We start from the raw sequence: 105,920 nt of genomic DNA, 5'->3' as shown, positions 1-105,920 counted from the left end.
CCCCCAAGGGACAATACGGCAGCTGACCAATCTGTGCAAGCTTATCAAATCTATGCCCTTTTATCACTCCCATCAAGTAGCGTAAATAGAGGATGGGTAAGTGATCATTTCTATTATCTCAGAATCAGGGGTCATCAACAATTTCCTCAAACTACATTTTTGCCACGGACATACAAAATGAGCGGTCAATAATATTACCATAAAGACTAAATGTATACTAGTCCAGTAGACACGATGGAGAGCTCATGCTGTGTTTTTAAAGAGGGAGAGTGGTTAGTCCTCATCCCTTTGTGCTTTATTTTATTTTATTTTATTAAGATAGTAGGCTAAGTAGGAAAGCTGAGAGGGAAGGCGTAGATGGAGCAATTAGTAACATAGTTTAAAAAATGCTTTAAAAGTCAAGTGTATTATTGTTATTATTTCCATGGCCATCTCTGTACTTTTGTCTACTTTCTACATCACGTTCTTCTTCTTTCTAAATTGAACTAATGGCTTTGAACTTTTCAAAGCATTAAAGACAATCAGAAACAGTGAGAAGAATTGTCACATTGACATATTTTGTCATATTAACCTGTGGATGAAGTCCATTATAATATCTAGGCTTAAAAACCTCAGACAGATTTTTCCAGGCCCAGTCACTGGGCACATTCTGTATCCGACACTGTTTGGTACCTGGTTTGACACGATTTGAATACCTGTCTGGCGGTGTCTTTATTAGAGTGTTAATGTCAATGGGCACTTGGGAAACTAAGCTCTTATCGTGTTAAACTAAGTTAAAATCAGGTCATTCATTGGCATGGAAGAACTTTTTTAGAATGGTTCTTGGCAGTGGCGTTTCTGGGCGTCCTAAGGTGCCCTTAGGCCAGTGGTTCTCAAAGTGGGGTCTGGGGACCCCCAGGGGTCCTTGAGGGGGTTCCAGGGGGTCCCCGGCAAAATGTATTAATAGCATCAAAATCTGTTTAACCACTTTCAATCTATTTCATACATCAGCATACAACAATGGACAGCATGCATCTCGTCTTGATGAGAGTACCTGTTCTGAATATGAGCAGTGTGGATAATCCAATATCATGATGATGAGTGATTTGAGTAACGAGGCGTCCAATGATAACGTAGTAGAGTAAAAGATTATTTTTGAAATGTATTGAAGTAAAAGTGAAAGTTGTGATAAGTAAAGTATAGAAGTATTGAAACAAAGTACTTGTACTTTGTTACTTTTACGCCACTGGTATTTCTGCATGAATTAAATCAGTGTCCTACCTATTCTGAAGAAAACCTGGAGACAAGTCAGCCACTGTATACTGGCTCTAGTATTTAAAACATTTTTAAATCAAAGATTTGCCGTGGACATGGACAAGTCTTGCCACGGACACGTTTGTCCGTGTACGGACGCATTGATGACCCCTGCTCAGAATGTACAAAGTAATTCAAGTGGACGACAGCAGAATATGTGAATCGTCATTAACTATTTAGAGCAATGGTTCTCAACCAGTGGTCCTTGGGTGGTTACCAGGGGGTCCCCAGCTAAATTAGTCACAATCATTTTTAACCACTCAGCTTTGGCTATTCAAAAATAGCAGATATACAAGCTTGTAGATCTGCTATTTTTGGAAAAATCTTGAAAATGTGCGCATATCTTTGAATATGTATTTTTTAAAGCAAACATTTTAACTCAAATCCTGCTTCTGGGGGTCCCTGGCACAAAACATTTGGTCCGCGGCCAAATGTTTATCAATTTAGGGGTCCTTGGCATGAAAAAGGTTGAAAACAGCTGATTTAGTGATAGCAATTTTAGAAAGTCCCCCTTCATGACTTGATCTTGCATCAATTCTGCATTAGTAGCTACCTTAGTCAACTGTTAAGATTAACATTATGTGTATCTTGTGTATGTTACACACAACACAAGAATATGTCTCAACCAATTAAAGACCAGGCCATCCTTGCTGAAATTCCACAGCTGGTATCAGCAGCAAGAATCGAAAATAGTTTTTCTCCGCGAGGGAGCATAAGTGCTGTGTTACTGTAGCAGCACAGCAGCACGGTACACAGCACATGGTACGCAGCATAACATGAAGACCTACAGAATACAGAAGGTACGTAGGCTACATAGCAGTGGTGGGAAAAGTACTCACATCCTTTACTTAAAGGACAACTTTGTTTTTTTACAACCAAGGTTTATATTTTAGCTTGTATTTAAAGTAAATAAAAGGTGAGTGTTATTTTTTTTTTCATTTACTGCTTTCTATAGTTTTAGCAATTTTCGTGATATTTTCTACAGTGGGCGGGGGCATTCTGTCCGGTGGCTAAATATGCCTTTTTTACACAATAAAAAAGGTTCTGTGGTCTTTGATGGCCAGATGTGAGTTATTGGGGGCTGGAAGAGCTACTGTACATAATAATAAAGAAAACGCGGGGTTATTGTGTAGAATAAGGCATATTTAGCCACTGGACAGAATGCCCCCGCCCACTGTAAAAAAGATGGCAAAAATTGCTAAAACTATAGAAAGCAGTAGATGAAAAAAAAATAACGCTCATCTTTTATTTACTTTAATTACAAACTAAAACATAAACCTTGGTTGTAAAAAAACAAAGTTGTCCTTTAAGTAAAAGTAGCAATACTGCAATGTAGAAATACTCTGTCACAAGAAAAGTCCGGAATTCAAAAATGTATTGAGTAAAAGTACAAAAGTATTGGTATCAAAATGTTGGTATCAATACTAGAAACCAAAAGTACCAAAAGTAGAAAGTACTCATTATGCAGCATGTCCCATTTCAAGTTTTCAAATGTATAACAATCTTTTGAAAATAGCAGATCTACAAGCTCACAATGCGTCGCATCGCGACGCATTGTGAGCTTGTAGATCTGCTATTTTCAAATGGCCGAAATGTATATAGGGCTGAAGTGGTTAATGTATGTTTTGTAATGATAATCAAAATCTGCAAAGTAACTAGTGACTACAGTTTTCAAATAATTGTAGTGGAGTAAAAGTACAACATTTGCCTCTGAGATGTAGTGGAGTAGAAGTAAAAGTACTGAAAATTGGAAATACTCCAGTGAAGCAAAAAAAAAAAAAAAACTCAAAATTGTACTTAAGTACAGCACTTCAGTAAATGTACTTAGTTACTTCACACCACTTTGTACACAGTCTATGTAGCATCAAGTGGTCTATCTCGCCCAATGCTAATTTTGGAACGAGCGAAACCACGTGAGCATTTTGAGATGTTGTATAGAGGACAGATGAGTGCTTGGGTCAGTCAGCTGTGTCTCTGCCTGCAGGCCGGCACTGAGGCTCTGACTCTCTCATTCGGGCAGTGGTGGAAAGTAAACTAAGTAGATATACTCAAGTACTGTACTTAAGTACAATTTTGAGGTATTTTTACTTTACTGGAGTATTTCCAATTTCCAGTGCTTTTACTTCTACTCCACTACATCTCAGAGTCAAATATTGTAGGCAGAGTACTCACATATTTTTACTTAAGTAAAAGTAGCAATATCACAGTGTAGAAATACTCTGTTACAAGTAAAAAAGGCCTGTGTTCAGAATGTTACTTGAGTAAAATTGCTAAAGTATTGCATCAAAATGTACTTAGAGTACCAAAAGTAAAAGTAAAAATAGGGTGGAGGCAAAGAGTGGGGGGGTGCACTCTGATGGGAGCTGATCCTATAGACCCCCCCAGGGCTAGGTGTGTCTTAACCACTTGACGGAAAACAGAAAAGACACTAGGACAGCGCCCTGAGGGACTCCACTCGACCATATGGGGTTTAAGTGGTTAACCTCTACACCATTGGTTCTCAAAGTGGGGTACGGGGACCCCCAGGGGTACTTGAGGCGGTTCCAGGGGGTCCCCAGCTAAATGATGGATAGGAAGTAGGAACAAAACGGACCCTTATGGTTCTGTAACTCTGAGAGTGTACAAATGGAACCAAATGGACCCTAACGGGTCCATTTGGTTCCATTTGTACACTCTCAGAGTTAAATTAACATTGATTTTATAATATAAATTCGGGCCCCAGAGGTATAAATGCCATTAAATGGGGGTCCGTAGCCTAATACATGTCAAACTGGGGGTCCTTGACATTAAAATGGTTGAGAATCACTGCTAGAAAGCCGTATAAACCTTCTCTTATTGGGGTCCCTGGCTTATCTTTTCAAATGGGGGTCCGCGGGTTAATAAGTGTCAATTTGGGGGTCCTTGACATGAAAAAGTTTGAGAACCACTGCTCTACACCACAGGTGTTCGAACGTTGGGCCTGTCAGCGGGCCCAAATGGGAGAGGGAAAATTACAAATAAACTGTATTATATTTCAATTCATACGATCAGATGAACACATTTTAACCTGGCATCCATATTTTCAGGAGTGATTTGTGACAGAAGGGTATACCAGCAAGAGTGAGAGGGTGATCCGCTGTGGCGACCCCGATGGAAAACAGCCGAAATAAGTCGTTATTGACCAAAAATAAATATTTTAATTTCTTTTGAGCCATTAAAGAAATGCAAGCCATCATTCTACCTGATACAAGCAGTCACATGACGTTTTGGGCTTGACAGCTGAGGCCAGCATTCACACTGCCAAGCCTGAGAGGTAGCGTTAGCATGACATGCTCTTGCTTGCTGCTCAGCGTCTGACTGACGCGCGCACGCACGCACACACACACACACACACACACACACACACACACACACACACACACACACACACACACACACACACACACACACACACACACACACACACACACACACACACACACACACACACACACACACACACACACACACACACACACACACACACACACACACACACACGTAGCCATGCATGCACTGACATGCAAACAAACACTTTGATGTCTGTTTGCATCAAAGTGCAAACACACATATGCACATTATTAAGGCGAGACCAACACAGACAGACAGACAGACAGACAGACAGACAGACAGACAGACAGACACGTTATATTGTTTAAACACCTCCCACACACATGGGCACCCAACATTTCATATTTATGAATGTACATATAACTATATGTACAGACAATCCCAAATGCACACATACGTGTAAGTACATACAACACAACAAGAAACTGAGGGCATGTAATATGCAATATTCCTATGGGCAACTGCATTCATTGCAGAAAAGAGAAGAAAAAGATGTGTAATTCATGAAAAGTCAGGTTCAGGATGATGCTCCAAAAAGTTAAAGAAATAAACAACACAGAGTCTAATAATGGCCAGGCTTCCATGTGGAACTCGGACGGCATGTCACCAGTCTATGACGTCCGTAGGCCTACTATGATGTCAGTTATCTACATATTTGGGCAATGTTTCAGCCCAATCCAACCCACAACATTAGGAAGCGATCCAAGTGGTATGGAATATCCAAACACTGTATGATACATGTTTATCCAGTGGTGTATAGTAACTAAGTACATTGACTCAAGTACTGTACTTGAGTACAATTTTGAGGTACTTTTACTTTACTGGAGTATTTCCAATTGTCTATACCTTTACTTCTACTCCACTACATCTCAGAGGCAAATGTTGTACTTTTACTCCACTACAATTATTTGAAAACGTTAGTTACTAGTTACTTTCTAGATATAAATGATTACATTATAGAACATAGATTCGCATCGCGACGCGTTGTGAGGCGATGTGAAAACAAGTTTGCACATCGGCTATTTCCCGGCATGTGACACCGGTGCGCAAAGTATAAATCAGGCTTAAGACATTCGATGATGAAATGTATACTGCTTCACATTCTTTCTTCAAGGTCATTCTTGAAGACAGACAATATTTTGAGCTCTCCCGGCTCTCTCTGCACAGATCTTGTGTTTTATAGCTTAGTGATTGGCTACTCATCGTCTGCAAGCAGGTAGGATGGTTGCCAGTCGACTCATGCTGAAGAATGACATATCAGTAACAAGTCATCACATGACTATCATAGTCCTCAGTATTTTCAATATTACAATACATTATTATGCATTCATTAGTATTAATATTTTTGTGCCATTTATTTATTCATTTTATTTGTTAGTTTTTTCCACCGCTGTGGGTAATCCGCCATCCTTAGTATTTTACACCAGACCATTCCCGTCGGGGGATATGAGCACCCAAAGTGCGCCATGGTCGGCTTGTTTCATGGATGGTCCGCTTGTTTCACGGATGTGGCAACACCGGCGCTTGTTTCAAGCACATGATTTGGCAACCCGGGAGCCAGCGAAACACAGAAACGCTAATAAAACAGCTGACATTTGGGGAAAGCGGAAACAAACGGGCTTCGGTGTTCCGTGCACATGGTAATGCAGATCAATAGGCTCTATGCACAGCAGCCATTTTGGAGAGCAGCAGCCACCTTCACAGGTGTTACCAATGATACTAATGAAGGCTCTGTTCCATCCAGAATGGAACAGGGTGCTGATAGTGTGCGTGTTGGCTCACTAGAAACACTAGTGGGTCTCAAAGTGTGGTCCAGGGACCCTCATGGTTCCTTGAGAGGGTGTAACTCTGAGAGTGTACAAATGGAACCAAATGGACCCGGGAGGGTCCATTTGGTTCCATTTGTACACTCTCAGAGTTATGGGAGTCCTTGAAATTAAAAAGTCTGAGAACCACTGTGCTACACTAAATGGAACAGAGCCTTCATTAGTGTCATTGGTAACACCTGTGAAGGAAGCAAGGAGGGGCCCCAATTTCTGTCCAATATGGCTGCTGTGCATAGAGCCTATTGCTCCAGCCACCGAGGAGAACCGGGCGGAAGAGTTTTGGGCACACCACACACACGCACAGAGCTTTGTAGAATTATAGGAGGATGATACATACAGAGGGAGAAGGATGAAGGAGCTGGCCATGGTACTGAAGTCAGTGCTCTGATTGTCACTAAAGAAACTGGTGCCTAGGGATAAATATCTAATATGACGCACGCACGCACGCACGCACGCACGCACGCACACACACACACACACACACACACACACACACACACACACACACACACACACACACACACACACACACACACACACACACACACACACACACACACACACACTTTATGATCAGATTTATGATCAATATTTATCCCTATAGGCGTCAGTTTCCTCTGTGACAAGCAGGGCACTGAGACAGTGATATTCTGTGTACAGTATTTAAGGAAACAGGAACTGTAAGAGGACCTGTAACTATAGCCTCTGATGTAGCAGTTGCATCTGGGCCTTCCGCTTCTTTTTCTGTAGATCCAGTCCTGCCCTCTTCTCTCGAGGACACCTTTTGTATGAAAATCTTAAGTTTCTTGGCAATCTGACGCATGTAGTAACGTTCACTTTGCAGTAGACTGACATATTTCTTAAGAAAGCTGTTTTATTGAAAAATACTGGATTTCAGGTGTGCTAACACAATTACAAAGTGTATCATATTTGCCGTATTTTTCAGGAGAAACACAACAAAAAAAATTACTTTCTGCCTAAGTCACTACTTTATATGATTTAGGCAGAAAGTAAAAAAATCATTTTGCCTAAGTCATGTTCATCTGCCTTTATTTATATCTGCCTAACTCTTCTTTCCTAGCACTGCTGATTCATCCTGCCTTATTGTCTCCGCCAGGCCGCAAGGCATGGCGAGAGAGTATGTTTTGCACCCTGTCCGTCCGTCCGTCCAAAGACAAAACAAGAGCATGTGATTTTTATTTTTTTTGCGTGTGAGAGCGGCTGACCCGCTCACCCACAGCCCGCATAATTACCTCTGAAATCCTGACTCGACCCACCCGCGCCGCGGGTTGACCCGCGGGTCCCGCGGGTTACGGGTCGACTCGCTCATCACTACAAAACATATTTTTGGACCGAACAAAATGCCTCAAATCATGAATGCAGTGTCCGATTGCCGTGAAAGGCCTAAGAATAAATGGCACCCTTTTCACATTGGCCTATTATAGCGACACCAGGAGGCCAATAGCAATTTTAGTACAAAAACAAGTGTGCACGTTTAGCAAATAATCTGGGGAGTGGGGTACCACCCACAATAATTTGGGACCCCGGTCCCCAACTGCCTGCTTTCATTCTAAGTGCAAAGATCTTTGTATTGATCTGAAGAGCTCGTCTTTCCTGTTGCTGCCTTCCCCAATCATTCACATTTGGCTGGTTGGTTTATTGTGAATCTGTGGTCTGACAAACTTTGAATATTATACGTATACTGCTTATAATCATTCTGGGTTATTATAGGGTTAGTTAGGGTATTTCCTGTTTCCTGTTTATGGGGTAAAGTGTCGAGTTGTCATCTTACTTTATGCTGATTCTCACATCCAGGGCTGAATAGGAAGCTTGGAGTGTTCATTTAACTCTTTGACTGCCAGAGTAATAGTGTAATAGTGTCACCCCACTGCCAGCGAAAACGAACGATTTTACTAACCTTTGAAAAATCATGGAATATTTTCCGTGATCGCCGTTCTCACGGCGATCCCCTCATTACACGCACGGGGGTTCTTGTAGAATCGGGGAAAAAACATTGTCTGCTCGCTGTAATCCGTTGCATACAGTAGTTGCGGCCAGTTGAATGGAATGTGGCTTGTTTTTGCCAGAAAACTACAGGAACGGAGATAAAGCCATTTTTCCACAACAAATAGACAGGAAGTAAAACGTTTCTTTTTTAAATTACGTAATTGGTCCAATCAGCTTAACGCTTGTCTCTGCCCTGAATTTTTCAGATTGGCCTGTTATAGCGCCACCAGGAGGCCAATCTTTGCGAAACATATTTTTTGATATAACTACCTACAGATTTTGTCCAAACATCACACAAATCGGTAATTCTAAAGTTTGCATGGATTGGTTCGTTTTGAACAAAAAGACTGACTTTTGTAAAACATTTTTTTTGCTGTTACTCGTTAAGAAAAAATATCAAAATATCACGCAAATCGGTACACAGTATCTCCATAGTCACGTGATCAAGACGGATGTGTCCGATATTTCATATTCCATCCTAATTGGCTAACATTGGCTTCCAAAGTTTGCAGGATAGGTCTTTTTTTGAACAAAATGCCTCAAATCATGAACGCAGCGTGTAAATTCCGTGAAATTTTGCACACACATTCCCGCTAGGCCGAGGAATAAATGCCACCCTTTTCAATTGGCCTGTTATAGCGCCACCAACAGGTCTAATTTAGCGAAACATTTTTTTGGAACAGAATGCCTCAAATGATGAATGCAGTGACCGATTGCCGTGAAAGGCCTAAGAAGAAATGGCACCTTTTTCACATTGGCCTATTATAGCGCCACCAGGAGGCCACAATAAAGTACCTGACCTGGCGGAGACCTGTGCTCCGAGGAGCACAATGTTCTCAGCCTATCAAAATGCTTGTTACATTCAAAATCATTTCTGTTTAAGTCAAAACGTAGGCAGAAATTGACTTTCTGCCTAAGTCCTTTTGGAATGTAACAAGCATTCTGATTGGCTTAGGGCATAGGCAAAGACACAATGATGCAGCAGTGTTAGAGCTAGGCAAAACTGTCAATTTGGCCAAAAAGTGAGTTAGGCAATTATGCTATGAGGCGAACGAAAGGAATCTCTAGAATCAAGAAGGTTTATTTGTCACTAATCATGTTAAACAATTAGCATTTAAACATGATTAATTGAGGAGGGGCTAAAAACGAATATCCTAAGGACACGCAGTTTCCTATGTAATGGCTGCTGAAAATGGGCAGTTTTATTATAATTTTTGATTATAAATTGTAATTCCTTGCAGTAAAAACAATTTACTACAACATGTCTAGGCGATATATTTAAACCAATTCAATGGCAACTAACCCTAATCCTATCAAAAACACTTTTTCTTGATGATTCAAAACTTTTGAATGCTAGTGTGTAGAATAGTACTTGCAGACAGCCAGCCAAGCCAGACAGACAGACACTAGATTAGATTAGATAAATTAGATAGATTGATTGATAGATTGATTGAATTATCATTGCATCATTGATATTGTTCTTATAAATCCATAATTTTGTGTATTCTCATTTGATGCATTCCCCATGCGAGTCCTACTGTAACAATACAGTCACTGTGAAAACTGATATCCTTCAACCTGCAATCTGTCTTGTATCTTGGTGAAGTCAATGCTCTGGAAACCCCCGCGCGCATAGAAAAAAAAACACATCATGCTCGCTTCTGTCACAGAGAAGTGGTGAAGCAGAATGAAGACATGACGAAAACGTGATGAAATACTCTTAAATGCCTCATTTCAATATTGTCCTCTATTTCGAGTCAATTGGAGTACTTGACAGATATGAACAGCGAAAGGGAAAAAGAGCAACAGAGTGACTGGAAGGCTCCAATGCATTAACCATGTGATACTATTTATATATCGGAGGAGTAAGGGTGACCCAGTAACTCACATGTGTTATGCAACATATGAACGAAGAGGGGGGGTGGGGGCGGGGGGGGGGGCGGGGGGGTGGAGAACACGGTACATACACATTTCAAGGGCTTGGGTCTCATTGTCATAGAAGCCAATTAGGTAGCAGTGGCAGCTATGGTATCAGGTAAGCCTGAGAATAGCACCACGTATACTGTGAGTGAGACAGGCTCGTGGGCGGAAGTGGCTCAGGGGGTATCGTGGTCGTCTGGGAACCGGAAGGTTCCCCAGTTCAATACCCAGCTCCACCTGGCTTGTTATTCCCCAGGCACAGTTGTGGCGAGTGAGTGGATACTTCTGGCAGAAGCCAATGTTTCCATTTCGGTATGGTATTTAAATCAAAATCAACAGCAGAGACTAGAAACTTGCTTGAGAGAGATAATCCAACGCACTCAATCTTTGGCTACGTTATCATTGCATTTTAAAGTCTAGAAAAATCCCCTCAGGCAGCTTTCCAATGACTTTGGACAAAATGAAAACAAACATGACATATGTGACCTCTAACAATGAAGCGGTTAACAGCAAAGCCATCTTTGTTTATGTAGTACAACATATAAGCTGTCAAGTTGAATACGTGAGTAGACAATGACATGCATGGTCCTTTAACCACTTAAGCGCATAGTATACTTTATTGAATGACGAACAGTGAAAATAGCCAATCTACAAGCTCTCAACACATCATGACGCTACTCATAGTGAGCTTGTAAATCTGTTACTTTTGGTAATTTTAGAGGTTTTTCAAATGGTAAATTCTTGAAAACTTCAGAAAAGCTTTGATTTTGTATTCTATTTTTATGCTTGCCTATATATAATGACATGCCCAAAATAGAAACACCAGGTAGGAGGTCTATGATAAGAACTGGGGGCAAAGTGTCACACTTATGTTGCCATGGGGTCAAGAATACTAAGTATGTCTGCTAATTTATACAGTATAGGCTTCTTCGTCGTACAATTTATTCCTCCACACTGTACTCCCTTTGTACTGACCCTCTTCGAAGTAGGCCCTCTGACATGCAGCCTTTGTTCAGCGAGTCAGCAAAATGGCATGTCTTATCAACATTGACCCACAACACTCTGCACAGCACTTGGCTACATTTCAAATGTCATGCAACAAACAGTACACTCACGTCACATGAAATTTGAAGTCTTTGTTTAGACGGGCGACGACACTACATTTTACAATACTATTTTATTTGATCTTGTAAAAGATGTTATGGATTGAAAACCAAGTATAGACCAATACAATTTTGAGGACTTTGTACTTTACTCGAGTATTTCCAATTTCCAATACTGTTACTTCTACTCCATTACATCTCAAAAGGCAAATATTGTACTTTTACTCCACTACAATTATTTGAACACTTAAGTTACTGCAGATATGAATTATTACATAATAAAAACATACATTAACCACTTTAGCCCTATTTCATACATATGCTATTTGAAAATAGCAGATCTACAAGCTCACAATGCGTCGCGATGTGACGTGTTGTGAGCTTGTAGATCTGCTATTTTCAAACATTTTAATACTTTTACTTTTGGTACTTAAAGTACATTTTTATACCAATACTTTTGTACTTTTACTAAAGTACATTTTTAATTTCGGACTTTCACTCGTAACCACTACTTCTACATTGCAGTATTGATACTTTTACTTAAGTAAAACATTTGAGTACTTTTTCCACCACTGCCTATGGTAGGTCAGCTGGAAGTTGAATGGGGGAACGTCAACGCTTCTCCAAAGTGAAGCCATGAACTCTATTGATAATCCTGCCATAAATTAAATGAAGAGCAACTGATTGGACGAAGGGTTTGCTAATTGCCGATAGATTGTTGTCAGCTGATGACTCAACTTCACATGCATGCTGACAGTCTCATCACTCATGTTTATTTTTGAACAAAGAGGAGAAGAAGCTTAATTAATTACTCTGACTACTACTACTCTGGCCTACAGAGGACTCGTGGAAAGCATCTTCACCAGTGGTATCACGGTGTGGTTTGGACAGTGGCGTAAAGTAACTAAGTACATTTACTCAAGTACTGTACAATTTTCAGGTATTTTTTACTTTATTGGAGTCTTTGACTTCAGCCATATATACATTTCAGCCATTTGAAAATAGCAGATCTACAAGCTCACAATGCGACGCATTGTGAGCTTGTAGATCTGCTATTTTCGCGACGCGGATTGTGAGCTTGTACTTTTTCCACCATTGGGTTTGGAAACACTACCCAAGCTGAGAGGAAATTGCTCCAATGATTTATCAAAACTGCAGGGAGAATCGTTGGATGGGATCTCCCTGCCATGGACACAATCTACACACAGCGCTGTTTAGGAGGAGAGCACAGAGCATCCTTAAGGATCTATTCTACATCTACGTCATCCAGCTCACCCTCTGTTCGTGTGGAGGGACTCGGGATACAACCTGAGACACCACAGGCCAGAGAGCAACTCCACCCACAAGATTTGCTTTTTTAACAGATTTCTTTTCTGCCACTGCGCGATTAGTAGCCGAAGACATTAAGGACGGTAGCCAATATGACAGATGAACTGAATCATTACAGATGAACTGAATCATTATGATGAACTGAATCATTACAGATGAACTGAATCATTACAGATGAACTGAATCATTATGATGAACTGAATCATTATGATGAACTGAATCATTATGATGAACTGAATCTTTACATATGAACTGAATCATTACAGATGAACTGAATCATTACAGATGAACTCAATCATGACAGTTGAACCGAATCATGACAGTTGAACTGAATCATTACAGATGAACTGAATCATTACAGATGAACGGAATCATTACAGATGAACTGAATCATGACTGTTGAACTGAATCATTACAGATGAACTGAATCATTACAGATGAACTGAATCATTACAGATGAACTGAATCATGACTGTTGAACTGAATCATTACAGATGAACTGAATCATTACAGATGAACTGAATCATTACAGATGAACTGAATCATGACAGTTGAACCGAATCATGACAGTTGAACTGAATCATTACAGATGAACTGAATCATGACAGATGAACTGAATCATTATGATGAACTGAATCATTACAGATGAACTGAATCATTACAGATGAACTGAATCATTACAGATGAACTGAATCATGACAGATGAACTGAATCATTACAGATTAACTGAATCATGACAGTTGAACCGAATCATGACAGTTGAACTGAATCATTACAGATGAACTGAATCATTACAGATGAACTGAATCATTACAGATGAACTGAATCATGACAGTTGAACCGAATCATGACAGTTGAACTGAATCATTACAGATGAACTGAATCATTACAGATGAACGGAATCATTACAGATGAACTGAATCATGACTGTTGAACTGAATCATTACAGATGAACTGAATCATTACAGATGAACGGAATCATTACAGATGAACTGAATCATGACTGTTGAACTGAATCATTACAGATGAACTGAATCATTACAGATGAACGGAATCATTACAGATGAACTGAATCATGACTGTTGAACTGAATCATTACAGATGAACTGAATCATTACAGATGAACTGAATCATTACAGATGAACTGAATCATGACAGTTGAACTGAATCATTACAGATGAACTGAATCATGACAGATGAACTGAATCATGACAGTTGAACCGAATCATGACAGATGAACTGAATCATGATAGATGAATTGCACTGTTAGACAATTAAGTACTTATTTATTCTATTTGCCATTTAAAAGTATAGTATATTATGTAGGATTTGTCAACATTTTTCGAAAATAGCTAATCTACAAGCTTGTAGATCAGCTTGTAGAAGCTTGTAAGTTTATATATCAGCTATTTTTGAATTGTAAAAAAATACAATAGTCCCCCGGAACCCCCTGGGACTTCCTCACGGACCCCTGGGGTGTCCCCAGACCCCAATTTGAGAACCATTGTGCTAGAGAACAGGTCATGGGGTCACTAGAATAGTTCTTCCTCAGGGGAGCAGGAATGTGCTCAGCTAATTTCATGGCAATCCCGCCAATTAGATTATGAGGTACTTTGAGTGCAAAATGTGATGGTTGGTGTTCATCCACCGGGTATGACTGTGCTGCAGTTCATGGCATTATGAGATATCTTATACGTGCAATTGCAATTTCTTTTCCCTCTAGCCTAGCGCCTAAGGGTGGCGCTGGAGGAATTGGAGAAACCGTTGCATCACGGGGTGCAACAGTTAATCGAACGAATCCAGTGGTTCTCAACCAGTGGTCCGGGGACCACCAGTGGTCCTTGAGGGGGTTCCAGGTGGTCCCCAGCTAAATGATGGAGAGTCGGTCACTAAATGGAGCCTTATAGATCTTTAACTCTTGAGAGCGTAAAATGAAACCAAATGGACCCTTACGGGTCCATTTGGTTTCATTTTACGCTCTCAAGTTAAATTATTGTTAAACATCTGCATTAATTAACTAAAGAATTGTTATTTTGATCAATGTTTGACTGTTATCTCTTATTATGGTACCACATCAATACAGCGTGGAATTGTGGACAAAATCTTATCCAACGATAACAAAATATTCTTACGTTTTGGGTCTAAGAGTCTAAATGTCATCAAATGGTGGTCCGTGCCTCAAATGCCGAATAAATAATGGACCTTGATATGAAAAGGGCTGTAAACCACTGAACTAATCGATTTAACAGATTACAAAAAACTATCGATAACGACAAGCCACACGTTTTTCACTATTTTTGTATGACTCGGTAGTGTGGCGAAGTACGACATAATGCTTTTTAAGTCTTAATCAATTATTTGATTCATCGAAAAAGTAATCAAAAGAATAATCACAAAGTAAACTAGAAAAAGTGCTCCTCGGAGCACAAGTCTCCGCCAGCAGACTTGTGTTGGGAATGTTGGGAATGTTCTAATTCTTATGCTCTAATTCTTACAAAAAATAGAACATGTTACTGTGTCATAGTAACATGACACAAGTGTCCTATCCGTCTGTATAAGTGTCCTATCCGTCCTGTCTGTATAAGTGTCCTGTCTGTATAAGTGTCCTATCCGTCCTGTCTGTATAAGTGTCCTATCCGTCCTGTCTATGTAAGTGTCCTATCCGTCCTGTCTGTGTAAGTGTCCTGTCTGTATAAGTGTCCTATCCGTCCTGTCTGTATAAGTGTCCTATCTGTCCTGTCTGTATAAGTGTCCTATCTGTCCTGTCTGTGTAAGTGTCCTATCCAATTGTTACAGTATCCGCCATTTCGTGATTATTCCTGTCTTACCTCACTTTGAAAGAGGCACAGACTCTTTCAAAGTGACACATGTATTTTTAGGCCGCTATACGTCACTAGCCAATCAGATCACACTATTTCACCGTATTGTCACGTGTCACGTGAGGCTTGACCAATGTTTGCTTGGCTGACGGAAAGTGAAAACAAACTCTCCTGGCGGAGACAATAATTGATGGTTTCAGCCCTACACGGGGTCACCAAACATAGTAGTGTTCGTCCTCCGGAGAGCATGATTAATATCAGCACTCCGCCCCTTACATTTTGAGATATCTTATGCAAGTGGAATAGATATCTTGTTTGGGAGTGAATGGATGGACCACCTGATGGACGTAGCCATCCTTAGAGCTCCACCGCAAGTGGGATAAAAAGCACAAGAGTCAGCAAAAACTGGGCAACAGGATAAGAGATAAACAGGGATACATTGTTAAGAATTGAAGTTAATCGAAGGAAAATGGAGCTCAAGTATTACGATAAAAATGCACCCTGATCACCATGCTGGATATTGTCATCATGTTTTACTTTGCCTGTTCATTTTGGAGCTGTAGCATATAGGCCTACGACTGTGACATTACAGATGAAGGGCCAGGAGAAACTCCTATCCATTTTTTCTTGGCAACGGGCAGTGGTGTAAAGTAACTAAGTACATTTACTCAGGTATTGTACTTAAGTACAATTTTGAGGTACTTTTACTTTACTGGAGTATTTCCAATTTTCAGTACTTTTACTTCTACTCCACTACATCCCAGAGGCAAACATTGTACTTTTACTCCACTACAATTATTTGAAACTTTTGTTACTAGTTACTTGGACATTTACTTGTAACAGAGTAGGCTACTTTTACACTAGTCTCGCGTGGCCAGACTGTTGCCTCCCACAATTTACAAATGTTTCCGACATACAGTCTGGGACTCGGAAGCTCTGATCATGTGTAAGTGGAAAGCGGATGCCCCTCCCCTACCCACGTCCGTTTCAGCATTGTGCAGAGTCCGACTGGAATCAACGAATCTCATAAACATCGTTTATGTCTACTAGTGTCTTCTTTCGCAGTTTTTTCGGCGTTAATTCCATGATACCTTTCTCAGTTTTCTGTGATAAACAATCCTCGCACAAATAACATGAATCTACTGCTCCTATGACTATGCTTCCGCCTCGGTTCTGTTTCCACTAGGACTACAGGTCCGCGGGCACCGCGTCGTGATTGGTCGAATGTCTTTCCGGTCTGAACAACTTCCGTTACACAGCTTTCGGGAAGTGGAGTTCCAGACTCTATATAGCATTCAGAGATTGTGGAATAGTAGTCTGGTGACACGAGACTACTTTTACACTGCAGTATGTATACTTTTACTTAAGTAAAACATTTGAGTACTTTTTCCACCACTGGCAATGGGGAGAGTGGAGGGATCCTTCAGCGATGCAGACCCAAATGCTGTATAGGGCCATAGCTCTAACATATGTCAATGCTGGCATTCTGTGTTGTCCCCTTTAAAATATTGATTAAGTGAGTTATATTCGCCTAGTGCCTCGGGTCCTGACAATGATGATGAAGAAGATGATAATTATGATGATGATGAGGAGGAGGATGATGATGATGTAAAAGCAGGGGTGCTTTCCCTGAAACTGCCACATTAAGGTTTTTGCCAAATTGCCTTTTTTTATATACTGTAGTACCGAAAGAGCACAAAGTTGATTCATGCTCATCATGACCTACTGACACCAGACAGCAATATCTCTACTCCTTAAAGGAGTCTACTTTAACCACTTAAACCCTGTAGACCTAGTCAACTGGACCTGAGTTGGCTTTGTACTTGGACCGCTTTTTTCCCCTCTACAACACCAGTGGTTCTCAACCTGTGAGTCGGGGACCCCCAGAGGGGTCCACACATGATTTTGTGGGGGTCCCCAGTTGATTAGCTTAATGTGCAACATTGTTTTCTCACTCAACAGTAAACAAACCAACATAATAGTACTGTACAAGTAGGGTATATCTGGACATTTCTAAAGTGACAATGTAAGGACTTTTAAGACCTTTTTTTCATTGCATCAAAAGTAATCAACAAACTGTACTATAAAGAAATGGTCAAACAATGGCCACATTTTCAAATATTAGTTAAGAAAGAGGCACACTTTTTGAAAACAGCTGATCTACATGATATGGCTATCTTCACAATATTTTATCTGTGGAACCGAGTCAAACTAAATGTAACGCCTCAACTCCAAAATTTAAAGTCCTCATCAGGGTGGGGGGTCCCCAGTTCCAATATGATTATTTGGGGGGGGGGGGGGGGGGTCACGGTCTAGAAAAGGTTGAGAACCACTGCTCTACACCGCCCCCCACCCCCCCCCCCCCATGCCGGAATATGGATGCTGGGGTTCAAGTGGTTAAACGAGCCTTTGCGCATAGACTTCGAAACATCACAACTGCATCCATCGGTGCTCGCTGGGTTGCTAGGCAACTGGACCAGCCACAGAGATCCCCGAAGAAAAACCTCCTCTTTCTGTATGAAAAAAAAGACCAGCTTGTTTGATTCGTGCACATACACACACATACACAGCCATTTAGACACATGTTGGATTTTAAGTACTATGTTTTAGGTAAAGTTTCAGGCGCAACAAAAAAAAACAGTTTATAGTTTCAAAGTCACCAAATATTTGTTTGCATGCGTATAGATGTAGGCCTACAGGCTAAATTTAAATGGCTTTGGCTATTCAAACATAGCAGATAAACAAGCTCATATGAAGTTGTAGATCTGCTATTTTTGAAAAATCATGAACATTTTGTGCAAATCTTTTTTTTAAACTCAAATCTTTGCTTCTGGGGGGGGGGGGGGGGGGGGGTCCGCGGCCAAATACATACATTTTGGGTGGTCATCATTGTGTGTGTGTGTGTGTGTGTGTGTGTGTGTGTGTGTGTGTGTGTGTGTGTGTGTGTGTGTGTGTGTGTGTGTGTGTGTGTGTGCGTGCAAGAGCGTGTGCGCGCGCGTGTGTGCACCTGCGTGCATGCATGTGTGCGCCCGCGTGTTCTTGCCAAAAAAACGTGGCAAAGCGTGGCAAAGTGGAAGAAACGCGCACGCGCACACGCACGCACGCACACGCACACACACACACACACACACACACACACACACACACAGGGCATCCTAATGGGCTTGAGAAAGAAGACAGGCGATGGTTAGGCTGTCGCTATAAAGAATTCACCTTAGGTGTCCCCCCCTCCTCCCCCCCGGGGTACATTATCATTTACACCAGTGGGTTTTCAACACCTTTTTCATATCAAGGGGGTCCATTATTTATTTGGGCATTTTGAGCCACGTGACCACCACCGCTTTGATGAGATGTATTATAGACTCTCTCCAGACCCAAGACTTAAGATATTTTTTGTTGTCGTTGGATGAGATGTTTGTCCACAATTCCATGCTGTATTGATGTTGGTGCCATAGGAGAGAGATAACAGGCAAACGTTGATCAAAAATAACAATTCTTCTACATTCTCTAATTGTGTAGAGCTCTTTGAAGTCATGCAGATGTGTTTAACAATAATTTAACTCTTGAGAGCTTAAAATGAAACCAAATGGACCCGTGAGGGTCCATTTGGTTTCATTTTACACTCTCAAGAGTTAAAGATCTATTAGGGTCCATTTAGTTAACAACTCTCCATCATTTAGCTGCATGGGGGACCAACATATGTAGCCCCACAAGTACCACTAGTGGTCCCCGGACCACCGGTGGAGAACCACTGATTTAGACCCAAAAAGAAAGAAAGAAAGACAGACAGAAAGACAGACACAAAAACACCCCGATATAGAGAAACGAGTAGGTTTCCTCATCGTTGGAGCTTCTTTCAACTGTTCAACCGGGGTGTCATTTGTTATGTGTGTTTTAGAGGAGAAGATGCGCGGACCCCCCAATAATCGCCATCTAAACGCTCAACGCTGAACAGCAGAGCAGCATGCAATCAATGCAAGACAGCTTGAGCTGGACTTTCCAATAGCTTTTTGCACTAGGTTTATGGACTATAGTCTGATGATGATTGTTGTTGTGATATTAGCCTACATGCATTAATGCGTAGTCCTACCACGGAGCCGTCCATATTCCTCGCTATCTAACGTCTCACTATAGAGGAGCGAAGAAGTGATAGAGCCTTGCTCTCTCTCTCTCTCTCTCTCTCTCTCTCTCTCTCTCTCTCTCTCTGACGTCTGCATCAGATATTAAGCATCACAGTGCTTTTTCAACGTGCATTTTCTCCCCCCCCCCCCGATCGGTGACTTTGCGCTGATCTACATCATCATCTAGGCAACACGAAAAGGGGAATGAAGCTTTAATTTTTCTTTTCTGTTTTTTTATTTGGAAATAATAAGGCTGTGTGTATCCACCGCTCCTCCGGTCCGACCAGACCAACGCACGCAGCAACGGTTTTTTTTTTACAGCTGAAAACAAATTGTTGAATTTGTGGAATAGTGGTGTCGGTGTGTGTGTCGCTGCCACAGCATCACAGCATCTATCTGGAACCATGCCTCTTCTGCAGATTTGGACTGGGAAATTCCATCTTCCAATTTAAAAAAAAAACGCCATGAGACGTTGCTGCTGAACATCCAAGAGGTGTCATTTATTGTGCCAGACGTTCTTTATTTGTATTTTTTTTAAAGGGAAGACTACTTGATCATCGTATTCATTTCATTTATTTATTTTATTCATTTATTTCACTCATTTATTTTATTTCATTCATTTATTTTATTCATTCATTTTTTTTTAAAGGGATAAGACTACTTGATCATCACTTTTAAAAGTATCGTGTAGGCTGTTTTCGAGCAAGAAGATGTCTGATCTGCTGCTGCTGGTCGAGGGGCTCTGTGACCTGCACGGATTTCCATAGCTTTGGGAAGAAAAAAACAGCAGGGGGGCCAATTAAGAGCTTTTTAAACGAGTATTTTTTTAATGAAGTCATTGCATGCGTAGATGTAGGCTAGTTTATTCGATTTTTTTTTTTGATTGCCAATTTTACGTTATATATATTTTTTTTGAGGGGGGAGAGGACCACTGTCTGGCGGTTGGATTATTGAAACCATATTAGGATTTGTTGTGGAGATGTTGGGTCGTCAAGAAGACAAATTATGTGGAATTTTCTCTGCTTTGGCGGCTTTGTCCTTCGTTTGCTTTGTTCAAAGGTAAGAGCACTTTGATTGAAACCATCTCCACTTAATGATGAACGTGCATGTAAGCCATTCAGCATTCAGAATGCTGTCAATCCGTATTAACGGGGTACACACACACACACACGCACGCACGCAGGGCCCACTTAATATATGGATATTGCAAGCGATATAATGCTCTCTATAATACGATTCTGTGAGGCGCGCGCGAGCGTAAAACCACCCGCGTGCACGACATCCAGCCTTTGCCTTTGTGAAACATATAGCCAACTCCCGATATCAAAATGGTCATTTACAATTACAACGCACAGGGCGAGTTTCTGCCTCATAATCTCCTTCTTTTGGAATTACAGCCCGTTTAGGCTACAGGGCTTACTCGATGATTAGGTGAAATAATTTGATCAATCAGCCTATACGATCAATAGGTTACGGCTATGGCAATCAGCCAGATGAATTAAGCGTCCAGAGGTCTTGGCCTTTCAGATTTTCTTTTTTTTTTTTAGCAAACATGAATGACCATTAGCAACAGAATCACAGAATCAACTTTACAAACCTATATGAACTATCCATCAACACCATCAGAAATAATAGGGTATTAATACAAATTTAGGTGAGGTTGCTATTTGCCTACATGCTGTCAAATTATTAATCTAATCATTTGTGCAATAATCATAGGTCTATTTAATCCTGTGGAGGCGGCTCCACTTCCATGTTGTTGTTATTGTTGTTGTCTTTTAGTTGTTGGCTAATTAGTACCTGTAAATGGCATGTGTAGCACATCATACCCCAAACAGACTGTGAATCTCTACATGGACATGATCCCTCAAGGTATAGGCACTGGAGCTCATTCAACCTCAGGAGGATTTGAGCTACAATTGTTAGTGATTCCCTCAGATCCCCCAGTCATCCATTTTGACATTTTGGAATTTTGATTGCAGTTGGCCTCTGCCACCCCAATCATGAACTGGAATACACCAGTGATTCTCAAAGTGGGGTCCAGGGACCCCTCTTGGTTCCTTGAGGGGGTTCCAATTGAATGGACCCTTACAGGTCTGTAACTCTGAGAGCATGCAAATGGAACCAAATGGACCCGTACGGGTCCATTTGGTTCCATTTGTACTCTCTCAGAGTTATGGGGGGTCCTTGAAATGAAAAGGTTTGAGAACCACTGTGCTACACTAAATGGAACAGAGCCTTCATTAGAATCATTGGTAACACCTGTGAAGGAGAGTGATACCCAATGGACTCTTACGGGTGTCAGAGTTATGTGCGTCCTTCAAATTAAACATTTTGAGAACCCCTGGAATACACTAGGTTATAATGTAGTGCATTACAGGTGTGGAAGAATTGTCGGGCTGTTGTCAGGTCACAAACCCCACAAGTCCTCTGCCTTCCAGCAGGGTGAACATCTGCATGACATGAGCTAATTGAACCATGCAATGTCCCTGATTTATCCAAAGCAGAGAGTTTCTCTCTACCTGAGGGAATGATTTGAACTTCTCTGACACTCACCACCACACCCCCCCAACCGCTCATGCATGCGCGCACACGTGCACACGCACACACACACACACACACACACACACACACACACACACACACACACACACACACACACAGACTTCCTCTTCTCTCAAACCCCTCTCACCCCCAAAAACTTGTTCTACGCACACACACACTTTTTAGTGATTTCCTGTTCTCTCAACACCAGCCCACAATACTTGCCCTATACACACATGCGCTGCACACACACACACACACACACACACACACACACACACACATCCCAAAAAGACATGTGTCTCACACGCGCACACTCAAGTGATTTTAACCAACGTCTTCTGCTCTCACGCCCCTAAACTCATTACACACACACACACACACACACACACACACACACACACACCTCAGCTGGTGAGCTGGGCTCGACTACGTGATCCAGGTCACAGCACCAATGTTTCAGGTGTCAGTCATGGTAGCCCGGCCTATACTGTATATTCCTACTCATTAAATGTATGTATTTGGGTAGAGAACCCATACTGTAAGAGGATGTGTGTTCAAGTATTCAAAATTATTCACCATTTTTCGACCCCCCCCCCCTGAAAATAGCAGATCTACAAGCTCCCAACGCGTTGTATCACAATGCGTTGGGAGCTTGTAGATCTGCTATTCCCGACAAATGTATGAAATTTGAATTTTAAAGTGGCCGAACAGATTTGGATGCTATTAACTCCTTTTGCTGGGGACCCCCTGGAACCCCCTCAAGGACTCCTGAGGGTCCCCCCGGACCCCACTTTTAGAACCACAGATTCAAACCACTCAGCTCCACTGCACGTACGGCATATTACACTTTAAGCACTAATATTATACAAGGTTTTTTTTCATTGTTAAATGATTTCAGTCTATGTCAAAATCCAATACTTTTATTCAATTATTAGATTTTCACACACTGTAGGGACCGACTAGGTTCCTTGATCCATCTCTCCAATACCTTTCCATTAGAAAGTTACTTGTGAGAGGTATCATAATACAGCATAGACCAGTGATTCCCAATGTGCCAAGGATACTATTTCAGTGCTTTGTGCCCACTGATGCCCCCCCCCCCCCCAAAAAAAAAAGGGGAAGGCGGAAAATAGCAGATCTACAAGCTCACAACACGCCGTAGCGTGATGCGTTGTGAGCGTGGTTATTTTCTCAAGGCATTACATGTGCCTTGAGATTTTGACTTGCCCGTTTGTGGGCCTCTGGTATGAAAAAGTGTGAAAACCACTGGTGTTGACCAACTATAGAGTCAGTTGATAGCATACAGTGGATCTTGGTATAGGAAAAACACACAGGGGGGTGTCATTGCCAACATACAGTATTTGACAATTCATTCAGTCAGGGCACTTGGCGATTACTTATTTTTTTTCTCAGCGACTGTTACAGTATCAAACTGAATGGGCTATAGTACTTTGCAGATATTCAGTGGCGATGATCGCAAACAACGCTGCATTTTAGGTGTTGTTGTTTTTTTCTCCACTGAGGTCTTCTGTCCTGGGTGGCTCTACCTCTGCGACTTTTGACTTCTTTCTCAAAGGTGCTGCATTAAGTGTGACTCACAGATAAATCAATGTTCTGACACAGAGAGTCTAGACTGCACTTTATTCAGTTACCAACCACTGGTTGATTTTTTTTAAATGCAGACTTACGGCCTACCTTTTGAAATCTGACCTCATCAATGCTTAATTTTAGTTATAATATTGTGTCTTAATTTTACCTTTTTTATTGTATCTTTGTTTTAGGTTTTAGTTCAAGATTAAGTAGAAATTGATAGCATCATAGAAGACATTTACTGTTATTTGCAGTCAGACAAAGATATATGCGTCATTTTAGTGTTTGGCTCACAAGAGGTCTGCTGTAAGGAAACATAATAACTAACATCTGTATTACAACTGTCTTTCACTAGACAGAACGAATGGACTTGGGCCTTCTGTAAACATGTAAAATACCTCCCAGGATTTGTTTTCACACACACACACACACACACACACACACACACACACACACACACACACACACACACACACACACACACACACACACACACACACACACACACACACACACACAAAGTGTAAATAGGTGTAAGAAAATAAAATACCTCTACCAGCAGTATTATCCTGTTATATATTCTTGTCATTTTAACCACGCTAAACCACTGGTTCTCAACATGGGTTCAGGGGACCCCAAGGGGTCCTTGAGGGGGTTCCGGGGTCGTCAGCTGAATGATTGATCGTTATAGGAACCAAATGGACCCTTTCGGGTCTGTAACTCAGAGAGTGTACAAAGTTAAATTAACACTCTCAGAGTTAAATTAACACTGCAGGATTCAACAATATAGATTGCGGTCTCAGAGATAAACATTTTTATTTTTTTTAAATGGGGGTCGTGATCTAACGCAGTGGTTCTCAAAGTGAGATCCCGGGACCCCCTCGGGGTCTGTGAGGGAGTTCCAGGGCGGTCCTCAGCAAAATGGGGAACAGATTCATTTCACCATTACTTCCCTCCACCTCAAATGGGAGCCTGCAGTCTAATACGTAAGATCATGGCAATGTTTGAGAATCACTGGACTAATATGCATAATCAAACTGGGGGGATCCTTGGGAATGAAAAAGGGTTCAGAATCACTGCCCTAAACCTTTCGTACGCTCATGGTTTCTCTCTCTTCTTCAGCTCCTCTTCTGGGAACACAGGAATGTCCTTGGCCAAGAGCACCGTGGACAAGCTACTGAAGGGGTACGACATCCGTCTCAGGCCTGATTTTGGAGGTACGTGCAAATTATGTCTGTTCCCGGAGCTTGAGTGTTAATCTGTAGCGATCGTTTAACTCTGAAAATGTCAACTGAAAATGTTTACAATTTCACAGTTGAACTAACACTCCAGATGGACCCTTAAAGCTGCAAGCTGTACGTTTCATGCCCTGCCTGGGATTGTGCTTTATGAGCTTCAGGCAGTACTTCTTGTCAACCAGTATACAGTAGGTGTCCTATATCTCAAACCTGGGTCAACATTTCTCAATGGAAGAGTGCAGGAGACCACCTCCAACTACTGCAGATACGCTAGTTATATTATATTAACATACAGTACTCTGCCATGCAGATTAGTTCAATAACGCTTTAGTAATTAAAATAAGCTCCGGATTGAATCTTAAAAGGGTCCATTCTTACACTTTTAGTGTTGAATTAACACTCCGTCGCTTACTGTGTATCAAGGCTATTTACAAGTCAAGGCTTTTTTTTACGCAACGATATTTACTTGTCATTTCTATGAAATCTGTTGAAGAGTTAGCCAGTGGCAAAATCTAGGGAATGGCTTTGAAGTGACTGTTACAGCACCATGTCATTACTATGCATCTATTCACACATCCAAGATGGCTGCTTCTCCAGAAGTAGGGCACACATAGAGACACTGTTGAATATCGTACTTCTCCAAACCAGTTGATCGTTGAATTTGAATCAAAGTGATTATATGGTATTTTCAGTAAAATACCACAATTGATCATTTGAATCACTCATATAGTTAAAGCCATTTCACTATATTATTTAAACCAATGGTCTTTAATAGAAATGTTTTGCATGCTTTCACGGATGTAATTTTCAAACTGGACCTGAGAAAAACGACTGTATCTTCTACTGTATCTTGTATTGGCAACCATATACGTAGCTGTAGGGATGGCAGCCATGTTGGGCTGATCTCCAAAAATAGCTGATCTACAAGCTCACAACGTTGTGTGCTATCTTTGGTGAAGAGATTTGGCGTATAGAGCAGGGGTCTTCAACAGGGGGTCCGGGACTCCTAGGGGGTCCTCAGAGTTACTACAGGGGGTCCGCCGAATCTTTGAGTCATAGGAACTTTTTTTTCCATTAACCACTTGAACCCTAGAATCCCTATTCTGAGGAGAACTTTAGCCAAAAATAGCCGATCTACAAGCTCACATCGCCTCGCGCTGCGAGGCGTTGTGAGCTTGCAGATCGGCTAATTTGGCGAAGAGATTTGGTGCAGAATGGGTGAAAGAGCAGACCAAGTACAGAGCCAAAAGTCAAGTTTACTAAGTAAGTATTGAGGGTTTAAGAGGTTAGAATCCAGCACTGATGATACAAGTCTAACAACAAGTCTATGAAGCGATCTATGAAATCCATGAAGAATTATAATCTGCAATGCAATCTTAAAGGAATAGTTCACCCAAAAAGTTATTTTTTTCTATCAATTACACACCCCATGAGGCCTTGAAAACATGGAGATTTTTTTGCCCCCTGGCGTAGAGTGGAGAGAAAGTGCACCGAGTACAGAGACAACTCATGTCCAGTACAGAGGGTCTTATGTGGTTAATTCCTACGCACAGATTTACATAGGCCACTACCCATTGCCTCGCGTGGATGGTTTGGGGCATAGTATGTTTAAGGTCACTTGGTGATGATGATGTCATATGTCAACACCTAACGACCTTGGGCAATGTTCTGTGCTGGTGTCTCTACTATCCTCCTACTGGAATATAAGATTTACAGCCAACCCGCCTGCTGTACTTGTTCCTACCCTTTAAGTTGCCTCGAAACCTCAAGCCTCACAAAACACTTCCAAAACATAAAAATGCACGCACGCACACGCGTGTATTACTGTACTCGTGAGAGGACATCAGCAGTTTATGATGGTGATTTTACGAATAAATGTTTTGCCATTTTTAACCATCACCGTGAAGCTGAAAATAGCCGATCTACAAGCTCACAGTTTGGAGCTTGCAGATTGGCTATCTTCGGTGCATGACGTCGCCGGCACACAGCTAAGTAAAAAAAATCTGGCACAACTCCAAGCCTAACCCCTAAAGATAACCTCTAAATGTGTAATGCTACCCCTAAACTTATGTAATACTTTCCTAATTGTAAACTCCCCAACAACCAGTTCTCCTGTGAGGACCAGGAAACATTTCCCAAATTCTACTACTTGTGGGGACATTTGGACCTCACAAGCATAGTAATGCAAGTACGTACACACACACACACACACATACGCTCTCACACACACACATACGCTCTCACACACACACACACACACACACACACACACACACACACACACACGCGCTTACTCCAACCTATAGCCATAACCGATTTACCCATAACCATACCATCTCGTGAAACTGCAGTAAAATGTGTGTCAAATTGGGGACACCAGCTTTGCGAGGCATGAGCTTGTAGATCTGCTACTTTCGGTGCGTGACACCCGGCATGGAACTCACAGTGTGAGTTTCCCAAGCAGAGAGCAGCAGCAGCAGCAGCAGCGCCTTCCCCTCAGGCCAGAGAGCTGTGTAGTCCATCACAACATCAGTCAGCTGCTTCCGTTCTGACACAACTGCTGACGACCTTCAACTCCGCAAAGTGAACAAAGAGGGTTTTAATTTGGTGGTGCTATAGGCTCTGGGACAGATGAACCGGCACTGACAAAGATTATGTTCAGAGTAGTCTGAATTGACAGCTACTGGGGGTCCATTTCCATCGGCGCTACATGGGCGTGAATGATTCTTTGCCATTGAATTATGTCATGTTTCTGTTTGGCCAGGCAGTCCTTCCTATTTGTCTTATTTTGCTTTTGGGCTTTCCTTGCATTATTGTTCAGGTACATGTAAATTCCTTGAATCAGAATACTCACAAAGGGTACTATTACATTGGACACCAACTGTGACACTTGAACAGCCTTAGCTAACACCAGCTTGTTTAATTAAGATGCCTTTTTGCCTTTCCTAGAGAGTGAAGAGACAGGAAAGCAATTGTAGCGAGAAGTGATGGTAACCGCAATTGAGCCAGGGATGTGGCAGTTGATGACAAATCAACCGGTCAGCTACTGGTGCACGCCCCACCACCGCATTTAAGCAATAATACACAAGATAACAAGGTATACTGTATAGCTATACCCGTGTGTATCTTTCCTTCGCGATTCTTGAGAACCGTCCGACCAATTGACCAAGTCGGTCAGATAGGCGGTTGTCCAGAACCACCGATCCGACCGATCTGTTCATTTATAGGCATTTACATCCAGCTGCATGCGTGCATGTGTGCGCTTGAGTGTGCGTGCATGCATGCATGTGTGTGAGTATGCATGCGTGTGAGTATGCGTGGTTGCGTGCGTATCTATCTGTCCTTTGTGTATCTCAAGAGCTGGCCGACGGATCGACCTCAAATTCGTTCAACGAAGTATATAGGCTTAAGCGGTTAAACAACATTTTCTGCCACTTCTCACAAATGTAAATAAAACAAGATAAGACATATTGTCATATTATACCAGGTTGCTTATTTCTCTCACTAAACATGGCAACGTTTTTAGATCCCATATTCTGAGAGGACATTGAGCAACAGCGCCACTTACCATAGAGTTACATATACAGTGGCCGAACACAGTATTGTGGGTTGTCTTTAGATCCCATATTCTGAGAGGACATTGAGCCCTCATTGGCTAAAGGACCAGCCAATGAGGAAAAAGTGAAGCAAAAGTCAGGACTAGCGAGTGTAGATGTAGACCAGGTTTTGCAACCTGGTAAATTAAAACTGATTTTTTTGTTTAAGGACAAAAAAATACTTGTTGCTGCAACATTTATGCCTGTGCTTGATTACGGTGATGTTTTATGTTTATATGCATCCTCTCAGTGTCTTCATACAATCAATACACTTCATCATGGGGCATCGAGATTCATTACTAATTGTAACACACCATTGTATCTTGTACTGCATGTTGGGGTTGGCCGGCCTGCTTTGCTCTGTACAGTACATCCATAGACACACTCACTGCTGTCTTCATTCACAAGGGTACCCTGGATCTACATCCTACTTATCTTTGTTCGGAAAACTGTCGGTTACTGTCCTCACTCTGAGGATTTAGTTCTACTGACTGTCTACAATGCTTCACCGAGATTCATGCACTCTGCTCCCACTGCTTGACGCTCCTCACAAAATGAGCATAACCACCTCCAATCTAGCTTTACTATGTTTAATATCAGTGAAGATCTTCAAAATATGATGTATTTGTTATTATTTATTTTTGTCATAATATATGACGTTTACATTAGGGTCGTGAATCGTCTGCTATCTCATGATTCGATTCGATTCCGATTCTTGGGGTCACGACTCCGATTGTTTCCGATTTTTTCAAAACGAACGTTTTTTTTTATTCAAAACGATTCTCGATTCAAAAAACGTTTTTTTTTTTATTCAAAATCGATTTCCCCCGATTCAGCCCAGAACTTGCCACTTCTCAAAAATGTCATTATACAAAAATACTGGGGGAAAAGAAAATGTAATATATATGTATTTATTTATTTATTTTGAAAATCGATTTTTTGAAAATGAGAATCGATTCTGAATCGTCCAACATGAGAATCGCGATTCATATATTTATTTTTTTCCTGCGGCCCTAGTTCACATGGTTAAACTTGCAGAATGTGTCTCACGGCGGCGTGGCTCCAGTGTGGATCTTAGATTTAACCCATTGAGACCTCAAGCCGATTCTACATGTCTCCTAAATTTCTATATCAGTTGTGCTTAATCTTTTTCATGTCAAGGACCCCCAAAATGATATGAATTTGGCCGAGGACCCCCATCAAAATATGTTGTTCCAGGGACCCCCAGAAGCAAAGATTTGAGTTAAAAATGTTCACTTTAAAAATATATATATTCAAAGATTTGCACACATTTTCACGATTTTTGAATAGCCCAAAGTGTAAAATAATGCTTTTTAGCTCAAATCTAAAAATGACACAGTTCCAGGTCTTAATGGGTTAAGGTGGCCAGGCCTGTGATGTCATCTATGACGTCTATGACGTATTTCAAAAAGTATAGCACAATGTGAACAATAATGAGTATGATTCAATGTGAGCTTTAGTGAAAGAGCACACAAGAAATGTGGCAGTGTGATCAGTCCGGTGATGTACGAGATTAGCTCTGGACAGACACACAGACCCTCTTATAGAAAGAAGGCTACCTCTTTCAAAGCCATGCAGTGAAAATGAGAGGTATACGCATGTGGCCTACTGGCATGAGAAAATGTGCTGCTGATCAGCTGTTTATGAGATTAGCTCCAGACAGACACGCACAGACTGTCCCTTTTAAAGACATCTAGACCGGTGATTCTCAACCCTTTTCATGTCAAGGACTCCCAGTTTGATATGCACGAGGCCACCGATCGCCCTCTGGTACCCCAATCTATGTCATCTATATATGTGCAGTATAATCCTCAGAGTTACAGCACTGTAAGGGTCCATTAGGACCCCCTGGTGGGCCCCGGACTCAACGTTAACCCATTAAGACCGGGACGGGAACGCATCCGTGTCATTTTAGATGTCTTTGGCTATTTTTTTTTAAGCAATCGTGAAAATGTGTGCAAATCTTTGAATATATATACATTTGAACTCAAACCTTTGCTTCTGGAGGTCCCTGGAACCAAATATTTTCAGATGGGGGTCCGTGGCCAAATACATAATTTTGGGTGGTCCTTGACATGAACAAGTTTGAGCACCACTGATATCATAGCAACGTACCTTTTTTTTTCTCCAAAAAACTGTTAGGATTCAGAAGGCATTTGTAGAATCCCCCAGAAGCAAAGATTTGAGTTACAAATGTGCGCTTTAAAAAATATATATTCAAAGATTTGCTCACATTTTTAAGATTTTCCCCCAAAAATTGCAAATCTACAAGCTACAAGCTATGAGCTTGTAGAGCTGCTATTTTTGAATCACCAACGAAATCTAAAAAACGTCACCGATGCGTTCCCGGTCTTAATGGGTTAAAAGAAACAGTGGTCTAGACTCCTGCCGAGCCACGCCGCAGAGAGTCTGAAGCGGTGAGTTTTCAGACTGAGTTAAATTCACACTTGGGATTTGACTGTGTATAGAGCCAGATGAAAGGCCCAGCCTGCAGCCACTTCATTCAGACCACATCCCCTCTCCTCCTCGCCATTGATCTCTGAGCCAAACTGGAACTCGGACGGTCAGCAGACCCCGATTGGCCGCCGTTAGCGCGCCCTTTCAGTCACATACACACCAACCAGCCTATAATAACATCAGCATGTGTGATCGTCTCTCGTTCTATTCTTATTGTTATGTTTTCGTTGCTTAAACTGCTTTAAACTTTTTTTATTTGACTTGTAGCGGATTGGCGAGCAAACTTTAGCTGGTTTAAATTAGATTAGAGAAAGACTTGCCATTAGCATACGTTGCTAATGGGGAAGTCTTCCCGTGTCTTCCCCTTTTTTGCTCCCTGTTTGTGTGGATTATTGGCTTTGGCTTTAACGTCTTAACAAATAGCCCATGGATGTGTTGAACTAAGAGAGGGGAGAGAGAGAGAGAGAGAGAGAGAGAGAGAGAGAGAGAGAGAGAGAGAGAGAGAGAGAGAGAGAGAGAGAGAGAACCTGTACTAAGCAGAATTCAAATCACCCGTGTGGACTGTTGAATTTGATTAAGCAAACCACAGAAATGGATAGCTATGGTTAGAAACAGTGGCACCTTGGTTAAAACATAGCGGTAGTTATTTTGATTTTTACCCGACTATATTTGACACAATCCTAGATTTACCAGTGACTAAACTGCTTATTATGCTTATAGGGTCATTATTGTAGTGAGTATTAATCAACAATCAAGACCGATTCAAGCAGAGACTATCGGGTTTGAATCCTCCGCCTGTCCGGGCACTCACAATGAACACTGTAGAAATGACCTTTAGCGACCATTGTGGCCCAAGAAGAGACATATTTTCAGTCACACTGCACAATCTAGATTCTTGCAACATCGTGACTTGCGTTGTCATTGAGCGCTGCTTGGTTGAGAAACGAGCTAAGACCAGACATCCAATTGACATGGAAATGCATGCTGAATGGCCTATATATATGTGACTGAAATGGCTAGCTTATCTGAGCCAAATGGCAGCTTTCAGCGGCAGCCTGTGGGTGAGCAGGACTGGTTGGTTAGTGATTGGATTTAACACCCATCCTCTTTCACAGAGAGGGTCGGCATCAACATAAAGCGTTTACCAATGCACAGGTTGTGGTGTCCTGCGCGCTATTTAGCATGTAGAAACAAAGTACACACAGCTATTTTTGACATACTTTTTACACATTTTCCCCTGGCTGGGTTGTGAAGGTTCCTTTCCCGGCACCTTCTATTTATTTCGAAACTGCATTTTGGTATCACATACGATGCCATAGAGCAGTAGGGCAGCTGGTGTAAAGGCTACTTACTTAACTAGTCGTTTTGTCCGTTGTTATTAACCCATTAAGACCTGGAACGCATCTGTGTCACTTTTTTATTTGAGCTAAAAAGCATTATTTTACACTTTGGCTATTCAAAAATAGAAGATATACAAGCTCATAGCACGGCACTCGGTGCCAGATCTGCTATTTTTGTAAAATTGTGAAAAAGTGTGCAAATCTTTGAATATATATATATTCTTTTAAAGTGAACATTTGTAACTCAAATCCTTGCTTCTGGGGGGTCCCTGGAACAATTTTTTTTAGATGGGGGTCCGTGGCCAAATACGTATCCTTTTGGGGGTACTTGACATGAAAAAGAACTGTTTTTACCACTTTAACCCTGGTGTCCCAAGTTTTGGCATCTCATCATAGGTAAAAAAAAAAAAAAAAAAGTAATGTCAGATCAGGGTCTTAGCCCCAGAGTATAGTGGGAGTTAAAAAAGAAACTGGTGCAAAAGTTGGAAGCTAATTATAGGCAATCAGAATGGACTACAACAAATCTGAATGATAAATGTTTCACACAGTTTCTTGTATCTGCATGTTGAATACATAACCGTAATGGATGGCTTTCACGCTGTGCGACTCCATGAGATAATGTGTACCGATGTTTGTGACGTCCGGACAAATGGGAGTATAGCAGCAAGAAGCGTGCCGTGTTGTGAAGAAAAGGCAAAATGGCGGAAAATGGGCCGGGCCTATAAGGGGAGGTGCGTCATGATCCAAGGAATCCAGGGAACAATAAATGCTGATGGTAGGGCCTATGTTCAAGAGTTATAGGCACACATGCAAAGCGACCTGGTGTAGCACCTGCATGAGGCCGATTTGAAACACAAATAATAATAATAAAAAAGCAAAAATAGCAGATCTACGAGCTCACAACACGTCACAACATCTGGGTGCCCAGAATTCAGGGTTAGTCCCTATGGCCTCAAGGTAGAGTGAACAAGGATCCGTACAATAAGCGCCTGCATACAGCAGGGAACACCTCCATCCATACCGACGTCACAGACACATCCTTGAAGGGAAAACGGACTGGGGTAATACACGCGCAAAAAAAATATGAATAACTGACCCAATGGCCCCGATTCATAACGAGGGTCGTAAATATGGTGTAAATTAAGTTCGTAAAGGAGGTCGTATTTCTGGTACTCACTAACGGACGTGCGATTCAAAAGGGGTGTCGTATATGACAGAGACGTGCGTATGACCAGGTGTAGGATCTGATTAATCTCGAAGTCTGCATCCAACAGCATCCAACTTTAACATCACTTTACGGCACAGTGTTGCCATGTCCGCTTATTATAAGCGAATTTGCGCTTATTTTTCTGTAAAGTTGCTTGTAAATATTGGTAGAAGTGGGGTGCAGTTTTTTGGGCTTGTTTCTAAAGTGTAGTTGGTTATTTGGGCTTGCTTCACAATTGTTCAATTGTTTTAACCGGTGGTTCTCAAATATCTTTATGTCATGGACCCCCAAGTTAATATGTAGTCTAATTTATCCCTATAAGCCCCATCTGAAAATGTTTTGTGCCAGCTGGAGGCAGATTTGTGTTGTTAGAATGTTTAAAAAATCTTCCAAATATTCCACATTGTATTACAAGATTTTTGTTTAAATATAGCAGATCTACAAGCTCACAACGGTTTAATTAAAGTGCTTATAATAAATGGCCTAAGTGCCAGTTGCTTCTTTTGGGCTTATTTTCATAGACCTGGTTGCTTATTTCTCTCACAAAATCTGGCAACACCGGAGTTTAACTTCTCGTCCAAACTTACAGCTGTCGGCCGCATTGCCTTGACACTGACAGAGAACTTGAACATCATTCTGATCTGTCGTGAGTGCCACTATTGCACGATGGATCAGCTGAACGTAATGTGTAATGTTTACAAGGTTTAACCCCGCCAGCAAATAATAGACTAATAACCTGGAAAGGATATAACATGCTCACGTTATCAAAAAGATGATGTTGAAAATAAATCCAGGGATACAAGTGGAACGCTGCTATCCGATTATGGACCAGAGCTTATTGATTACTTATTGATTAAATTAGTTATTTTTTGATTAATATATCACTGTCCTACGTCTGAATGGGGAATAGATCTTCTGGACACAGCTTTCATCACTATAGTTTCCTCATCAGATGGTAACATTTATTAGGCTGTTGTGTGTGGCGTTCATGTGATCAATATACAGTAGAGTAGCCTACAGTAGACTATTAGCCTACAAATTAATACCGCGGCACGGACACTGGTGCGTCAGTCCCTCCGCAGTTTCATTAAGGAATGATAGCCTATTTTCATTATTACGTGACACTTTGGCTCATCTCTAAATGGAACCGATAGCCTAGAAAAATAAAAAGCGGTGGAATCTACATCATGTCTATATTATGCATAGGCTACAAGCAATACATCGTTTGACATTTATTTTTTATTTTTTATACATATGTGTTGACAAATGTTGGCCACATATATATTTTATTTGAGGTTTGCCTCTGTTGTAATTGATTTTGACATGAAGAATAAAGCATTCTAAAGACATACGCACATTTCAGCCCTGGTACGCCAGCCTCGGGGCTGACCTGAGAACGTGCGCACCTGACGCACAAAACACAGACCAAAAAAATCTTTATGCATCAGGTGGATATGTACGACTTGTCCTAAATGCCGGTACGTACAAAATATGGTCGCAAATCCCTTTATGAATCAGGGCCACTGTCTTCCTTCTCCTACTGGCAGCGTGCATGTGCAGTTTGGCGCTGATTAGTCCAGATGTTTGCAAGATTCACCATGTGCGTGCGCACACACACACACACACACACACACACACACACACACACACACACACACACACACACACACACGCACACACACACACACGAGAACATTATCTTCACCTCCCGGCCCTGTGGCCTGGCGAAGATAATAACATTTATTTCATGTCATTTTTTTTTCAATGTTCATCTACGTCCTATGACATGCCCAAAATAGGTTTGCGAGGGTTAATGTGGTTAAATTGCTCAATGTCTATCCAGCAGGCAAAAACATTTAATTTTATAATATGGAACTAAGAGGGGCATTCACATTTTCAGTTGAAACATTATATTAGAAATAGTTCCATGGTCCATCTGTGAACCGATTATTATTCCACTCATTAAAACGCGGGATGAATTTTCTGAAGCTTGATTAATCGATTCATTGTTTCTCCCCCAATTATATTATAATACATAAATAAGACTTGGTCCTTTTTTTCTGCCATGCACGTCCTTAGCATGAACCCCGTAACTAGCAAACAAAGCATTTGTGATTTGGATTGTAAAAGCTAAAAAGCTGTCCGAAAAGATACATTTTGCGAACAGCACAATGTGCTTCTGCTTGAGACCTTGCGCGAGATAATTTGTTTGTCTCCCCCCGACTGACTGTTTTATTATTGGTGCTGGAGGTCTCAAGCCACGGTGGGCTGCGTCTGGACTGCTGGCCGGGGCGAAGGGGGGGGGGGGAGGGGATGAATCTGCCACAGCCTCCGCGTCTGGCACCGTTATCGATTTGTGCACGGGGGGAGCTGGAATCACGGGCCACAAGCATGCAGCGTTTCCCAGCGTTTCAACCGGAGCAGAATTAATTACATTTACAATTTAGACGTTTAGCTGACACCGTTATACAGGGGTACCATACATACAAAACTTCAACCTTACAATGAGCCTCAGTTCCTACGACATTACAAGCAACCAAAAGCAAAGGCACGAGGGTTCAGAATCTAGGACAAGATTTCCTGTGATCTTAAGAGTGATCGTGAAAGAGAGATGCGTTATGTAAAAGGAACAGGAGAGCCGCACGGTAAGGAGAAAGGTAGACGCGATTTTTCCTTTTAAGGCAAGGTCATATTGGAGTGAATTTGATGTAATGGCTTCATACGGAAGTAGGTGAAACAAAGGCAAAATCGCGGTCAAGTCAAATAACAAAAGAGACGAGAGAGGTCAGCTTATATAGCCGTCACCTCCATCACCGATTCGTCCTTATGTAGGACGCATGTTAACTCTAGCTGTCGTCACCACTGAAATGGGTTTTAGGATCTCCTCCATTAACAAAGCACGAGGGTAACATTTCACACGTACCGTGCATGTGTCTTAATGCTGCTAAGCGGGCCTCTCATTGCCGCCACGTGACGCACGCGAGGCACATGTGCGCGCGCACCGGAGTATGTGACAAAATGACATCCCAACTGATCATATCGTCACTATATTTTGATCTACTGAATAAGTACGCTGCAGAATGAAACAAAAGCTGCGATTGGAAAGTGTCTCATAAAGCTGCTTAACAGAAAATTATGCTGCACAGGTCATTTGTGTGCTCACACATGCACTACCGCTGACCGTAGCGGTCATTAGGGTGAATGCCCCTGCGTTATTTTATTTAGTTGATAAATTACTATTCCAAATGACCGAGGTAAGCACTTTTTTTTTTTGCGTCTGTGACTTTGGGTACCGCTTGTAGTTGTGAACAGAATGTTTTGTTGTAAATGACTAGCCAAATGTTACTGTACATAAAGACTCAACTTGTTTTCAGTTCTGGTCCCGGAGGCTTAGTAATGCTAGGTTTCTACTCGGAGTCTAAATTAGTCGGTGGTTAGACGTCAACAGCAGTGTAGGTACATTAACCCATTAAGACCGGGAACGCATCTGTGTGTCATTTTTTAAATTTCTTTGGCTATTCAAAAATAGCAGATATACAAGCTCGCCCCCCCCCCCCTACCAAATAAGAGGCACACCAAATCCCCATATAGTGATAAAAGTAGTTCCAAACAACAGGTGGTGGAGGGTAAGCAGGATTTTTTTAAGATCAGGGCATTCAGCGGCATGATACAACCTGGACAGTGGCAATGAACAGCAAAGGAAGAGGACAGACCTCCTCCCTCGAATCGTGGCACGGTCCCATTAGTGACGTGACTGGTTGAAAATGGGAGAACGTGGCGCATGAAACCGACCAATGGGCCGCCAGCGAGAGCTCTCTCGCTGAACTTGTCGTTGCACTCTTGCTCATTTATTTTCGATGGAGTACGACAAAGTGTAATTAGGCTTTAGGCTATCCCCCGATTTTCAGTTGTGGCTTGCAAATTCATAAAATGACCAGAGTCTCGTTATGAAGCTTTGCTCATGATAGTTAAGTAGTAATGCAGGGGCCGATTTCCAGGTATGTGCAAAATGTACTTGGCAAATACCCCCAACAATAACCAAATGGGACACAATTCTATTCTGATTTTATTTATGAAGACAAAACAACAACTAATCTGCGAAAATAATTCCGGACAATTAACCCATTAAGACCTGGAACACAACTGTGTCATTTACATTTTTGGCTAATCTTTTTATTTTTTATTGTGAAAATGTGTGCAAATCTTTGAATATGTATATTTTGAAAGTGAACATTTATAACTCAAATCTTTGCTTCTGGGGGGTCCCTGGAACAACATATTTTGAGATGGGTAGTCCGTGGCCAAATGCATATAATTTTGGGGGTCCTTGACATGAAAAAGTTTGTGAACCACTGATATTTTAGCAACATACGTTTTTTTCAAAAAAACTGTTAGGATTTAGAAGACATTTTGTCGAATCGGCCTGCAGGTCTTAATGGGTTAAAAAAAAAAAAGAAAAACATAAAAAACATAACACACACACACAATCGCAGACCAGGAATCAGGTCCCTTAGGAGGACTGAGTTAGGGCTGTTTTCACCAGGGGGGCTGAGCGAGAACGCTCCTACCGTACCGTACGCCCAGAAACGTTGACTAATCACTTTCGGCCACTTCGCTTGAATGGATGAAACAAGCCAAGTTGGAAAGCACAGCGAGATGCAGGTCAGCCCCTCTCAAGGGACACTTTAATTCACGGTTGGAAGTCATTGATAGAAGAACGCAGCTTATAAATCTCGCAAAAAAGCCAGGTGCTTTTGTTGTTCCTGGAGGGCCTGAATGCAAACAACTATATATGCTTTGTATACAGTAAAATCCTCAGTGTTGATCTAACTGTGAGAGTCTAAAGATGTATCTTTTTTTTTTTACAATCTCAGAATGATATTAACACTGAGGATTTTACAATGTATATTCATACTTTTGTTGTTGCTTGTCCTAATGGATTTAGGGTAGGGGTGTGCCGATATATCGTCCCGCGATATATCGCGATACGTTTTTGCGACGATATGTATCGTTTTGGAAAAAAAAAATATCGTTTTTGAAAAAAAAAAAAAAAAAAAAAAATTTTTTTTTTTTTTTTTACAATCATAATAATCAGGCATGCAAACGGCCCCGAAGTGAAAAGAGTGACAACATGTTTTTTTTTTCGGGTCAGGTGTCATACTATTTGGATTCAAAACGGCTATTGTAGCTGAAAAGCTACAAGTTTGCATGTCTGAATAATGCAAAAACAGAATTATTTGTTTGCATTTTCTTTTTTTCTCCTCCATATATTTTCATAATAAAAAAAGTGCGTATCGTATCGAAATCGTATCGAAGTTGTGAGCCAAATATCGTATCGTATCGTTTCGTGAAATTAGTGTATCGGCACACCCCTAATTTAGGGTTGTTGTATTTCAAGGCTTCCAACCAAACTGTATGTTAGTGTTTAAGCTCCATGGAACATATTTGCTACAAAAACACTAAACTTGATATTAAGATTATCACAGCTGGCACGCTTAAAAACGTGAGGTATAGCCAACTTGTTCATCTTATATGCATCGTGTGCTAGTTGCTCTGTCTTGTTCGATACCACTATCTGTTCATTTAAGTCTGAGAGTTTACAAATGTATCCAAATATTTGTTTACATTTTGTACACTCTCAGAGTTAAATTAACACTCAGTGTCACTGTGTCACTTTTTGATTTGAGCTAAAAAGCATTAATTTACACTTTTGCTATTAAAAAATAGCAGATATACAAGCTCATAGCGCGGCACCGAGTGCCGCGCTACGAGCTTGTAGATCTGCTATTTTTGAAAAATCAAGAAAATGTGTGCAAATTAATATATTTATATTCTTTTAAAGCGAACATTTGTAACTCAAATCCTTGCTTCTGGGGGTCCCTGGGAAAAAAAAATTGACATGGGGGTCCACGGCCAAATACATATCATTTTGAAAAATCGAGAAAATGTGTGCAAATTAATATATTTATATTCTTTTAAAGCGAACATTTTTAACTCAAATCCTTGCTTCTGGGGGTCCCTGGGAAAAAAAAAATTACATGGGGGTCCGCGGCCAAATACATATCATTTTGGGGGTCCTTGACATGAAGAAGTTTGAGCACCAGTGATATAGAAACATGTTTTTCAGAATACTGTTGGGATTTATAGGAGACATTTGTAGAATCGGCTTCAGGCCTTAATGGGTTAAATTAACACTTAGGATTGTACCGTGTTAAGTATCCTGTAAAGATGTTGCCTATCTGTTCACAGTCAAGCATAGGGAGAGAAAAGAGAGAAAGGGCTCACAGGACAGTATAGGACCCTCAGAGATGCCTTGGTTTATAGGCTTTTATGACACAACATTTTGTGTCACACTCCAAAACCCATTACGGCTACATTTCTACACTATCAGAGTTCAATTATCACGAGGGGGGTTTCCATGCATACAGCGTGCACATGTGCAGTTTCTCCCCTGTTAACAATCATCAATGGAGGTTTATGGCAGAATGTTTGTAGGGTGTTTACCCAAATGAATACATGGAACCATGTTCTAATATCGTAACATTATCCCATCTTCTTCATTGATGTTTTTTCGTTCCACGCTTAGAATAACCAATTACCACAGAACACATTTTCTCTGTTTTTTTTTGCCACGGAGGAAGAAGCAATGATGCGACGCTCGTTCCCATTTGCTGTCACTCCTTCAACACGGAGGCACATCATTCATTGCGTAGCTTTCTCACAGACGAGTGTTGCTCGACGAAAATGTCATACTTTCAGTTTCAACTGAAAAACAAACAAAAAAAAAACTGCCACAAGTAAAAGTACTAGAATGTTGGAAAATAGCCTAGGTATACAATAGGGCTAAAGTGGTTAATGTATGTTTTATAATATTATGATTTATATCCTCAAAGTAACTAGTAACTAAAGTTTTCACGTAATAGGCTCTATGCACAGCAGCCATATTGGACAGAAATTGGGCCCCTTCCTCGCTTCCTTCACAGGTGTTACCAATGACACTAATGAAGGCTCTGTTCCATTTAGTGTAGCACAGTGGTTCTTAAACTGTTTAATTTCAAGGACCCCCATAACTCTGAGAGTGTACAAATGGAACCAAATGGACCCGGGAGGGTCCATTTGGTTCCATTTGTACACTCTCAGAGTTACACCCTCTCAGGAAACCATGAGGGTCCCTGGACCACACTTTGAGACCCACTAGTATTTCTAGTGAGCCAACATGCACAATATCAGCACCCTGACTCTGTTTGACCAGAATGGAACAGAGCCTTCATTAGTATCATTGGTAACACCTGTGAAGGAAGTCAGAAGAGGCCCAATTTTTCTCCAAAATGGCTGCTGTGCATAGAGCCTATTGTAGTGGAGTAAAAGTAAAATATTTGCCTCTGAGATGTAGTGGAGTAGAAGTAAAAGTACAGACAATTGGAAATACTATTTGGAAGTGTTGCTCGACAAAAATGTCATACTTTCAAACTGCCACAGAAAACCAAACGTACTGTTTCCCAGGTCAGGATGAAGCTTGAGATTTCAGAGCCGACTTTCGTGTGCTCGCGGCATTCAGCCGTAAACCGTATATATACCCACCTGGTCTGGGAGCTGGCACGCTCGGTTTAGCCGTGTGACTCGGCTCAGAGGCGGTTCACGCCTCTGAGTGTGGTTACCGGCAAACCTGTCCGCCGTGCACCACTGCAGCGTATGCTTTTTTTTTTTCTCCCCCGTTTTACTGATCTCTTTTCCCCATTGAGCCACCGATGAGTCCCAGCTGCAACTTGATCTCATTTGTAATGGCAAAGCTGTAGATACAGTGGGAGCCATGACATGCAGTGCGATCACAATGTGTGTGGAACAGACCACTCATCATACGTACCCAGTGGTGAAAAAGGTACTCAAATTCTTTACTTAAGTAAAAGTATCAATACTGCAATGTAGAAATACTCTGTTACGAGTGAAAGTCCAGAATTCAAAATTTACTTGGGTAAAAGTACAAAAGTATTGACATCAAAATGTACCTAAAGTACCAAAAGTAAAAGTACTAAAATGTTTGAAAATAGCAGATCTACAAGTTCACAACGTGTCGCGATGTGAGCTTGTAGATCGGCTATTTTCAAATAGCCTATAAAATAGGGCTAAAGTGGTTAATGTATGTTCCATAATATCATCATTTATATCTGACAAGTAACTAGTAGCTAAAGTTTTCAAATAATTGTAGTGGAGTAAAAGTTGGAAATACTCAAGTAAAGTACAAAAACCCCCCAAAGACAAAAAAAGTTTTACTTAAGTACAGTACTAAAGTAAATGTAAGTTACTTTCCACCACTCTACGTACCAAACAGGAATGTGTAGCTGTAGCGCTTTCTTAACTTTTTCAGATTCCCTTTTTTTTTTACTGAACATTTTGTAGCGTATAGTGTATAAAATGGCACAGACAATCGTGCCCATTTGCCAACGTACATTTCTTTTGTACATTCTGGAGTACGAGAGGGGAAAAGATAACATTGTCCTGTTCAAGAACAATGCCTTTTCCCCTCTAATCTAAATTTGTTCCTCGCTTGATAACCTCGCTCGCAAACTTCTCTCATTATCTAACACTAATCCCAACCCCCCTCTGACTCTGCGGCATGTCTCAACAAGAGAGCAGTAAACGTTAAGTCATACTGTGTGACTTTTAAACCAAAGTTATTTTTCGAGATAATCTTTCACCGGTATATTTTTCACAATAACTATTCCACATGAATGTGTTTTTTTTTGACAATTAACACTCTATCAAACTTTGGGTAGGACAAAGCAACCGGGAATGTACCGGAAATGCATTTCTATTTTAAAGTTATATATGTTGATGAAAACATTGTTGTTTCTTTCCAAAATACCCTCGGCGCCAGGACCCTGCCGCATTCATTTTGGAGCGGTAGTGGTTTTGTTTTCAACTGAATAGGCTCTATGCACAGCAGCCATATTGGACAGAAATTGGGCCCCTTCCTTGCTTCCTTCACAGGTGTTACCAATGACACTAATGAAGGCTCTGTTCCATTTAGTGTAGCACAGTGGTTCTCAAACGTTTTAATTTCAAGGACCCCCATAACTCTGAGAGTGTACAAATGGAACCAAATGGACCCGGGAGGGTCCATTTGGTTCCATTTGTACACTCTCAGAGTTACACCCTCTCAAGGAACCATGAGGGTCCCTGGACCACACTTTGAGACCCACTAGTATTTCTAGTGAGCCAACATGCACAATATCAACACCCTGACTCTGTTTGACCAGAATGGAACAGAGCCTTCATTAGTATCATTGGTGACACCTGTGAAGGAAGTCAGAAGAGGCCGCTGTGCATAGAGCCTATTGTGGGAATCATAGTTCTAACAGACAGATGCTGTAATACCAATGGAGCTACAAGATAAAAAAAAATACAACTAAAATGGATGTTACACTGTTACACTTCTCGCACTGTGACCAGGGTTGCCAGATCTGCTTATTATAATTTCGCAAGATTTTATTTGAAAATAGCAGATCTACAAGCTCACAACGCGTCGCATCGCGACGCGTTGTGAGCTTGTAGATCTGCTATTTTCAAATAGCTCATGTATATGTTAAAGTGCTCATGTGGCCCGTGGTCGCTTCTTTTGGGCTGGTTTTCCTATACCTGGTTGCTTGTTTCTCTCACAGAATCTGGCAACGCTGACTGTGACCAGCTGTGAGCTTAGCTCGTCGACGGGCTATTTTCGGTGTGCGAAACCTGCGTGCGGTGCAACCAAGTACAAATCAGGGTTATGAGCTATTCACACACTAGTCCACATCAACAGGTCAAAGCAAACTTTTCATACACCGGGAAACTCAATGTCTCGTACGAATTATACAAACCAAATAAAGCAAATATGGCAAATATCTGCATGAGTGGAGAAAAAAAAAGAGGGGGAAAAGACGTCAGCAGACGTCAATTGTAGTCTACGACTCAATCCTCCGTACTGTGATTTTGTCCTTGGTACACATTGATTAAAGCACGCTGGACATCAGCAATGATTCATGACAATGGTTATCTGGAGATCAGTCAACACCTTTGGCATAACGTCTTCAGCACATGCCAGTGGTCTGCTTTGCATGAGGGCCGATAACACATTTCGCCGTAATTCAGCCAGCCCCCCTCACACACACACACACACACGCACAGCGAGTAATGCCTATTCAGCGCAAAACAGGAGTCCGTTGTCACAATGGGCAGGATGGATGTTGAGGCATGTACAAGTGATCTGTAGCCTGATGAAGAGAGAGAACACCCAATGATTTATTGCAGAGGGAATGCTGGGGGGGGGGGGGGGTAAAAGTGCTCGGGGTGGGCGCTTTTCACTTCTCCCCTCTCCACGTTTCCGTTTTTTTTTTTTGTGCCTTTTCTTAGATTTTCTGTTTGAGTCAAATGAGGTGTGTACGTACATTATTCCATTAAGACCTGGAACGCATTTGTGTCACATTTGATTTGAGCTAAAAAAGCATTATTTTACAGTTTGGCTATTAAAAAATAGCAGATCTACAAGCTCATAGCGCGGCACCGAGTGCCGCGCTACAAGCTTGTAGATCTGCTAGTTTAGAAAGATCGAGAACATTTGTGCAAATATTTGAATATACATATATTTTTAAAGCGAACATTTGTAACTCAAATCTTTGCTTCTGGGGGTCCCTGGAACAACACATTTTGAGATGGGGGTCCGCGGCCAAATCCATATAATTTTGGGGGTCCTTGACATGAAAAAGATTGCACCACACTGATGAGCACCACTGATATAGAAACCTACGTTTTTCAGAATACTGTTGGGATTTAGGTGACATGTAGAATCAGCTTCGGGTCTTAACGGGTTATAGTGTGTGTACGCACGGGCAGGGAAGTGGGATGGGGTGGAGAGAGAGAGATAGCACGCCGCGTGGGAAAAGGAAATACTTCATCTTCAGAATTCAATGCGTTGTTTTCAGCAACTTTGAAATGAAAGAGAGGGAGAGAGGGAAAAAAGAAAATGCTGATAGAATTGCACCAGAACGTATCACAGTGGTCTGCAAAGGTACAAAAAAAAAAACTCTAAGGTCAGACACTGGAGGAGGCATCTTGCATGCAGAGCATTTTTTTTCCCCCCTTCTTTTCTCGACTCTCCATGTAAGGTCCCCAATGACTCACTTTTTGAACCTTCCAAGTGATTGATGGGGGGGGGGGGGGGGGGGGGGCGGGGGGGGCGTCCTTGAGAGAGGGCCGTGGATGGGATGTCCAATGGCGGGATGTGTGGTGGCTATCCAATTGTTTCACATGGAGATAAACAGGCAAAGATATGTCATTTACGGCATCCAGAGATAGATGTTGCCGGCCTCACTGCCAGGAAGCATGTTTAAAAGCCCATCTCATTATTGCACTCCAAGGGCCCCATAAACAGAGCTTACGTATTAAAACTGGGGGGAAAAAAGAAAAGAAAAAATAATAAGAAAAAAAAGATATATATAGTTACAGACTGTACACGGTAAACATTTTGTCAGTGTTTGTTTTAGAGTAAAATGGACTGCTATGGGTCAGAGCCGAATTAACACTTTTGCTGTGTATTAGCGCAGTGACGTTCTAATTTCAAGGACCCCCAATTTGATATGCATTAGGCCATGGATCCCCATTTGATATGATTTGTCTTGTTTTTTTTTTTCATCTCTGGGACCTAATCTCCACTTTAAAATCCTTTTTACCCCATTTGTACACTCTAGGAGTTACAGACACATTTGGGTGCTAACTATCAATCATTTATCTGACAGACACCCCCAAGGACCCCTGCGGATCCCCGGACCCCATGTTGAAAACCAATGGTATACTGTACACTTTATGGTCCCACACACCGCCTTCACTTACAGAAACATTTATTGAAGAAATATGTTTCGGTCAACTGACCTGATCGGTGAACAGCTAATCTCCGGCACCGTTGGCTTGATCGCAGCGAAACTGTGCACACACTCCCTGAATGCCGGAGCAGAACCCAGAACGAAACAGGTCTTTCAGATTCCATCCCGATTGGCTAAGATTGGCTTCCAAAATTCCTCAAATCATGAACACAGCGTGCGATTTCCGTGACATTTTGCACGCACATTCCCACCGAGGAAGAGATGCCACTTGAAAATGTTCAAATCAGCCTCATGGTGGCGCTATAACAGGCCGATTTGTGTTTTTACCTGTAACTGCAGCGAACTGTGATTCTGTGTAAAACTTTGTTTGCGCACTCCCTAGAGGCCAAGGAAAAACCTTTGCCCTGCATTTTTCACATCTGCCATTTATAGCGCCACCAGGAGGCCGACTTATGTAAAAAAAATATATATATATATTACTCCTTCAGATTGTATCCAAATTTCACGCAAATCGGTACACATGATCTCTATAGTCATGTGATCAAGACTGTTTGATTTATCATATTCCATCCTTATTGGCTAAGCTTGACATCTAGAATTTGCAGGAGTGACCCGTTTTGAACAAAATGCCGCAAATCATGAACGCAGCATCCGATTGTGGTGAAACTTTGCACGCACATTCGCACTACGCTAAGGAGCAAATACCACCCCTCTAACATTGCCCTATTATAGCGCCATCAGGAGGACGATTTTTTTTCTTTCAATTACTCCTACAAATTTTGTCCAAACATCACGCAAATCGGTACATATTATCTCTATAAATCAAGTGATCAAGACAGATCCGTTCTGCTTTCCATATTCCATCTGGATTGGCGAATTCCGAACACCCTGTGCTCCGAGGACCACTTTTTCTAGTTTATACATACACAAAATTATAAAATTATATTATCTATAAGTGAAGAAAGTGTGTGGGACCATTTCCTTTTCTCTACACTGGCTGATCTCTCCTACGCACCTGTCCTACTAAGTAGGTGTGCAGCAGGACTTTATTTACTATACTCCCATTAAATTATCTATAGTAAAATCACTATGGATATAAAATATTACTATAGAATTCAGAGCTATCAGCGTTCAGTAATACCTCAGCTGGAATAATTTATTGTACATGACCATAAGGTATATATTGAATTGAATTCACCATACCTCTTGATTTCATTATCTCCCTTAACTCTACCTGAATGCATTTCTCTTCCTTATTTCATCCGTGCATTTTATTTTTGGTATTTATTTTCCTCCTCTGTCTAGATCTTTGTTGTTATTTTTAGCCCTGCTTGTGGCAGGGTTCTCAGGATGGCATTTTCATTTGTTCTGTCCGTCCAGCACTTCATTTGGTGCCAAACAGGATATCTCAAAAATGACTGGCTTGATTTCCATGGGATTTGCTTTGCACCTTCATGCTTCCTGGAAGATGAACCCCACTGACTATTCTATCTTGTTATTTATGTAATCTCTGCTGAAATCTGAAGTCTGTTTTTTTTCCTCCACTCTGTATTATTACTCATGCGCACGGCAAGGAATTGAAAAGTAAAAACAAAAGATTCAAACTCCAGGTGTCACTGCCGGATACAACTAGGTAGAGAGCGAGAGTAAGTAGGCAGTTTTGCATACAGTAGGCGATTTGCGAGTTTGTGACAAAATGATCTATGATGAAGTTCACTCGGTAGCATGAACTTCCCTTCTGTTGTTCTATCAACACGATGCTTCATAAAAACAATGAAGAAACACGCGTCTGTCTGTCTGTGTGTGTGTGTGTGTGTGTGTGTGTGTGTGTGTGTGTGTGTGTGTCATATGAGGTTGGGTTGAGTCGAGAGTAAGGCCGATCGGATGTACATGTAGTGGGTGAGCGAGCTTGTCTGTGTTTACTGTGTCAAGAGAGCAGGCAGAGTGTGTGTGTGTGTGTGTGTGTGTGTGTGTGTGTGTGCGCGTGTGTACGTGCGTGCGTGCGTGCGAGACGGCGAGGTTGCCTCCGACCCTGGCGAAAATGTTCAGTTAACAAGACAGTTCCTATAGGAGTAATGTTGAGCGATCTTACAATTCGGCTGACGCTTTGGTACAGCAAGCGTCTTACAACAAGTTAGTTGTAAGCGACTATGGCCATGACCTTCACAATAACATTACCCAATAGCCAGGTGGACAAGGGACAGTCCTAGTGCTCAGAAGCATTATCAGTAGGCTTTGTCATTTAAAATGTCTCTGGTGGTTGTGATATTCATAATGTGCTTTGGTCAGTTTTACTTGCGTGATCAGCTTGAACTACGGTGGCGGTGAAAAAAAAAAAGTCTGGTACAACATTGGTTCTCAAAGTGGGGTCCGGGGACCCCCAGGGGTCCTTGAGGAACTTCCAGGGGGTCCCTAGCTAAATGATGGATAGTCAGGAACCAAATGGACCCTTATGGGTCCATTTGGTTCCATTTGTACACTCTCAGAGTTAAATTAACATAGATCTTACAATATAAATTGGGGTCCCAGAGTCCCATGAGATGGAAATCGGGGTACCGTAGCCTATAATGCCATGTCAAACAGGGGGTCCTTGAAATTAAAATGGCTGAAAATCACTACTAGAGCCATAAAAATCTTCTCTTATGGGGTCCCTGGTATATCTTTTCAAATGGGGGTCCGCGGGCTAATGAGTGTCATTTGACATGAAAAGGTTTGAGAACTCCTGAGGTACAATATATTCCGCCATTCAAATAGCAGCCTGCAACACGGCCCTTTACACACATATATTTGCATATCTTCTCTATCATAATACTGTAGAAAGCATTGATGGTGCGGCCTTCAGGAAAATGGAGCTGGGTGCAAGATGCTGTGTGTGTGGATGTGTGATTCTTACTAAATCACATTCCCTCCTCAAATCACACACACCTCGAGCACACTGTACTGTCCTAGTTTATTATGCCCGTTCCGAAAAAACACACTTAGGGAATATGCTGTGTACAGAAAGGAGAAATTAGAAAAGAAACACTCTCTTCGACAGTGCAATATATGATGTTTCATTCCCAATTGTATTGATGAGCGTAGGCCTGGTGAGTGCGGTGCGGTCTAAACCAGAGAGGAGCCGTTAGAGATTCACTCCCCCAATAGGCATTAGACAAATCTATAAACCATGATGTCCTTAAGGGCCTAGAGAGGATGATGTCCCTGGGGCCCTTTGAATCTAACCTACCCTTTCACCACTGTTTTTCCCCCCTGCTAAGCTGTGTGCCACTGTCCACTTTCAACCTGGTGTCCCTATTTTGGGGCGCTTCATTTTAGGCAAACATAAAAAATCCAATACATAAATAGATACAAGATCAGATGTACATGCTCACAACCCACATTCTGAAGTTTTTCGTTTTTGTGTCTCCGCCAGGCCGAAAGGCATGGCGAGAGAGTGTGTCCGTGTGTCCTGTCCGTCCGTTAGCAGCTAATCTCCGGCACCGTTGGCCTGGTCGCTGCGAAACTGTGCACACACACTCCCTCGATGCCAATTCAGAACCTCTGCCCCAAAGTTTTCACATGGGCCTGTTGTGGCGCCACCAGGAGGCCGATTTGTGCAAAACCCATTTCTTTATATTACTCCTACAGATTTGATCCAAACGTCATTCAAATCGACACACAGTATCTCTAAAGTCATGTGATCAACCCGGATCTGTCCGATTTTCCAGTTTCCATCCTCATTGGCTAAGGTTGGCTTCCGAAGTTTGCGGGATTGGTCAGTTTTGAACAAAATACCTCAAATCATGAACGCAGCTTGCGATTTCCGTGAAATTTCACACGCACATTCCCACTAGGCCGAGGAAGAAATGCCACCCTTTTCACATTGGCCTGTTATAGCGCCACCAGCAGGTCTAATTTAGCAAAACCCATTTTTGGAACAAAATGCCTCAAATCATGAATGCAGTATCCGATTGCCGTGAAAGGCCTAAGAAGAAATGCCACCCTTTTCACATTAGCCTATTATAGCGCCACCAGGAGGCCACAATAACGTACCTGACCTGGCGGAGCACTTTTTCTAGTTTTCTCTGTAACCTGTTTGCCGGGTATGAGATGTCACTTCCATTATGCAAGCTTAGAGGAAGTCTTTGCAGGACATCTTACAACTTTATTCAGTGTAAACATCTACCGCAACTAGGACGTCTTGGCTTGATCATAATCACTTCCTGGTCACAGTGTGTTTTGGACCAAAATGTGAAAACTTGTCTTTGCTCCGGAATGAAAAGTTCTGTTTCTGACAGCTGGGTAAAATGTCTGTGTTCAGATAAACTTTGTGATGGGTATTATAATTTTGTACGTAGCGTATTTTCCCCGTCATTCTATTCTATTTCATTCTAAAATAATCATATTTAACCCATTAAGACCGGGGACGCATCTGCGTCTCATTTTAAGATTTCCTTGGGCTATTCAAAAATAGCAGATCTACAAGCTCATAGCGCGGCACTCGGTGCCGCGCTATGAGCTTGTAGATCTGCTATTTTTGAAAAATCTTGAACAAATATTTTTCAGATTTTTTTCAAAAACTGTTGAGATTTAGATTTTTTTTAAGAATCGCCTCAGGTCTTAATGGGTTAAACAAATAATCCGAGGATTAATCGAATATGAAAATAATCATTTCAGCGATGCATTCTACAATTCAACTCCACTACCATTATGGACAGACATTTTGTAAACATCAGATTCTATCATCATAAAGCAAATACAAGTAGTAAAAGTAAAAAGGCAGATTCTCCACATGAAGTGAGATTTACATATTTAAAAAACGAAATGGATTAAAGCATTGGACCATGAAGGTGTGATGAATAGCAGCGTCTTGGTAACAATTTTGTCACATGCACGCAGGCTAAATGAGTACTACGGATTATTTACCACAATACATTGTACAATTTACTTTCACATGAGAACGCTTTGTGACTATTCTCTCTACGTTGTCCTCAGACGAGCCCTCTACTCCAGTGGTTTTCAACCTTTTTCATGCCAAGGACCCCTAAATTGATATACATTTGGCCGCGGACCCCCATCTGAAAATGTTTTGTGCCAGGGACCCCCAGAAGCAAAGATTTGAGTTAAAAATGTTCGTTTGAAAAAGAATACATATATTCAAAGATATGCACACATTTTCAAGATTTTCAATATTTTTGAATAGCCAAAGCTAAGTGGTTAAAACGATTGTGACGCTATGTTAACTAATTTCGCTGGGGACCCCCTGGTACTCCCCCGCAAGGACCACTGGTGGTCCCCGGACCACTGGTTGAAAACCACTTCTCTACTCCATCGGCGTCTCCAGTCATCTCAATTCTCCATCCATCTGGCCAGCTCGTTTCTGCTTTCTGCACCGGCATCTTTCTTTAGCACATTCACATACTGTAGGTAGGGGGTGGGACGTCCATCCGTCCGTCCGCGTGTCCGTGTGTGTGTGTATCTGTGAACAGCTAATCTCCGGCACCATTGGCCCGGCTGCTGTGAAACTGTGCACACACGCACTCCCTGGATGCCAAAGCCGAACCTCGGCCCAAATTTTTCGGATTGGCCTGTTATAGCGCAAAAGATTTGTGCAAAAGACATTTTTGGATATCGCTCCTACAGATCTTGTCCAAACATCACGCAAATCGGTACACAGTATCTCTATAGTCATGTGATCAACACGGATCTGTCCGATTTCCCATATTCCATCTCGATTGGCTAAGATTGGCTTCCAAAGTTTGCAGGATTGTTTTTTTTTTGAACGAAATGCCTCAAATCATCAACGCAGCGTGCGGTTTCCGTGCGCTATAACAGGCCGTTTCGCGTTTTTACCTATAACCGCACAGATCTTTGCACCAGGAGGCCACCATAACCTACCTGACCTGGCGGAGGCCTGTGCTCCGCGAAGCACTTTTTTCTAGTTGGTAATGTGTTCGCCCTGTTTGAAGTTCAGCAACACACGTAGCGTTCTGGTATAGCACCCACCCAGGGACTCCTGTATAGGGCTTGCATCAGTGTCCAGCACTCACAGCCGTGAAAGGAAAGCAAACTCTGCAGTCGTAGGAAAAGAAACTGATCTTGATGTGTCGGGGGGGAGGTTGGATTTCCACACTACTGGTCATGTGTTTAAGAGCTCTCCATGCACGCGCTTTCCTCGCTTGAAGGTCCTTCTCTGTGGAGTTGACCCATGCGCCCAGGTATTTAAAGTCACTGACCTCCTTTAGAGCGGTGCCTTCAGTTGTTGTTAGGGGCGGATGTTCTTGGGGGACGTAATAGGTCATGACCTTGGTTTCCTTTCCGTTTAGCATGAGGCCAACCTTGACACACTCTCGTTCCACTCTCTCTGGTTAAGAGCGTTGTTAATAGGCTCTATGCACAGCAGCCATATTGGAAAGAAATTGGGCCTCTTTTTAGTTCCTTCACAGGTGTTACCAATGATACTAATGAAGGCTCCGTTCCATTCTGGTCAAACAGAGAGTCAGGGTGCTGATGTTGTGCATGTTGGCTCACTGGAAACACCAGTGGGTCTCAAAGTGTGGTCCAGGGACCCTCATGGTTCCTTGAGGGGGTTCCAAAATGGCCCCTCACGGATGTGTAACTCTGAGAGTGTACAAATGGAACCAAATGGACCCGGGTCCATTTGAGTCTTTGGCCGGTAGTTGCGGGTCCATTTGGTTCCATTTGTACACTCTCAGAGTTACGGGTGGTCCTTGAAATGAAAAAGTTTGAGAACCACTGTGCTACACTAAATGGAACAGAGCCTTCATTAGTATCATTGGTAACACCTGTGAAGTAAGTGCTGTAAGGAAGAGGCCCAATGTCCTTCTAATATGGCTGCAGTGCATAGAGCCTATTGGATTAATAACAAAAACAAGAAAAAGGGTAGTTTTGTCTGGATAGCATTTTTTTCCCCACAAATCATACACACCTCAAGGCATACAGTACTGTACCGTCCTAGCTTATCATGCCCGGAAAACACACTTAATATACTGTACTGTGTGTGTACAGAATCAAGAAATGTAAAAGAAACACTCTCCTTCACATTGCATGCTGTAAGATGTTTTATTCCCAATTGTGTTGATGAGCATATGCCTGGTGGGTGTAGCGCGGTCTAAACCAGAGAGAAGCAGTTAGGGATTCACACTGGGCTCCCAGTAGGCATTAGACAAATCTATAATCCATGATGTCCTTAAAGGCAGTGGTTCTCAAACTTTTTCATGTCAAGGACCCCCCAAAATGATATGTATTTGGCTGCGGAACCTCCCTATCTCAATAATATTTTGTGCCAGGGATTTTTCAAAAAAATCACACCCTGTGTGAAGAGAGTGGTGCCTTTGATGAGCCCCGTATTGATGTTGTCATCAATGTTTGTTTATTGGACATACATACGGACGGACACACGGACAAAGTCAGATATAGGAGTGGTTGGCACCACTCAAAAATAGCAGATCTACAAGCTCACAAGTGTAGAATATGGTTAAAGTGGTTAAAATGATTGTGACGCTATATTAACACATTTTGCTGGGGACCCCCTGGTACCCCCCCTCCCCCAAGGACCCCTGGGGGTCCGTGGACCCCACTTTGAGAGTGTCTTCTTAACTGTGTGGTAAATCTACACCGACAAACTACATCCTAAAGTTTGTTTTTATTTATTTAGCATTTCGTGTTTTACCCCCCACATATAATTGACTTGTTTCCTGGGTATGAGATGTCAACTCCCACTATGAAAGATAGCGGAGGTCTTGGCAGGACATGGTGTAAATCTTACAACTTTATTCAGTGTAAACATCTAGTGCAACGACAGTATGAATTCTTGGCTTGATTAATAGTGTTTTGGAGCAAACTGTGAACACTCCCTTTTGTTCCATGCATATGAAATAAAAGGTTCTGTTTCTGACGAACATGTGAACCATTATAAACAAGATGTTGTGTCAGTGTGTTCAGATCACTTTGTGATCAGTGTTGATTTCGCCGACTAAAACTATGACGAAAAATGTTCGTCGGCTACCTTTTTTCACTGACGAAAATGAAATAAAAACGAAATAAAAACTAAGCAACGATAACTAAAGCTAAGACAATTATATTGACAATTTCGTCAACAAATACAAACTAGACTAAAATGTCAGGGAGGGACGAGTGGAGAAAGACAAGTCATTTATGCTTGGTTGCGCTCGGGTGTTGTGCTCTGAAAATAGCAGATCTACAAGCCCACAACGTGTCGCGCTGCGACGCGTTGTGGGCTTGTCGATCGACTATTTTCAGCAGGCAACCAAGTGTAAAATCAGTCATTACCACGCCATCAAGGCACCGCAAGAATATATTTTATATTATCGACTAAATCGACAATAGATTTAGTCGACTATAATCTTATGATATTTAGTCGACTAAAACTAGACAAAAACGTAAACATTATAGATGCCTAAAATATGACTAAAACTAAATGGAATTTTATTCAAAATTTGCTGTCAAAATCAGTATTTACCACCATTTTGTATTTTAAGTTCTATTTTAAAGGAATCATATTTAATCAATGAATCAGCGGATTTACCGTCATATCGTTGAGACACAGTTACAATTCTGCTATTCTACTCCATTACCATTATGGATGGTGATTTTGTAAACATCAGATTTGATGATCACAAAGTAAATAAAAGTGATAAAGTAAAAAGTCAGATACATGAAGTGAGATTTACATATTTAAAAAATGAAATGGATTAAAGCATTGGACCATGACGGTGTGATGAATAGCAGTGTCTTGGTAACAATTTAGTCCCATACACGCAGGATTATTCAGCACAATACACCATACAATGTGCTTTCATATGATGTCACCATTACCAAAAACAGGAAAACACTATTTTTAAGATATAATCTAGAATTGTTGTCATTGTTAGAATCCCATAGTGCAGTGGTTTTCAACCTTTTTCATGCCAAGGACCCCTAAATTGATATACATTTGGCCGCGGACCCCCATCTGAAAATGTTGTGCCAGGGACCTCCAGAAGCAAAGATTTGAGTTACAAATGTTCGCTTTAAAAAATGATATATATATATATATATATATTCAAAGATTTGCACACATTTTCCATGATTTTTCAACAAATAGCCAAAGAAATCTTAAAATGACACAGATGCGTTCCCGGTCTGAATGGGTTAAGCATTAGAGTCTTTGGCCGGTAGTTTGAGGGAGGTTTAATGGTGCTCTGAGCGCAGTGTTTTCTCAGAGTTTTTATGCAGGCTCTAACAAAATATCGGGAATGTCACTTAGAGTACATTCCCAAGTATCCTGGGCCTAAAACCGTCGCCATGGATGCGGCACTTCCTGATGTGGGTGTGTCAGCCATATTTCACTGCCAATGTGCAAGTTTGACTAATGACAGCCATATCTAGCCAGCCCTATCTCCCCCTTTGTAACCATGTCAAAGGGATGGGGTGCATATTCTCATGATAAGATGAAGACTCTGTGCAATAAAAGTTGTTGTTCTTGTGTTGGGCTGTCCCTTTTCATTAGACCCACCATTTTAATGCAAGTGCACCACCATCAAACTAGATGTCCTTCGTATTATAGTACCATTTACTCATTTTTCTGCAGGGTAGATGTGGAATTAATGCATCAAGTGGGTTTTACAAAGGCTTATTATTTATTATCATTGCAAGGAGGTTATCATGTTGATTTTGTTGTTTTAGTTTGGTGTGTGAGCAGCAGCCATTGAACAGAGTGTTGGTTTAGTTTGGTGTGTGAGCAGCAGCCATTGAACAGAGTGTTGGTTTAGTTTGGTGTGTGAGCAGCAGCCATTGAACAGAGTGTTGGTTTAGTTTGGTGTGTGAGCAGCAGCCATTGAACAGAGTGTTGGTTTAGTTTGGTGTGTGAGCAGCAGCCATTGAACAGAGTGTTGGTTTAGTTTGGTGTGTGAGCAGCAGCCATTGAACAGAGTGTTGGTTTAGTTTGGTGTGTGAGCAGCAGCCATTGAACAGAGTGTTGGTTTAGTTTGGTGTAACCTCGCGTCACCAGACTTTCCAACCTCGGAGGAAAGCCTGGTATTCGTTCTAAACCGAGCCGTGTGATCCGGTTCAGAAAAAAAGCGAAAGAAACGGTGGTTCCGGCGGTGGGTTCCGGTTGGCGTCGCATTGCGGTTGTTCCCCACATAATGACAATCCATTCGTTTATTCTCGCTATACACGCTACAAGTTAGAATGAAAGATGAATATACCAAACGATTATTATACCAAAAGAAACTAAACGATAATTATACCAATTTAAACCAATTTTAAACTAGGGGAATCATTTTAGTGAGAGTTGAACGGCACCGGTGGTTCCGGTCAGTGGTTCCGGCCGCCTGATGACGTACTGTTATTTCCGCTCCGACCGGATCAGAAACCCGAAAATGGTATTCATCCCAGGCTTGGTTTGGTTTGAGCAGCAGCCATTGAACAGTAGTGTTGACTGGTTTAGTTTGGTGTGAGCAGCAGCCATTGAACAGTAGTGTTGACTGGTTTAGTTTGGTGTGAGCAGCAGCCATTGAACAGTTGACTGGTTTAGTTTGGTGTGAGCAGCAGCCATTGAACAGTAGTGTTGACTGGTTTAGTTTGGTGTGAGCAGCAGCCATTGAACAGTTGACTGGTTTAGTTTGGTGTGAGCAGCAGCCATTGAACAGTAGTGTTGACTGGTTTAGTTTGGTGTGAGCAGCAGCCATTGAACAGTAGTGTTGACTGGTTTAGTTTGGTGTGAGCAGCAGCCATTGAACAGTTGACTGGTTTAGTTTGGTGTGAGCAGCAGCCATTGAACAGTTGACTGGTTTAGTTTGGTGTGAGCAGCAGCCATTGAACAGTTGACTGGTTTAGTTTGGTGTGAGCAGCAGCCATTGAACAGTTGACTGGTTTAGTTTGGTGTGAGCAGCAGCCATTGAACAGTAGCGTTGACTGGTTTAGTTTGGTGTGAGCAGCAGCCATTGAACAGTATAGTGTTGACTGGTTTAGTTTGGTGTGAGCAGCAGCCATTGAACAGCAGTGAGTAGTGACAGCGGACTGGCTGCATCATCCTGCTGCTCCTGCTACATTGTAGTGTGAATGCTCCACCGTTGCTATGGAGCCCACTGTTGCTAAGCAATGAGTTGATTATCAGAGTTATCAGAGTGTGTGTGCGTGTGTGTGTGTGTGTGTGTGTGTGTGTGTGTGTGTGTGTGTGTGTGTGTGTGTGTGTGTGTGTGTGTGTGTGTGTGTGTGTGTGTGTGCGTGTGTGCGTGTGTGTGTGTCTATACAGTATATATATATTTACATAATGTATATTTACATGTAACCGAAATCGTGTAGGGACTCCATCTTCTCCTTTGCTATTATGCTTTATTGCTGTTGGTGTGTTTCTGTGGTTGGACTGTCGTCTACCAAGGCAACACTGCTCTCCAGTAATGATACAAACACAATAGCAACACTCCATGGGTTCTTCTTCCTGCACCAGGAAGTATGGCTTACACACGATTCATTTCATTTGGCTGCTGGACCTCTGTCAGCACAAACAACAAACAATTGCACACCGAAATGCAGGACTACAGACATACAGGATTCACACTGTGGTGTGATGTACATTGCAGAACATACATTCAGCCAGAAGACTACACTAGACTGCAGACATACAGTAAGACGCCTAATAGGCTCTATTCACAGCAGCCATATTTTCACTTCCTTAACAGATGTTACCAATGATACTAATGACGGCTCTGTTCCATTTAGTGTAGCACAGTGACCCCCATAACTCTGAGAGTGTACAAATGGAACCAAATGGACCCTTACGGGTCCATTTGGTTCCATTTGTACACTCTCAGAGTTACACACCCGTAAGAAGTGAGCCAACATGCACAATATCAGCACCCTGACTCTGTTTGACCAGAGTGGAACAGAGCCTTCATTAGTATCATTGGTAACACCTGTGAATTTCTACACAATATGGCTGCTGTGAATAGAGCCTATTGTAGATTCATACTTTACAACAATAACATATTTGATCTTAATTCGTTTTCACTGAAGATGACAGGGAGGACGGTCATTACGTCTCCCTCTGGTGGACATTTTTATAGTTTTGGTGAGAATTGTGCTGTGAGGGGGAATTTAACGTTCTAAGTATATGGCCTAATAGGCTATACATGTGCAAGTGATTAATCACATTTCTTCCGGCCTACTCGGGGACCACACATGCCCGAACCTCTAGTACACAATAAAATCCATTGGGTTCATTTAACTCCGCTAGTGTACAAATGGAACCAAATGGACTCTCCCAGGTGGTCCCTAGCTAAATGATTGATAGTTACAAACCAAATGGATGCTTACGGATCCGTAACTCAGAGAGTGTACATAAGGAGCCAAGTGGACCCGTTTTACAGTGCAGTTTCATGGCCATCTCTTCTCCCGGCTCTTTTATCTGACTATTGCCTGAATCCTGTGCAATCCCGTGCAATCCCACTCATTTGTTTCCACTCCGTGCAACCGAATATGTTTGCCACACCCTATGGCATCCAGATTTCCTCCAAAGTCCACACGAAGAGATGGAAATAAATACGAAAGAATGATGGTGGCATCTCAAGGCCGTCCGGGCTGAGGTGTCAGGTACACAGTGAACTGCGCGCACACACACACGCACACACACACACACACACACACACGTTTGTATTACTATACTTGTGAGGACATCAACATTTTAGGAAGCCAATTTTATGATTGATTTATGATTTTTTGGGGGCATTTTTAACCGCAAGTCTAAAGCCGAAAAATAGCAGATCTACAAACTCACAACGTGTCGCGCTGCGACACGTTGTGAGTTTGTAGATCGGCTATTTTCCGGTGTTTGACGTCAAGTATAAAATAGGGGGGAAATCAAACCCCAACCCCCTAAACCTAACCTCTAAAGGTCTAAAACCTAACCCCAACCTGAATCTTTTTCTAATTGTAAACATAGCTCTAAAAATCTTTTTTCAACCATAAAATAACAATTTCTCTTGTGAGGACCAAGAAAATGGTCCTCACAACATCTTTTTCTCATATTTTACTATTCTTTGGTCCTCATAAGTATAGTAATACACACACGCACGCACGCACGCACGCACGCACACACACACACACACACACACACACACGCACACACACGCACACGCACACACACACACACACACACACACGCACACACACGCCTCGTTTTAAAGGTGCCACAGTCACATTGCCATTGATGTTCTCGTATGAAAGGTGCGTAATACAATACGCAAATGAAGCTTAACTTGACATCAGCGTCCGACGTCTAGCGTCAATATCAGACTCAATTGAAGGTTGTCGATACTCTGGGAGATTAAGTCAGCGTATGATCTTGGCAAACAGCAGGCAGGTCACAACATTCAGTGGCTTACGAGGAGCTTATTAGAACAGCAGTGAAAAGTGTTGATACACTGATATGGTAATCTCACATGTACACGCTTGGCAAAAAAGGTTCTAAATGGAATGGGGAAAAAAGGTGTGTGCCACGTCGAGCTGGAAAAGGTTCTCTGGCTCAGTTCATATTGTGGTCCTTATAACCCCCATTAAGACCTGAGGTTCCGATTCTACAAAATGTCTTCTAAATCCGAACGGTTTCTGAATAAATGATGTTACTATATGTCAAGGACCTCCAAAATGATAGGTATTTGACCGTGGACCCCCATCAAAATATTTTGTTCCAGGGACTCCCAGAAGCACAGATTTGAGTTAAAAAGAATTGCTTTAAAATATGTATATTCAAAAATTTGCAAAAATGTTCACGGTTTTTCAAAAATAGCAGATCTACAAGCTCGTAGCGCGGCACTCGGTGCCGCGCTATGAGCTTGTAGATCTGCTATTTTTGAATAGCCAAAGTATAAAATAATGATTTAAGTGGTTACACAGATGTGTTCCCGGTGTTAATGGGTTTAAAGGTATGGAACCACTTAAGGACTACATGGGTTCTCTAAAAAAATAACCAACATCGTTTGTTTTCATACAAACACATGGCTCCATAAGGAATATAAATAGGTTCTATATGAAAGCTTTCTTGGTAAGTGCTTGTGTGGCTTACCTCTGGACTGTGCCATTTCTCTCTCTCTCTCTCTCTCTCTCTCTCTCTCTCTCTCTCTCTCTCTCTCTCTCTCTCTCTCTCTCTCTCTCTCTCTCTCTCTCTCTCTCTCTCTCTCTCTCTCTCTCTCTCTCTCTCTCTCTCTCTCTCTCTCTCTCTCTCTCTCTCTCTCTCTCTCTCTCTCTCTCTCTCTCTCTCTCTCTCTCTCTCTCTCTCTCTCTCTCTCTCTCTCTCTCTCTTCTCATGCAAACCAGGTATAGTCAGACATTAGAATATTGAGGAGATAGGAGGCTGTGAATGGACGAGGAGGCTGTGACTGGATAATCCATGTCAAACAAAAGATAAACGATGAATGACTTGTGTTGTGACTGAGTAGACAATGACATTGGAAGGTGTTGGCTTAGCTGGCTGAAGAAGACATTGTGAGTTTGAAGCCATTTGGGTCTTTTAGCCCTGCTAGTGGTGGGACACTAGGGTCTAAATATGTTAGATCTGTCCCACCAGACAGTTCCAAATAACATCTGGAAAACTACTGCTACACAACTTCTTGCTCCCCAGAGGATGGGTCCATACATGTTTTGGTGACTCCATGACCCCACCCTGAGTCTAGCACCACCCTCAGGCCAAAAAGCACTTCAAGTACTAAGGCTTTTCTTTTCTTGTCTTTTTCTTTTACAGTCATTTATTGAATCATTTATTTATTGTATATAAATACATATATACAGTAGTACATAAGGAGTTAACAAACAAACAAAACATTTGAAAAAGGGGATGCGGGTAAACAAAAAGACAGACCATCTGATCCGACTGACTGACTGACTGACCGACCGGCCTCGCCATCCTTGTACATTAGCCTAGAAGGTCCTGGGTTCGATTACCGCAGGGGACGCTGAGGGCTTTCACCAACAAGTCGACTAGTCGACTAGTATAACCACTAGTCGAGCTTGTTTGTACTAGTCGAATAGTTTTTTAATTTAATTTAATTTTTTTTATCAAAAGGGGGTCAAAAGCATGCCCAATAAAAGCCTATTATTGGGCAATGGGGATCCTTGGAGACGCTGCTGTGGTGCTGTGCCAGAAGCGCTTCCCTTAAAACGCCATAAAAATAAGGGCAGGAGGATAATAATAATAGTAATATAGTAGTAGGATGGTATCAAAACAGTGCCACCCAAAAAAAAAATAATAATAATATATATATATATATATATATATTATTTTATTTTTTTATTTTTTTTTAAATTTCGACTAGTCGACTAGTCGACTACCACTGGGTCAAATTAGTCGACCTGTAAAAATCTCTAGTCGTGAAAGCCCTACTCTGTGTGGAGTTTGCATGTTTTCCCCGTGTCCCCTAGGGTAGTTAATACCCTCACAAAAAAACATGTGGGAATCCTGGTCACTATACTGCCTGGTCATCCGGGGCGCCTGATGGAGGGGAAAGGAACTGATTGGAATAACGTGTTCCTTCCACGCGCTGCGTCCAACCGGGGAAACTCTCCCCTGTCGAGTGATAAGAAGGCTTGTTAGCTCTCACGCATTGAAGGGGGCTTGAGCTCGGCTCTGAGCTCTCCCTAGGTTGGCAGAGGGAGTGTAGGATTACTTAGACAAATGGCACTGGGTGAAAAAAATGGGGTGACAAAATCGTGGGATAAAAATGTAGGTAAAAAAAAAGAAAAGAAAATGTACATTAGCTGTGCAATGACAATTAATGTTACAGAACATATTCAGCGGCTAGTGTGTGCACTAATCGATTGCTGAATACAAAAACAAACAAACCCCACTTTGTTTAGCCTGGACTGCCTATTAACCCATTGATACCTGAAACGCTTCTGTGTCACTTTAGATGTCTTTGGCTATTCAAAAATAGCAGATATACAAGCTCATAGCGCGGCACCGAGTGCCGCGCTATGAGCTTGTAGATCTGCTATTTTTGAAAAATCGTGAAAATATTTTTTAAATATTTTTTTCTGAAAAATTGTTAGGATTTAGATTTTTTTAGACACGGCCTCAGGTCTTAAAGGGTTAATGGAAATGTATTTTATGTGAAAAAGTGAAGGGTTTGTTTGTTGTTGGAGAGCCGTTCTTTCCTTTCCGGTTGCTAAGTGCGACTGCTGGTAGTATCTTTATTTTGCTACAGAGTGGATTCCTTCTGTTTCACTCAAGGGTCAAAATACGCATTGAGGGAAAGAGAGAGAGAGAGAGAGAGAGAGAGAGAAGGCGAGGGAGAGAAAGAGAGAGGCAGAGGGAGAGCGGGAGATTTCGGGGGCTTTCTGTTTTCATCTTGTGAACGAATGTACTTTGACATCTCAGGGGAAAACCGTTACTGGTTGCCTTCACAAAGTGCAATGGAAAATGGCCCCACTTTTTTCTCTCTCTTTCTCTTTCTCTCCCTCTTTTTTTTTTTTTTTTTTTTTAGAAAGATGGGTCAGGGAATATGACAAAGCTGCGGGCCATTTAGTGTAGAGGGAAGAGTGGGGGGTGGGGGGGGGGGGGGGTGCGCACAGGGGGGTTAGGGAGTACAAAAAATAGATGAGAGTATAGATGGGGCCTTTCAGTCAAGCGTTATGCTAGTTAATATTTCAGTGCCAGTATTTGGAGAAACATCGTAATTATCAGATCTTTTCCGAGTGGGCTGTTATAGCAGCGGCGGTGGACTGAGACTGAGGTCGAGTAGCAGCGGTGCGGGCCGAGAGGAAATAGCATTCACTTACACTATAGTGGTACTATGGTTTGAGTTTTTCCTCACAAAATAACTTTTTTAAGTGTTACTTTGTTGTACAACAGTTGTTGTTGTTGTTGTTGTTGTTGTTGGCTTGACGAAAATTAAAAAAAAGCTTACGTCTCATTTGAAAGCTCATGTTGGACAACTGGGTAGTTCGCTGGTTCTTAACCCATACAATCCGGGAACACATAGCTGAGTCATTTTAGATTTTTTTTTTATAGCTATAACCATTTTTCTATACTATTCAAAAATATAAAAAAATAGCAGATCTACAAGCTCGTAGCGCGGCACTCGGTGCCACGCTACGAGCTTGTAGATCTGCTATTTTTTTTTTTTTATGTTAAACTTTGTGCATTTCCTTGAATATATATATATATATTTTAAAGCAAACATTTTTAACTCACATCTTTGCTTCTGGGGGATTCTACTAATGTCTATTAAATTCTAACAGTTCTTTTGAAAAAAAAAAAAAAAAAAAAAAAAATATATATATATATATATATATATATATATATATATATATATATATATATATATATATATATATTACTATAATATAATCTCAACTTTTTCATGTCAAGGACCACCCACAATTATATGTACTTGTCCACGGACCCCCATCTCAAAATGTTTTGTTCCAGGGACCCCCAGAAGCAAAGATTTGAGTAAAAAATGTATATATTAAAACATTTGCACACATTTTCACGATTCTTTTTCAAAAACAGCAGATCTACAAACTCATGGTGCGGCCCTCGGTGCCGCGCTATGAGAAACAGATGCGTCCCGCGATTGAATGGGTTAAACCCTCTCAAGCTACACTGTAAAATCCTCAGGGCCCAATCTTAGACCCCAGCGCTAGACCGGTGTGCTAAGCGCCGCGCAAGTGTCAGTGCTAATTTGCAACCGATGGAGTCGTCACGTTCGTGCCCAGCGCCCACATTGTACGGCATAATGACCAAATCGTTTTGCTCATGATGTGCACACTGATGGGCGCCGTGGGTCTTAAAATGAGGTGTGGTCTGGCACATTGCTTGCACGCATTGCTATCTTGCGTAGAGGGAGAGAAGTCAAAAGCCTTAGATCAGCACCTAAGTTGTTCTCAAATTCAGTGTAGTGACAGGTCAGATGTCGCCTTACTATTTAGAGAGCACATTATTAACCCAGTGAGACCTGAAGCCGATTCTACATGTCTCCTAAATCTCAACGGTTTTCTGAAAAATGTATGTTTCTATATCAGTGGTGCTCAATCTTTTTCACGTCAAGGACCCCCAAAATTATATGTATTTGGCCGCCGACCCTCATCAAAATATTTTGTTCCAGGGACCCCCCAGAAGCAAAGATTTGAGTTAAGAATGTTCGCTTTAAAATATATATATATTCAAAGATTTGCACACATTTGCACGAATTTTCAAAAATAGCAGATCTACAAGCTCGTAGCGCGGCACCGAGTGCCGCGCTACGAGCTTGTAGATCTGCTATTTTTGAATAGCCCAAAGTGTAAAATAATGCTTTTTAGCTCAAATCTAAAAATGACACAGTTCCAGGTCTTAATGGGTTAAGATGCGCGTGCGCCTATGTAGGTGCGTTCGCAATGGTGCGCGCACATTGCATGCAATCAAAATGATCAAGCCGTCTCTTGGACACGAGGAGACATTAGCCTACGGGAGGAAGGCGTGAATTCTGACCAGCATCACGCCACTGCGGATGGTCCACATCTTTCCCCCCGGGTCCCCTTACATTAGTACATTACATCATTGCTTCCAGGCAAGATGGTACTTTCAGTTTGTGCATTTTCTCAGCTAATTTCCTCCAACTTGCCGAAACTGTCATTTAAATAACAATACGCCATGGTGCGGGTGTAACTAGATTGTAAAGGGAATGGGAGATGACACTCTGATTGGTCTAATTTATGTTGTGCCCAAAACACACTGTTAAATTGTTAAATATAACTAAAATGGAGGTGCACACACCTCCAACGCTTTTGTGCTCTGGGCCATGTGCCATAAATGATCTAAATAAGGTCCTATGTGTTAATTTAACAGAAAGTGTCCGGAACCCCTGGACCCCACATTGAAAGCCAGTGTGATCAAAATTGTGCTCCTAGGGCAGTTCAAAAGGATCTTTTGTTTGCTTCCAAACCAAAATGCCCATAAACAGGAACATTACTGAATTTCAGTTCGGAAATATGTCACTGTCCCGGTGACAGCGTATAGTTTGTGCTTGTGTAAACACTACTTAACTCCCGTTTCCCATTGCCAAGAGCCTAATGTGTGATGACATACCGACGCAGAGCTGAACAGAATAGAGCACAGATTATTCAATTCTATTCTAGACATAGAGCACTTTAGGTTGAACATCATAGACGTGAGTTCTCATTTTCTTGTTTCCGGCGTTGAAAGTTGTTTCGTGTTAAAGCTTTAATGAATTGGACTGTCTTAAGATGCAACAATAACACAATGTTTTAACCCACTAAGACCTGGAACTGTGTCATTTTTAGATTTGAGCTAAAAAGCTTTATTTTACACTTTGGCTATTCAAAAATAGCAGATCTACAAGCTCGTAGCGCGGCACCGAGTGCCGCGCTACGAGCTTGTAGATCTGCTATTTTTGAAAAATCGTGAAAATGTGTGCAAATCTTTGAATATATATATATTTTTAAGCAAATATTTTTAACTCAAATCTTTGCTTCTGGGGGTCCCTGGAACAACATATTTTGATGGGGGTCCGCGGCCAAATACATATCATTTTGGGGGTCCTTGACATGAAAAAGATTGAGCACCACTGATCGGCTTCAGGTCTTAATGGGTTAAAGTAACACTTCGATATTCCTGCCAGTATTGCCACAGTGCGCGGTGAGTTTTTTGGGGGGAGATCAGTTGGGTCCGATCCAAGCCCAGCAACTGGAGTGCAAACTCATTCACTCCCGGAGCAATTTGTTCCGACAGTCACAGCATGTGGAGATCGCCTGGCGGGTTAAAGTGCTTTGACTTGCAGGTTGGAGTATTCAACAAGGAACAAGTATGAGAGCAGAATCTAAAGCCAGTAAAGTGATAATGAACAGTGCCAGGAGACATTGGAAGTCATCGGCTATGTTGGTAGCCTACAAATTTGTCCTTAAATGTTTTGATTTATCATATTCATTGTGCGCACGTATCACACACACACACACGCGCACGCACGCGCGCACACACGCACACACACGCACACGCACACACACACACACCTCTGATGGATTGAACCGTGTGGTAGGTTGCCTAAATGTAATCAGCTTTGACAACTTCAAATTAATAGGAGATTAGGAACCTACTCCTGCAGGGATAAACAGTGAATCCCCCGAACGCATTCCTACATCCATATTGTATTAGTAATGTGTGGTGGTAGACATTGTAGACCCCCCCCCCCCCCCCGCCACCAATTCATTAATCCTGCATTAGCACTACACACAGTTCTTTCATTCTTGGCGTAGTATACAGTGGAGTCACACATGTTTTGACTGATATTTTTGTCTGAAAGGGCAAGACATTCATATCAATTTGGAAACACTTAGATGTGATTAACCCATGAAGGCCTGTGGCCGATTCAAATGTTTTTTTTTCTAAATCCAAACAGTTTTTTGAAAAAAATATATTAAAAAAAATGTTCACGATTTTTCAAAAATAGCAGATCTACAAGCTCATAGCGCGGCACCGAGTGCCGCGCTATGAGCTTGTAGATCTGCTATTTTTGAATATCCAAAGAAATCTAAAATGGCACAGATGCGTTCCCAGTCCTAATGGGTTAACGTTTCTTTTTGAGAAAATGTAATTTTTCACAAAAGACAAAATACATTTATTTACAGTATATATTATTCATTAAAAAATAGCCGATCTACAAGCTCACATTGCAATGCGTCAACTACAAGTGAAAGTCACATTTTTACTTGAGTTCAAGAAAGTACTTGCTTTTAAAAAAATACTTAACTATTAATAAATACATGCTTTTAAAATGACTTACGTCATCAAGTTCAAATTGCATCAAATTTCAATGGATAGTGAAAACAAGCCCATTGCAACGCATTGCGAGCTTCAATGTACATGTACAGTACAGTACTCAAGTAATGTACACCTGTTTCCTGCCATACAGGTATATTGGATAGGTATCCAAAGGACTTGTTTCAAGCTATTAAGACTTCAGAGTTGTCTTGGCAGGTACACCGATGGCAGGCAATTAAAGTACTCTGGTCTTTTTGCAAAAAAAAAGAAAAAAAGATGGATAAATGTTCTAAGATAAGATGCTGATTAAAAGCATCAATTATATCTTTCTTATCAGTAACAGAGTCGTTTGATAAGGTTCTGCAGCAGAGGAAGTTTAATAGTGACTTAATTGACCTCCAAAATTAAGCAGGGGGCTCTGTTTGATGCAGCTGTCGTCATGCTGAAGGTTTTGGACTCTAAAACGGAGCAGAGAATAGGGGCGAGAAGTTAGTTCTATTTGAAGGGCCTTGGGGCTTTCAGGGACACTCGAAGATGTCACAGTTTACAGATTTCTTTTTTACGTTTAGAGTTCCCCCGCTCTTTATGGCGGGAATGCCACTTCTGCTATCCCTTTTCAGACAACTTGACGGCCTACAAATGCGAGTCGTAACCCCGCCAGAGAGTGTGCTACACCATTTTGAGAGCAAAGCAGTTCAATGACAGTCAGGAAATGGCTATAGATCTCATCACTCACTTCCAAACAGGAAACAGGGATGGGGAAAACCACATTAACAACTTGGGCCACACACACCTCCCCTGTGTGCCAGCTAACAAGCAGAAGCAATTCTTATCTTGGTAATTCCAGAGTGTCTCAGTGTAACATAATTTGTTGTCCCCCCATGAATCACTATCGATGACCAAAATGCTCTCATGGCTCACAGGATGGAAGTCCTCAATAAGTAGGGCTTCCCCGTGTGGGGATGTTAGTGTGTGTGGGGGTGGGGGGGGGGGGGGGGGGGGGGGGTCCTTTGGGAATGAGGAGAGAGTGTGAGAGGAAGCAGCATCTATTGTGCAGAAGGATTGGAATTGCCTGCTCTTGAGGCTCGAAAGTCCTTCTTCTCACTGTTATTTAAAGGTAGGGTAAGTGATATTTTTGGGTTAAACAAAAGGTATTTTGTTAAAAGGTTAAAGCACTACATTCTGATAGTAATCATTGCTATAGAGTGTTTGTTCAGTAACAGATGTCTCCCTGTCTCTCCAGCTCTTTAATAAACAGAAAATACATTTTCCGTTAGGTGTCAAAATCTCAGCCAATCAGGAGAAAGTACCAATTTTTTAAGCTTCATTTTTATAGTGTTCCAGTTCCAATTTTGCCTGCTCATTTCTTAGTGTCATCACTTCCAATTTCACTTGTTTAATCTATATCCTGATTGAGTTCTCTATCCTGATTGGAAAAAATTGGAAATGAAACTGAAACTAAAATGCATTTTCTGTTTTATAAAGAGCTGGAGAGACAAGGACTGGAGACTCCTTTTACTGAACAAACACTCTATAGCAATGAGTACTATCACAATATAGAGCTATTTAACACTTATTTTAACCAAAGAAAATCACTTACCCTACCTTTAAGCATACGCCCTTTATTTACTTAAAACATCTTTTCATTGGGGTTTTTCAGCAACAAGAAAAATTCAAGAGAGAGCATCACAAATAAGAAAAACGAAAAAACAAAACAAAACAAAGACAACAAAAAGACCCGATTCACTAAGCTGGTCATAAATATCAGTGTAAATATGGGTGTAAATAAAATGACTAAAGGAGGGTGTATTTTCTCTATATGCAAAATTCACAATTCACAAAGGGGTGTGCAAATCCCTGATAGGTGTGGATCACAGTTGTTCCTCATTTTTCCACAGTTGTTCCTCACCAGTGCTCACACAGACGCGTTGTGAGCCCTGGTGGACAGTGTGAGCTTGTAGCTCTGATATTTTTGACATGCAACACTGTCATGCGGTGGACCATAAATTCAGTGGTGGAAAGTAACTAAGTACATTTACTTAAGTACAATTTTGAGGTATTTGTACTTTACTTGAGTATTTCCAATTTCCAATACTTTTACTTCTACTCCACTACATCTCAGAGGCAAATATTGTACTTTTACTCCACTACAATTACTTGAAGACTTTAGTTACTTGTTACTTTTCAGATATAAATTATGATATTACGAAACATACATTAACCACTTTAGCCCACTTTAGCCCCAAGCCCCAAGCTCACAACGCGTCGCAAAGCGACGCGTTGTGAGCTTGTAGATCGGCTATTTTCAAACATTTTTGTACTTTTACTTTTGGTACTTTAAGTACATTTTGATGCCAATACTTCTGTACTTTTACTCAAGTAAATTTAGAATTCCGGACTTTTACTTGTAACAGAGTACTTCTACAGTGCAGTATTGATACTTTTACTTAAGTAAAACATTTGAGTACTTTTTCCACCACTGCATAAATTAGGCTTAACATCCCTACAGTAGCTACAAGAAGCACTTGAAATATACTGCCTATATGAGGATAGTGATTGTTATCTTGAACATGAACGAACCTGGCTGTTTTTGCTCTCACTGTATGGTTTGGGTAATGGCCAGTGGTGGAAGAAGTACTCAGATATTTACTTAAGTAAAAGTAGCAATACCATAATATAAAAATACTCTGTTACAAGTAAAAGGCCTGTGTTCAAAATGTTAAAAACAAAAACATTTAAAAAAGTAAAAGTACAAAAGTGTTGGCATCAAAATATACTTAAAGTACCAAAAGTAAAATCACTAAAATGTTTGAAAATAGCCGATCTACAAGCTGACAGCGCGCCGCATCGCCTATATATAAAATAGGCCTAAAGTGGTTAAAGTATGTTTTATAATATAATCATTTATATCTACAAAATAACTAAAGTAACTCAAGTGTTCAAACAATTGTAGTGGAGTAAAAGTACAATATTTGCCTCTTAGATGTAGTGGAGTAGAAGTAAAAGTACTGAAAACTGGAACGTAAAAAAGACTTCAATATTGTACTTAAGTGCAGTACTTGAGTAAATGTACTAGTTACTTTACACCACTGGTAATGGCTTCCACCAGAACCTACTCCAGCGTTGGGACAGTGGACTGCTAAAGTGTCACGCAGAGAAACAACATGTGGAGCAGGGATCTGGGTGGCGAGAGTATAGGGAAGCATGGCGTTGTCACAGCTGAGAGTTGAGTTCTCCGGGGGGGACATAGGAAACAGTTGGGTTTAGATACAGCAGTGGCGTGCACAGACATTTTGAGGGGCAGGTGCTCAAGTAAATTATACTTTTTTTTGTTGACTTAGTCTTCTCTTTTTTCCCTCTACACCTATACCTCTTTGCCAAAAATAGCCGATCTACAAGCCCGCAACGCCTCGCAGCGCGAGGCGTTGCGGGCTTGTAGATCTGCTATTTTTGGCTAAAGTTCTCCTCAGAAAAGGGATGCTAGGTTTCGAGTGGTTATGGTAAAAATAAAAATATCACATAGAAGATTTGGCGGACCCCCTGTAGTAACTCTGAGGACCCCCTAGGGGTCCCGGACCCCCTGTTGAAGACCCCTGCTGTAAAAAAAAAACTGGGGATTTTTTTTTCTTTCAAAAGGGCATTTCTGGTCAAGAGGGCAAAGGGCAGGTGCTCTAGCACCACCTAGAGTCTATCTGTGCACGTCCCTGAGATACAGGGAACTAGGTGAATGTAAACGACTAAAGCCATAGCCTTGGATAGGGCTGAAGTACAATGTAATAGCTCTGATCTGCTTTTTAAGTTTGGTCATACTATCTGCTCTTTGAACTTTGGAAAGTCAAGGCTCAGCAGCATGATATAAAAAATGAGGAAGTATTTTTAATGCAGTGGGATCTATAGTCCTGACATCACAGAAGGCATGTCCCGGGGTGAATGGAAGGGGAAAATAATTGATAATAGGGCTGCAACTATCGGGTATTTTCTTAGCGATTATTCTATTGATCACTTTTCGATGAATCAAATACTTATTTGATTACTATTGTTGGATTATTTTTTATTTATTTTATAATATGCTATCAATGAATTGACCCAAAATAATTTTAATAGATATTTTATAATCAATTAGAATCAATTATAATTGTATAATCGCTTAGTCTTATTAACCACTATTTATACTTTATCGTACAACCTATTTTTTCTTTTCTCCCACAAAAAAAAATATTATTTTGAGTGAAATCGATTAGCGATATTTATTTAAATAATCAATGAAATCGATTAGTTTGATTAACTGTCGCACCCCTAATTGATATACCATATAAATCCTAGGTTGAAGGAGCATGCTATTGACAGTATAAAAACAAAAGTCTTACTTTTTGAATCTCTGTATAGGACGTAGCACTGTATCAAATAAGCTATTGTATTAAGGTGTGTGCAGGTGGACAAAGAATCGAAGAAGGCACTTTATGCACGAGACTCCTCAAAGTGAGGCTCTGTCTCGATAATGATTGACTTTTTCATCATCAACATCATCATCATCATCTGTCTTGGCTGTGGATGAATGTCATGTGATGTGGCAGAGAAAGGGACAGTCAAATCAGACTCTAGCAACTCTGGAACAGAATATTTCCGTGCAATAAATTACTTTGCTTTTGTGCGGTGCAACGCAAGGCTGACACGCCGATCTCTTGTCTTTTTTCCTCAGGTCCTCCGGTCATTGTGAGCATGAGCATCAACATAGCAAGCATCGACTCTATCTCAGAAGTAAACATGGTGAGTTTAAGCCGCCTTTTATACCAGCGCTTCTCTAACTATTTAATTTCAAGCCGAGTGTGCAAATGGAACCAAATGGACCGTACAAGCACGGCTTGGGAAACTAAGCTGTGTGCAGTGGTGGAAAAAGTACTCAAATTCTTTACTTAAGTAAAAGTACCAATACTGCAATATAAAAATACTCTGTTACAAGTAAAAGTCCAAAATTAAAAATTTACTTGAGTAAAAGTACAAAAGTATTGGCATCAAAATGTACTTAAAGTACTAAAAGTAAAAGTACTAAATATTTGAAAATAGCCGATCTACAAGCTCACAACGCGTCGCATCGCGACGCGTTGTGAGCTTGTAGATCTGCTATTTTCAAATAGCCTAGGTATAAAATAGGGCTAAAATGGTTAATGTATGTTTTGTAATATCGTAATTTATGTCTGAAAAGTAACTAGTAACTAAAGTTTTCAAATAATTGTAGTGGAGTAAAAGTACAATATTTGCCTCTGAGATGTAGTGGAGTAGAAGTAAAAGTATTGGAAATTGGAAATACTCAAGTAAAGTACAAATACCTCAAAATTGTACTTAAGTACAGTACTTAAGTAAATGTACTTAGTTACTTTCCACCACTGGTGGTAAGTGCTGGGAGCTGATGGTATACAGTAGGTGTTGCGCTCAACCTCAGCAATCCATCTCCCGGAGGTCTAGCTAGCGCAAATGAAAAGGGGGACAGACGCCATTGTTCTCGGGCCGATGTTTCAATTTGTACAGACCTGTGTAAGGGTCCATTTGGAACTCGCTCAAGGAATTCCGATGGTCCCTGGGCCGCACTTTTAGAACCATTGTTTTACAACTCCCCACAATGTCATGCCACTACTGTATGCGTGTTTACACTAAACCAGTGGTTTTCAACCTTTTTTGCGTCAAGGACCCCAAATTGACAGACATTAGCCCAGGGACCCCCATTTGAAAAGTTATGCCAGGGACCCCCAATAAGAGACGATTTTTACGGCTCTAGCAGTGATTCTCAACCATTTCAATTTCAAGGACCCCCAGTTTATCATGCATTAGGCAGACCCCCATTTAATAGCATTTCTATCTCTGGGACCCCAATTTTTATTATAAAATCAATGTTAATTTAACTCTGAGAGTGTACAAATGGAACCAAATGGACCCGTTAGGGTCCATTTGGTTCCATTTGTACACTCTCAGAGTTACAGACCCATAAGGGTCCATTTGGTTCCTATCTATCATTTAGCTGGGGACCCCCTGGAACTCCCTCAAGGACCACTGGTGGTCCCCGGACCACTGGTTGAAAACCACTGCACTAAACCATAAAGCATCCCGACATATTTCCTCAATATTCTTCTAGTCTTGAATACTACTTTGGAGCTACATTGGTGCAGAAATATGTTTTAAAGAAGGCAATATGGCCGACTTCTGCAATATGGCGCAGAAGTTGTTCTATCTCTTAGTTCTACAGCAGTCTTTTTTATTTTAGTCAATGTGACAAAGTCACTCAACAACACATTCTCACAAATAGGCGTCAGTTATTGCCGCTCTGTATCACTGTATCAATCCCTAAATGTCACTATAGGACAACAAAAATCAAAAGGCACGCACGCATTGGAGCTGGAAACACTACTCGAATCACGCGATTGGACAGCTGCCTCGTTGGCTAACCTGGTAGCAATGCTTGACTAGTAACCGCAACCTTGTGATCGAATCTCACCACTCTCTGCATCGTTTTTGTGAGGTTAGGGTTAAGGTTAGGTTTAGGCATGTTTTTGTGAGGTTAGGGTTCGGTTTAGGCATAGTTTTGTCAACATGAGATATCGCCATGGCGTCTCGTCATGTCAAACCTTAACTTTCAGGGCGTCCCGTCATGTCAAAACATGACTTTCATGGCGTCCCGTCATGTCAAAACGTGACTTTCAGGGCGTCCCGTCATGTCAAAACTTGACTTTCAGGGTGTCCCGTCATGTCAAAACTTGACTTTCAGGGCGTCCCGTCATGTCAAAACTTGACTTTCAGGGCGTCCCGTCATGTCAAAACTTGACTTTCAGGGTAACTGACAGAGCGGCAAAATGTGACGCCTTGGGAGTGAGAACTGGTATCTCTCTCTCTCTCTCTCTCTCTCTCCAACTATGGCTCATACCTGTCAATCATGTAGCTGGGGACCCCCTAGAACCAACTCATGCACCCTTGGGGGTCACCAGACCCCACATTGGGAACCAGTTGTGTACTTCATTCCAAATGTGTGAATGCATAAAGGTGTTGGTGTTAGATTTCTTTGTCTCATGTTTGTTGGCTAAACATCATTTTTTTGTGTGGAATCTTTGGGTCATTTTTAAGCCTTTATCTGATATAGTACTACTGCAGAGAGAGACAGAGAGGCAGACAGACAGACAGACAGACAGAGAGAGAGAGAGAGAGAGAGAGAGAGAGAGAGAGAGAGAGACAGAGAGAGAGAGAGAGAGGGAGAGAGAGAGAGTGTAGGGGAATGACATTTAGCAAATGGTCCGGCCAGCCGGGAAACGAACCGGGGGACTCTCCGTTCACGGCATTGCGCCCATGTGATATGTGCCCTAACTAACCACTTGGCTACTCCCTTGTTTCGCTAAACGCTTCGACTTAGAACTTGGAAGGTTTTGTGTCACAATCATGCAAAAGTAGATTAGAAAAAAAGTTATTTTGCATAAATGTTTCATTTCTATTCTATTATTCATGATGCCAAAAATACAGCAAAAAAAATGGTTTCATCGAGTATACGCGTTTCATATTATGGCAAGACTACAATATGTCAGCTGTGTTCAGTCCAGTCGACTAGCCAGTCATACGCAGTCAGCAAGCTCAGTGAGAGAGTGTAAAAAATGGACAAGTAACTCCCTTGAGTTAAATCAATACTGAGGATTTTACTGTGTATGCAGCTCTCAGACGTTTTATGGTAATAACATTGTTCTTTCTTTCTTTTCCCTTTATTTATTCGGGGAAGCCCATTGAGAGCAAAGCTCTCTTTTTCAAGGGCGCCCTGATAACGGCGTATAAAACACATACATAATGAAAAACAATAACAAACATTTGAATCACGTTGCACCGTCACAGATGCAAATAAATGTAGTGTTTTGTGAAACAGGTGCACGTTTTTAGACGTTAAAAAAATCGGCAGAATTTAACATGCAAATAACGAGGACAGAACTGTCATGGAAAATAAAGACTATTGACCCTAAAGGTGGTGTAATGCCAGTGGTGGAAAAAGTACTCAAATTCTTTACTTTACTACTGTATGTAACAGTGTCAATACTGCGATATGGAAATACTCTGTTACAAGTAAAAGTTCTGAATTCTAAATTTACTTGAGTAAAAGTACAAAAGTATTGGCATCAAAATGAACTTAAAGTGCACAAAGTAAAAGTACTAAAATGTTTGAAAATAGCAGATCTACAAGCTCACAACGCGTCGCGATGCGACGCGTTGTGAGCTTGTAGATCGGCTATTTTCAAATAGCCTAGGTGTAAAATAGGGCTAAAGTGGTTAATGTATGTCTGAAATGTAACTAGTAACTCGAGTTTTCAAATAACTGTAGTGGATTAAAAGTACAATATTTGCCTCTGAGATGTAGTGGAGTAGAAGTAAAAGTACTGAAAATTGGAAATACTCAAGTAAAATACAAATACCTAAAAATTGTACTTAAGTACAGTACTTAAGTAAATGTACTTAGTTACTTTCCACCGCTGTGTACTGCGCTGTTTTACCTCGTAAGCTACAGACACCACTGCATTGCTTTGGTAAAAAAAAATGTTTTTGTCATGTAGTATTTCTTGAAAAGGGCTTTTGTTTTGGATGTTTATTACCCAACAACCCCAGTCCATTTTGTCTTCTACTGCCTGACTCCTAGAGCAAGTTTGTAACCATGGCAACACACAGTAAATGGAGCTAGCTGTGTGGCCTTGCATCACCAAAGCCAAACTTTCAGAGTTTATGGAGAAGACATGCATGTAAAGCTAGGAAGAGCATTCGCAATGTTCTCGAGCATTAGCAGGGCTTCTTCTACTAGAACACCACGCCATTCATGAATTAACAATGACAAAAAAAAAGGCTTTTGGTTTTGAAAGGATCTACCACGCATGGCCGTTTTAACCCATTAAGACCTGGAACTGTCTCATTTTTAGATTTGAGCTAAAAAGCATTATTTTACACTTTGGGCTATTCAAAAATAGCAGATATACAAGCTCGTAGCGCGGCACCGAGTGCCGCGCTACGAGCTTGTAGATCTGCTATTTTTGAAAAATCGTGAAAATGTGTGCAAATCTTTGAATATATATTGTTTTAAAGCGAACATTTTTAACTCAAATCTTTGCTTCTGGGGGTCCCTGGAGCAAAATATTTTGATGGGGGTCCGTGGCCAAATACATATACTTTTGGGGGTCCTTGACATGAAAAAGATTGAGCACCACGGATCTAGAAACACACGTTTTTCAGAAAACTGTTGAGATTTAGGAGACATGTAGAATCGGCTTCAGGTCTCAAAGGGTTAAAGATTGATTGAACTTGTGCACGCAGAAACCCTGAAGCCAATAGTGTGATCGTTTGCGTTCCTCAAAGCCATGTTTCATTGTTTTTGACCGCTTTGCCAAGTGGGACAATGAGATGGGACAGAGAGACAGAGGTGATGTTTTGTTCTTGGGTTTATTCCCCGATGCCATTCTCTGATTAACTCTCAGGCGTCAGGGTTGGTGGGGAAATACTTCACCAACCCCGATCAGATCAGTTCCTAGATCATGTCCTGTTTAATGGAATGTGTTTTTTTATTGCCATAGAATGTCACCGTCCGGATTTATTATTGATTCCACGTTCGACCTCTGTGATCACATTACAGATATTTTATGGGCATCACCTGGCATGTCCGTGCCAAGCCTCTACGAGCACAATGGGGCTTTTTTGTCTCGTGTGAAAGATACTGTAAATGCCAAGTAATTGTTAGGCCATTAAGATTATGCTGTTAAAAAAATAAACAGACCCCTGCTTACGTTACTGGTCACTTACTGGATCACTTACTTTAACATTTGTTTTGTTTCGTTTATTAATTACTTTAATTAAAATGTTATATAATTAATAACACGTCACCTTGCTACAGTATCTCCTCTGCGCCTGATGATTTTTGCCTGTGTAACCCTGGGCGCTACTCTCCCTCTGCCAGCCTAGGGAGAGCCCAGAACTGAGTTCATGCCTACTTCAATGCATGAGGAGCTAGCAAGCCGCTTCTTGACAGGGGGGGGTTTCCCCGGTAGGACGTAGCGCGTGGAGGGAACGCGTTATTCCAACCAGTTCCTTTCCAGGCGCCCCGGCTGACCAGGCGGAGGCCGGGGCGCAATTGTGATTTATTAAAGAACCGACACACAAAATATATATATATTGCATGCAATCTGTGTTTTTGGCAACACTGAAATTGACCCTGAAACTTGGCTGGTTGCCCCTCCTCTTTTTGTCTGTTTCCATACTGTTGACGGCAACATGGTAAAAAAAAAATGCATTGCTTTAAATTATTTACAACTTAACTCAGTTGTTGTATAGAATCCATTTTGATTCTGGACCCGAAAGAGAATAAAGTCCGACTCGGTTGCGCATCGTGTCGTGCACTGAAAATAGCAAGCTATACAAATACACAAGCTCACAACGCATCGCAATGCGTTGCGAGCTTGTAGATCTGCTATTTTCAGTGCACGACACCCGCACACAACTAGGTATAAACAGGGACGTGCACAGATACTCTAGACTCTAGGTGGTGCTAGAGCACCTGCCCTTTGCCCTCTTGACCAGAAGTGCCCTTCTGAAAAAAAGAGAAAAAAGTTTTTTTTTTTTTCAGTTTACAGCAGGAGTCTTCAACAGGGGGTCCGGGACCCCTAGGGGGTCCTCAAAGTTACTACAGGGGGTCCGCCAAATCTTTATGTGATATGATTTTTCTTTTTACCATAACCACTCGAAACCTAGCATCCCTTTTCTGAGGAGAACTTTAGCCAAAAATAGCAGATCTACAAGCTCACAACGCCTCGCGCTGCGAGGCGTTGTGGGCTTGTAGATCGGCTATTTTTGGCAAAGAGGTATAGGTGTAGAGGGAAAAAAGAGCAGACCAAGTAAACAAAAAAAAGTATAATTTACTTGAGCACCTGCACCTCAAAATGTCTGTGCACGGCACTGGGTATAAATGAGGCGAGGCGAAAAATGTGTCCGACGAGGTTTGCATGACATGCCAAACGACAGCAATGAGCCGAGCCATATTTACAGTGAACAAGCGGCAGAACCAAACTGAATGACAAACAAATAAATTGCTTTCACGCTCTCCTCTCCTCTTCTCTCCAGGACTACACTATCACAATGTATTTCCAGCAAAGCTGGCGAGACAAGCGACTGGCCTACGACCAGCTGAACCTGAACCTGACTCTGGATAACCGCGTGGCGGACCAGCTCTGGCTCCCCGACACCTACTTCCTCAACGACAAGAAGTCCTTCCTCCACGGTGTGACCGTGAAGAACCGAATGATTCGCCTGCATCCCGACGGCACCGTCCTGTACGGGCTGAGGTGAGCAGCAGGCGCGCAGTTATTAATGTTGACCTGAGTTGAAGATAGACGTTTGTTTAGGGCCGTTTCTCTGGCAAATATCTGTCTGAAATATATAATCGACGCGATTCTCTCACTTTGCTGTCGTTGGAAGTGTCTCAGGGGTGGTTTTAGAGATTCGTCCACGTCTACTAAAGCTGCAATCCGGAACTTACTTTAACCCTTTAAGACCTGGAACGCATTTGTGTCATAAAAAAAAAATCGTGAACGTGTGTGCACATCTTTGAATGTATTGTTTTAAAGCGAACATTTGTAACTCAAATCTTTGCTTCTGGGGGGGTCCCTGGAACAAGATGGGGGTCCGCGACCAAATACATATAATTTTGGGGGTCCTTGACATGAAAAAGTTTGAGCACCACTGATATAGAAACATACGTTTTATCAGAAAACCGTTGGGATTTGGAAGACATTAGCTAAGAATCGGCCTCAGGTCTTAAAGGGTTCATCGATAAAGCGTTGCGTTATGGTGTGGTGTAACACAGTAGAACTAGCACATCTGTAGTGGTCGGAGGTGGCCTATACTCTTCCATTGAGACCCCTGGCGTCCAAGTACAGTAGGACGCCTGCTCATTGATGAGTAGTACTGCCCGAAGCTCATAAGCACAATGTCTCTCCCCCCCTCCCCCCATGGTGGGGATTGCCTCTCGGGCGTGAGCAGTAGAAATGTAGGACTCTCCTGTGTAGGAGACCTGGATTCAAATCCTGGGGGAAGGACATTACACACTGTAAAAAAGGTTATGAATTGCAGCTTTATACATCTAAAAAGATGAGTCGCATTTATACAAAAATGAACGTTTCTATTGTGTTCTTTTTCTGAGTCACTTCCCTTTCCTTCTTTAAGAGCTGTAAAGCATATACGGTTTCAAAAGATTCATTCGATATCCCCCCCCTTTCGTTGTCCTTTTTTTCACACGATGCTCTCTCCCTTCTGAAATGCTACAAGATATGAGTGATATTAAAGAATAGATTTTGGGGGATACTGGGGCTTTGTTGAAGGCTGTGCAGCGACATTGGATTTAATGACACTTGAGGCGGAGGGGGCAGTTATGTGTCACTTAAACGCTACAAAAACAAGGCGCAGCAGAGAGTGTGTGTGTGCGGTGTACGTCAAATCAATCAGGACCAAAAGAAATAAAGATGTACTGTAGGATTCACAACTAAGAGAAACGGATGATAGCTAGGAAACATGAAGTCTAAAGCAAGGCTATCCAGATATAGTAAACACGTTTTATTGTTTTTGTTTGACTTTGTCTTTGAGCAATTTTTTTCGGTTTCAGCAGCTTTGTTTGTCACCTTTTAATAAACAACGACTCTGTCCACTTCACTAGAACATCCTCCAAGACTAACGCTGTGTGTTTCTTAAGGCCTGAGGTTCCGATTCTACAAATGTCTTCTAAATCCCAACAGTTTTCTGAAAAAAACGTATGTTTCTATATCAGTGGTGCTCAAACTTTTTCATGTCAGGAAACCCCCCAAACTTATATGTTTTTGACCACAGATCTCCATCAAAACGTTTTGTTCCAGGGACCCCCCCAGAAGCAAAGATTTGAGTTAAAAATGTTCGCTTTAAAACAATATATATTCAAAGATTTGCACACATTTTCACGATTTTTCAAAAATAGCAGATCTACAAGCTCGTAGCGCGGCACTCGGTGCCGCGCTATGAGCTTGTATAGATCTGCTATTTTTGAATAGCCAAAGTGTAACTGACCCCCCCTTTGGTCAAGAGACATATGGGCCCACCTTGTCTTGTACAGCACTGGTATCCTAGCAACTCACTTCTGATGTCTCTCAGTGATAGGGAGTCTTGTTAAGCTACTTTAAAGTTTACTTTCGACAAGGGTTGCTTTTCTACACTTTTGTCTGAAAAGATGTGTGTGGCAAATAATGGAGTGAATGGATGCTGTCGTCTCCCAGCACGAATCAATAGCAGCCCTGTCCTGCACTCGCACTAGAGGAGCTAGTTAAGACAGCGCCGTGTTCAGATTCATGCATCCCTTGTTATTCCTGCATTAAGAACGGCAGACATATTCTCCTTAACGTTATTCAGTCGATATCGTAACAAAAAAAACAAAAAAAACTAACGTATCTCAACCAAGCTACTACGACACTGTTTGCAAATGCTGATGGTTTGAAACGAGAGCAAAAAAACTTGTTTTCGTTTCCAAAAAACCTTCCATTTGGAGACAGAGAGAGAGGCAAGGGCTCTGCAAGAGTTCAGTAGGAAAAAAAAAAAAAGAAGGAGTTTCTCCAATGTCTAACACGGTACAGCAGAACAGAACAGAGCACAGCGTGGGCTGTTATATGGTACATGCTTGTGCAGCAGAATAGCTCATTGTCATCACAAATAATGAGTACATGGCTCCGACAAATTTTTTTGGGGACCCGATCTGCTTTATTAACCCTTTAAGACCGGGAACGCGTCTGTGTGTGTGTCATTTTAAGATTTCTTTGGGCCATTCAAAAATAGCAGATCTACACGCTCATAGCGCGGCACAGAGTGCTTGTAGATCTGCTATTTTTGAAAAATCGTGAACATTTTGTGCAAATGCTTTGAATATAGACATTTTAAAGCAAACATTTGTAACTCAAATCTTTGCTTCTGGGGGATTCTACAAAATGTCTTCTAAATCCTAACGGTTTTTTGAAAAAACTTATGTTGCTATAATCAGTGGTTCTCTTTTTTTCATGTCAAGGACCCCCAAAATGATATGTATTTGGCCGCGGACCCCCATCTCAAAATATTTTGTTCCAGGGACCCCCAGAAGCAAAGATTTTAGTTAAAAATGTATATAAATATTAAAAGAATTGCACAGATTTTACAAGATTTTACCCCAAAAAATAGCAGATCTACGAACTCATAGCATCTGCTATTTTTGAATAGCCCAAAGAAATCTAAGAATGACACACAGATGCGTTCCCGGTCTTAATGGGTTAAACCATTTTGTCTTCCAATTAGTCTTCCCGTCCAGCACTTTTCCTCACAAACACAGGAATGTACGGTAATTGCTCTCTGTCTCCATGAAGGAAAATCCTTCATAAATGGCCCAGTATAGTTCGATAATAAGCATGATCCTTGGCGTTTTTGTTTGCGAATGCATACTGTGCGTTTTTTGCTTGATTAAACACACCACATTCCTGAACCAGAAACCGCTTCAAACCGTCTGCAAAAAGGCACGACGAGGTGGTCTAATGTAATAGTGATTTTACTTTCAGTTATAATTCTGTAAAAGTGCATTGGATGCGTTTGGCGCATCGATGTTAGCTCTGATGTACTGTAATACGGGTATAGGTCTGCCGGACTGAGAGGCAGCCTTTAGTAACCTTGAACAAGGCAGGGATCAATACTTCCAACCCAAATATAAAATGTGCTGTAGCAAGTGAAGCTTCGTGACATTCGCTCTCTTTACTGTACATTTAACAAAAACTTCACATCGGACACCCCCCACCCCCCCACCCCCCCCCACAACCCGTGACAGAGAGATGATGGGTCGAAAATTGATCTTTCTGTTCCCATTTACACAAGAGGACAGAATCTAGCGGTAGATGTTGATGTGATGAGCACATGCCAGCCAGTGTGAACAAGCGACAAATGTAATTACTAAAATGTGCTGCACCAGTAAATATCTCCGTTAAACGCCAAAAAAAAAAGTCCTACTCGCATATAATTTGTAGCCAGCGCTGTTTTCCTGGGCATGTGGATATACTGAAATTGAATTTGCTGTTATACATGCATCATTCATAAAGCCACGGTATACCTGCCAGAAATGCATTTCCAGGAAACCGTGCAATGAAACGGCAATGAAAACGCTCAACCAGAAAATCTCATACACAGGCACAAGGACAGAGATTGATCCAACTAAAATAAAATAAAGTCCGCGGCGTTGCTCCCCAAGAATATTTAAATCATAATCAAAAACACTGTCATCCCTGAGATTCTTTGCCTGCCTCGACATATTTTTTTGGAGTGCAAAGTTACTCAACGCGATTTTCATTTCCATGGCACTCACGTGTCCGTCTTTACAGTGATTTAGAAAGCAACTAACTTCTATATTTCTCCATGTTATTAAACCATTGAGACCTGAAGCCGATTCTACATGTCTCCTAAATCTCAACAGTTTTCTGAAAAACCTATGTTTCTATATCAGTGGTGCTCAATCTTTTTCATGTCAAGGACCCCCAAAATTGTATGTATTTGGCCGCGGACCCCCATCAAAATATTTTGTTCCAGGGATCCCCAGAAGCGAAGATTTGAGTTAAACATTTTCACTTTAAATATATATATATTCAAAGATTTGCACACATTTTCACGATTTTTCAAAAATAGCAGATCTACAAGCTCGTAGCGCGGCACTCGGTGCCGCGCTATGAGCTTGTATATCTGCTATTTTTGAATAGCCCAAAGTGTAAAATAATGCTTTTTAGCTCAAATCTAAAAATGACACAGTTCCAGGTCTTAATGGGTTAAACAACAAGGATCTTATCTTTTTGGTTGACATTTCTTTTACCTGGAGACGATCCATGTAGGATCGAAACATTGTTTAATGGAGCGGGTTGCCAGCCCTGGCTTTCTAAATGATTTCACTGTTCTTGCAGTTTGGCTATTTTCGCATGCAACGCATCTGTCATGTATGACTCCAGCCTCGGTTCATTTATCACATTTTAGTTGGAGTCGATGCTCATCCAGAGAGACCGACACCGAGCGAGAAGCTTGGGGTTCAGCGCCTTGTTCAAAGGATGCTTCGGGCATGGCTAAAGTGGTCTATCCATTGGACCATCCCATCATTCATCTATAATTCTCTCATAATGGGTACAACCTAGGGCATTAACAGAATAATCGAATATTCGAATATTCGACTATCAAACCGACTATTCGACTATCAAACCACTATTCGATTATTCGAAAAAAAGAAAAAAAAAGTTTTTTTTTTTTTTTTTTTTTAGATTTTTTTTTTTTAGTGGCTTTTCTGCAGCAGACACGCAGCTGTGAGCTCTGGTGTGACGTCAACTCGCATTCCTTGAGTCCAGTCATCAATGTCATTGAAAAAAAAAAAAAAAAAAAAAACTTTTTATTTTTTTTATTTTTTATTTTTTTATTATTTTATTTTTTTATAATCAAATCGATTAATCGAATATTCGAATACTTATAGGTCGAATAATTCGAATACTAAAAATCGCTATTCGTGAATGCCCTAGTACAACCCTGGCAAAGTTGCAAAAGGTCGTTCCTTTATCTGTTTAAAGACACATTGCTGATACGGTATTATGTGAGATAGGTCTGCCTAACCATTCATATCTGGTGGCTGTAAACTTTTTGCCTCTCGACAGATATAGTATCTTGCTGAACTGGGCTGGGATCGGATCCAAACCCGTTACTGTTCTCCTCTTCTTCTTTCCGTATATCATCGTCAAATGTCCAACGCAGTGTCGTGTAGCCACGCCCCTTGTCTCTGGTTTCTCCTCTGTCTGCCAGACACTCACTGTCTCATCTCAGTTTTCTGTCTGTCTGGGCATGAAAGGAGAGTAGGAGAAGTTCCTGCCCCCTCTAACCAGTAAAGCACTGCTGAGCGCAGGGGATCTGTAACCTTTGGTTCCTAGAAGTTTATCATAATGGCCACGCAGCATGCCAAGACAGATGCCCTGCTCTTGCAAAGTTATGAGATCAAATCCACTTCGACAGCTGTGTCACGTATTGCGCTATGGCCTCTCTCCTGTCCTTTCACCCCTACCGCTCCAATTTTCACAGTAGAGTAGTAATGCCATAAAATACGTTTTGAAATTCGGGTTACCAAAGGTAACACTCCATATTTTATTGTCTCCGCCAGGCCGAAGGCATAGCCGAGACTACGTTTTTGACCCTGTCCGTCCGTCAGTGCGTCTGTGTGTCCGTGTAGTTGTCCATCCGCGTGTGTGTGTACAGCTAATCTCTGGCACTGTTGGCCGATCAACGTGAAACTGTGGTGCACACACACTCCCTGGAGGCCAGAGAAGAACCTCTGCCCCCCACTTTTCATCGGCCTATTATAGCGGCACCAAGAGGCCGATTTTTGCGAAACACTTTTTTTGATATTACTCCAACAGATTTTGTCCAAACATCACGCAAATCGGTACATATTATCTCTACAATCATGTGATCAAGATGGATCTGTCCCGATTTGTCTGATTCCATCCTGATTGGCTAAGATTGACTACTACCTGGCCTGGCGGAGACCTGTGCGCCGAGGAGCACATTTTTCTAGTTGTCATATACTTTCTCATCCACTGTCTCTGCTCTCTCTCTCTCTCTTGTTATTTTATTTCTATTTTAGAATAACCACTACAGCTGCTTGCATGATGGATCTGAGGAGATACCCTCTGGATGAGCAGAACTGCACCCTGGAAATCGAAAGCTGTGAGTCTACGTGATGCACACTATGCTTCTTACTCCTTACTTCACCCACAAACATGACCCCCAAGGGCCCATCCCGTTAAGCTAGAAAATTTGCTCTGAAGCATCTCAATGTAAATGTCAAGACCATGCCAGCATGGTTATCAAAATAAACTTTGGTGCCCATCAGTGGCATAGTTTTCAGACACTGAAATCAAGAACCTTCATTCCTGTGCTTCCCTCACATAGTCTTCCATTCAGTCTTTGTACTCTGTCATAAATATATAATATAATATAATATAATATAATATAATATAATATAATATAATATAATATAATATAATATAATATAATATACAAACAAATGACAGACTCTGGTCTCATTCCCGTCAAATATATACTGTAAATATGCATAATTGTGTCATTGTACATTGTATGGTGTTTTTCACTAAATAATTTCATCGTAAAATACTGTGTGAAATTCTCTTTTGTGCAAGAACGGAACAGTTACAATAGGGAAGAGAGAATAGAGAAGAAAGAACACAGAACATAGAACACAGAACAAGTTAATAACAGGAAGTCACTTACAAATAAAATATACAAGTCCAATATACAGTATATGGTGCATTATGAAAAAATGCAATGGATGTATGGCACTACAGAAGGCTGAAATCTTCTTGTGCAGGTGGAAAAATGCACCCTCAAGTGTGGCAAACATGACGTTCCCATGAGTAAATAAAGAAAGAAACAACACGATTTCACTTCCGGGGCTCTGTAGAGAATATACCCAGCATATTTTTGTACCCTTTTTTTTGAGGGCCATTTCTGATCAATGCGAGATTTTTGTCTCAGCAATGCTTAAGGAACCGTGTGTCACACAGTGTCACTAAGATCATTTAAAACAACCATTTGTTTAAATTATCGGCATCTGAGCTGGTTTCTCCCATTCGTTACACATGTGTTAAATGTGAAGCCAATGACAGCATTGACAAATGCAGGTAAAATTGAAAGTGCTTTGCTGATGTGTATTGATCAGTCGTCCCCCTTAGCCTGACAGATGGACGGAGTGACCCCTGCTCCTTTGAACACCTCAAGCAAAATCTCATTTGGGGATCCTATGCCAAAGTCATTATAACCATTAATCACGCAGGCCCAATTAAATTTCTTATATGCGTACTGCTTAAACTAGTAATACAAATAGTTTCATTTATCAATGATCGCTTTGATTCCCTTTTAAACTCCTTGTAATCTATGACCGGTTATGTTGTGTGACTTCGTGCTTGGGATAATATTTGTTGAACTGAAAAATAACAAGACGTTTTGAAATTCTAAAATAAGTTAAGCGGATTGTTTCCAATGATTGGCAGTTGTACTGTGTTCATTGTTGTAAGAGACATTAGAGATTCACCGCATAGCAAAGACGGGTTATTGGTAAAAGCTACAGGATTGCATACATTTCTCATTCGTGTTGCTGTCTATTCAATTTGCTGGATAGAAAAGAACAGCTGCTCAAAAGGTCATATTTAATACCAATATAAATAATGAACACAGTTTAATTCTGTTTATCTCCTCATTTACATATCAAATTACTAGAGCACAGTTTTCAGCAAGTGCAGCAACTTCTTTTTTTTGTTTCTGTATATTTTTATATTTTTGTAGCTTATGATATGATGGTATTGAAAACTAATTAAGGGCTTTAATTTAGATGAATGATGTTCAGGCACATGATATGCCTGTAGTATGATAAAAAATATATATATATATTTGCTTGATCATTTCATTGACCACCCCAGAAGTCAACATGGTTGTTCAATATACCAGATAGTTTTTTGTTATTGAGTTCATGATGAAACCACTCATTACCCTTGGGGCAACAATAGGGAATGAAATATGGATATGCTGTTAAGATTCAGAAGAATATCTGCTGTTTTTCAATTATGCTGGAGGAATGCCTAACGCTAAAGGGAATATTTCTCAGTAGATATCAAATTGATTGATTAGGGACCCTGTGCCAGCTGCGTTTCATGGACAAAGTCCCAGTTGCTTACCCCTATAACTTGTGAGAAAGATTTGCAGGGAATGAATCCTGGTTCGTTCTTGGGTGTTATATGTTCTGGGGCTAGAACAAGAGTATTAGAATGTGAAATATACCAACGCCTCAGAGACGGTGAAACGCTGCGCTGCCGCTGCACAATCATGTATAAAGTAGCTTATTGACATAAATCCTCTGCTGGGGTCACACTTAATTGTAATGCCAGTTTTATTGCACCTCCTGAAGAGTGTACAGGGAAATAACACCAAGTGACACATGTTAATGAATTCATGTAGAACTTTGTCGCGATGTATGCTGTGATACACTGAGCTACGGAATAACTTAAGTAACAGCAGTGCATGTGGTGCAGAACAGCATTCATTTTAACATCATTTTCCAGAATGTCTTTTTACGGTGTGGCCAAAAGGCCAGGCAATCTAGAACCGTCATTTTCGACCTTTTTTAAATTCAACGACCCCTTCATTTGGATATAAAAAAAACTGTAATTTAACTCTGAGAGAGTGTACAAATGGAACCACAGGTCCACTTGGTCACTATCTACAGACCAATAAGGGTCCATATTTGGTCCCCATGCTATCAATCATTTAGCTGGGGACCTCCTGGACCCCTTGAGGGGGTTCCCGCAACTGGTTGAGAAGAGGTATACCATGAAGGTCAAATCACAATTGTATCCTCTGCTCAAACAGGCTTTTCATTATACTGTAGTACAACAGAAACGTAGCCAGTAGCGACCTGCGCTCAAATCCCATGTAGGACATGAAAGTTTCAGATTTAAGCTTTAAGCATTTATAAAGATCACTATTTCCATTTGGCCAAATGAGGACATGCACACAAGCAGCCAGTCTGATCACTACTGAACGCCGCATAGGGATTTGTGCAGCTTCATTCACAAATTGTGCACATACTGTAGTAACTAACTATTGTTAGTTCAAGAAGACTGCACATGAAGACTTGTTTATATAAATTATGAGAGTGGGCAGTCAGCTACCCTTATTATTTCAGTGTTCATTTAACTGAGAGAGTGTAAAAGGCCAGGAAACTGTACAAACCAAACCAAACCAAACCAAACCACAATTCACACAGCAATGTAACCCAACGTGTAAAAAAAAAAGCCTGATATAACAATGTCTGCACAATCAGGAAAAGGATCATAGGACATCAAAACAATCAGAAGTATAAATAGAATGACTCCGGAGTGTGAACCCCCACTCTTTCTGGGCACTGAATGAATTTGATCAAAGTCACAGACATACTGTACCTACAAGCATGTTGGAAATGTAAGAATCAAAGTGACTCACAAACAAAACAAGACAAAAAGCAGTGATAGGCAGGACACAGGGAGAGAATAAGGCAAGCAAAAAGCTCTAGAATCTAAGAAGACATATTGCCTGAAAGCAGATTGATGTTCTTCACAAACATGCCTTGAGTAAAGAGAAAGCTAGGCCACATTAGACAGCATAAAGTTAGGTAGATGATGTGATTAAAGTTCCAGGCCAGCTGCCTTACACTTAATGTGTACTCCGGAGTAGAACCGCGTCACTTGCTGAAAAGAAGAGATTTTCAAACTGACAACATTGTGCCGATGTAATATCGGCTAGCTTGAAAAGCCGTTATTTTTGGCAAGCAGCATGATCGTACGATCGAGAATAAATTGAGCCTCAAGTCAATCAATATGATGCTTAAAAGGTGCTTAAAGGACAAGATGCTATAGACAACATTAAGCCACCACATTTTAACACCTCTGTTGCATAAGATTCCTTATTTCCCCGACTCACGGATATAAGACAGCACTCGGGTCATGTAGTAACAGGCTAACTAAAACAAAACCGAAAACGATAGCACAAAGAATAATGTCCGCTGTCAGTTTACAGAGGTTAAACACATTTTGGACCAAACTAAATGATTAAATTGATTATTTCACAATCAATACTTTTTTCTGGGGGAAAGCGATACTGTTATTCCACAACTTTTTAAAAGCTTTGCGGATCTATTATTTTCTTCGTATTATTTGTCAACATAAAAATGTTATCACCTTATATCACCTTTAAGTGACACCTAATGTATATTTACAGCCAAGGGTGTAATGCAACTCAGATGTTTGAAGTGGCGCAAGACATAAACATGTCCTCTACATTAATTGATAGAGAAGCATAGATGGCAGATCTACATGAAAGGGAATAAGTCACAGCCATGGCAGAGTTATGGCATTTACTGAAGGATCTGACAGGAGAAACAAGGAGAGGGCAGTTTCTATATTCTATAATAATTCAATGTGAATGAATATAGGTGGAGATGGGTTTTATTATAGTTTAAGGGACAACTTAGTTTTTTTTACAACCAAGGTTTATGTTTTAGCTTGTAATTAAAGTAAATAAAAGATGTGTTAAAAAAAAAACATTTACTGCTTTCTATAGTTTTCGCAATTTTCGCAATCCTTTTTTACAGTGAGTGGGGGCATTCGGGCAGGTGGCTAAATATGTATTTTTTTACACAATAAAAAAGGTCCCGTGGTCTTTGATGGCCAGATGTAAGTTATTGGGGGCTAGAAGAGCTACTGTAAATAATAAAAAATAAATCGCCCTGTTATAGTGTAAAAAAAGACATATTTAGCCACGGGTCCGAATGCCCCCGCCCACTGTAAAAAAAGATCCAGAAAATTGCTAAAACTATAGAAAGCAGTAAATGAAAGATGATTAATACTCATCTTTTATTTACTTTAATTCCAAGCCAAAACATAAACCTTGGTTGTACTAAAAAAACAAAGTTGTCCTTTAAAGTCAGTTTTGAGGGGGCTGTTCTGGGATGCCATGTTCCACCGATGAACCATGCAGAGGTGGTGTCATGGCCTAATGCATTGGCTCTTAAAGTGGGGTCCAGGAACCATCTGGCTACATTGAGGGGGTTAGAAATGTCCCCTTATACAGATCTGTAACTCTGAAAGTTATGGGGGTCGTTGAAATTAAAAAGTCTGAGAACCACTGGCCTAATTCAACAACAACATCTGTGATAGGAGATACACACAAATGTCATCTGCTCTCACCAAAACCCTTTTGGCTGTAAACTTTGTTTACACCGCTGATGCTAAATACCACAGCGCTGTCGTGTGCCAAAAATAAACATATTTTCCTTGTGCGACAGCATCGTACGGCAAAGTATAAACTAGAAAAGTGTACTCCTTCGAGTGCAGATCTCCGCCAGGTCGGGTTGCCTAACTCAGGGTCGTGTCAGTCGTGGGGTACAGCCATCAGGACACAAGGAAGCTGCAGGGAGAAATAGTTTGTATGACAGATGATGCAACTGTTCATGGTTGTGGCGCCCCAGTAGCTATGGGCAGACTTTAAACGCAATGCAATCCAGGGGAAATGTTTTTTCCTTCCAGATTCTACGACCTCCGGTTCAAGAGTTAAGGCCCTGAGACCCGCGAATTCAAACGCAAACATTGTTTACAATGGTTGAAGCCATACTGGAGGCGTCAAGTGCACGTGTCAGAACTATAGGTTACTAGCGTAACCCCGGTTATATGATAAAGGGAGCGAGCGAGAGTTCACGCCCTCTGGCGTGAACTATGTTCACGCCAGAGGGCATTATATCCCCCAAAATAAATATCCATGTATTCAATTTTATATAGAGCCTCATTCATTGTTTATTTTGCGTCAGGAATGCTGTGTGTGTGTGTGTGTGTGTGTGTGTGTGTGTGGGGCTGTTATAATGCCACCATGAGGCCCAAAAAAAATGGCCGGAAACTTTTGTAGAGGTTCTTCCTTGGTCTACTGGGAGTGTGCAAGCAAAGTTTCACGCTAAAGCAGTGCCCGAGTTTAACTGCTCACAGACGGACCGACAGTGAATCACTGGGGCAAAAACATAATCCCCGCCCCGCCCAGCCATTTCTGCCTGTCGGAGATAATACGCCGCCTTGGTGTAAGGAGTGGTTTTAGAGTTATGTGGAGGTGAAGAGAAAGACTGATCCACCGAGTTCTGTGTGTTCACAGGTCTCAGAAAGTTCTTCTCACAAGCTGTTTAGAACAGTGGCATAATTAATGAGGTTTTCGATTTATACTCTTATTAGTAAGTACGTGAAGTCAGCACAGTTGCCAATGCAGGACATGATCGTGATTCATATTGAATTTGCTAATTCAGTGGTGTTTGACTCCTTTTTTGTTATCTTGTTTTTGTTGTTTCTTAACTTCTTTATTTTTTTGTTTTTTTTTATCAGCGCAAAGGCTTATTTCTGTGGATTTATTTTTTTATCTGCTCATCATGGTAATTCATTTTCCAGGAGGTACTTTATCAGGGGTTACTTCATCTGCAAGTCAAGGTGCCTTGGTATTAATCAAAAACCTGAAAAGCAGAGTTAATTACTTTATAATTTCATCTTTTTGTTTTTATCACTTCGCATTTATAAATTAACCCATTGAGACCGGGAACGCATCTGTGTAATTTTTTTATTTGAGCTAAAAAGCATTATTTTACAATTTGGCTATTCAAAAATAGCAGATCTACAAGCTCGTAGCGTGGCACGAAAATTCTGGGGGTCCCTGGAACAACATATTTTGAGATAGGTGTCTGTGGCTAAATACATATCATTTTGGGGGTCCTTGACATGAAAAAGTTTGAGCACCACTGATATAGAAACATACGTTTTTCAGAATACTGTCGGGATTTAGAAGACATTTGTAGAATCGTCTTCAGATCTTAATGGGTTAACCTAAGGTGAAACATTAAGTGATCTTTCCTTGCCTCCTTCCTTCCTCTCCTCTAACCCCTGACACAGATGGGTATACAACCGATGACATTGTGTTCTTCTGGCAAGGAGGAGACAATGCCGTGACTGGGGTAGACAAGTTGGAGCTACCTCAGTTCTCCATCGTAGGCGTCCGCCTGGTGTCTAGAGAAGTCCAATTTACTACAGGTAAGACCTTCAGCGATAACAACCTCGTAGGTGTTTAGGTGTCCTTGCGCAAAGCTCACTCTCAACTCCCAATTGGTACAGTAGTGGGGCCATCAAGTTTGCAGAATGGACCCACTTGTCCAGAGTATGACATTGATTTATTGTACTGGGCAGCTCCTAGGTGAAGACATATTTATCTGTATCAGTGCGAAGCCAAGAAAATACACACAAATTTGTAGTAGTGTAGGAATCACATTTTATTGGACTCCAGTTTTTATGCAATAAATTCACGATTCAGAGAGAGAGAGAGAACCTAAACGAAAATGTAGGTGTAACTCACATCTTTCATTTAAGTGTAATTTATTTAGAAAACGGGGGACACCATTCATCTGGGGTGAATTTGTGTGTTGCTGTTTATTCATCAACAGCCTTGATAAAATATGTATGCTGAAGTATTGATTCATCAGAAGATTTACAGGACCCTGGAGATGATTGTATCATTTGTCACCGTGAGTTGCTCATAGGACATAGCCTTTTAGATTAAAACCATAGTCCTTATCTTAAGCCCTCTTTTCCATTTTGATGAATTGGTCGTACAAAGTCCTTACATAGAGTCTACGTTGTTTCCAGAGCTGTAAATATCTCAGTGTCGTGGAGGCTGTGAGAGTACAGCCTGCTCCATACATACAGCTTTTTGCATCAGCAACTTATTGTTGCGGTTGGCTTGAATTAAGTACTTCCACTCGACTAATTAATGTTGTACCACAAACGGCTGCTGTTTTTTTCTCTGTAAAATGCACAATGGGATGACTTACTGCACCCATGTATAATTTTTGCTCACTCATGTAATGCAAAAAGGCTTGGGTTCCAATTACGCCCCTTTTTGCAAAATGCCCTTTTGGTAATGTTTAGAGGACAGGGAATGTGTTAAAGAAAAGCAGAGTGGCTCTCTATGACAATTCTCAGAGGGGCGCCGGGGCTGGAGCTGCCTGCTGAGATAGGGGGTTGCAGAAAAATCTGCCGTGTTTGCGACTTTCTGCCATGTTTTAATTGGAATCGAACTTGTCCCTGGAAAGGAATCCATCGCTTTGGGGAAATTAAGTGCTCCATCTGAACAAATGGAGAAATGACTACCCTTGTGCGTTGTCAAGAGTGCAGACTTTGGAACTCTTTAAGTTGTGCCAATATCAACCGCCCCCTCTTCCCTTGTCTTCCCTTTCTCATTTTCACTTATGTTTTCCCTTCCCTTGCTCTTCTACTTCTGTTCTTCAACAATCCATCACTCCATCTCTCTCTTCTCCCATGTGTCACTCTATCCTCTCCGCTCTTCCCTCCATTCTCCGCTCTTCCCTCCTCTCCATCTAGAGCATACATGGGCAACTGGCGGCCCGGGGGCCACATGTGGCCCCCATCTTCACTTAATGCGGCCTGCAGATTAATATCGGAATACTGATGTATTATTGATTTCAGCTGCTATAATTGCAAACATGCAAACATGACCCGCTTTAATTAATTCAGTCTATATTAGTAGCTTAATGACTAGTATTACAATTCTATTGTCTTTTTTATGTCCAATGTATTTGTATTTAAGTTCATGAAGTTAGTATAACTAAATGCATTTGAAATTAAATAAAAATGTCACTTTTCAAGATCCCATTTCAAAAATGGCAAAAAGAAAAACAGGATTCCATTTCAAAAATAGCAAAAATAGCAGATCTACAAGCTTTCCAAGCAGATCTACAAGCTGAGCTTGTAGATCTGCTATTTTTGCTACTTTTGAAGTACGGCATTAATTTACGAAAACAAGTTAAAACACGAAGATAAGATGTTTCAGCCCGACAGTATATGCAATGTGGCTCTCTGGAGTGAGTGTGGAAATATAGTGGCCCTCTCCATCATCAAAGTTGCCCACCCCTGATCTATACCTTTTGTCCTCCACTCATTTCCAGGTTCGTACCCTAGGCTGTCGCTGAGTTTCAGGATCAAGAGGAACATTGGCTACTTCATCCTGCAGACATACATGCCCTCCATCCTGATCACCATCCTCTCGTGGGTTTCCTTCTGGATCAATTACGATGCGTCTGCGGCCCGGGTGGCCCTGGGTAAGAACGTTCACCATTGCACCCAGGGAATGCAGCGAGCACGGAAGTCACAAGGTTGCTGTATCAATGAAAATGTATGTCTGCACCACGTGGAGCTTGAGCGCTGAAAGCTCCAGTGATGCACACAAGAACATGTAGTATTAAATGCACCCACATGTCTTGTTTCCCCTTACTGCCCTAATGAAAATAGCTGGCCAAATAAGGAAAATAACTCAACTGTATTGTTTATAATTAACTTACATGGTTAGACACTAATTCACATGGTTAGACGCATTGTTATTACAATGTGGCTTTTAGGGGGCGAGCCATTTAGAAGAGGGTGTGTGTGTGTGTGTGTGTGTGTGTGTGTGTGTGTGTGTGTGTGTGTGTGTGTGTGTGTGTGTGTGTGAGTGTGTCGCTAATCTCGCAAACCACCGGAATGATCAGTGCCAAATGTCTTGTGCACACTGACAGTAGGCCAAGGATTCACATATTGTGAATATTTTTCACATATTGAGTATTTTTGTGAATATGGTGTAGTACCAGCTTCCTTGATTGGCCAACCCGACCCATCGGCTATACAGATTGGCCCGTGGCCAAGCTTTGTGTCATGTTTGTGCTGCGCTACCATTATAAGTGGTAGTGTGCACATTAGAGCTCCATTACAATTCCAAATACGATGATCTCCATCTCCAGATCTCCATATTTAACACATTCGGTGCCAGAGGTTTATTAAAACAAGGTACATCTAGTGCTGGCAGCCTGGCACTATTAATCTAGTGCTGGCACCATTTACGCCGCACTGTTTACGGCTGTAGACTCCACGACGAGGACGCGGATGTAAACACATTTGGCACTCAAAGTTTTAATTGAACGCATGGCAGTTCTACCGAATTGGGTACTCTGACTCTGGGTGCACACAGGTAATCTGACAAAAAGTACAAAAAGTACAAAGGGTATTTGCATAAGCCCACTTTGAGAACCACTGTAATCAAATGACATTGACATTGGGCTGAATGAAGTAACAACTGTAAACTTCCTGTCATTCATTTGAACTTGGCGACAAGTCGTGGGTCACTGGAGGGGTTTGGGGTGACCTTCCTCCCCCAGTTACCTTGCCAGCAGTATTTTGGCTGCCTATTCTCTCCGATACCATATGTTCCCTCTGGATTTGGTTTGAACTCTAGAAATGTCACCATCAAAACACCTTTAACTTTGAATTATTTTCAGATCCATAACTCTTCAAGGCAAGCACACAAATGACGACTAAGTCAAATGCATTTTGGGGGTCTTTACAAAAATGATAGCTGATGAAGTGCTAATTTCAGTTTCTGTACATTTAATTTGCCAACCACCACTGACTTGATAACAAAAAGGGCTAAAGGTAAAATGTTGCAGTTTTCCGACTATGTGGCTTATCATTAATTGTTTCTTTCTGTGTGTGTGTGTGTGTGTGTGTGTGTGTGTGTGTGTGTGTGTGTGTGTGTGTGTGTGTGTGTGTGTGTGTGTGTGTGTGTGTGTGTCGCGCGCGCGCGCACACGTGCGCATGTGTGTGTGTGTGTGTGTGCCATACTTAGGTGTGACAACGGTGCTCACCATGACTACAATTAACACCCACCTTAGGGAGACTCTCCCAAAGATCCCGTATGTGAAAGCCATCGACGTCTACCTCATGGGCTGTTTTGTGTTTGTGTTCCTGGCCCTGCTTGAATATGCCTTTGTAAATTACGTGTTCTTTGGCCGGGGCCCCCAGCAGCAGAAGAAAATCAATGAGCGGTTGAACAAAGCTAACAACGAGCGCCCGCGATACGAGGAGAAGCGCCTGAGGGAACAGGTTTGCATCTTCATCCTCTCCTTCTACCATCCTCCTCCTCCTGTGTCAATCAGAGTTCAAGTATAAAACAACCATCTTTTTTTTCCCCACCCATATCTGATTCCTATAGCTAAAGTCAATTCTATTCAAACACCGACAACACACATTCCCCAAAGTAATCTGCCAGGAAGCATACAGTCCACACATGCATTCACCAGCCATCATCCATTGCTTCTCCCCCAAAGCACTGACTCTGGGCTTTCTATAGAGCATAGCCCTTTTCCGTTGAGATAGTGATTCATCTAGCTCAGCAGTGGTGTAAACATTCTCATTTCCTATTTAGGTTGTTGTCTACGTTATGCTCGTGGGCTTGATTCATTCTTGCTCCGCTACCTTGCTGTTGAACATGTATTTTCCGGCTTTCATCTAAATTGGACAGTCAAAAATAACAAAGGCGGTGGCAGCGGCATTGAAAACATTCAGCGGTGGATGCAAAACCGGCTAGACTGAATGAAGCCCCTTGTTTTTTTGTGTGTGTGTGTGTGTGTGTGTGTGATGTATAAAATAATATTATGCTTATTTGAAGTTGTTCCTGTTAACAGTTCATGTGTTATGCATTCTGTAATTCTTAGAAAAATGTGCTGACTTGCCAGTGATTTTTATATAGCCGTTTTAATGTTCTCTTCATTTTTTCTTTCACATTGCAAGGACTCCATTTCCGTGCCGTTTCAAACCAACACCTTCAGGTCATTTACACAGCGGAGAAATCTGTATCTCGAGGAACAAAGAAAAGTTGGGGTACATGTATTTAGAACTCATAATGAGCTGTAGGACAGCGGTCAAAATGACATCAGATTATAAAGGATGTTCAAAGTAATTTATCAGTTTATTACCAGTGGAAACATCCGTTGTAGATTATCTAGTCAGTACTTTGAAAAAGGAAATGTGTGTAACTATTTGGAAATATTTAAAGCATGCAAAGAAAAGAAAAATGTCATTCCATATCATCACTGCATTGTGCTTTAGCTTTAACCACATGAGCCCTAGCATTTGACGAGAAACGTTTAGTGAAAATAGCAGAGCTACAAGCTCACAACGTGTCCAGGGTTGCCAGATCTGCTTATTATAATTTCCCCGCAAGATTTTATTTGAAAATAGCTGATCTACAAGCTTGCAGATCTGCTATTTTCAAATAGCTGATGTATATGTTAAAGTGCTCATGCGGCCCATAGTCGCTTCTTTTGGGGCTGGTTTTCCTAGACCTGGTTACTTGTTTCTCTCACAGAATCTGGCAACGCTGAACGTGTCGCGTTGCGATACATTGTGAGCGTGTAGATCTACTCTAATTTGACGCACAACCACGTATAATAGGGTTTAAGTGGTTAAAGCTTTTCTGGAGGGTTTCAGCAGTATATGGGGATTTTGGGGGGGGGGGGGGGGGTACGGTGGGGTACAATGCAGCACGTTGCAGCCAGGCCTGACACCCCCCTCTCTCTCTCTCTCTCTCTCTCTCTCTCTCTCTCTCCCCCTCTCTCTAGGTGGACGCCTACGGGAACATCCTCCTCACCACGTTGGAGATGAACAACGAGGTGATGCCATCCGACGTCGGGAGCAGCGTCAGTGACTCTCGGAATTCGGTCATGTCCTTCGACAGCTCCGGGGTCCAATTCAGGAAGCCCATGGCGCCACGCGACGGCTTCAGCCACCACTCGCTGGACCGCGGCGGCGCCGCCATGCGGAGCCGGGCGAACTGCCGGCTACGGCGCCGCTCGTCCAAGCTCAAGTTGAAAATCCCCAACCTGGCGGACGTCAGCACCATTGACAAGTGGTCCCGGGTCATTTTCCCCATCGTCTTTGGATTTTTCAACCTAATCTACTGGTTGTACTATGTGAATTGATGTGCATCCCACAAGGAATCATGGGCCATATTTTGAGAGCACATTGAATTGGCTTTGATACAGTCGCGAGAATATGTATACACATATACGAGTTGAAGATATGTATATGCATATTTCTATATATTATATTTATATATACACACACGTGAAATCTGAAGGACCTTTCTGCTGTACAAAGTATTAATAGGATGACTTGAATGTTTAAGAATAATTGTGAGAGAAGAATTTCAAGGCTTTTTGAGTTCCATTTTCCTCCTGAAACCAACACACAAAACCAACCGATCGACTGACCGGCAAACAAACAAACACACACACACACAAACATACAAACACACCGATCCCACAACCAGGGGTTTTTGGAACTAAAGACTGCATGATATTTTTGCTAAAAAAAGAAAAAAGAAAAAAAGAAAAAAAAAGAAACTGAAAACAAAAGGAAAGTGAAAGCTCTCGAGAAAGAAAAGAAAAAGATGTCTCAGAGTCCCATTGACTTTTTATTGATACTTATTGTAATCAAAAGAAAAACAAATCCTCTCTACCCGCAGCTCATGAAAATCAGTGGTGGCTTTGTCTGTTCAGGCATCAAGGCTGAGTGAGATCCTTCTACCCCTCCATCAGCCCCCCCCGGCCCCCCCTCTCCCTCCAAACGCCCCTCCCCGCCCATCGCCCATGAATACCATGCACGGAATTCTGCATTTCTACCCTCTTGTACAGCAGAAACCTAGTTTTTTGGGATTATGTGTTGTTCCTATTGGCTCCCCCCGCCCCCCCCACCCACCCCTTCTTCTATAAAGTGAATCGATATCATTCTACTCTCGCAGACATCAGCTCTGGCCTAAAACGGGCTTTCTTTTTCCTTCTCCTCTTGTTCGACTGGCCTCACCTTGCGGACGACGGGATTTTAGACCGCTGCATTCCTAAAAAAACCCAGAGTCAACGCAAAACTTCTGTTTTTTTCTCCTTTTTGCGCCTCCTCTTAAGTTGTTTTAGAAACAGGTCCTTTGGGGGGGGGGGTGGGCGGGTGTGTGTGTGTGTGTGTGTGTGTGTGGGCGGGGGGGGGGTGTTTTTTCATTATGGTAAAAAAAAAAAAAAGAAATACAAAAATGCTGATTATTGTAGATTTGATTTTGTCTTGAAAATACTGTGATTTCAGAGAGTGTCAGATCATGTTCTAGCGCTAGGGCATTATTACTAGATAAAGAGTTCAAAAGTTCAAAGGTTTAAGCATTACTCATTTTGATTGTTTGACGAAGAAAAAAAAATGACATCCTGTACATTTTTATCATTCGGTATTCTCATGGGTCATAGTTTGAAAGTATTACTTGTAATGTTTTTTATCCCATCCTAGTGATTCACATTGCTCTTTCAATGCAGTATTTCATTGACATCATGTCCTGCTTTTGTGTGTCTAAGGAAAAAGGTGTTGTTGGTGGTGGGAGGGGGGGGGGGGGTGGTTGCACCAGTGAGTGAATTAAAATGATCTCCATGGTAACGATTTAACCCATTAAGACCTGGAACGCATCTGTGTCACTTTAGATTTCTTTGGCTATTCAAAAATAGCAGATATATGAGCTTGTAGATCTGCTATTTTTGAAAAATCGTGAGATTTTTTTCAAAAAAACTGTTAGGATTTAGGAAAAAAAAATTAAGAATCGCCTCAGGTCTTAATGGGTTAAAGATGTTTGTACATTCAGAAAGAGTCAACATACAGTATCAGCCCACAGTTTGACCAGTTGTCATAGGCTACATCAGTTGCCACACAGTATATAGTATATATCAGTTGTCATACAGTAACGTGCTGGTAAAGCGTTTCTCGCTCTGGGAATCTTGGGAGTTCATATTGCGATCCCGCCGCAATGGGGAAGTGTCTTAAAATGTACAAAATTCATTTACAGTTCAAGTCATGAACCACGGTAGATTAGAATAAGAGGAAGAAGTGTTCAACCTTTCATATACTCTGCAACTTAAATCATAATCCCCACCATCCTTTCTGCCCTTTGAGGTCGAGATCCCCCAAAGATCAGGAATATCAGTGTAATCAGGACAAATGGTGATCCAGCACGTCTGGGGAACAAAACATGATATGTGATAAATAGCCATGAATTTGAAATGATAACCAAAAGGCCTATATCCATAGTATACTATATCCATAAAAGATTCTGTTTCACTCTTCCGGACCCTGCTTTTTTCCAGTGCTCAGGTTCATTCACAAAATAAATTGTGCTTTGTGTGGCTGATACCCTGTAGGACCTTGTGTTTTGTAACTTATTACAGGGTATGAGTTCAAACTAAGATTTCATTATCATGTTTCTATGGGTTTCACACCGACATGCATCCCATGGGTTTTCCTGTTGAAACCAGCTCACCTTACTGGAGATTTTGACTTTGAAATGATATGCCATGTCCTCATATCTACAGCACAAAAATCAGTTGCCATTGTTCAATCTCATGGTTGTGGATTCAAAACCAGTTCTGCTCATGTTATAATAAAACGGCACAGAGCTAAATGTTGAAAGAATATAAGAGATGGGTAAGAACGTAAGAACGTTTTGGCATACATTAGATCCTAGGGGAGGTAAGGAGAGATGATAAGACTTAATTTATACTTGGTTGCATGAACCTTGAAGAAACGTTATTTCACCGAAAGAAGTGTTGACGCGTGTCGAAAGAGCTGTGTGACCGTCTGAAATACTGTCGTAGGTCAGTTACTGAGTAGCATGCTGAAAATAGCAGATCTACAAGCTCCCAACACGTCTCACACACACATTGTGAGCTTGTAGTCGTTACCAGCATGTGACAGCATCACGTGATAAAGAAGCCTATAAATCAGACTTTGCGCTGAATTCACACCAGCAGCTTCGAGTGAACGTTTACAGTGGGAACATTCACAAAATGCAATAAATTAGTCTGCCCGGGGGTTACGAGTGACAGCCTGTCACCGCGTGTCAGCGTCCGTGTCTGCTACCAAGGTGAAGAAATGGACCGTAATGGAAGTAGCAAATATTGACACGTTTTAAAGTTTTAAACTAGCAGCTGTAGACGTGAAATTGATCAAGATTAAGCAACTACATGGCCTTTCGTATTGGCTAAAATGAATAGGTTGTTCCACAGACAAGTGGCAAAAGCAGCTGGTCTGACCCACTCTCTACCTACGTAGCTGTCCCTGCTCTCTACCTACAATACAGGGGATCCATTGTTTATGTATGTTGTTTAGTTGCCTATCTATCTAAACCAGGGGTCTTCAACCTTTTCAGGCCAAGGACCCCCTAGCTGAGAGAGAGATGAAGCAGGAACCCCCTCTACATATTGTATAAAATTGTATTGCAGATGAAACCTTTTCATAGATTTCGTCAGTGCTGTGTGAACTAGTGTTTTTTGTTTATTTCACTTAAACCCTCAATAATCCTATCAGACAACGATTTGGCGGCCCCCCTGTAGTACATCTGAGGACACCCTAGGAGTCCCGGGCCCCCTGTTGAAGACCCCTGATCTAAACTACGAGTTTAATTTTGTATAAATTAAGAAGCTATAAAGCTACTGATATGCTACTTCCATACCGCAGTCAAGTCAGCAGGTGCCGGGTGCCGGTGAGTTCACACAGGCGGGGAGAGGTACAGATGCTCACTGCTCTGGCAACGTGATTGAAAAACATTTTAGGCAAGAGATAGGCCATGTAGTCGCTCAATTTGATTTAATAGGGGGGCGGGGCGGGGCTGACGGACAAATCGGTGAACCAATAGGATCCGCCGGATTTTTTCTCCGGAGATTTTTGAACCCACCCCTCTAGACATGATATCAGACGCGCTAGAGCAGTTTAAGGTTTTCTCAACTCTGACGCTTTCCTTTTTTTGCTGGCTCGATCTCCCTGACCGGCTGACCCAGTGGGAAAAGGAGCGGTCGCTCAACTCCATGGGCATTGAACCTCGCCGCATTCTCCGAACATGTCAGCAAAACGACGCTGCTGGTGTGAATCCAGCGTTAAAGAGTTCTTCCTTTGTACAGTATACAGCTGAAGAATTCCTCATCCAGATCACTCAGAGGGACTTCTCTCGTGTTCTTCAAATCGAGTCCTGCTCTGGACAGGCATAGAGAAGACCTGCTGGGGTGCTTGAAGCTCTGAAACAGCCTTCCATTGAACAGCATATGCAGTACCACTGGGTCACATAGCAGCAAGGAAGAGACTGGCACATTGTAATAGGAACACAGTATGGGGCCGGGATGTAGTCGAGAGCAAGGAAGGAAGGGAGAGAAATCCAGTAGCTGTGTACAACTAAAAAAGGCATATTATACTGTACTAATGAATACTGATCAAAGGCCAGCTTGCATCCTACAGACAGACAGACAGACAGACAGACAGACAGACAGACCATCTTATGTTCTGCCTGTAGCCAAAGTAATTTGTTACTCATCTCTCAAGTGCTCCCGGCCAGCCATAAGGTCATAATGATTATACAACCCTCATGCAGTGATCAATCTTTATTTTTAAGAACATACTGTAGATTTACTGTTTGAGGAGAGAAGAGGAGAGAACGTGAATAGTGATCAATAAACTAATTCAGCGGTTAAACATGATCAGAAATCCACCTCTGGGCTCAATTAGATTTATTTTACTCTGGAAGAGTGTAAGACTGAAACAGGAGGCATACAGTACACAAAGGTTGCTAACATCCTCACAAACCTGGCTGAAATTCTTCAAAATGGATGACCATTGATCTGTCAAACATATATATAGGTTTTTATGAGGTGCTATCTGGAAGTGAGCCGTTATTGGAACTGCGGACATCAAATTGTGTTAACAGCAGTTAATGGATCATGTGTCCCTTGATGTGATCTGGTTGCAGTATTGTGAGTGGTTTTAACATGGAAGCCACGATGCAAAGATTTGTTCGTACAGATCAGATGAATTAATAGTAATCCACATACCTGTAAACATCTATCGCGAGATAAACAGAGCTACGGCAATTCTCATTGAACGTTGTCCAATCAGCAGATTAGATATCACAAGCTAGACCTCACCGTCTGTCAGATTTGGAACTTTTATTTATTATTTTCTTTCTTTCTTTCTTTCTTTCTTTTTCCTGCAGTCAGAGGAAGAACAGATGTTGATTAATTTCCCTCGGATAGCTACCATACTAAAACCCATACTGTGGTTTCGAGAATGGCTCATGATCTTGGTGGATAATTAGCAGGTCTGAATCAGGGACATATAAGCACTTTTTAGTGCATTTCAATCATTCATTCAGTCATTCATTCATTTCAATTTACGTATTCTACTTCTAATGTAACATATTGGTATTTTTGGGTGGATAACAAACGTCATTATATATATATATATATATATATATATATATATATATATATATATATATATATATATATATATATATATATATATATATATATATAAAGTGTGATATGTTTTTATAATGAATGTTTTGGTTGAGATTTTGTCCAAAGACCAAAACAGCTTGTCAAACTGTTTAAAGGCAATATGGTGGATCTTAGGTATTCAAAGTGTCACACTAAGCCAGGCTATGAAGCCAGTCAGATGATCCCATTTTTGTTCCAGTGCAAAAACAGCACAAACGGTTTGTAAAAAAGAAAAAAAGAAAAAACATGATGAATAACACAACCCTAAGTGTTCTTTGAGGAAAAGCGGAGGAATTGGTTTGACCAGAAAGAGGCCTATCCCATCTGTTCTGTGATTCACTGAAATGCACTAACATTTTGTAACACTGCTTCAATGTAACAGTGAGTTTTACATTTCTTATTCAGGTTAGTTTCTTCCCAGAAATCACTTTCCACAAAAAAAACATACCTAGGTATTTATTTTTTCTTTATGACTCGAGTTCATTTTTCTTTGTCCCTCAACAAAGTGCAAGCACATTCACGTGGAGAAACATGCAGTTAGCCCTTGCATGCTTGCGGAAAATACAGTATACAGTAATGACTCATTTCACTAGGAACATGTACTACATGCTTTTTGGACATGACATTGGCACATTCATCCCAAATGCTGTGAGGATTTTATGTTCTATGCTTTTACTTTAGAATATTTGCTTCTATCAGAGTGAAATCCTTTTTTCTTCTGTGCGTTTTTGACACATACGTTCAAGGAGTAATCGAGGAGGGGTAAAAAAAACTGTTGAACTGATTTCAATGTGAATTTTCTTGCCTCTGGTGTATATGTGTAATTACATGTGAATTGTACTGTAAATATGATATCTTTCACTTAATATTTCTTAATGCATGAACAAAAACATGGCAGTTCGTAAATACCAGCTAGCCTCACTGCTAATGGCATGGACAGCTTTCTCTAGCATTGGCATAAATTCTGCAAACGAAACCGGGAAAAAAAGAAAAAAAAAGAAGACACAAGATATGCATGGTATGAACGAAGCAACGGAAATGCCGTCGTAAAGCTCTCCCACAGTGAGGCTCACATGGGGCTAAAATGGAACCAAATAGACCGTTATGGGTCTATTTGGTTCCATTTGCACACGCTCCGAGTTAAATGAACACTGAGGACGTTACTGTGTGGTTGTGCAAGTTGCATTTCTCTGCACTGTTCCTGTAGTTCACCCACACCCTAAAGGGCCAAGCTAACACCAATCACTCATTTCATAAGGATTCCTCGAGATCTAGGGGTAAAATTAGGATTATTATGTTCCAGCAGGAGAATGTCATTTGCACAGGGAAAATGACGTGCATTTGAATGTTTGAAATCCCATAGTAAATAGCAATATCACGCCCTTCACAGGCATCAGATGAGAAGTCATTAGTGGGCTTGTGTTGACTGATGCCATTTGGCACCGTATTTAAAGCATTACATATTGTATCTTTTCATGGATGAATCTCACTTGGCTGTGGAGTTGTAGAAACCAGTTCTGTCCATCGAAAGCAAGACGTAGTGTAAATGTTGTTCTGAATTACTTGAAATTATCTCTAGGACACCAAATTGTCATTGTGTACAAATCCTTACTCCATATCATGTCCCAATAGTCAGTATTCACCAAAAGAATGGGTACTGTCTGCATAATAATAATAATAATAAATGTTATTTGTAAGCACACTTTACATTTGAAACAAATCACAAAGTGCTACTTGGCATAAAAAGTCAAATAAAACAAAACATGATCAAACTGATAAAATTTAACTGGGGGGGTCATTGATAAGTACATTGATTAGAGTGTGTGCCTATATATATATATATATATATATATATATATATATATATATATATATATATATATAGTCATTACTAGCATGGTCTTATCAGCAATACTGCCTTTATGAGGAAGTAGTCAATGACATGGCACACTTGACCTACACTGGCGAATCATGGTAGCTCAAAGAGCCATTTGACATTTGTAAAAAACGCTATGTCAGATTCCATCTCTTTTTTCTTGAAATAGGACAGTGAAGGAAGGGAGAGAGAGAGAAGGGTGAGGGCTCATGTGTAACAAAGGCACCAAGTCTGGAACCTAGGATGTTTTGCATAATTACCTGGACCAGTCACCAGGTGCCATTCTATGCCCAGCCACTATTTACTCAGCTGTGTTTATTTAGTGACGGCCAACTATATTCATACAGTGGCCATTTTGCTATTATGCTGTATGCAAAATGGGCGGAATGTGAATATAATAATAAAACAAATTATTATAGTTATACATTTTATTTGTATAGCACTTAAAGGACAACTTTGGTTTTTTACAACCAATGTTTATGTTTTAGATTGTAATTAAAGTAAATAAAAGATGAGTGTTAAAAAATTTAAATTTACTGCTTTCTATAGTTTTAGCAATTTTCACAATCTTTTTTTACAGTGTTTTCACAGTGGGCGGGGGCATTCTGTCCGGTGGCTAAATATGTATTTTTTTAACACATTAACCCGGCGTTTTCTTTATTATTATTTACAGTAGCTCTTCTAGCCCCCAATAACTCACATCTGGCCATCTCAGACAGCCGGACCTTTTTTATTGTGTAAAAAAGGCATATTTAGCCACCTGGACAGAATGCCCCCGCCCACTGTAAAAAATATTGCAAAAATGCTAAAAATATAGAAAGCAGTAAATGAAAAAAAAATTACACTCATCATTTATTTACTTTAATTACAAGCTAAAATATAAACCTTGGTTGTAAAAAAACAAAGTTGTCCTTTAAGAAAAAAAAAGTTTACAAAGTTCTTCACAGACATAAAAACGCAAACAAGTGTGGAAAAAAAATATATGCGGTTCAATCAAACAACAAGAACATTGAATAAAACTAAATTTAAGAAATGTTATGGTCAATTAAAATATGTTTTGAACATGAAATGATTTGTGTCTTGTAGTGTCGGCCAAACATTTTTGAACGGTTCTGTACTGTACCAAAACTGTGGATAGGCCAAGGAAAGTCAACATCCAATATATTTAATAACACAATGTTCCTCTATTACAAGATATTGACTCACAAAGAGAATCATGCGACCTACTTCTAATTCACAACCCTCTAGTTAAGAAACCCTGGTGTAGGCAGTGACAACCTGGACTCCACAGTTCCCCTCAATGATGGTTATATAAGTCTATTCATCTGTTAGTTATCAATACAACTCAACCAGTTCAGATGAAATGCAACCAAAAACAGGACAGAGCTCACAGTCTCCTTCACCGTTGGGAAGCACTTCGTTGGCAGCATTTCCGGTATTTCGTACACACCTTGTAGGTTTTGTTTTGCATGACCTAAGTTTCAAAAGGTTTATTTTCCTATTTTTCTATTCCACAAACGTTCATCAAGTTTCATCACCACAGCCATGATAAAGAAAGAAGTTCCAGTGTTTACATGCTCAAATTGCACTTGTTTTACGGTCGAGCTCAATACGTAAAAATAAATAAAGCTGTACGTTTAGGAGGGGGGAAAAGACATGTAAACGTAGGACGTACAACTTATATGATTCATTTGGATCATGAATATTATGTACCTCTATTTAAAAAAAAGAAAATGTTACAGTAAATCACGCAATTTGGAATAGATGCACCAAGTGCATGCTGTAGAGTTATCAGGTTCAGCATAA

The 105,920-nt window shown here is 41.2% G+C and overlaps 1 protein-coding gene across 1 annotated transcript; it reads left to right on the top strand.

Moving 5' to 3' along the window:
* Positions 1 to 20,766: 20,766 nt before the first annotated feature.
* On the top strand, positions 20,767 to 96,868 carry gabrb4 (gamma-aminobutyric acid type A receptor subunit beta4; the record flags this gene model as incomplete). Its single annotated transcript, XM_084075192.1, has 10 exons — positions 20,767 to 20,846; positions 25,047 to 25,141; positions 71,093 to 71,160; positions 77,509 to 77,729; positions 84,077 to 84,159; positions 90,960 to 91,097; positions 93,026 to 93,178; positions 94,735 to 94,991; positions 95,679 to 95,768; positions 96,509 to 96,868. The coding sequence occupies 10 exons, from the start codon at positions 20,767 to 20,769 to the stop codon at positions 96,866 to 96,868; spliced, it is 1,545 nt and encodes a 514-aa protein (XP_083931318.1).
* Positions 96,869 to 105,920: the final 9,052 nt, after the last annotated feature.

The sequence above is a fragment of the Gymnoscopelus microlampas genome, assembly GCF_963454915.1.
Source record: "Gymnoscopelus microlampas genome assembly, chromosome: 12".
Lineage (NCBI taxonomy): Eukaryota > Metazoa > Chordata > Actinopteri > Myctophiformes > Myctophidae > Gymnoscopelus > Gymnoscopelus microlampas.
This window is presented reverse-complemented; position numbering and strand designations above follow the sequence as displayed.